Raw genomic sequence first — 135,014 nt, forward strand, 5'->3', positions numbered from 1 at the left:
CTTGTGCATCGCTGTGTTACAGAATTTCAGGAGAAGTTAGTGCAAACGCAGACCCTCGCTGACCCTCAACCACGTTTTATCAAACAGCTGACAGACCACTAAATAAAAGCTGACCTGTTATATTGTCTGTTTGGCTCTTTCTTTCAAGAGAGGCTTTGTCCACAATACGGCAGCTCAGTGTGAGAGGAGACGACACAACGACAAACATCACAAGATGATAGTGGAGGTGAGCTAAACCTTTACACTCAAACTCAGTGTTACGTGACCGTCCTGTAAACACAGTCTACTTCTCTTTCTCTAACCTTAATTCATGGCAGGAGACGCTAAGCACTCTGTCCAAATAATAATCATTGCAGGTTCTCTGTGAATCATTCAACTGAAAGCTGAGTAAGCAGGAGCTCCTGTAGTGTTAAGAAAATATCAAAAACCACAATATGTAAACTATTTAGTCTTAAAATTAACTAAATTACTGTTAACTGAAACAAAGAAAATACAGTCTCAAGTTTGTTTGTTTTTTACGCCTTAAACAACTGTGACATCTTGAAGTTTAGTGACCCAACTACTAAAACTGAAAAATCACTTATTGAACTGACACAATGAGACGATTAAACAGCTGTGTGTGATGATTTACTGCTCTCTGTTTTACACCATTGTAATTTAAATATATTTTGGTTTGGGACAGCTGGTTAGATGAAAAAAAAGAAAGAAAAGAAGAACTCACCATGGGCTCTGGGAAACTCATCAATTAATCAAGAAAATGATTGGCAGTTTAATAGATAATGAAAATAAACACTAGTTGAAGCACTAAATACACAATTAAAAATTGGAGTAACTGCATTTGTTCCTCTACGGGGAACAAGAAGAAGATGAGACATAAATAGCAAGAGTAACATTCACACCATAGGAAGTGATAGAATTCAGTTTTGGTGACTTCCTGCTTTACAGGTTTGGCAGTTAAATTACAAACTTCCCAGCAGGGAAAGCTGTGGGTGAAATAACAGCTAAATATATAAAGAACTGGCCCATAAACAGAAGGAGAAATATGACAGAACCCCAGTGTTGTAAAGGAGCGTGACACATTCTGAAACATCTCACTTGATTTTGACTAAAGGCTAAAAGCATCCTGCCTTCAGCTCTTCCAACTAAGACACTTGAAACTAACCTGAACAAACAGCTGGAGAAAAAAAAAGCCTATTACATTTCCTCAAAGCCCAAGTTGACATATTCACATATCTTGTTGGGTCCGATCAAGAGTCCAAAACCCAAAAATTCATAATTCAAATATGAATTTTATGTTTTATTTAAAAAAAAATAACTTAAGGAGATGAATCCATCCACAGAGCAGTTCCCAATTAATTTTCTGTCAATCAACTAATTAACTGCTAGTTTCAGCTGTACACAAGACAGTGGATAAAGTGATCTGTTAAAAACCAGACCAGTAGGTCATGTTGTGTAACTGGTACTGTCAGGAAAGCCGAGTCCCAAATTTCGAAAACCAGTAAGCAGCAACTAAATACCTCCGATATGGCCGACAGGAGGAAGGTTACGTCACCTGAACGCCTAAAAGAGAAACCTCTCCGGAGCAGCTTTCAGCATCCGAGCACTTAATGTGCACCGTCTTCCTGTCTTCATTAAAATGCCTGAACTAACAAGTGACGTCTGGAGGCTCCACCGCTCGTTTATTAGCCTGCCACCGCTCCACATCACAAACAAGCTCACAATATATCACCGGGAGTGACTTTAAAAATTAGGCTGACTAATGTGTGTGATCGTGTCATTTAGGCTTAACGCCAACCTTGTTCTCCCTGTCTGAACAAACCGCGACGCATGAAGCAGACAAGACATCTAACATGAGACAACGGAGACAGTCAGCCGGTGGATCTGGAGCACAGGCCCGACTGCCGCCTCTGGGTTTCTGGTGTTTTCTCCACCTGGAGACGGCTCAGCGTCTGTCAGTGGCTGTTTTTAATGTTGACACAACGGCGAGCGTGCAGCCATTTAAATTCACACAACCTGTTGACAACCAGTTATTCAAGATGTTGACATAAAACAGATACAATCGGTGAAAGCACAAGCGGGGCTGTGAATCTTATCAGGAGGAGAGTCTGAGCAGCCAGTGCAGTCCCACCTGACAGAGGGATATTCATCTGCACTCATCTCCTCTCATGTATATTGTATTTGTCCTCTGGTCTTAATGCTGCTTTAGTGAACTGTATATGTTCACAATACAAAAGGAGAATTTCTCACCCGACTGTTGAAAAGTCTAATTTAAACATTTTTTTGTTACCATTTTCTTCAGTGAAGGATTTTGTTCCCCCAGGTCTAAATAGTTGATGAGAAACAAATCAATGTTGATGTCCAATCATCTAAATTACATTTCTGAGAATTCAAATTCAGAGTTTTCTTCTCCTATGGTCTGAATCCTCCGTTGATAAGTATCCCTTGCCTATTACACGTCTTTGGCTTGTTTATTATTGCTTGTTTCAGTTAACGGTTTTATTGTTCACTCATCTAAATAAAGCTTAAGAGAAACTGAAGAGAAGAGAGAAACTCAAAAATTGTGTCCTATTCTCCGAACTCTGCGTCACAAAAACGCCAAGAGTTCTAAAAAAGTAGAGCTGAGTTTCGAACTTCAAAACTTTTATGAACCAACCGAATTAGTTAGATATCATCCTGGGCTGAAACATGCCTCGTCATTTGATACCAAAGGAGTAAATGAGTAAATCTCATCAGCATCAGTGAGCCAATAACCATGCGGCATGCTTGGACAAAGATCTAATAATGCTGGTGATTGGCTGTTCATTTACATGAACACGTTCGAGTGTGTAAAGAGACCGAGCTTAAAAATAGAACTAAAATTTGTGCAGATATGTTTTATGGTTTTCTTTTTGTCAAAATGTTTTTGATTAAACTGGTATCAAAAAAGTATCAAAGTCAAGGTGTCGTTATCAGTAGGACACTGTAACCTTCCTCAAGGTAATAAGAGAAACAAACATAAGTCATATGTATATATATCATTTTGAGGTTTGAATTGGGCCCTTTTAATTACATCATCTTGTTGCGCTCTCTTCTTCTGCAGCGGTTTAATGGCCCTTGACTGGAAAAATTAGCGCCATCAACCGTTGAACTATTTGTATAACAGCAGTGGATGGAAACATGTATTCATTTGTATTTTCTTTAACAGACTTTCTTGTAATTTAATTCAAATCTGCGCTTAATTGTGTGTGACATTTCTTCTCCCTGGCCTTTTTGCTCTGAGGATTGCGCATCCTCTTCATAAAGAGTTATTAAAAGACCTCCCCCAAATATTAAGCTTGCCAACTGGCAGCTGGTGAGATATTTTGGACTCTCCGGCTGTCCATTCCTTCAAAGATCAGAACTGCATGCTACTGGTCAATGGCGCAAAAAAAAAAAAACTTGCACGCCAAATTTGAGCAAATTTTTTATTTAGCTTTGCGTGGATTTCCTTCACCCCCGTGAGCCAATCTGCTGATCTTGGCAATTCAACTGAAAGGATCCGATTTGCCACAAAATGTCACTATTTTAAAAACACTACTGTGACCGCGCCTTTAGGACATGGTCAGACTGACAATGGTGCTGCATGAAAACAGGCAGCCTCTCATTCATTTCAATGGCACCACTGTGTTAATGTAGTAGTGGTCACAAAGCTGAGGGCTCCAGGCTAAAAAAAAATGGATGGGGAATAAAGTGATTGTTGCTGTGACGACTTCACAGGGTTGTAAAATCCTGTCTCATAATATCATAAACCCAAGTGTAGAGTTTTGATATCTGACAGGCCTTTAAACTTAATATAAAATGGACTTCCCAGAGTGCTTTTCATCACCTCGCTCATACCTGGAGGAGCACAATGAAGCAAGTGTCGATAACCAAAAGTCTTCACCCATCAATGAATTCTACCTGAATCTGCACTGTCCTGTCCAATATCATTTTGGCCTCACCGTGTTGCAGAATACTGCAACTATCATCTGATTTACTCATGGCCCTGTGAGTTTTTTTTCTACAGGATTCATTTTTCCTTTCTTATCAAATGTTCAAAAGAAACTGTGCTGAGGAGGAGATAGTGAGACCAGGCCTGACTATGTGAACTGCAGCTTGATTTGTCGGCGAGGGATTCTTCACAGTAGCTCATTTAGGAAGTTGCCTGAGATAATTTCCTCTCCAAGAACAAGACAAATGCATCTTCTGCTGCTTAAGTTACTGCTGAGTTTTTTCATTATGAAGCAGCCCTGGTCCTTAAGAGGCCATATCCTGCTCGCCTGTCCTGTAGGGCCGACAGCTTTATCAGACTTCCCCATGGGACCGTTAACATTGTTTAAACAGAGCGAGGCTGCAAGCATCGGGGTAATGGGTCAAAATAAATGTCCCTTTAATAATTTATGGCCATTATGCACTAGAAATCTTGCTATAATATAAAAAAGAAAGCTCATTAGATGTTATTCACTTTCAGGTCAGGGGTCAGCTGTCCAGAAAAGCTGTGGTAATTTGGGGTTGCCCTGCAGAGCAAGCAGAAACCTGACATGAAAGCCGATGCTTGGAGAGAATGTGCAGTCTTATGTAACAGCCATATCATATGGGATCTCTAAGTGCAGGCCAAGCAACATTCAGCTGGCCACGGACCATCATTCAGTCCAGTGGGGTCCTTCAGCGGAGCCAAGCAAGATGAGGTTCAATCTACTGCAACAGTACTCGACACGTTTTCTTAAAAATACTGTTTTACCGGCTAAAATTAGAAAGTGCAGCTGTGCCAGAAGAAGAGCATCTCTTCACTTCTGATTGACGCTCCATAGATTTAGATTCTGGAGTCAAGCTGATGCACTTTTCCAAAGACAGCGAAACAAAAAAAAAACAAAAAAAAATCAAAACGTTAAAAGAATAAGTGAAAGCCCCAGGAAAAGAAGGAGGACTCACCAACGTCAGATCTCTTTCCTCTCTGATGGCATAAAGGATCAGAGAGCAGCTCGGCTGTTAAAACACGAGCACCCTGAGTGCAGTTTAGCAGCAGCGTGTTACAGGATTTGAGGCTACTGAAGCTCACAAAAGCAGAGAAAACACTGTGCACAGCGTGTGTACTTTCACAATCACAAATTAATTCATTAGAAGGCAACGTGTGAGTCAAGGGCCTTCAACAACCACCCTGTTGGTCAGGTTATGGAGGTTCAAATCTCCACTGCCGTTTGGACCTGTCACCACGCACACGATGATGAAGCCTGGGGTAGCGTTAACGTCAATATACAGTGACTGACCTAGCTTGAACTCAACACCAAAATGTCTGATACTCTTTGGTTTACCTGCTCAGTATAGAGGTCTGTGGTGTAGAGTGTATGCAAACACAGGTTTGGTAATCTGGAAATCAAAAAACACCTAGATGTGTAGGCTACAACTGAGCAGTCATGGACTATGACTTGGTGAACAGTCATAGATCTAGGTTACAGCATTTAAGTGTTACATGGGGCTTAACTGTGCTGCAAAAATCTCCATTTTATAAAGTCCTAAAAACCTTGTTGAACCCGATGAAAATATGAGAGAGAGAAAATATTATATTATGCAGCATTCTAACAGGAACCATCATATTTCAAGAATTTGGAGACACAGAGGAAAAATCCAACAATGTTTTAAGACAAAAAAATGACTCTGCTTTGAATGATAATTTGTGCCAGACATGGTTATCCCACATAAAAGTTCAATTATGTTGTTAAAAATTACTTCTCCCTTGTCGACTCCATGAATATGAAAATATTTGTCTCCTACATGACCACAAAGTCCATTCCCAGTGCTCTGGAGATTTCACACATCGTATCGCACTTGTGTGTGTGTGTGTGTGTGTGTGTGTGTGTGTGTGTGAGCTGCATGCCAGACCAACACTGTCTTCCAAACTTAGTGCAATGTCACACTCATGCTGCCATGTTTGCGTGTTAAATTCAGATTCAATGTGAGCCCGGAGAAACTTTACCCCTTCGGCAGATAAATGTGAAAACAAGCCTTTTGTGTTGGGGTATGCGCACACATCATTCTGTAAGAGAAGTAACAATAAGCAAAGCAACGCTTTTTGACAGGAACTGGGCTTTAAGAAATCAATTAGAGCCAAAAGTGACTTCATAAGACAGAGATTCTGGTGCAGCTCTTAAGATGTGGTTGAGACAGCGGACAGCTAGAAGAACTTTCACTTTTCAAGCCCATTTTTTCCAAAACACCTGCATCTTTTGACCTGCAAATCACCCACACCATGCTCCCTGGGCTGCAGAGTCCCTGGTGGGAGGGGGGAAAGTTGAGGAAACCCCAGAATCTGAAGCCTCGTTTCATCCTGCTCTGCCCATCACTCACAAACATGTTACTCGCTGTGTACAGATAATATTTTAGCTGCATCTGTCCCCAAATAACTGCACAGACTTGTTGGCTGCTCTCTGCATGCTTCCCCCCCTCCCTCCTTACAATGTCACACAGGGCTTGCTGCTGCAGCAGTCTGGCGAGGGACGACATCCACCCAGAAGAGGAAAAAAAAATGCACCAACTTTGTGTCTTCATTTAACCTAAACCTCATGTAGATCCTCCACACACAGACACTCGCACACACACACGTACTGAACTTTGCACAGCAAGAGGAAGGGGGTTAGCCTAATGGTGGACCATGAGCTTTTTCCCCAAGAACATTCCAGCTCAATGGGAAAGAAGAATTGGCTTCAGAGGAACAACACAACAGCATTTAAACATGACGAGACAGGCAGCGAGGCGACTGCCAGAGCCTCCTCTCCGGCACGGCTAACCGTGTGCATCCCGGCTAGCTTTAAACCTGCTTGTACAATGCACTTTCCTCCTTAAAACCCCCCATCCCCGGTGTGCAACTGCAGGGCCCGGCGCCGCCATACACCACCACATAGACACATAAAACAACACGTATAGCATGCCCCGTAGCACCCAGCGGAAAGAGACATGCGAAAAATGAGGAGGAGGGGGCACAAACCGGGACCGTAAACCGGCCACAGAGCCGCCGAGGACGGAGACATGCAGGGAACAAGTCTACTTGGACGAACTAACCTGTTCGGGAGCAGCACGGTCCGCTGGATATTGGGTTGAATCCGAGTTAAATCCACTATCAGTAAAACAAAGAGGCGAAAATGACCGAGCGGCCGCGGAACAGGCCGAAACAGCACTCCTGGAGCAGCGCGGCGCATGCGCAGAGGAAGGCCGGAGGTGGAGGGGGTGGGAAGGGAAGAGAGGGGGGCGGGGTGAATGAGTGCAACTAATTTTTAAAATTGATCCACAGAGTGTGTCATTCATTATTAATTTGAAGGAAATAAAAGGCCTCCATCGATGGGTGTTGTGTTCAATGTGTGTGGGATACGAAGTCACGTCATGGGGACATTTTTAATCTCCATATTACACTGCTAATTGTATTATTATTGGTGTTATTACTGGCTAAACTTGCTGCTAACTTGATCAATGTCCTTTGCGTGTTACCTGGATATGTATGGCGTATGCACTAGCACTATAATAAAAATGTGGCATGATAGTGTAGTTGCATCTTTCATCTCTGTGTTGCATGGCTTATGCATCCAATGTATGATATTACCATTTGTAACTGCATCTTTTAACATTTTATCTACATCGACATCATCATTATCATTTTCTATTTATGTGTTATCGCCGTTTTGCATGTGTCTAAAATGGTTAAAATCGTTTTTTTTTTAATGTTATTATTAATGTGTCTGTCTTTATGGCATTGTGTTGTCTATTGTATGTAATTTTTAATGATCATCTCACCATAGGACTGCAACGAAAATTATCCAGCTGGGTAACACTGGCAGAAATGTTGATTAATGTGTGTTGTAATGACATTGTTGGTCTCTCTGCCTAAACAACTAAACAAATAATTATTGATTGAATATAAATCTATGTAACAAAAACAGTAGGAATTCTTATTGAAATGTTTAAAGTATTTTTACCCCTGACTTCCACAAGAAAAAACTGATAAAAAAAATATCTTAGTGTAGATATCTGTGCCTGATTTCATGGAAACCCATCAAATATTTGTCAAGATATGTTATTTTGAACCAAGAGAAGATATTAAAATGGATTGTTATTGATTTCAGTGTCAGAAACAGGTTTATTACCAAGTAGGTTTTCACATACAATGAGTTTTCCTTGTTGTTGTTCTTGTGGTGCATAACAGTCAAAAATATACAAGCAAGAGAAACTACAAGTACCACAAAAGTCAATAAATCTTAATATTAATACAAAAGTCAACAAGCACAAGTCAGATGTGGATCAATAATGAAATTTCATTCTCAACTTGTGGCACATCATTGAGTCCTTGAAGTGCTCAGAAAAAGGGAAATTTGAACACATGTATTCTGTGATACAGTTTGATGCCAGAACATCTATTAAATGGACTATTGGACTATTTGGGTAAATATGATAAGATAATATAAAAAGATTGTACTTTATTAATAATGAAGCAAAAGTATGATACACTTAAAACCAAAATACATGCAACAAAAAGGAATAGAAAAAAATATATCTATATGTAGAATGAAATGAAGTGCAAAATGATAAATCACAGTTTAACAGATAAATGAGAAAAGAGTATTGATTACTGTGTTATAAATTGTAAGCAGTTAAAAAAAATACACCAATTTCTTCTGTGTTTAAACAATGTCAACCAAAACTGTCAACCTGTTGGTGGTGCAAGAGGAAAAGACAGGGGACCGTCAAATTTATTACAATTCATCATGAGGGAAACATGAATGTCTGAACCAAATTTAACAGAGATCCATCTAATAGTTGTTGAGATATTTTGTGTCAGGACCAAAGAGTTTACATGCAGACATGAATGAACACCTGCGTGACGAAACTGACCTCTGAGCTGAACTCCCACCCCTGTATATGATCATTTTTAAACTGATGATTAAGTATTTCTATCCAAAGTTAGGATACTGAATGCATAGCCTACGTTTTATTTTTATTTTTACAGTAGTTATGTATTTTAAATCATGTTGTTCCTTATATGGTCATTGGTTGATACTGTGTCCCTGCCATTTGTCCTAATCTTCCTCCTGTACTGTCAACTGTCCTTTATTGCTGTTAACACTGTATTGTCTGTCAGTCCACCACTTTGGTCCAGACTGAAACATCTGGATGGACTGAGATGAAACGTTATACCCCTGACTGCCACCAGCAGGTCAAAGCGTTCTGTTATCCTGTGAAATAGCTCAACGTTTACCGAAGAACTGGCACAAAAATGAGTGCAAAGACATTCATGGTGCTCAGGGGATAAATCCTAATGACTGTGCTGTGCCTCGCTTCACAGTGACACTATGTCAAGAGGCTCTTAGAGTTGTTAGTAAATATTAGTACAAAACAGAGCCATAAAAATATGCATTTTGACAGAAATTGGCATCTTCCTATTATATTCAACAGCTCTTTCAATTGTGGAAAGTCCTATAAATGGTTAAGGTTCAGATGGTTGAAAGGTTATGTATCCTGCACTGGCTGATTTAAATTGAACTATTGTCACGAAGTACTCCATGCTGCACGCTCTTAACTGGAAATAATGATTTTGAAACAAAAAGAAGTTGCAGTTGCCAAAATCAGAGGCCAACATCTGCTGATGCTCAGATGTTTTAAGTCCCTGAACTCCCCACTTATGATTCAGCCCGGTGCTGCAGCCACATTTCTATTCAGGGGTTGAAGTAACGTCTGACACTGAGAATTTTTCAGTAGAGAGTAGACGTAGTTCTCGACCAGCATCTTTATATTCTTTGTGCAGGATGTACAATAACTCAATTTAAACCTCCCAGGGGTTTGATCAAGATTAATTTAATCAAGTCTGAGTCGCTTCTAAGCCAGTAAGCTTTGCACGAAGAAGTTTCAAGTAACTTTTATTTGTGTGATTTTCAAGCACTGACACTTTGTATTGACTTAAACTTAGGGCTATAAAACACCTAAACCTTCTTCATGCACTAAATCAGCCAATAAAGGGCCTCTAAAAGCCAAAGGGGACATGTTGTGGCTGTAACACATCATCATAGCTTCATTTACCACTAGTTCAGGCAGTGTATTAAATATTAAAATGCTTCAATATATTTATATTTATAGATATTTCCCTCTATTATGTTGGCAATTTGCTATTTCAGATATCATCCATTCAAATCTTAAACAATTTAAAGGAGGATATAGTAACTCTATCTGTGGATGCTCTATAAATTGTTTGTCAAATATATGGTCAATATCATGTTTTTGCCAAATTAAAATTAAGCATTTCCTAAAGACAAACTATATATTTATAATAAGATCAATTTATCATTCCCATGTTTTCATATTCACTGTTGCTCTTTCAAACTCTTGTAGTACAGGCAATAAAAATGTAGATACACTTTTTGTCATGCATATAGATAATATATGCAGTGCATTAGGAGGAGTCTTGCTAAAATATGACCATTATGTTATGAATTGGATGATTTCAACTTTCTTTTCTGAAAGACTGTGCGTCTTTTGCTTATCAGTTAATTATCACATCTTTCTCTAAATGCCTTTTCTCTGTTGGAAAGTGTGAAAATTTTGCCTCTGCTGATCAGGCCTCACTGGGCTGGACCTCTTAAATAATCTGAGAGTTGCACTTATAGGAAGGTTTTTGCAGGGCATTTATTTTTAATTGTAAGAATAGGAGCAAAATTATATACATTTTTATATATTTTATATTTTATTTGATGCCTTTAAGAGAAAAAAAACTGAAAACACACAGGCCCAGAAAAATAACTACTCAAGATGAAAGATATGAGAGCTGATGCACACAACACAGGTAAAGGTGAGTCACTGTTTCACACACAGTATCACTTTCTTTTTAAGAGCTTCCTTCAGAGGCAAACCTACACATCCAGACAAACAAGGGGTTAAAGAGAGGGAGGAGTGTGCTGTCAATCAGAGAAGTTGAAAATCTAAGACCTCTCACTCTGTTCTCATTCCCAGTCACATTAAAGAAAAATCACCAGTGGGATGACCCCACTAATCTGACAAATTATTGAATAAGGCAACAACAAGTTCACATGCAAACTTATTATAGCAGGAGAAGCACAGTTGTTACTAATAACATTAGTAGTTCCGTAGTTCCTTTCTGTTCAAGTGTCCCAGTCAGCCATGACACTGTGCAGTGAGCCAACGTACACACCAGGACCCTGAAACTGCTAAATGGAATTCAGCCAACTTTAGTTTCATTATGTACTTTTCCTATTGTGACAGTCAAAAATAAACACCATGGAAAAACATGTATATAGAATGACTGTACTCTACGAAATTCAGTCATTTCCAAGTACATCAATACTGGGCTCAGGTGGAAGTAGGGCCTGATAAAAGTAAACACATATATTGTGTCTGGATTAGGCACATTTTACTGGGAATGGGAAGTTATTTTTGCTTAACTTGATTCACTCTAGTAGTGCAGAGAGAAATTGTGATGGGAATGTTTCACTGTTTTCTGTTATTTTAAATACCAAGATATGATTTTCTATTACACATTGTGCACATTTGTTTTCTGTGTTTTTTCTCTCTATAGAAGGTCAGTCGATCATTTCAGCAGGTTGGAAAATTTCAAAAGTTGTAGGCAGTGCAGGGCCGCTGTTTTAGCAACCGAGTGGTTCATCGTCTCGGTAGAAGATCTTCGGTACAGTACAGTGACACTCCCCGGTTCTGTACCTGAGTCATGACGCGATGCTTGGTTTGAAGACTTTTCCCAGCCTCTGACCTGATTTCCCGGCGTCCATTAATAACGTAAATGCTTTAATAATCCACCAGAAGACAACAATGGATTTGCAGTTTGTATTTTAAAGGACATAAAGCGCTTCTGTGGGTTTTTACCAACCACATCAACGTTGCGATGCCTCGGATGTTTGTACAGTGTTGAGCGAGCTAACGCTACCACACAGTTTAACCGGCAAACTTGTCAACAAAACTCTTAAGACACTAATGGAGAATGACGGCGAAGTCTCCTCTGAGGTTCAGACTGTTTCCTCTGATGAACCGAGACGACCAAACCCAGAGCTGAGGAAACTGTTGGTTTTTAAAGTTTACAAGAGGAGGTGGTTTGTCCTGCTGGTGCTGTGTTTGTTAAACTGCTCCAACGCAACGGTGAGTAAAGTGTGTAACTTCACTTATGGTCACCTGACATTTTACAACAAAGTTAAAGATATAATATGTAACTTTTAGGCATTAAAATATCTAGATATGTGTTATTTTGTTGAGTGCTGTACTTACATGATCCCAAATGTTTCCATCTATTTTCAAACATGGAAAAATCCGTATTTTCAATCAGGTAATGGCCCGTTTTGGTTGGTCATCTGTCAATGGCGTCAGATCCCCTTTGCGCATGCGTAAACGTTGTGGTTGTTTCACAGAAACTTTTCATCCAGTTTGAAGTCACGTTTTTTACAATACAGTTTTTGTATATATATACACTATATAGTTTAATCAGGTGAAGGATTGTCGTCATCAGAAGTCTGGATCTTAAGTTATTAGAGAAAAACGTTGAGCAAATGTTAGCCGCAGTCCTGTGTTCGCAGGACAGTGTTGGAGAAACACTGATTTTTAACGTGAAACTGCTTTATTCGGTGTTTTTACCGAACTAAATAACCAGTTCTGTTTGTTTGGGAGAGGAGGAGATGTCTACGGATAATTTGGCCCCAGGTAAAAACCTTCCCAACGTCTGTATCTTAAGTTAAACCGAGTAACAAGCAGCGACGGCTCACTGGCACGATTTTTAACATGAATCTGTTTTATTCAGTGTTTTTACTGGTTTTAGTCACCTGGGTTGTTTGTTTTGGAGAGGAGGAGACCTCTGCAGATAATTCAGCTCTCGCTAAAAAAAACCTCCTGGACATTGACACAGAGGGAATCCTAACCCGGAGAAGCAGACAGCAACAGGGGTGACGACAACTCCCATGATCCCACACTACTTCACAATGTCTCTGAACTCAGTCTCTTAAATGCAAATTGTGCAGATTGATTGTGTATTTTTATTGTCAGAGTCAGAGCATTTCGATACTGAGTTACTAAGTTAATATGAAGAAGTTTTCATTAAGTAATCCTCGTTTTCGAAATAATAGTTTTTAGGGTGAGAACACAACATCTCAAAATATCACAATTTTTTTATTTTTTTTACTTTTTTTAATGTCCTGTATGGGAGCCCATTTCTGCCAAAACAATCAAACAATAAAAAAACAAAATTTCCTCTGTGAACTAAATATGAATAAATAAACATAATAAGTCATGTTGTTTTAGTCGTGCACACTGTCACTAATGTGCAAATGATCAAGTCACACTTGACATTAAACCTTTAAAGCCTCATTTAAAGGTTAGAATTGCAGTATCTCCACTTGAAGAACACGTTTCATGTCTTCATGCTCACAATGGTGTGTTCACATTTTACATATAAGGAAAAACTAACTTCAACCTTAATGCCCTCCTTTAATGGACATCTCTGACACCTCTCTTTTTCTAGCATTAAACAGCAGATGTGGTTGTGAGCACAGCAGGTAGATGACATGTGGTGCCCTCTTACGTTTGGTGGAACTTGATATCTATTCCCTGGGGATGTTGTCATTGTAAAGCAGAGCGTGCCTGGAAGCAAGCGTGCCTCTCTCAGCTATGCAAACTGTGCCCCTCCCTCACCTATTGCCAGCTCCCACAGGACTCGTCCTCTCTATGGGACCTTTTGTTTGCACGGCACTGGTGTTCCCACTCACAAAAGATGCTCAGCTGTTGGAGAGTCATTCATGATGTGGCAAATAACAGACGATGAGCCAGCTAGACATCAATCCGTGTGACACTAGCAGCCCTACTGAGGGTTGTAGATTGTTCCCCTTGTAAATTGATTTAGCATGGATTTTGAGAACTATAACGCATTGTTTACTGCCAATTGTTCTTGGCAAAGTTTAAAGACATCTGAAACTGGATGCAGAACATAAAGCACCAGATTTTTCATTACAAAGAAATGAATATAAAACCCTTGAGATTGAGATTGAGAGCAAGGAATCAAACTCTAATGTGTCAACTTATTTGCACAAGGTTGCTGTAACATACAGTATACCACTGTAACTAAAATAATGATAAAAGAGAATGAGAGATAGTAACAATAAGCACAAATCAAACTAATCTGCTTTATGTTTGAATGTGACGTTTATGAGCCCATACCGAATGGATTATGTTGATATAACCTGACCAACATTGTATTTTTGAAGTAGATACTGATGTCAATATTTAGAAGTTGAAAAAATCCAATAATGATCTATCTGCAAAGTAAAAACACATAACTTACACATGAAAGGATGATTTTTTTATGCTTAAGAATTGTGACTGAGATACATCCTGTGCAGGACATTTTACAGAAATTTTACAGTGTAAAAATAAAGTTGGCAAAGATCTCAAACCTTCCTTGTTATTTCTCAGCTGACATATAAACTGATACCGATCGATTTGTAAAAAGCTAATATCATCCTGGCCGATTTATCTTTCTAACTCCAATATCTATGATATATATGAAGATAGTTTTTAGAGTTAAGCACTAAAGAGAGATTTCTATCATTTCATTTTTACAAAAAGGTTCCACTTTTTCTGTTTCAATACAAACAGCAGGGGAAACCAGACACAAGCATCAAATGATCATCACTGGACATGTCAGAAAACCCTGTCCTCTGCAAACAGCACAGGTCTCTGGAATAACAGAAGGAGGAATGTGTGGAAATGTAAATCGCCTCAGAGAGGGGACAGGACTGACATTGTGTGTCCACATCAGCTGACCAGCTCGCGTCAGCTCGACATAAATTAGGGTTTCTTCATTGTCTGCAAAACAGAGACTTGTGCTGGTGCAGCCTGTGTGGTCTCAGTTAAGTTAACAGATCAGATTCATTCAGTCGACTCTGTGTGTTTGTGTATCAGCCCTCCATGCAGCTTGTTTACTGCGCTATTAGCACCAGTCACATTCAGTGTTCTTCACCGTGTCAGAAGCTGTAAGAAAAAATCCACATATTTAGACGTGTAGAAGCTTCTATTCTTAATTTTAGACTTTGGATTTAATTATTTTGTAAACAATGATGCACTGCTGCTAAAAAGGTGTCCTTTAATCCCTCTGCACTCACTGCTGCGTATTTGATATTGTTGTCATGCACATACTTCTCATGTAAAAAAAGAGAAATATTTAGATACTCAGGCATTTCAGGTTTCAGGTTTCTCTGTGCAGAAATCTGTGGAGAGAAATCTGTGTTAACTGGTTTCACTTTCCCAATAAGAGAAAGCAGGCGTCTTGTTTACATGACATTTAAGAGATAAGCTTACTACAGCAAGCAGTCAGTAACCCACTTACTTAAGTGCATGTAAATACACTTGTTTTTCTGTCTGTTATCCCTGTGAAAGATTCCTGTCATCCTTTGCATGCTGGGAAAAGGCTGCACTTCCTCCAACCCCCAAAAATAAAAACACCGGTGATTGTAATCAGTTCACATTCCGGGTTGATGGGAAATGAGACATGCCGTCACCTTCTACAGCAAATACTGCTAAGAAAAGTGAAATCTCTGGTGGAGCCCTGACTTTATTGCCGTCAGCCATTTACACCTAAATAATATATACATTTATTTAAACTATAAACAAAACTTAATGGTGGAGATCCTGCAAGAAGTCCTGCATTCAGAATCTTACTGACGTAAATGCACATAAGTGTCGACAGCAAAACTTGAGTGTTATATTGGAACGTGCACATGTAAGCAGCATTTTAATGTAGTCAAGTTAAGATAACTATTCAGTTTAATCTACGATGATTATTTTATATTATTTAAACTGATAATATCATATTTTATGTGTCAGATCTTAATGTTGAACGCAGCTGTAAAATAAATGTAGTGTTTAGTAAAAAGTGCAATAAATCCCTCTAAAATTAAGCTAAACCATAAAATGGAAATAAAGTACAAATTGCTCTGAGGTGCAAAACCATTGTAAAACCCACACTAATAAATTTCACCTGATCTTGTAGACTGACAGGGTGAAAGTACGAACATCTCATTCCTAAAATATCAAAGACTTTTCTACAGACTGCAGCCTTTTTCTTCATCACAGTACTGTCATCTCCCCCAGTTTGTCCTTTAGCATGAAAATGTCCGTTTGTACCCTGCGCTGTCGGGAGTGGCGTGTGTCATGTGTGTGGTGTCATATGAGAGCGCAACAAGCTGGGATACACCATTTCTTCCTCACATGAGCTGAGAAAGTCTCGCCATTTCCTCTTTTTGTGAAGCAGTATTTAGAGGTCTCATGACTATAAGATAATTGAGGAAATCTGATATTAAACTGCAGCTGCTTCTGTGGGACTGATCGCTAATAAAATACACTGGTGAAAGTGTCATTATGTTTTGACAGTTGTTAACTAGAGAGTTCATCATTATATTTTACAATGCATAATCAGTGTGTTTGATCAGTTCATATCATCACACATTCAATGATAGTCAGAATGAGGAATCTTAAAATTACATGACCAAGAAGTGTGAATGAACAAGACTGTGAGGATCCCTTGATCCATTATTTACATTGTACTTTTAACATGACATAATCACTATTTTTAGTTTTTAGTTGTATGATTATCGTACACTTAAATGGATTTGTGGATTTGCAACTGAGAGACACTGTAATTTAATTTAATTTAATTTAATTTAATTTAATTTAATTTGATTTAATTTATATCTGTGACAGAAATCAACTGACAGACAAAAGAGCGTATACTGATATTTCAGTGTTGTCATTCTGCTAAAATAAATCATCCTTCAGTTTTACCTTTTTCTTTTCTTTTCTCTTATTTTTTTTTTTTGTACTGGCTGTTGACATTTTAAAGCATTGGCTGGGGTCACAGCTCAAACCTTCACACAGTGCAGATCTACAAAATGACATTTGTGCTTTTATCCTGTCTGGTCTGGTCTCAGTGAAACAGGGAAAGTGGCTCAAGAAGTAGTTTTAGATGTTTCAGATGTTTTTAGAGGAAGTGATCACAGCTGCACGACCCAGAACTCACTAATCCAAAGCTGCAGAGTTGCACTGATGTTGTAATTACTTGTTTTTCTTCTTTAACACCATGTCGTTTTTATGCATTAAGTAATTTTTATATCCTTTTAAAGATATTTTTTATACATGAAACACATTTAAAAGTCTCAATGTTATGTGAAACATTATATGAAACATTTAGACTTCATTCTAGACTTAAAAACTGCTCCATAGTGAGTTTTATTTTCATAAATTCGTATTGGTAATAACTTTGTGGAAGTAGCTAGTTGTAGTAGACAGATCTCATTCTGGAATAAAACTCTTAATGTGTCTTCCCAGATATGGCTGACCTTTGCACCAATAGCGGACCAGTCTGCCCAGTACCTGAAGGTCTCTCTGGAAGAAGTCAACTGGTTGTCAGTGATCTACATGGTGGTGGCCATACCAGTCAGCTTTGGGACCACGTGGATGCTGGACACTCTGGGGCTACGGGTCACGGTACAAACTGAACACTGAACTAATAACTGATGTTGTTTAAATACCATGAGTAAGCTATAACCTTTTATTTTTATTTTATTTTTTTTAAACAGTCGGATATTTTCCAGAAAATGAGAAATATTCCTCTTCTATACTGGAAGATGTGTGTTTTAGTTTTAGTCTGTGAGTTTGTTTTTTAATGACAGCAGCACAAAACAAGTGGCAAGTGATTTTAAATATGTGCAAGAAAGAAAAGAGCCCAGGGGAAGATGTTAATAATGTAAAGACGTCCTGTGTGTGTGTGTGTGTGTGTGTGTGTGTGTACTGAAAGTTTTCTGATGGCTGCTGAGAGAAAACTAACTGTTTCCAGGAATAAAAAAAAACAACAGATGAGCAACATATGTTTAATGTCAGAGAGGAAAACCGAGCGGGAGGTCTTATTATGGAGGTCGTATAATCAGAGTCAGAATCATTTCCTGAAATTGAGTTTATCGGCTAAGCAGCTATTTTCAACAGCATATATTCAAATCAACAATATATCTTCAGTAAAATCAATGTTGTTATTCTCCCACTGTATTGGTTTGCAGCTGAGGAAAACTGAAATTACATAGATTCACATAATCAAAACAAAAATCTGTGCACAAATCAGCTGACAGCACTGGATTAAGAGGAGATATTGAAAAGTGAATGTTGGCGTCCTGATAAAATCAACCTTCAGTTTTACCTCATGTGCTGAGCTGACTCACACTGCACACACTGCAGATTTAGAAAAAGGGCACTCAGGCTTGAGCAAGCATTTCAAGTTGTTCTTCATTTCAATCTGCAAAACTGAACAGGGGGTCTTATTAAGCTGGTAATGTAATTCAGTGTAATTTAGTCTTTCTTCTTAGCAGCAGGAGTTCATGTGAAGTTTGCTTTGAGAAGTTGGTGCTAACAACTATGGAACAAAAAAAAAAAAAGTCACTAAATGTGACCGATGAATGAATAAGCTAAAAGGTAAAGGCAGTTCAGACACATAAGAACAGAAACTACATGACAGAATCAAAAGAGATGTATGTTAAATTCTTGTTTTCACTCTTTTCTCCTGGGAAAACCGACCGGTCTGCTGCACTGGAAATGATGTGTCATACGAATGTGATTTGTTTCAGCAGGCAAACAAGAAAGTAAACAGGAGATAAGCTGTGTAAACCCATTCATTTCTGTGTCACCAGTCACAAATTGACCTGCGGAGTTAAATCTGATTGAACTTCGACACATGAAAACACAAAGCTCTCCCCGTGAATTGTTTGTATTCTTGTTTTCTAATTTGTCTGACGTAATAATTGCTGCTTAGCCGAAGCGAGCACAAGGACCGTGACAGAGGTTCATGACAGTAACATGCTGTTTAATTTACAGCTTTGTGGACTGTTTTTTTCAGCCCACGCTAGCTCCTGCAGTTTATGTTTACAACCCTAACCCATGTGATTTCCTGTCCTTCTTGCTTTTGTCCAAACAAGTAAATTTAATCTGGAGAATTTCAGTCTTCCTGCTTCTAAAGACAGTAATTTGAACTTAATCCAAAAACAAAGACATCCTACACTATGTGATTGATTTATGATTTTTGAGAAACTATTAAAGGAGGGATAAAAACACAGTGTTTTGACCTGTCACTGCCATCTCAACCCTGCAGTTGATCCTGGGCTCCGGCCTGAACATGTTTGGAGCCCTGCTGCGCTTCCTTGGCACGCCACAGGGCACGGCGGCTGAAGTCCGTTACATATTAGTGATGCTGGGTCAGACTCTCGGTGCCCTGGCTCAGCCCCTCATCATTTTCACCCCCACCAAGCTGGCAGCTCTCTGGTTCCCCGACCATCAGCGGGCCACAGCGAACACCATCGCCTCCATGTGTGAGTGATTTACTGTTTATTATTACTCAGAGCTGGGTGGGAATTTATCTCTACAGCTTTGCATAGCTTTTATACAGCAGTTATCAATGCAATTATACAGCTTTAAAGACTTCCTGCGGGGTGTTAGTCATGCGAAATTAAAAAGAGAAAGAGAGCAACACATGAGCCAAAACAATTTAGTGAATAGTATATGTTAGGAGTGTGTTTCTTTTAGCTTATTGTGAATTTCCTTGCCCCCAAGTGACAAGAAAAATCTATTTTTGCAGCTTCAATGAGAAATAATTCAATCAAACTTGTCTATTCAAGCATCTCCAAACAAGACGTGTGAATATACTTCAATTTAGAGGATTCCAGAAAAACATCACTTTTATAAACATTTATGAAGAGAGCATGAATGGCTTGCTTCTGGTTAGTATCAGATGTATGTGTAACCAAAAAATAGCAAAATTGGTCTAAACTTAAAGAGACAGAAACTCACAATAAACTACATGTAACCTGTAGATCGGAGGCTTTTGTCATAATTCAGATTTGGGGAAAAATATGTTGATAAATGCCATTTACACCAAAATGATGAGCACTGAAAATAAAGAAAACAAAGAAAGATGCCGTATTTAATTTTTTATTCAGACCTTGTGGAAAAAAGGGGTGAATGTCCTGCTTTTCACCCTGTGATTGATGCATCTGCACAAACATGAAATAAACTTTATTATGTCATTATTATGTTATGTAATTATTATTATATTTTGGGTCAGTGCTTGTGTCTCAAGTCATATGTTCAGTTCTCTGTGTAACAATTTAAGTAGGAACTGGGTCAGTTTCAACATGTGCTGATGTTTTCTCATGTCAGCAAACTCAGCAAAGTGAAAGATGTGTTTCAGACGTAAACAACCAATGTAAAAAAAAAAAAGAAAGTACAACAGGAAGCTTTTGGATCAGAGGGGAATTCACTAAGAGTAAGGTAAAGATAAGATAAATATAAGCTTAAAGATAAGAACGGAGATGACTGAAACGTGGAACAGAAAGTGGAGGACAGAAACCAGAATAAGCCTAAATCCCACTTCTCTTTTCCCTCCTCAGCCAATCCTCTGGGCATCCTTCTCGCCAACATCATCTCTCCTCTGATGGTTCCAACATCTGCACAAATCCCTGTCCTGGTGAGTTGAACTAAGAACAGGTCTTCATCTTCTTCTTCATTGCCAACCTAAAGATGACACCTGGACCCACCATCCAGCCTTGCAGGATTTGGTTTCTCTGAGTGTTTTACCTGAAATCTGCTGTATTTATATTGGATCGCTCAGAAAACAGTTAAACCTGTTGTTACTAGAGCTCCAGATAGAAGCCTGAACCAGGAGATATAAAACTGCACTGAGATGGTTTTTTCATTCTCAAAACCACAAATAGATTTTCTTATGGATCAAAACTTCAAATAAAACACCGGAGAAATGTAAAAATAAGCTTCTGTTGAGCCATCGACAAACAACATGCGTAAATATCCAAAAATGTACAGTTGCGTGACAAAATGCTGAGCGGTTTATGGCAGTCCAGTGTCCCTGGACTGAATCTGGCCGGGGGCCTTTGTGGCATGCCACCCTCTTCTCGCCCCCTTGTCTAATGTGAACTGTCCTGTAAAGGCAAAAAATGGCTAAAACACAATCTGGAAAAAAAACATCAGTTGGCCTAGAATCGCTGCATTCCCACCGGCCATTGAGGGATTGCAGCTTCTCACACAGGAAAAAAAAAACTGCAGCTGCCCAGCTCTGTGCGCCTGTGTGTCTGAAACCTGGACGCCTCACCTGCTAATGATGATGAATTGTCTTTGATTTAAAGTGCTAACATCCATTTATCATCACATTATGTGTGTGTGTTTTGTTTTTTTTTTTCCCCCTCCTTTAGCTACTTGCCTATGCAATCCCGGCATGTATCATCTGTTTCCTAGCAACAGTGGGGATACGGAGCAGCACCCCACCAACGCCACCGTCAGCTAGCGCCGAGTCCTCGAGCTGTGAGCCGTTCGTACAGGGGATCAAACTGGTGAGGAGCAAGAAAGCAACATGATACAGGTGTAACTCTTTCCCTGTTCTCAGAGAAAAACATCCAGAAACCCACAGCGGACAGACAGAGTGAGAGAGCAGCCGGTGAAGGAAGTTTAAAGAGCCAGATACTGTAGCCAGATGACAACTTACATTAAGTGACAGTGAGAATCACTTCATTAAATGATTAATTGATCTACAGAAAATGAATCTGCAAACATTTTGATAATCGATTAATTGTTTTAAGTAAAGTAGTAGTAAACTTAATATGTTTAGGTTTCAGATGTTGGTTTGACAACATGACACATTTTAAGACTTCACTTTGGACTCTTGAAACGGCTCACAGCAAAAAAACGTTTAGTATTAGCAGTTGTAGGCTTTTTTAGCAAATGAAAAGTAATGGGACACACAGCAGTTCCTCTAGAGACGCGGTGTGACGAAGAGTTTGAGTCATTTAGATTTACACCGTCATAAAGCTGGGGGGCTCACAAGGGACAGAAAAAACAGTGGTCAAAATCAAAGTAGGTTAGATATCCTATGGTTCAGGCACCTAAAACACTAGATCCTACAATTCCCATAATGCAGCTCCTGTTAGACCCCTCTGCTTGGTAAAGATTCAAATCCTCCTCGCTCCACTGCCCCAGTCTGTAACACAAGCTTTCTGTTATGAAGTTGTAGTGATCGAACCCAAGATGAGACGTCGCCATCAAACTCCGTTGATGTGTAAAATCTTTCCCAGTGACAGACAGGTGATGTTTTCCTCACTCGGTTTCTTCTGCAGTTACTGAAGAACAAAGCCTACCTCATCCTGCTGCTCTGCTTCGGCTCGGGCATCGCCGTCTTCACCTGCTTCTCCACGCTGCTGGAGCAGATCCTGTGTGTGCAGGGATACACCAACGTAAGTACGCCACAGTGGTTTCCATGGGGATCGGGGAGATAAAGTAGCATCAAATGAGCAACGCAGGCAGCAGATTTGATAAGAAACAATACACCAATATCTGTTTTGACAGCAAAAATATGATCTGAGGTAGGTGATGGAACAAAGTGAAAGAATAAAAGATGCCGGTCTTTTGCATAATTGATGCTAAATGTTTTAGAAACACTCAGATACAGAATGAAGTTGTAACATCTCACCCCTGCAGGACTTTGCCGGCCTGTGCGGCGCTCTCTTCATCGTGTTCGGCATCGTGGGCGCCGGCGCTCTTGGACTCTATGTCGACAAGACCAAGAAGTTCATCGAAGCCACAAAGATCAACATGAGCTTCTCCGCTCTGGCGTGCATCGCCTTCTCCGTGGTGAGAACGCAAGGCGGGAGTAGTTTAAAGCTCGACAGCAGTTTTACGCATTTTAATCTGTAAATGCATTTAAATGGTAACGTTTGTATTGATTTACAGCTTAAAAACACACCTCTAAACGTCTTACCTTTAATAATTATAAATGTACAGAAATAAACATGTAGAACAGAATCGACCTCTACTTAGGGAAAACACATTAACGCCTCACTTTAAGTCTCCCTGTTTAGCATTTAATAACAGTATATAAACATTAAATAAATGGCTATAAATACACTTAGAGCTGCTTACAACTACATTACTGTGTGTTACAAACCATTTATTAAACGTTTATATGCTAAATAGGGCGATAAACCTCTGAAGTGATGTGATGCGTCTTGGAGTGGTAGATTTCTTTATCCCAGAAAAGGTTTACAGTGGATTCATGTGAGGGTGATACAAGTGCACGTCTGCAGTGTGTGACACAAGCTGACGGGTAAACAAACAAAGGGAATGGGAAGTGTTTGATGTGCAAACACTTTAAAGAGTTGGCTTCTGTTCTGTATTGTTTTGACAGATTTTACTGTAACGCAGCAGTTCACTAAAGTACAGCATGAATAAAAATCACTATGCGAGGTTATGTAGAGGACACCGACAGGATACAGAAAACTTTCTTTGTTTTTTCTTCTCCATTAAGGTTATAATTAAGATGCCCTGGATCTAACCTCACTGCTGAAACACAGAATCGAACTAACCCCTCAGTGACATGTTGATATGTTGATGTTCTCTTGAGCTCAGAGCTTGTGTCCGTCTGCTCACCTTCTCTCAGGTGTCTCTGATGCCGCAGCAGAAAGCCGCCGTGGCAGCCGCCTGCTCCCTCTTCGGCTTATTCGGTTTCTCCATTTACCCGGTGGCCATGGAGCTTTCTGTGGAGTGTTCGTACCCGGTGGGAGAGGCCACGTCAGCCGGGCTCATCTTCGTATCAGGGTATTAATGTCTGAGCAAAACACACACACACACACACACACAGCATGACATGTTCTTATTAAAGGTCCCATATTTTACACATTTCTGGAGTTTCATTTTTTATGTTTTTACTGATGTGGATTTTCTAAAAGGTGCAGACCAGTTTAAATTGATTTCACTCAGATTTCATGACCCCATACATCTAAAAAGGAGGAAAAGAAAACTCTGTTTACAGTAGATGATGTGTTGAAGCAGACAGTGTAGCTGAAAACATGCTTCATATGATGAAAAGTAAATGAAAAGATGATGAAAACATGCAAATGAGCTGTTGATTATGCACCACAGTCACTCAAAGTAAAAAAAAAAAAAAAAGAAAAGCTCTTTGTACAGCAGGTGATATTTTTATATTTATATATTTTACATTTCCATCTGCATTTTATATCTTTTTTTTTTTTTTGGATGGATGTGCTTTATGTGAACTTCATGTCAGTCGTGGCGGCTTTGTCATCCCTCTCCAGGCAGGTTCAGTCTGTTCTCTACATAATCATCCTCCAGGCTTTGACCAAACGTCTCGCCGACGCACCTCTGTCGACCTGCGGGGACGCCATCCTGAGCTGGAGAGGTAGGTCACATGATGTCATGCCGACACGAGCGTCGAACGGAGGCGACGTCAGTGGGAATCAAACCTGACAGTGTCTTGTCTTTTTTTATTTGTTTTGATTTGGAGGAGTTTGTGTGTGTGTGTGTGTGTGTGTGTGTGTGTGTGTGTGTGTGTGTGTGTGTGTGTGTGTGTGTGTGTGTGTGTGTGTGTTTACTGATCTCAGCTCAAAGATTTCAGCTTATTAAAGTACAAAATATTAACAAGTGCACAAGGAAATTTTGTTTAATTTATCTTCAGTTTCCCTTGTTTACATTTACATTTACTTTTGTAATCGTTGTTTCTACTTAAACGTTTTGAGCTGTTTGATTTGGGTGATGTAACTTCTCTTTCATTCTCTGCACTGCTCTTTCTAACTGGGTTTTGAAAGGTTTTCCATTATTAAGTCTATTCAGTTCAAATGTATAAAAAAAAAAAACACGAAAAAGAACAAACACAAGCAGATGTAGTGAATTAGCAACATTTGCAGCCGTTAATGACAACAACATTATAAAATGTGTAAATGTCAAGGTTTATCTGAGGACATGAACCAGGTGCATTTGTTCACATTTTATTATTTCTGCACACGTACAGCACAGTCAGTCACTCAGTCACTTGTTAACAATGTAATATGATCATTGCAGCCATTAAACAATAAGCTGCAAAAAAATAATGATTATTAGTAGGTTTGACATGAACTTCCTCCCCTTTCCAGTGATTTCCTGCTTTATCAACATTCACTTTACCGTCAAACAACTAGTGTTGCCGTGCATGTTTCAGTTCCTGTGAAGTGTGAACCTTTATCTGGTGGTTTTTTTCTCTCGCCCTCAGTGCCGACGCTGGTGATGGCCGGACTGTGCAGCGTCTTCACCTGCTGCTTCATCATCTTCTTCCACACCAGGTACAGACGACTGGAGGCCGAAGAGGAAGCGATGTACGTGACCCCCCAAATCAACGATTCAGCGACCGGCGACGACGCTCCGAGTGTGGACACGTAAACCTGAAGCGATAGAGAAACAGAGGGGATTATGGGTGTTATCACAACTACAGTTTGTTTTCTTTGGGATGAAACAGAGTAGAAAAGTTTATTTTGGTAACCTCAGCTTAATGAGTGATTTTTTTTTTTTTTTTTTTGAATCACGATGATTCTTTTGATATTGGGGCCAAACCTTTTTGTACGTTGAGTTACAATAACAGATTCAACTTTAATATGATTGTTACTAACAAATAATCCTCAAGATATCAGAAGACGATATATCAGCTATTGATCTGATGAAATAAGCTCAGCAGATTGTTCTCGTCATTCCATTACTAAATGGAAAATGTATTTCCTAACACTGATTGATTGTGCGTTTTTACAGATGAAAAAAAACTGTGTAACTGTAAATTTGTGTAAATATGTTTTGTTCTGTTTTTTACTGTGGCAGGTCTGTTTGAGGAATCCCTGTCAGCTGGAAAATAATTCTCTGAGTGGAAGCAAAAACTTAACATTCCTGTTCAGATCAGATGATTTAAATGATTATTGACTTCAAGGTTATTTTTTTAACACAACTTACCTTTGATTTAGGTAATAAGAGAGAAAATGAAGACAGACACACCTGCTGCAGGGAAACATCACATCCTGTAGCTGCTCACTCCCATTATTCACCCACATATAATTCTGGGGGAGAGGTTTAGACACGAGACCAAACTGCTGCTCTCACAAATAAAAAGTTTCTTTGAAAGCAACCACTCCGTGTACGGGAAGCTAAACTCCTCACCTTGACTTACAGGAAGAAAACACAGGTAGTATGGGACACCAGTGTGGAGTCTCATTACACAACCTGCTCTGGAAAAATGCACATTTTCCATTTTCCATCAAATTTAACAGGTACATCCTCAAACTGACTGTGTGTGTGTGTGTGTCTGTGTGGCTGTGTGTGTCATCATTGTGATGGTTCAGCACATGGCAGAGTTTGTGTATCTGCATTCCCTCAATGCACCAACAAATGCATGAACTGTTGTACGACTCAAAGCACAGCGGGGCTTTAAGCTGCGTTGCATTGTGGTCTATGTCTTACCGCTGTGTAAGAACTGCGGGTTCTCTTTGATTCTCAGGGTCTGACAACGAAACACCTGAAGCTTTACTGCTGATGTTTTCTCCTCTGGAGCTGCTAGAAATAACTGGATGTGCTGTCACATCATCGCAGGCTCGTCTGTATCTTATCCTTTGGTACTAAATCCACTGTTAAACGTTTACTAACATATTCTGATTGAAATGCATTACCTTCACGTTAATCAGGCTTTCTGCAGGTTTCTCAAAACCAAATGTTTTACTGTTTGTTAAAATCCAAATGTGTCAATGTGCAGACGAAACCAAACAGTGTAATTCTACTATTGTGCCACTAATTATCCTGTTCTGTCATTTAAAGTGCGTCTGTCATTGTGTTGTGGTCATAGACCCATAACAGCATATAACTGCTTGTTAAAGCCTTAATTTTGTAAATGGACAGTTGTGGGTTTTGTGCAATAAAAAAAAGAAACTGATTGTGTTCACTGTGGGAACTGTTGGGTTTGTCTCTATATTTACTCTGTGAAGTGTATAGAGTTCCTTTGTGTTATGATTTGGCGCTATATGAATTAAATTAATTTGAAATCGACAAAATAGGCAAATGAAGGTTCTGTTTATGGTAAATGACACATTTGTATTTTAACTGTGCATTGAATGTTTTATGTTACTGTTAAGACTAATAATGTTGTTTTATATCTTTCAAAGGAGGTATTTTGTTGAACTTGAATGATGTGTAGTGAAGATGGACGTCTGACTTCACCTGCTCCACCTTTTTCCTTAAGAGTTGATCATGCGTAAGGCACATACATCTGTAAATACAAGCACTTCTTCAAATTTCTAAATTAGAAAATAAAACAAGACTTGGTCAAAACCTTGTACATGGCTGGACTGTGTATTGTCAGTGAGTGTGTTTACACCAGTATCCTGGTTATGATCAGGTTGATGGAGTATCCTGGTTGTGTTTTGTGCGTGTGAACAGTTTATCCTGTTTTCAGAAACCTGGATATATATATCTATATCTATATAGATATATATATGTACCTGGAGTACTCCGATAGAAACCTGCATATTTGTTGTAACATTGTCATTTTTTCCTGCTTTAAATAATGAACACACTGAAAATCTCGAGTGAGTTAATATTATTCCATCGTAGGAGAACTGCAAGGCTGCGGCCAAGAATGAATTTCATTAATAACACAGCTGACGTTTACTTTCTTTAATAATCCCATGATAGGAAAATAGTAAAAAAAATCCCGTCCTTACTCCCTGAAATTGCTTTTTTCGTCTGACCAACAGTTGAAAACCCCAAATTTTTAAGGCTACTGTCACAAACATTAAAACCAGCAAATATTCACATTTGAGAAGCTGGTACCAGAGAATTTGGGGCATTTTTTTCCTTAAAAAAAAAAAGACTTATTTTTCTGTCAATCAACTAATTGATTGATCAAGTAATTATTCAATCTGCAAAGTACTAGTTGAATTCTGGGTGCTGAGGAAATAAAGGAAGTGCCATTTATAGTGCAGGTCAGTCGGGGCCCAACAGCTTCCTCCGCTGCCCTCTAGCAGGTTAATCTGAGAGTGGGAACATCAGATTGCTGTTGGCCTGTTACAGACTAAATCAATTAAAATGGTGATAAATTCATTTGTAGTTGAAACTTAATTTGACTTCCTCTGGCTTTGTTCATTTATTATTAAGGAATAAAATTGGATTCAGTTCATGAGTAATGTTTCCTACTGTGATTCATCCATGAACCAGTGACACCAGAACAAATTCCTGCACACCTATTCCCCATGAGGCCTCAAGAGATTTTAGGAATGATCACACTAAGTATAAGATAACATAAACCAGACAGGAAGATGTTTGAGTGGCAGTTTGTGGCTGAGGTCCAGAAAATGACAGAAACAAGCAGATGGCTAAAGACTCTGGAGAGTTTAATTATTTCCGAATTGCACAAAAAAAACAAATATAAAAAAGTAGAGCGCTCTCTAGATTCAGAATCACTCAGAGCCGACATGAAGTCTCCTCTCCTATGATCGTTTCTCCAGCTCCGTCTGGACTCAGACAGTTCCTACAGTTTTAAAAAGACCCATTCATAAGAATACGAGCAGGATGTAAAAATGAACACAACGGGAAACCAAATTAAAAGAAGAAAAAAAAAAAGAAAAGGTAAACACAATTCTAAAAAAGAGATTACTACAGCAAATTAATGACAGGATTTGTCAAACAGACTCTTGCACATAACTGACACATTGAATGGCACCAAACACAAAACAAGTCAATTAAAAAAAAAAAAAAAAACTGTAATGAGGAGATTCTTGATGCAAGAGCTGGTAGTTTCTAATGTGTAAGTTTAGCACAGGTACACATTTCATGTACTCATGTATCTCACGTTCACATTTGTGCGTCTCAGAGCTGCAGAGCACAGAACTGCTGGTAGACGGCCAGGATGTGGTGGTCGAGCTCGGCGGTGAACAGCAGGTTCTCCAGGGTTCCCATGTACTGCTGGATGGTCACATGGTGCTGCACGACGAGGAGAGAGACACCATGCGTGAGCAGTGCAGGCGGATTTGACTCACAAAAAAGTAGCCGTAAATTGTACCCGATCTGCGTGTGTGTGAATGTTTTACCATGAGGAAGATCTGCTGCAGTCGCTCGATACAGTTTTTGTACCAGGGCGTGCTGATGTCGACGCTGCCGGTCTCACAGCGAACCAGATGCTCCGTCAACAACATGATGAAACGCTGAGAGAGGGAAATTAAAAAAAAAAAATCAACATTTAATAAAGTGAAGTCCCTTCTCCCATCCTGCACCGTCAGGAAATGTCCCGAGTCAGACTAAAATGCCTAATACACACTTTAGCTAATGACGCTCCACAATAAGGCTTTGCGCTGCTCTTGTCTCAGGTTTAGAAGTCGCTCGCCTGAAGAAGAAAAAACCGGAGCCTTCAGTACCTGGAAGATGACGAGGAAGAGGTTCTTCTGTTCGCTCTGAGCCGACTCCACCTTCTCCTGTAGCCTCTCGATCTGCTCCTCCAGCTGACCCTCCTCATCCTCGCTGTTCTTGTCCATGTCCTCGTCATCACCGCTGTCCCTCTGTTGACGAACAAGCACAAACAATAAAATCCTTTAATCAACTGATCATTTACTTTTTTTTCTCAAATGAAGGACTTTAAATAAATAGTTATTTTATAACCTGACATAATAGATGTGATGGATAAACATACCCTCTTATGCTGCTGTTTCTCCAGCTTGTCCTTGGCCTCCTCCAGCTCCTTCTGGATCTTCTGGACGTGTTTGTTCATCTTTCGAATGGTCGAGTGCAAAATCTCCCAGATGAAAAGTCTAGATGAGGTTAAGAGTTTGTTTTTTTTTAGTTTACTGGCCCAAGACACAGAAAACATTTTATTCAAGACACTTAACGTGAAAAGTAAAGCAGGACAGTAGAAAACAGAGCATTAGTTTATTATGTCCCAGCAGTTCAGTATATTGAAATGGAAAAAAATGTAAGATATAACCTGATAAAACCAGAGAAAGCTGATTTTCCTCAAACTTTAACCTTTAAAAGGTTAAAAATTCTCTCTTTCTTGATGCCCCACCTGGTAAACTCGTGAGCCATGTCCTGAGAGAAGAGCCAGTTGGCCACAGCAGCACAGTCAACAATCTGTGTCCGAATCAATTTGTCCACCAACACTGCGATTATCTACAACAGCCAGGACACAGTTGATGATGAACCAACTCTTCACTAAAACTCAGATTATTCACGTGTAGATCATTTAACATTCATATTTTTGTACAGAGATCAACTTCTCTATAACTGACAGAGTCGAAGTTTCAATCAAGATCTAGAAGACATGAGAAACACAGTTCTTACTTGTGGGTGGTTCCTCCACACTTCATAAACCACTTTGAGGATGTGCAGCTTCCCCTCGTCGCTCTCCGTCAGGGTCTTCAAGATTTCATGAAACCTGGAGGAATCAGAGGGTGAGACCAGCAGCTCTGGATTCATTCATTCATTCAATACAAAATGTGTTCAGCCATTACAAAAAATATGACAATTAAAAGACACGACAATTCCAATTTTTACACGCTGCTTTCTTTCTCTTTCTGTTGCAATCATATCATTTCATCTTTTAGGCGGTTGATATAACCATGGACAGCTTTCAAACTCTGGCCTGTGGACCAGGAAGCTCCACAAATGCCAGACTTGAGGTCTTTCTTCACCTGAATGAGGCTAATTTCAATATGACATTTCAGTTTGTTCAGTTTGAGACATGAAAACTGGTGGAAAAACTCATTTGAAGACAAAAATAAAGGTGATTTATTTATATCATGGTGAGTAAAACTGACTTGGCGAGGGCACTGAACGAGTGGCTGAAGGATTTGGCCGCCAGGTGGAGAAGAGTTTGCAGGAACACGTCGATCTTCAGAGGGTTGAAGCTCTCCCCTTCATCTGGGAGGAGAGAGAAGAGGGAAAGAGAACAAAGTAAGAAGAGTGGAAAGGAAAAGAAATATGCAATTTTAACCAACAGACTGAAACTGATATTTGGATAAATGTCAAAATCAGTCTCATTTAAATGCAGAACACTGGAGAGTTTCAGGTGAACTGACAAAGGTTGGGTCATCCATCCTCCTGTAACAGTGAGTAGAACCCCTCTAAGGTAAAGCCTTCAACATATTAATGTCAAAAATCTTTATCAATTCTTACAATGGTTATTAAAGACATCACAACTAAAGGAACCACTGTAGAACCATGAGCTCTCTTCTTACTTCCATGTGTGTTTTAATGGGGGTTAAGTAGTGATAATGTAGATATGCTTCTTTTCGTCAGCTTGTAAAGAAAATTCAAGTCACACAAAAACTAGTACTATGTTTTTGCATGAGCAGATAATGATATTTCTCTCTCAGAAGTATTGTCAAGAAAATTGTCTGCAATTAAAATAAAATAAATGAACCATCGTCGTCTTCCTGGTTGGGGTTGGGCACTTCTTTGAGGATGGTCAAGATCTCCTCGTTGGACGCTCGGTTCTTGATGGCATTTCCAACAGTGATGGATGCAGGGTAACCAGGTAACGAAGCTGTGAGGCAGGAGAGACATTTCGTTAGGTTCGTGTCTACGTGTTATGTGCTAGTCACAGAAAGGTTTGACTCCTTGACCAGGCTTATGGTCGGTACTCATGTGCGTCTATTTCGAAATGTGCTGCCTTTTGCTGACAGTAAGACACGAAAATCCTCTCCAGATGTATGATTTCTGTATATCATACATTTCAAGTGTTCTTACCAGCGCTCTCATCTGCATATTTGAAAATGAAGATGGGTTCAGCAGGGATGAGGGCTGCGAAGGTGGGAGGGACGATGTCCACTATCCTCTGATGGTACGAAAGTCTGCAAGGAAAAAGAGCAAACAGACAACTGTAGGTCAAGGGGGAACTTTCCTGATTAAATGTCCAAATAAGTACATACGAATAATGGGAAAACATGTAATATTGCATTAAAGCTTCACTAAGGAGAGAAAATACTGGGAAAAACAAATAATATCAAGTGAACAAAGCATGTCTGGGTTTAATAGGATATTTAAAAAAACGGTACTGAGCTGCAGGTTCACAGGCCACATCAGATCTACTTAACTTTGTCACATGAGAGGTAGAAAATTAGCATTTAAACTCTTTATAGCTTAAAGAAAACATGAATAATGATTTAATACCTCATACACTTCTCCAGAACTTCTTTGACAAACTTGGGCTTGGGTTTCTCTAGATCCAGGGTCAAGCAGTCAGCCCTTTACAAAGACACGCCATCACATTATCAACTGTTCTGTCCACATCTAATGACTGACAATGACAATTAAAAACTATGAATAGCTGCCGTCTCTGTTGCAGAATCACCCACCAGTCATCCCAGCTCCATCGAAACTGGAAATTGCTCAAATGATGAGAAAACCAGTTGATTAGTCTGAAAGTAAAAAGGAAATGTGGAGAGAGACGAGACGACGGGGTTACATCACAGACAGGAACCACTTCAGTGAGGTTTTCCGTCATTGAGGAAAAGTAAACGTGCACTAAGATTACCTGTCTATGCAGATGGTGTTCATGGTGTCCAGTCTCATGTACAGCATCTCTGTGGCTTGAGCCAACTAACAGGCAGGTGTTAAGGTAAAGTTTCTTCAAAATGATTTAGTAGCATTTTCTGTTCTGGGTGGTTTTATTTTGTAATTTAGAACTCTTGACCGTCACATAAAAAAATAATAAAAATCTATATAAGTATTTAATAATGAGTCAGTTTAAAGGGTTCAAGGGTTAGTGGAAAATGAACTTGTGTTAAAGGACACCCCTGACATAAACTGTAGTGACACAGACCATCAAGGATACAACTTGTGGCAGTGACCCCGGCTGCAGTTTGCAGAGTTCAATAAGCAGTGTGGTGTACATGACGTCGATGTGAGGCGGAGCGGGCAGCTGGAAAAGCTCGCCAAAGATCACCTTAAAAAAAAAAAACATAAATATTTCAGACCAGCCTTTATTTTTTTCCTCTCATTTCTCAGCATGTAGCTTGTGTAAAACACTGTTTACCTCCACGATGTGATAGTTGAGCGGAATCTTATTTTTCCCTGGATAACTGAGTAACTGGGCAGCACTGAGGCGTAATAAAGAACAATCAGAAACGTTAAAACGTGTGAGTCGGAGTTCAACGTTCAACATTCAGACTTGACAAAAATGAAACAAGATCAAGTTCGTCACCCACCATGTTTTCCTCTCTTTCCAGTGAGTCTTGATGATACAGTGCAGGTTTTCTTCAATGACAAATCTCTCCACAGAATGACTGCCAGGCATAACGGGACCCTGAGAATAAAGAGCAGAGAAATTTATAAACTGTGAACATTAAAGATACCAGATACCTACTTGTTTACAACTCGTCCATATTCAGTCGTGCTTTGTTTATACGGAATATCACAGATACAGGTGTGACATTGTGTATTTGCAATTCTGTTTTTGACTTTTCAGTATGAATTTGTGCTCAAAATGTCTTCAACGATGCATAACGACTGTATTTTTCTTTTTACAACCTTATACATTCTTCTCATTGTCTACAGTGAAATCAAAACACATTAAGTTTATATTCTCAACTCACACAACCTCCTGGTAATTCATTTGGAGATAATCATTTTTGAATGTTTTAGAAGCTGCCTGCAACGTTTTAATTAACAAAAACAAATTAGTAACATGCTGACAAGTGTTTTATCAAAGGCAAAACCGTGTGTACCTCGGGGGCATCGGTGTAGTCGAACATGCGGAAGACGACGCGGGGCATCGGGTACTGGGCGTCGGGCATGTGGCCCGGTGGGGTGAAGGGCGGCAGGTTGTGCTGCAGAGCCTCACACAGCACGCTGTCGAAGGCGATGTATGGACGAAGGATGTGACGCTCCTGCCAGCGGTCTTTCTTTAGCTTTTGAATCTGAGCCCAGAGGCAGTCCAGGTACTGGAAGGAGGAAAACGAAAAAACATCACTATTAAAGGCAATGAAAACTGCTGGTCCTAAACTTCAACCATGTAACTGGAAAGTGAAATACTGTATAATTCAGTAAAACAACACAGCAGCTGTAGAACTGCTGTGTGACACTCACCTCCTCTTGGGGATGAGGTGTCTCTGCTGTCCACACCTGCAGCATTGGGACATGAGTCTTCACTCTCCTCCTGAAAATGATGCAAGAGTCAGCTGATAGGTGTGATCAAAGCACAGAGTTAATCATGAGCAAGAAATAAAAATGACAAGCTTAGAAAAAGCAAAATTAGACTGAGAGCAAGAGTGAGAAATCCAAAAACAAAAAGGAAAAAAGGCAGATGTCGTACTTGAGGTAGCCTTCGACCTGGCTGAGGAGTCGGTCCATCTCAACATCCTTCTTCTCATAAAGCTCCTTACCGACCCAGGGCAGACAGGACAGAACCACATACACAAACCAGTCTGACCGAACCTGAGGACACAGACAAACATCTCTTACAACACTGCATACTTAACAGTTGAAACTCAAATACCACCTTGCATTAATACCTTTTGCAAAGAGCTCAAATTAAATGATATAACCATTAATCTTTAGGTTTGTATGATAAAAGTGGCTTTGAAACATTTCAGTATTATTTTATTTTGTCTCTTTTCAGATTGGATTTATATTATTTTCCTCCATTTTACTTTTTTAATCCACCAACAGTTCATCTCTAACCTTTCCTGCTGCCCTGACCTCTTTTCAAATACATTAATGACACCTCAACCTTCTACTTACCTGTGGTACATCTTCTTCTTGAGTAACACTGACAAAATTTTCAAACATGGCCACCATAGAGGGAGCAGCAATCACATGGCAGTTGACCAAGTCAGACAGAAAACGCACCTGCAAAAAGAAGACAATATGTTTAAAAATATAAATACATAGTAATATGCCGATGCTTTTAAAAGCCGTATGTCAGGTGCTTCTAGAAAATTAGCTCACCAAGTAAACGGCTTCATTGTACAAGTTGTTTTTCAACGTCTCCTTCAGTTGCCTGATCATGGCCTCAACAAACTCGCCCCCGAAGTTGTAGTTCCTGGCATTGAGGAGGCCAACTAAAGTGGTATACACTGTCAGCTTCTCAGGTAGGAGGCGAGCGCTGTCAACAAAAGGCGATTCAGTGAGAACAACCAACTAAAAGACCCTTTTTACCAATGAAAGGGTATTAGTATGAACTTACACAGCACATAAAATGCGCAGGATTTTGTTTTTGTAGTTTGGAAGATCTGCCTCTAAGACACCTGCGAGGCCCTCCAGGTTGCTCTCCAGGGACGATGTACTCTGTGAAGACATATGAAGCAATTTAGCATTTGCAATATTAATCAAACTAAGCAATTCAACAAAAAGCACTTTACTGTTAAATCAGCCCTGCATTTTTCATTTGTTTTTGCTCAAACACAGTATTCTTCATTGCAGCAAGTATCACCAAATGCTCTGGTGTTTGTCTTTAGAAGTAAAGCATTGCACCAGTGATGTAAGGCCCAATCTCTCCAGAGCTAAGGGTTCGATCTCCAGTGAAGCCACCCATACTGAAAACATAAAACTCTACTCCTACTACTATGAAACAACAAGTACCTGTGCTGACTCCTTACCTTCTCCCCCACACGACATATCAGTGACTCAAGACGGTCTTCAATCTCAATTGGCTCCGATGTTCTCCTCCTTTTATGGGGCTGACCTCCTGGAAGGTTAAAGGAGAGACACAATAGAGTGAGTGGAAGGAAAAACATTAGCTAAGAGCTTTAACTCAAGGGCAGCCTTGATGGGAAAATCCACCCTGAAATAGAAAAATACATGCACATACAATTTGTAAAAGACTGTACAGCTTAAACACAAGCTACATTTTAAACTGTGGTTTGTCCTTAAAGAGGCATTTTACATATGAACACTGGTTTACCCGTCACAGGGAGAGCTAATCAGCCTGCAGTAATAGTTGAAATGTTTCCTGTTGCTCTCAAGGAACTTTCCATGGACAGAAAAACTATGTCATCTGAGTCATCTCAGCCTGGGCTCTGTGAAAGACGGCTTCTAGAAATGCTAGTGAGTTGCACTGTGGGAATTGTTCTTAATATATCTTGAACCATGCCTGGGAATAAATGTCAGGATATTTTAACCTCTGCTGGTTCAATTTTTACCATTTCTTTTCCATGGTCTGCCCACCAACAGAGAAAGCAATACTTAACTGCTGGAGTAGTCCTTTAAATTACATTGTAGAGAAAGTCAGCATAATAATACAATTTTGATACATATCCCTAGGAAGCTCCATAGACAGTGAACAGTGAAACTGGAGTTGACTAGTCAATTAATAGCAACTATTTTTGTGCTAAATGCTAAATAATTGATGGTTGCAGTTTCTCAAATATAAGGATTTAATATTTATCTTATATGAATTTAAACTCATGAGATTTGGATCATGTACTACTGGTGGATAAAACTTGACATTTCAAGACTGTAGGAAATAAGTATGTGGTTATAAGTAGAATTGTTCTGGGATGTTCTATAGAACACAACTGTGATCACAGATGTCATCAACATTTGCTTTTGCTGTCTTTCTCATACTCCTGAACCTGTAATTGGGACCATAATGTTTTAGATCAGGAGAGAAGTTTGACATTTTACAGACAAGAAGAAAATAATGGCCAGATTGATTGATAATGAAAATAATTGTTAGCTGCACCCTTGAGTGAAACAATCCATGAGACTCTATGACAGCAGTTCAAATACTGGGACACTGACATTGTGTCTGATCCTGAGCTGGAAAGTAGCATCTTTAAAATGGCCTGAACGTTACGACTAACAGAGTTCCTGCAGGTTCACCAAATTAAGAGACTTCAGGCTTTCATCGATCATTTTAATATCACATTGAATTATATAGGGTTCTTTCCACAAGTATAAAAGATATAAATGAAAAAAGATGTTTTCATGATTCTCAGTAGCTGGTTACCGCCCCCATGGTAACTACACACGTTAACATCAGCTAACGGTGAACGTACCGGTTAACTCTGCCGCTGAAAGGACAGTTTGCTTCTCGTTTTAAACCACGTTAATTAAAATAAACATTAATGGATATTTACTGTTGATCACATTTTTGGATGACGACAACAAAACCCAAAACTTGGCCTCGTAAAATAGTTAAGCAATAATCATGCGTGAATGCACCAAGCCAAAGATTAACACGCTAACGTTAGCTAGCCACCACTCGTTAGCCCAACGTTTGAATTACATATGTAACGTTCACTTACCGTCATTCTCGTCGCTTTGTCGTCTCCTGGACATGTTTCTCTACTATTCGACGTGAATGCAAGGTAATATGTCGAGAAAAAAATGAATATGAAACAAAAGAATAAGTCGGTTAAACAAGCTTCTGGATCGTTCAGCCTGGCCGCTACCAGAGCAGAAAAATAAAAGCGGTCTGATTCAAGTGAGGCACATCCGGGGTCAACCGGAAAGTGCAACGTCTGTTTTCATCCGATGCCGAGTTTGATGCTGCACGTTTGGTGATTCGTGTGTCTGTAAAATTTAGGTTTCATCTCTATCAGGGCTTCATATTTCATATTTGCCAAGATGAGGCTAATATTTAATAACCAGAATGCCAGTGATTTGATTTGGAATTAGTCCTTTGCGTTCATACCACAAAGCAGAGCTAGAGCCATTTAAATTTTAACAAACCTTGCAACTTAGCCAAAGACAGTTTACTAGCTGTTTACTAAAGTGATAATATTTGAAAAGCCGTCAAACTTCATGGCGGCAGCGGCTCATACACCTTGCCCAGAGTTCTTGGACTGGGAACTTGACTCTTCTACAACCAATGGATTAAAACAGGAGAAGCAACTTTCTGCCTCACAGAGAAGATACTACAGCTTCTGCAGGAGGAAGGTGAGAGACAACAGAAACACTGAATAATAATTTACACTTCTGATTTCTAACTTTTGTACAGCATGTAACAGACTACTGACCACAGCTGAGCACGTTTGTCTGTCAGTGAGTTTACAGGTACAGTACTGAGGAATAAATCAAAACCTGGTGCCAAATTCATATACATGAGATAATAATAGCTCAAATCAAACAAACTGTAATTCAACTATCATCTAAAATATATCAGTTTCTGTAAGTACAACTGTATTGACTTGAATATTTACATTTTCTGCTACTACTGCACTACAATAAGAGTAATCAATTCAGATTCAATAATAGAAAATATAATCAATAAATACATGATTATGGATTATATGTATGTATAAGGTTAATGGGGAGAAATTCACAAACCACCCAGTGGTATATAAAGTGATTATATACTTCTCGTTCAGTATAACTTTGAATGCTGGACTTTTACTTGTAACAGAGTATTTCTACACTGTGGTATTACTGCTTTTACTTCGCTAAAAGATCTGAGTATTCTTTCAACACGGGTTTCTGTCAGAATAACACATAGCTTAAGTCCCTAAAATATAAAAATAAAAACTTTAGGAAAATTGATACAGAACATATACAGATGTATAGAGTTACATTGAGGTGGACTAATAAATCAGTTGAGCTTATATATTGGATGATAACTTATTGTATATATAGTTGCAATTCCTTAAAAATAGAATTTAAAGGATCTTTATCAAAAATAATAATAGATTATGTAAAAGAAAATATCTAAATGTCTTCTTTAAAACTCTGATATCAGTGTTGGTATCAGCCTTAAAAATATCAGTATTAATGGGGCTATATTACAAAACCTATTTTGTTGCCTACAGTTAATATCTAAGCTCAGTGGTTCCTACCTGGTGGTTGGGACATTTTAAGAGTTCAGGACATGAATCTTGTGGTCAAACGTTCACTTGGACTCAAGGATGAACTGATTAGATTTTGGCGGTCTCTGGTCTCTGTGAACTCACAAAAAACGTTTTGGCCATAACTCAAGGCATACAACCGCAAAGCCTTAATTCTAATTTTCATTGAATCACAAACCAAGTTTAGGAACAAACTATATCTTATCTGTGCAATGTTCTCTAAAAACCAAATTTGATAATTAAGTTTTTAATTTTATAAAAGGATCTGACTTCCACCTTAAAAAATGCTTCACGTTTTTTCTCCTCCACAGTCATTTGCTGCCTTTGTGGCATCCAAGAGGGACGACAGTCGGGAGGAGGGGAACACATCTTGGTGCTGCTGCGGTCAGACCTTCAAGGAACATCCTGCCATTCACAAGCATGTGGCCAGGACTCACGATACTGAAATAAAGCAGCTCACACAGGCCACATATGAATGTCTGCTAAGCCAGCTGGAGGAAGAACCTGAAGCACAGCAGCCGAACGAGCACAAAGCCGAGGCGGTGGACATTTCTGCGTGGATACCCGACACCAGCCACATCCCTGAGGAGCAACTTCTGAAGTACTGGTCGACTTTTGATTCTCCCATCATGCTTCAGTTGTCATGCTGTCAGAATCTTTGTACCGTTTTAAAGTGAAAATCCATCTTAGTTGCAGTAATTTATGTGAATTATACAATATTGAGCTCAGTTTTAGTATCTGAGTTTTGTTAAGGAGTACTGATATTCTCTTATTTTCCATCAGGGGTCCAGGAAAGGTGATCCTTTATTATCACTACTGTCAAGTGGAGGATCCACATGTCATCTGTGCTTGGCAGAGAGCTTTGTGTGAAAAGCTCCACTTAACTGGCAAGGTGAATAATTTGTCTTATCCTGCTTCCAAATGGGAGACTATACAGAATGTTTAACTGGGGGAATAGATAGAAATTTTGAAACGTGTCTCTAATTGTGAAAAAACTTCATGCTCATCTTCTCCAGGTGAGGGTGGCGACTGAAGGCATCAACGGAACAGTCGGTGGCACCAACATGGCCACTGACATTTACATCAACGCAATGCGCTCACATCCTTTATTCAAGATGGATAGGGAGGATTTTAAGGTCAGACTCGGATAAAAAAAAATTAAAAATTCACAATAGATGATGGACTGTGGATATGCTTCTGTGTAATGTTGGTGTCTCTACACAACATCCTGCCTCAATTTGAACCCTGTTTTGTGATGTACTGGGCGGCTACAGCCTGAGGTTTAAGCATAGCATTAAGTATTTATATTGAAAAGTCCTTTTTTTATTATGAAAACAGAAAATTGCATATAAATGAAAATGCTTGTCCCTGTGTGTGCAGACAAGTGATGGTGGTGCAGAGTGTTTCACAGACCTAAGGGTTGGAGTCTATAAAGAAATTGTCCCCATGGGAGTGGATCCTGATGTCATCTCCTACCAATCAGCAGGTGCGATATTATTTTGGTAATACTACAAAATTGATATTGATAGTAATAATAAAAAAAAAAAAAAAGATCCACCGTGATTGCTCCAGGGAAAATGTAATATCTTTGTGTCAAATGTGCTGAATGTCTGTTTTTTCACAGCTGGTTTGTGAAGGTGGTCATGTTAGTTAAAATCTTTTACCTCTCAGGAATTCATCTGGAGCCAGAGGAGTTTCACAAAGAAGTGGAGGCTCTTCTGGCTAATGGGGATCTGTGCAGCGACACCATCCTGCTAGACTGCCGTAACTTTTACGAGAGCAAAATTGTAAGTAATGTATCAGATTTAGCAAAATTACATCTACACCAGGTGCCTTCAGCAAATACTATGTTTAACTTGTTGCAGTGAGAATGCTTGACCCTGCAACTTTGCATTAAGCAGAAAATTAAAGTTTGTTTTGGTAAAATGTTCATTTAAATTTCCTTGACCAATATGCTGAATTCTTACTCGCTTCCATGATGTTTTTTTTTTACTGACTTTGATCTTATCGTTATTAAAGAGGACAAAAGTTATGTTGCAATGTTTGTGATTATTTTGTCCCTCCAGGGGCAGTTTACTCAGTGTCTGGCCCCGAACATCCGTAAGTTCAGCTACTTCCCCGACTACGTCGACCAGAACCTGGAACTGTTTAGAGACAAGAAAGTCCTCATGTACTGCACAGGAGGGATCCGCTGTGAGCGCGGCTCTGCATACCTCCGCTCAAAAGTAAGTCGACATGTCTGGGTTTTAAACTACAGGAAGAAATTTAGATTTTTTTTTTTTTTTAGATGTTAAGTACGTTATAAAAGTGGCTTGTAACTCACATTTTGCAGGCTACTGATTCTCCACAAGGAGGAACTGTTTAGTCAGTGTCTGTGTGTCCTTGTTTCACTTGTTACTTATGCTGCGTCTCAACAGAAGGTATATTTTATTTACTTTGAGCCCCTACGTGTCCTTCTCTATTTGTAGGATGTGTGTAAAGAGGTTTACCAGCTGAAAGGTGGAATTCACAAATACCTGGAGCGTTTCCCTGAGGGTTTCTATCGAGGAAAACTTTTTGTCTTCGACGAGCGCTACACCATCTCCTCCAATAGTGACATAATCTCAGGTTAGTGTTTTCTCTCTGTGTTAAAAATCCCCTCAACATTTCCTCATTGTCTTGTGTCAGTCTTTGTGTTAAAAGAACCTTTCAGACCGGAATAATTCTGTGTCTCCGTTCAGACTGCAGGTACTGCGGCTGTCCGTGGGACCAGTACAAGCTCTGTTCCACCCAGTTCTGCTGCCAGCTGGTTCTGTCATGTCACGGTTGCAGACGGGATGGACACACCGCCTGCTGCCCCACCTGCCAAACCAAAGGAAGGGCTCAGAACGAGGCGTCCTCCGGCGCTCCGCGTCACAAAGAGGAGTGTGAGTGCACCGGTGGACGTCCCAGAATCCCTCAGGATGTGTAGCGATCGAACATCAGTGTTCGCAGCCACATGAAAAACGCTGCACGTCCAGGGATATTAATCAGACTGTGCAACCAGCATATTTTTAAATCATGAATGTTGCAAATTCAATCAGATTTAAATGGTTTAATTCTGTGGACAGAGCCATCCATGAATCTGATATTAGATGATAAACCTGTTAAATCATCTGTTACTGAGGGAAATGTTAGAATACATCTGCAGAGTCCACGAGTTTTATTACATACATTTTGTGAAACTGGAATGCCTTGTCATTAATGAAAGCTCAGTTCCAGTGGATTTGAACTTCATATTTTATATGTGTATGACTGTGTGTGTGTGTGTGTGTGTGTGTGTGGGGGGGGGGGGGTACTTGTTTGTGTAAAATGGGATTTTGTCTTTTAAAATCAGTGCTTTGGCAATTTCATATGTTAATTGTTTTTTTTATTTGTCTAAAATGGTTTATCCATTAAGTCTCAGTCTGTTTCGTTTGATATTTACATGGCAACAAATTACATCTATTCCCCACATAAAGTGAGTTCTTTCAGGCTTCAAGGATCATTCACAGTTTGAGGCACTAACACTCTGCACTGAACCCTAATAAAATTCTTTTAGTGACACTTTAGTGGCACTTAAATGGAGGGGGAGGTTAGGCATCGGTTACACCATTCAAAGCAATGGTATATCACCAGTTGCGAATTCTTAAATACAGTTTAAAAAGAAAACGTTTATTTTACGAAGCTTGAAGACTTAAATCTAAATAGTTTATGAGTAACTGTACATAAGTGTTTGATTCATTTATAGCCCCTGTTATAACTCTGATGTCTTACAACTAAAAATACCATCAAATCAGGGTAAAGCACACACCATTAGGGATACACAGAAACTGTCTGGACTTTGGGGTTTTCATGACATGAGGAATTTCACTGTCATTTTCACAACAGGATGCTCTGTCTGATCAGATGAGCTACATTAAACAGGAGAATGGCTCCTTTTTGGTCACTAGGGGGCAGCGATACAGGCTGTAATCAAAACAATGGCATATCTAACAAGTTATAAAGTTTGCACTTTAACACTTGTTAATAAGCAGTAATGGAAGAACGCTGGTGTAGTTTTGAATTTGTTGTTGTGAAAGCCTGATGAATGTAAGTCCAATATTCACTGTCCTTTTAGCTCTATTTTGGACTGCACCACCAACTCCTGAGAACAATATCTGACTCTTGCTTCCAAATGCTGCATTATGTTTACCAGCTGACGCTTACTTTTTCTCTGTCAACCATTTGGTGCTGTTTATATGACATACTGGTTTATCGAAGCCTTTTTGCCCGGAAAGAGCAGTGACAGTAAAAAGTAAAGTTGCAGGCTGTCATACCAGAGCAGTGAGCTGAGAACTGCAGATTTGGGTTGATACTGTATGTTTGACACTATTCTTGACCCTTGTAAAATTATATTAATATAATATTAATGTGATCCATCAATAATACAAGCCAATAAGGAAGTTTGCACAATTGCACAAATTTAATTTTTTTTTCTGATCACTTGAAAGACTTATAATCATGCTTTGAACACTGAGGTACACACTTATTAAAAATGGAAATTTGAATATCTGCAATTTCTTGACAACTGGGCAAATAATATCTGTTGAAGGGTTAGGGTTAGTTCATGTTCTGGATGAAAATCTCAGAACAGCAACTACAGAACATGGACCATGTGTTGTCATCATTTTCTCAAACATAATCTGTCAAATTGGTTATTCAGCCAACAATAGTATACTTACAATATTATTAACAAAATTGTAGCAAAAAACAAACAAACGTCCAATCCTGGGCTTCTTGAGGCCCCACAGCATGTTGGCCCCGGGAAAGTTAGTTCTACTATTCCCCTGCACTACGACATGCACACGTCATTTCATAGTAGTTGTAAGGAATAGCTATATGTAATATGCATAATATACAAATTGTCAAATAGACGTGTGTTATAAATAATAAGGGCAAATTATTGGGTAAGTAAGCAGTTCGAGATCATTTCAATACTGTATGAATTGCAATTGAATTTTAGATGAAGCAGGACTTAGGCCATCTGGGGTGGAATTATTACAAATTTATATTTTTGTAATAAGTCGCGCCGATCTTAATCAGTCATTACCAAACTTTTTGACTGGACAGAGTAATGATCGACCTTAGTTCGGGCGAACTGAATTTCGTACCGGGGTCCAAGCAGCGAATAATTGCAGTAGAAATCCACAGGGGGGAGCGATAGGACCACAGCCACAGGAGTCAGTAAAGCTCCTCTCAACCTCCAGACTGGAAGCTTCATCTCTCAGCCGAGCGAACCTGGCCAGGCTGCCCGGGTCCTCACTGACCAGCAGCAGCCAATATACTGCATTTCTGAGGGGGTGGACCAGGCTTTGGGACAGTGACGCTAATGTGTATTTACTCACCCGTGTATCAGTGGGAATAAGGACGGGAGGACAGAGAGATGTCTGCGCCGGATTCCACTAACCTGAGCAGCTCCGTCAGCTACAACCAGAACTCAACACCGAACGGTGGAGCTGCGCCCCCCTATCAGAATGGTAACACAGGCCGGGTGATGCGATTAGCCAGACCGCTAGTGTTAGCATGCTAACGCTCTGTGATGCCAGATAATTTGCCGCTGCGCTGAGTTTTTAATTTTTTAAACAACTGCCCTCTGGTATTAATTATAACAGTGACATTATGTATAAATTAGGTCGACGTGTAAAATCGCCAAAAAAGTCTTTCACCCAAAGCTAATCAGTTGCTAACGCTAGCTAACTTAAGAGCTGACCTAGAGACTGAAACCTCAGAGAGATAGCTGCTAACGTTAGCTACCAAGCGAACGCAAAGTGTTAGCATGATAATAGCTGTGTGACAGATTGCGCACCATCATTTCATAGCGTTCATTTTATACTGAAGCTCTACTATACCACCTCCCAATTTATTTTACACTGAAATAATCGGGTTTTATTTATGACTGTTGTTGCTGTAAGGGATGCATATTCAGTAGAGAGCTAACTGGTTTTAACCCCCACTGCTGAGGTAACAGCTGCTGATGAAGCTTGTTGCTTGTAGTTAATGATAATCTTCGTTCAGTATTTTATTTATGAGCTTTGTCCTACTGGCTTGACTAAGATGGGAGGAAGTAGGACAGAAATATTTGACACTGAGCTTATTGAACTTGTATTTAACTGCTTCCTCCCTCTTCCCAGGTCCAGCACAGACATACCCATCCATGTATCCACCTACAGGCTACTATGGAGCCCCACCTCAACAACAGAGCTACCCCACCATCCCTGCCCACTCCACTCCTGTTCCAAACAAAGCGCCCATTACGAACAGTGCCCACAGTGCTAACTACTACCAGAACAACCATCAGCAGCAGCAGCAGCACCACCACCTCCCTCAGCATCATGTAGCACCCTCTCTATACAGTGCTCCCCCGAGCTCTGCCCCTCCTTCTCAGCCATACGCCACCCTCCCTTCTTCAGCACCTCCACCGCCAAACACCCAGTACAACCAACAACAGCCATTCCAGCAGCAGCAACAGCAGCATCCACCCTATGCCACTCCAGGATCCTATTATGGACAGCAGTCGTACCATGCTCCCCCAGCACAGCAGCAGCATCCCAGTTTGGTTCCTGCGCCAGCCAGCGGTCCTGGAGCTCCCCTCTACCCCATTGTTTCATACCCATCAGCGCCAGGAAGTAGCCAGTATGGCACCCTGAGTTCCTCGCAGAGCACCTCCACGCCTGGAGTCATGCCCATCCAGATGGGTGCACCCCTTCACCAGTACAGCACCTCTCAGCCAGCCTCCACGACACCAGTGCAGCCCGGGTATGGCGGGGGTCCTCCCAGTCAGATGGTGCCAGCGGTCAATGGTCAAGGAAGTACAGGTATGTGTGACTGTTTGTGTTGTGCTGAGGCTGATCAGCTGCTTGCTGGAAAGTGAGACATTTTTCCTTGACACTATATGGATGGATCAGATATTTGTGAATCTAAAAGTAAACATTCAGAATTCCTAGAAAGTTAGTTGTAGAGTTGAGAAGAGAAGCAGCCTGTCATTTTTAATGGACATTTGATTGACAGATATTTAATCCTTTTAAATTCTATTTGTAGTTTTTAGATGTTTAGTTAGAGAAACACCATTCTCCTGTTGGAAACTTCCTACCTTTTTTTATGTTCCTGTATTATTCCCTATTTTTGCTGCAGCTCAGACCACAGTCCACCAACACTATCACCAAAGCCACAAGGCACCTCAGAGCTATGACTCCTACGGCAGGCTCACTCATAGCACTGGTGGTCCAGATGGAGAACGGCTGCCCTCAGGAACCCCCTCCACTTCAGTTCATTCCTCGCCGGGCCGCCACCAAGGTAGTTGTTAGATTCAGATGTTTGTTTTTTTAAGTTTCTAATAGAAAACATTTCAGTAGGTTTTCCAGGGCTTCACAAGGGAGTAACTTAAGAAATGTGCCTCAGCATCAGTACTGCTCTTCTTTCAGACTGTTTGTACTGATGAACAACAGCTTAGAAAGTGTGGAGTGTTTTAGATATGGAATATTAGTGATATGCTTTTTGTATTTATGTTTCTGTATGTATAAAGATGGAAGTTGACAAACTGCTATTATGCAATTACCTACCAGGTATAAGATAGTTTAAAGTTCTCTTTTGTGATTTTTGTTAAAGGTTGGCACAGAAAACCCTTTTTATGTTGAAACGTCAACATTAATACATACGTATGTCAGTTTCCTGTTTTTGGTTTCATAACCTGGGGAAGGAACTCCACACTAGTGCATTAGTTTGAGAAGATTTCCTTTTAATTGATCTACATACTTGAAAAATGTCATGAAGTGAAAACTTTTGTTCTGACCTGCTTTACTTTGGTGTTTGAACATAAGTTCATTATAGAGTGAAATGACAGCTTTTGGTTTTTCTGTGCCCAGTGGTCTGGTTTTTTGTCTAGTGTAAATTCTTCACTGAGCCAATGTACAGGTTGAATGTTTGAAATCCTGCTTGAAGTCTACAGTGCAGATGCGTGTTTGTATGGTTTACATAACCACAGCTGCACTTTGGAAATGTCTCTTACAAACACAAAAACACACACACACACACACACACACACACACACACACACATATACTCATACACACTTTCAAATGTGCAGGTGTGAGCCTTTATACAAATTTAAGGGTTTCAGGTTGGAACTCACCTCCTACCAGTAAGCTGCTGGTTTACTTTGGTTCTGACTGGTGAATTTTTTCACTGTTACCTTCTTGAGCAGGTTCAGACCAAAGGACTCTTGCACCAGCTTCACTTGCATTTAATCATTATTTGGGTTGCAAAGCAAATAGCCTATCGAAGCTTTGCATAGTCTCTCCATGTAGGGAGAAACCGAAACGTAACTAGGCCAAGAACCCCAACGTTTTTGCAGATGTTTCACTCTGTGTTGCCAGTAAAATGTGTCTAAATCACTTTCCTCTGTCCCAGTGATGATAGCCTCAGACTACAGAAAACATGTAATACAATAGCAAGAGAACAGCAGCACAAACAAAGGACACACCTAAATAATAGGCATGTATTAAAAGGCCTGCTTGGTTTTCACAATTATTTCAAGTGGTGAATTAGTGTGAAATAAAGTGATTAAATTATTCTTATCTGGGTTGGTAACACTGAATGCAGCATTTATAATTATTGTGGCAAATTATTGTGATGTCATTTGCAGCATTTTTGTTACACTGTGAAACATTAGAGTAATATTTGTGAAGTTGCAAGATGTTAGGGAACAAAAAATTTGGTGGAGCTCGTTGAGTAATCCACAGGCTGGGAGTAACCTCTGCCTGTGAAAACAGCACTGAGGGAAATAAAGTCCCACAGGAAATGACAAATCTGCAAGTGCTCCAATCATTGACACATCTAGAAATATCTGATGAACACGCGAGACCTAACTGTGTGCACATGTAAGCCTTAAGTTGTTAGTTTGTCTCCGTTGGACATTTTTGTACCGGCTTCTCACTTGGCCTCCTAAAATTTTACTGGTTTTACGTGTAGGCTTTGATACAGAGTTAATGTGAAAACACGCCTAAGCAACATTCCTGATTGTGAAACTAATTCTTCTTTCATTGCCAAAAAATATCAAAACATCTTGGCCTGTTTAAATTTTGGGGTTTGTAAGTGTTACGCACAGACAACAAAGATTATCAGTGCTGTCCTCTGTGTGGTCTGTCTGAGAAAATGGGCAACGCGCCAGCTACTTTGATCAGTGATCAAGTTCAACACACCACACACACTTAGACACACAACATTTACACAAATCAATTGGAATGAAGTGTACTGCATGATCACCGCCGTCCTGTCTTCTGTCGATCACCCAGTCTTGACAGTTTTCTTATGTACCTCTCCGACTCCCCCCTTCCAACAGGCATGCAGTATGGATATGTTGCTAATAGTGGAGCTAGCTCTGCCTCTGCCGCCACCTCAGGCCCAGCAACAGCTCCCTCGTCATCCAGCTCTGATGATGATGATGAGGAGGAGGATGAGGATGAGGAAGCAGGTCTGCTTTAGCTTTTACCTCCCCCATACCCCCTCTTGTACTGCTTCTTCAAAACTCCCTTCAGTTATGTCTTACACCTTGCCATGCCCCTAATCTTTCTTTAAAAACATAACTCTACCCGTCACCTTTACCCATTTGTGCGTTTCCACCTCCCATTCATGCAACATCACTTTTGATCGCTACCGCTCTCCTGTTCTGTGTCTGACAACTGTCACTTCAGCTCCACGTCCCAACTCTCTCAATCAGTTTGCCACCCATCATCCGTACCTTCCCCTCTCTAATAGGCTAATCAGATTTTCCCTCCCCTTCCTGCTGCCTCCTCAACAACAGCCTTCCAAAGTTCACCTGTTGTTCACCATCTTTCCCCTTCACGGATATCAGTGCTCGTTCTAAATGTTGAATTCATCTTTTAAACCCTGCTCTGTTGCTCTATCATTGACTGACTGACATGAATTTTTTATTTCTCAGAAAGATAAACAGGTAAGTAGGTTAGCTTTTCGGTCTGTCTTTAAAGCCTTCAGCCATGTTCTGCTTTTCTAATTGTCATGCAGTGGATGCTTTCATCCTTGCATGCTGTCTAGCTCGCTTTCACTTAGTAATCATTGGGATATGATCATCCGTCTGAAGTGCACCTCCAATTACCAACAGCCGTCCAACTGTGGCTGCTGGTGGGAAAAAAAAAAAAAAAAAAATCAATCACGTTGTGTTCTTTCTTTCAGCCTTCCTCCAGCTATAGAGCTCAGATAGAAGTAGCCGACCTCATGCCCTTGGATATGAGTTGGAAATAGATTTGATATTGGAATATTGAGCTCAGTAAGTCTTATGAAAAACATTTTCTTATAAGGTGTTTGCTGCTGAAATGATTCAGTTTGCAAATAACAGAAAATTAATCTGCAGCATTTTACGTATAATTAATCATTTAAGTCATTTATGAAGCAGAAATACAAAACATCTCTTGGTTTCATCTTCTCGACAGTGAGGATAAGCTGCTTCTGTTGTATAGTAAACTTTATTTGCTTTGCAAGCTTTTTATGCTTTTATAATTTTGCATTGGTTTAGTGTTTCAGACTGTTGAACAAAAAGGCAAATTTGGGCCCAGTGGAATTGTTATAGGCATATTTCAGAGTTTTCAGACATAATGGGCTAAATGATTTAATTGTTTATTTGGCCTGAGGAAGACCCTGTTGGCAATAGCTTGTTGGCACTTTACCAATATGCTTGACTAAAAGAAGGCTTTTAATATATTGTCTGTCTTTGTTGCTTAGGAGTGAAGAGTGATTCTTATTTATTATAAAAATCCCCATTAATCTTACTTGCATTGCTTTAAGATAAATTAGATGACTTTAAATCATCTTACATAAACGTTACTAACTTCATAGATTCAATAGTAACTGAAATGGAGAAAGTAACCTCTACTTCTTAAATTTGTGGCTGACATAATACTGTACTCTGCTCACTCTGTCTCACACATACGCATGTTATGTACCACTCAGGTGTTCTGCGGATGACTATCCCTCAGGAGCTGTGTCATCAGCCAGAGGTTAACAAGTTTTTAAATATAGCCACTCCTCTGCCGCCGGGTGCAGGCTCTCTGTGTATGTGTTTGCTGACTCGCTCACTCCCCATGAGCGAGCACGGGCGAAGATTTTGTCAGCTACCCAGCACTCATTAGCACATCACTTAATTAAAAGAGAGGCTTGTTTTAGCGTTCAGCTTTCCCCTCATGATCTCCCCAATTCTCAGTGGTGTTGCTCGGTCTTACAGAGGTCTTTGTTGTTGATTTCTGGATGTCATGCGATTGATCCAAATCTTTTTTTTTTCTTATTAATAAGACAAATGAATATGAACATTACATTTAAATGATCAACTTATGTTCCACAGTTGTGCATTACATCAGACAAAACTCTTCAAATCTGTAAAACAAAACCTTTAATAATAATTAATAAATACAATTTGCTTGGAATTATTAATTGAACAGCAGAATTGTGTAAAAATAAGACAATATGATCACGTCAGCAGGATGTCATTATCACCCTGTCCACATGGGCAACAATGGCAATTAAACATGACGCTCCTAAGTAGAGCGGATCGGATTTATTCGTTTCAATTTACTAACTTAAAATAAAAAAGTTAATCAAGAAAGAAGGAGAAGCTATATTATCATTATTATTATTATTATTAAATCCTTTTTTAAACAGGTAGTCTAATTGAGATTGGGATCTCTTTTTAGAGAAAGACCTTTGTACAAAAATAAACATATACAGTTTATAGACAGACAAATTCATGGGCATTAAAAATAGACACACAGATATTCCCAAAAATAGATTATACATTTAGTCACATTTCAAAAAAGCATCTGCAAGTCCGATTGTAAATACACAATTATAACCTTATGATATATTCCAGTTACACTTAGAGCTGTAAACCTTAACTGCTAAAAGTGTGAACTGCACTTTCTTTATATTAAGACATTACATCTTCCCTGCTAGTTTTGAGTTGAACACTTCAATTCAAGACACATAACAGCATTTTGATTTCTTTGCTGTGCCTTGTTGTGTTTTTGCCAAACCTGCTGAGTCATCCTGGCACTGGTGCCAAAATGCTGAGTGGTGTCTCAAGTGAATGACATCAAATGCACTTGTTATCAAAGCAGTGCTGTGCCCAGTCTGAGCTCATTAGTTAAACACATGTTGCATTTTGTAACACACATGATATCTATGTATTCCTGGTGAAAACTGAAGGGCTCCCTGCAGCACCCTTTTTCACTGTTGACAGAGACCGTAGATAATCAGATCAGTGTCACTAGTGAGAAACAGATTAGAAAGAGGACACTGTCGACCACAGTGTGAATGGAGCTTTAATTATCAGTAACGAGGAGTGGCAACAGCCTGGGGGCAAGCCAAGTGAAGGGCTTGTGACTAAAGATCTTGAAACCAGCTGATGAGGGTTAGAAGAAAAAGGAAATCAAAAACTGCAGAAGAAGTTGCAGCATGGGCAACGCTAACAATGAATGGGTTTGTTTTACACTTGATAGTATCCTCTTTATTGTTCTATGAACTGACAGAACAAAGGAAGAGGAGGACGTGTCAGAAGAATCTTGGAGAAGGAGGAAGAGGGCTTAGCTGTCCTGGTGTCCTCCTCCTCCTCCTCCTCTTCTAGAGCAGATAATCCAGTAGTCTGCTGGTCTGATTTAGTCGGCGATAATTGGATCCACTCCTGTCCAATGAGCTCTCTGCCACAGGCCTGTCATGTCTTGGTTTGCTGCTGTTGATCCCTCCTTTTGGCCCTCATGCATTAACGTGTTCATTGAAATATTCTACCCTTGTAATCCTGTTGGAAATCCTATTCATTATTGCACACGAGAGGAAAAACAGTGGCTGCAATAGATCATAATGCCTTGCATCTACAAGATTTACATTTTGCCTTTGACTCAGAAGGTACAGTGGTAAATGAGACAGGAAATGCGAGGGCAGAGATAGTGGGATGACATGGAATGAAGGCTGGACTTGAACCGGGGGTGTAAGGGTTTAATGGAATGCACCATAAGCCACCATTATACTGTATCGACTAGACTTATTGAGTTTCTGAGATCTGAGTAATGGCTGCTGCTGCACTGCTTCAATTTCTTGCCTCAGTCTCTCTGAGCTGTTGCAAGGCCTTCTGGGAAATGTATGAAATCACTAACTAAGGGTAAAAGTCATGAAGCTGTTTGAAGAAAAGTGGGTGAAAATAAAAAGAAGCTGCAGTTAGGGCGGCAACCACTGGACTTAACTACCTAACTGTATATAAAGCAGTTGAAAAATGCTGCTGACACAGTGATGCATCAGTATTAATCTAATAATGTCATATACTTTACTGCATGAACGCTTAATATGATGCTTTAAGTGCATTCTGCTGATGGTCCTTTTTATACTTTTACTTCAGTAAGATTTTTAATGCAGGACTTCCTCATGCACTGTTGTGAACAAACACCTCAGTGATACTCACCAACATGCATCCTTGAGGTCAAACAAATGTGTTTCCATTTCCTTCCTAGCAAGTGTCTTTAACACCTGCATTGTTTACATCAGCTGGTCAGTCTTCTTCTTCCTCCAAACCTTTTTCTGGCATTTTTCCTTCCAAAGTCATGAGTTTAAAAAAAAACAAAAAAAAAAACATTATGAATTGTGTGGTAGAGAATACCGAGGGAGAAACTGTGTGTATCGTAGACTATGGGGGAAATGAGATGGAAACTAAAGTAAGTAACAGTGAATCAAGGACTGAGAGACAGAAATCGAGAGTTGATACCATAATGTTTATAATCTTTGGCTATTCTCATGTAGCTATCCTCCATATTTTATCTCGGCTGCCACCATATTTTCTGTCCTCAGAGGCTGCGGCGTCCTTTCATCGTGTTTTCTTCCCTGTATTCACTCTGCCTGCTCTTTCCCTCTCTTCTTCTCTGAGCCCAGAGGGAGTCCAAGCACAGCACACTTCATGGCCAAACAAAAAAAAAAGCTCCTTTTCATTCTCGTTAATGTTTCATCTTTTTGTTCTTCTCCCTCTTTCCCTCCTCTTCTTTCATTTTTATCTTGACCATCCTTCCTTCCCTCTTCCTTATTGACTACATTTACAGCTGCTGTCCTCCATTCTCTTTTTAATCTTCCTATTTTATCTTTCAGCCTTTCTTTCGCTCCTTTGTCTCTCTTACTTTTTATTTTTAGCTTTTTTTTTAGTTGTCCTTTTGGTTGTACTTTTTATTTAGCTATCCCTCTGGGTCCTTGTTTATCTATATTTAATTCATTCTTTACTCTTCCAGTTCTCTCATCCAGTCTTTTGTTTGTAATTTCAGTTTTTAATTCTTAATGTGTGTCATTCTTTCTCTCTCCTCTCCCAGGTGGTGACACTTCCTCCTCCACCACTGGCAGTGCCTCTCCGGTGCCCAACAGCTATGATTCCCTCGAAGGAGGCAACTATCCAGGTATATCTTCATCATAAACATATTACTGTACATCTAAATAATAGGCATATACACAAATCAATCACATCACAAAGCGCTTAGCAAGGCCTGCTGCCCCTGTGAGTTGATAGTTTTATTAGTTTTGGCATTGACCTGCTGCTTTTATTGAAAGTAATTCACAGTGAGTGCAAGGGTTCCGTGACAATATCTATTTATAACTTATATTGTAAGAGTTTAGAAGAAAGTCTGCACAACACTTTAATACTCCCCTAACACAGCTGATAATGTGCTCCCTGTTTCGGGCATCAATTTGAAATACTTCTTGAATTAAATTTGATTTGCATTTTGCAGACAGGGTTTGACTTCGGTGATAAATACACCCAAAAATCGTAATGGTCGTCAAACAGTGTTACTCAGTGTTTCCGAAACAGAAAATCAAAAACAAATTGACACAGCAGGTTGATTGAAAGTGAAACTAAACAATCAGGGAGTGTCTGAAAGTTGTTTGGATCAATATAATTATATGTTTTTCTACTTTGAAATTAATTTAAAACATGTTGTAGCAAGTTAAGCATGTGGAGGAGGTGTGGAGAAAGTCATCCACTTCTCAACTTATGCAAAAGCCTATGAAGCAAAGGTGTCACACACATGCATATTTCCACATAAATATCATGTATTCAAACTGCATCTTTGCACTTTTGTAATTATACTAACACTGAAAACCACTTGTGTGTTTCAAATATACATCACATTACTTTAATGCTGACCTCTTTGTCCTCCTCAGATTCTATGCCACCTTCTAATGACATGACCAACCAGGCTCAGTCCTACGGTAGCTATGGTTACCCCAGCATGCAGCCAGCCTATCGGCAGGGACCGGCCTCCCACAGTGACTCTTCCCCAACTCACGACCTGTACGGCCAGTCAAGCTACCAGCAGTACTCCCAGGTGAGGCCACAGTTCCTGAGAAGTGTTGACTGGTGATTTCTTATTGTGGATTCATTTAATGACAAGCAGTTATACCAGCCTGGATCCATATCTCTGTCAGATATTTTTTATTTGTTTGCCACAGCTGTTTTCAGAGAAAAAAAGTAGTCAAATCCCACTGTATGCTTCCTGCACTAAACAGCAGACAGGCACAGTTAGAGACTAGCTGGTGATCATAGTGGAACATTCAGCAGCTGAAGAGCCAGATCTTTTCCATAGCACTTGGTAGAGACCAAAAACAGCTAAAAGAGAGTGACTATTGAACTTAAACTTGCCAGGTGTCCAGAAGTATGACTGTAATTGAGTGATAATGTTGCTTTGTAGCTGGATTTGTAAATATGCAACTGTTTGGTGACAAATTTGGTGACAAATCATTTTAAAAGGTGATGATATGCAAATGTTGTGTTCAAAACCTGTTTATACTGCCCCCAAGTGGCCAAAAATATCAGTACAGCATTTGCAAGTTTAAGGATGAGGATGAAGCTGCTGTTTTTTTTTTTTGTTCATTATAAACAAAAGTTTCAACAAATCAATGCCAGTTTTATCTTTTAACAACTATTAATGAAGTTATTGAAGCTTTCTCTCACTGATCTTTATTGCAGTTTGGCAGTAAGTTAGGCTGATAGTTGAATTTCTTGTCTTCTCTTGCAGAAGTAGAAGTGTTCTTGTTGTATTGCCACACCAGGCTGGATTGATCACAAGGGTATAAACGTATTATTTCTCCTTCTGCCCTCCCTCTTATTCAGCCGTTTCCGAACCTGTCCCAGCTGTCTGCGGCCCTGGGGGGACTGAGCGGGGTGCCAGAGCTGGAGGTGGAGGCCCTGAGGCCGGTCAACCTTCTGCAGGAGAGGAACCTGCTGCCCCCCAGGCCCTTGGAGGCCCCTGAACCCAACCTCAGCCCTGACCTCAGGAAGGTCAATTGCAGTCCACAGTAAGTAAAGTGTAGGGGATCTTGACTAATCTTAGCTAAGGCTACAACTGCGATTAAAGCATGAAATTTAGCAGTTAAGTTAACCGTTCGATTACCAAATAAAGTCTTGTTATCTACCCAAGCAACTTGTGGGTAAAATAAGGCAAAACTGAAAAGATGTAAAAGCCAGGGAAGTGAACGCAGTGAGTGCACATTATAATTCAAAGACTTGATGAAATGCAAAGCAGGATATGTCTAATCTGTAGATGTGTTATCTAACCCACTCTTTCTCTCTTGTGTCTCTGCTGATCAGGACCTTCAGGTGTACACTGACTAGCATCCCCCAGACCCAGGCTTTACTCAACAAGGCCAGGCTCCCTCTGGGCCTTCTCCTTCACCCCTTCAGAGACTTACAGGTATGAGCCAACTATAAAAAGCTCAACAAAGTGAAACATTCAGACATAAAGCTTTTGTCTCAGATAGATTTTGCTGTCTCAGAGATAAATTAGCTTCAAATGTTTTTGTAGGGTGGTGACCAATAGGGCTTTTTGACAGCCAGGAATAAAGTTTTTGAATTGGAGCTTTAACTTTTCTTTAACTTCTACCATTTTGTTTGTGAGAAGAGTTTTCTGTTTTTTCTAAAAGAAAAAAAAAAAAATCTTATAATCTTATCATATAAATTGTGTTAGGAAAACTCAGGACACTAACATCACTGTTGCTGCTCTTACTTATAGCAGTTGCATTGTAAAGTTTTGCAGAACTTCTTTTTTTTTTTTTCCCCTGATTTGTGGTGAGAGGTTTGGTGATAGCTGACGTTAGTCTGGTGTGGTACCCAACACGCTGAGATTAAAAACCGTCATTGTAGGCTGCAGTTCTTTTCACTTCTTCTTCCTCGTTACACTGTTTGTGCAGTGTACAACACAAAATAAGGATCCCTCCACAGGTTTTGATTAAATTAATATTCGTATACCAATGCTGTCCAGTGGAAACCATATCTTCAAATTTATTGTTTCTTTATTAGTTCAGAAAAGTCACTCACTTCTTAAGCCAATAAACAATTTAAAACCCATTGGATTGTCTGAAAAAAGTCTGTAGCCCATGAATGTATATTTTATATTTCACTGTATTTTGCTTTCAGCTTGTGAAAGTTGTGGATTATTGCTCTTTTCTTTTGCTTTCTTTGCTCACAACATACTGAGACAGTTAGGAGTCTTCTGTAGAGCGTTTGCAGCTGCAGTGACAGCAGTACAGGAGGACGATGATAAGATGAAGGAAGATTGTCGTGAGTGTATTTATAGAAGTGTTAGGTCACGTGGTGTCAGAGAGCGAGCTGACGAAGAACAGCGATGCACTGATACCACGTGAAAAACAGCGATAGGAGCCAAACGCTGGCCAAAGCTCGGAAGTGGCTGGAAACTTTATTCGCAGCAACAACTGCAGCCTGTTGGACGTATTCTGGCTGTTCTAACAGTGGAGCAGCCTGGAGAAAACTGGGAAAGGGACAAGTACATTTTAAAGCCATTTGTAAGGGACTCGCTGAACAAAAATAAGACCTTGAGAAACGCTTTAATTCGTATTCATGTAGTAAAACAGCTCAACAACCTTGGAACCATGTTCAGGTTATGCAACAGTTGCCAATTCCCAGGCGCTACTGCTTTCTCTGTAACACCATGGATACAGGTTTCACAGTCACCACGTGCTTCACACTACTACACTTGCCAATTTCACACAGCACAACTCTGCTGTTGTGATCATTTGTTTTTGAAATGTAAAACAGACATTCGTTCTCCTCACACACTTCTACCAGAGTCACCTCTAAATCCTGGAACCGCTGAGAATTCGTTTTTGAAAAAAAAATAAAGGCAGTTATGAATCTGCTTTGCTTCATTTTTCAAGCAGATACTGAGCTCACGTCGGCATCAGAGCGTCCTTGCCAAGGGTGTAACAAATGATAATTTTCTCAATTGTTTGGTCTGTTCAATGTCAGAAAGTAATAAATATGCAATATAATAATAAAAATGCAAATTTCAGCTCAAAATACAACTTCTGACTTTGTCCAACAAATGAAGAATCCAAAGATATTCAATTAAGAATGATATAAAAAAGATAAATTTCAAACTTTGAATCAACAAATTCTTTCTGCTTGTGAAATGACTGTAACGATGAATGGATTTTCAAAATAGTTGCCAGTTAATTTTCTGTTGACTGACTAAGCGATTAACTGACGAATCATTTCACCTCTAGTGTTTGTTAAATTGCAAGAGAAAACAATTAGTCCAACAATAGACAGTGCAGCTTTCGTGTGAACTGAAGAATAACTACATAATTAATAGGTTCTAAGTTAAAGTGTAGAGGATTTACGGCGATCCTGGTACAATCACGCAATCCTAGAATCATAAGAGACGGACGGGGGAGTGGGTCACACAAAGACTGCAGCTGCAAAGATTTGTTCAATCACATTCTCTAAGAAACAAACAAAGCTTCTCTTCAGTCGTTTGTTGAGTCATGAATAGTGGAATGTTTGGAAAAGGTCATGATTGAAAGTGGAACGAAAATGTAAAATTTAGAGGAAAAAATGGCGGCTATGGTTCAGGAGGTACAGCGGGTCATCTGCTAATCAGAAGGTTGGTGGTTTGATCCGTGCCCCCTGATGGCTGTTCGATCAGTTTGAGTGTGGGTGTGATGTATGAATGCGCTGTATAGTCTTTAAGACTAGGAAACCACTACACTAAGTGCAGTCCATTTACCATTTGAAACACTCATCTCACAAGCCACATTTGGATTTTTTTTTCTTCTCTGCAGCAATTACCGGTGATCACTTCGAACACAATAGTGCGCTGTCGCTCCTGTCGCACCTACATCAATCCCTTTGTCACCTTCCTGGACCAGCGCAGGTGGAAGTGTAACCTCTGTTACCGGGTCAATGATGGTAGGAGTCCAGTCAGAAGTTATTCTCTACATCTTCTTCTGCCTCATGTTCTGTTTTCAGCTGCTCTGTCCTGTCCTATATGTTTATTAATGTAATATCACTTTGTGTTCTGCATAATTTTGCAGATGTTTCACTCGCTTTTATTCTTTCTTGTTCAGTTCCAGACGAGTTTATGTACAACCCAGTCACCAGGTCGTACGGCGAGCCCCACAAAAGACCCGAGGTTCAGAACTCCACTGTGGAGTTCATCGCCTCCTCAGACTACATGGTAAGCTACGTCTGTCCTTCTTGTAGAATAGTGAATTTTTATTGTATAATGTTTGTTGTGCAGTTATGAATTTCCATGTAGTGTGAAAGTTTGTCCACTAGAGGGCAGTCTTGTCTTGCTGCTACAGCATCTGAAGGCTAGTGTGTGCACACTGCATGAACTTTAACAGACAAAAGAGAGTGTGAGGCGACGCTTTACTGAATTAATAATGAAATTAACTCGTGCCTTTTCACATCCAGTCAGCTCTTTTTAAGAACGTATCAAGTTCATTACATCCCCACTGATGATGTGTTTTTGTTCTGCCAGTTGCGACCTCCTCAGCCGGCGGTCTACCTGTTTGTCCTCGATGTGTCTCACAATGCAGTGGAGGCAGGCTACCTGAAGTATCTCTGTGAATCACTTCTTGATAACCTGGATAAGTGAGTCCTGTTGATATATTTATAATGTCGCTGGTTGATTCTTGCAGTAAAGCACAAGTAAAGAAATTTAAATTGTCTACACTCTCTAATATAAGCAGATGTTGTAAACAGCTGTCACAGCCTTTTCTCTGGAATACTTTTCTTTCTATCTAAACCAGTTCTGACAAAAGGTAGTTGTTGTGCTTCAGGTTGCCGGGGGACACACGCACCAGGGTGGGCTTCCTCACCTTCGACAGCACCATCCACTTCTACAACCTCCAGGAGGGACTGTCCCAGCCACAAATGCTGGTGGTGTCTGATATAGACGGTACGTCTGGTAACAGGAATCAGGATTTAGATTTCACATCATCAGGAGGGAAAGTAACTTTGCTGTTTTAACTGCTGATAGTGGGTAGCAGCAGTCTCCAGATATAAATATTATTTTTCAAGAAATCTTAATAGATTTATCACAGAAAGTATTTAATACTATTCATTTCCAGAATATGTTCCAAATTAATTAGAGTATTTTTAAATTACAATAAGAAAAGACGCTAACTTAAGAGAGGCCTATAAATTCACCTCAAGTTGCCACCAGTGGATGTGGAACATGACATTTATATTGTAAGTATTTTACTGGGAGCTGAGGTTTGGAGGATTTTAACTTCATAACTCCAAAAGACTTCATATCCCCAGAGGATTAGAATCCACATATCTCCACGTATATATCTCCATGATTATATGGTTCACATATAAGTTTAATGATTAAATCTTGGTCGAATTGTTAAAATAACTATAGAGAAATTGTGTTTTATTTATTGCTATGTAATTTGCAAAAAGGGTGAAGCACTCACCTTGACTTTAAATTGCATCCTGATGTTTAAAATGAATTCAATTACTCACAGTCAAGTGCTACTGGAAGAGAGCAGCTCTACCTGCCATCAGTAGGTGGTAGGAGTGGGAACGTGTCATATTTTCATACGATCTGAACATTTTGTGAAACTTTCTGCTTTGGTTTGTGTCGCGGTTTTTCTCTTGCAGATGTGTTCATACCGTCTCATGACAGTCTGATGGTGAACCTGAAGGAGAGCAAAGAGGTAGACTGTTCTTCTCTTCATTTTAGTTCCTTTGATTCTTCTCTCTTGTCCTGATCATTTCCTTTTCTTTCTTACATCCCTGTTTCTGTTCCCTTCATTGTTTCCTTTCTTCCACCTGCTCTTCCCTTCCCTTGCGTCTCTCTCCCTCTGTCCTCCATCCATCCATTCTCACCTCTGTTCCCTTCATCTTCCTCATGTTCATGCCCTTGTTTCACTCTCTCCCCGCTCCTCTCCTCATTACATTTAAATAAAGTCTTGAATTTAATGAAACTTCTTTGTGTCCACCTCCATTAGTTTCCTATTTGTCATTTAAATTTCTCCCCCCCTCCTTCTCCTCCTCCTCCAGTTGGTGAAGGACCTGCTGACCTCGCTGCCGGCCATGTTCAGTCAGAGCAGGGAGACCCACAGCGCCCTCGGCCCAGCGTTACAGGCCGCCTTCAAGCTCATGTCACCCACCGGGGGCCGCGTCACAGTTTTCCAGACCCAGCTGCCCACGCTGGGTGCTGGTATGCTGCAATCAAGGGAAGACCCCAACCAGCGCTCGAGTAGTAAGGTATGAGCGAGAGGGCAGATATTTTACTGTTTTAAGGCACTTAATTGTGGTTGTAATATAATATTTTTTGATGGTTGAATTTTGGGATTTGGTATGTGCTGCTGATGATCGTAGTGTCCTGTTCCCTGTGATTTATGACTCCTAAAGCAAATCATATGACAGATGAGAAACAGCTAAATTATGTCTCTTCCACAGCCCCCCCACCCCCCACCCCTACTGTGTGGATTTATAATTATTGTCCTGGGATTTTTCAGTACTGCCAAATTTATATTCCTTGCACAACCCGCTGTTATTACCAGCCACAACATCACAATTTGATCTCACATTTCACTTTAGAGACCCTGCCAAGAAGTTACTGCCGTGGTTTCCAAAAATTAATAATACGAACTAAGAATAGAGGTCCTTTTTAAAGAACAGACAATCACTTTCCATAGAAAATAGAGTCTGAGTTTTCTGGAGGATTTTTAGGCTGAAAAATAAAAATAAGGAAGCTTTGGAAAATATACAAAAAAGGGAGGCTCTTCATCAGCCAAATTATGCGCCCTCTGTCTCCATCCTTGTACAAGTGATATCATAAATCACTTTGTGGATATTTTCAGTCCAAAAACACCCTTCCTAAATCTGGTGCTGGTGGTTTCCTCCTCTACTTTCTTGTAACAAGTCTGTATCTTCCAGGGTGTGCAGAATCTCGGCCCCGCCACAGACTTCTATAAGAAACTCGCACTGGACTGCTCAGGACAACAGATTGGGGTGGATCTTTTCTTGCTCAGCTCCCAGTATGCTGACCTCGCCTCACTGGGTAATAATGCCTACGTCCAAAATTCACACTCTTTAGCCACTCTTTGGTCAGCTGGTCTGTTTATCTGTCATTCCAGTACTTTGATTCAGAGTGAAATGTCTTTACATCTAACGGATGGGTAAACAGGTCAAAATTAGTGGTTACTGTGACAGGCTGCATCAAAAACTAATGATTGAATCAGCCTGAGGTTTTCTTTCTTTTACTATTCTTCTCTCTTTTCTGTGTCAAACAATCACTGTCGGTTTAAAAGGTGGTTTTTAAAAGCTGGTCGCTTGCTCTGTGGCACAGATTGATTCAGGATTATTACTGGAGTCCATTGTAACAGCTTTGAATCTACGATGTCTACATCTGCAGTCTTTCAGAGGGAGCTTCTTGTCTCCTATCAAGCTTATGTTTGATACTCAAGAGATAGATTTTTGTTTTGAGAACCACTAGGAAAGTTTGTACCCCTCTATAGCTTTTAAATGAAAACCTTTCTTCTTTCCCTGCTCCTGTTCTCCAGCTTGTATCTCCAAGTATTCGGCGGGCAGCATCTTTTACTACCCCTCCTTTCATTACATCCACAACCCGGCACAGCTGGAGAAGTTCCAAGGAGATCTCGAGCGCTACCTCACCAGGAAGATCGGCTTCGAGGCGGTTATGAGAATACGATGCACTAAAGGTAACTGGATCAGAGGTCACTCGCACTGTCCCTGCGGACATTTTTTATCCCATATGACGATGTTACTTATCGTGTCACTTAAGATTAGGTAACATTTGGTTGGCAGCTGTTATTGACACTGGGTTGCCTGGATGCCTCTTACCTTTTAACAGGGTTAAACATCTGTGCGATTCCACAACCTGCTGTGTGATATTTTGTCTTTGCATCTGTTTACCTGAACATGTGGTGTACTTTTGCATTTCAGTTTTGTTTGTTTTTTTCTCTGCAGTTGTTTTGCATAACTCTTTCAAACCTAATTGTTGTCCCTGCCCTCCTGTCTGCTCGCCCTCAGGTTTATCCATCCACACGTTCCACGGTAACTTCTTTGTGCGCTCCACCGACCTGCTGTCCCTGGCCAATGTGAACCCGGATTCTGCCTTCGCTGTCCAGATGTCAATCGAAGACTCTCTGGCAGACTCATCGCTGGCCTGCTTCCAGGCTGCTCTGCTCTACACCTCCAATAAAGGTACACAAGCTCACACACACTTTGATCGTTGTGAGGGAACGTCTGCGGGTCACTGGCCAAAGTACATTCTTCACTATTTCAATCCGTCTGAGTGCCATTTAAGACTTTTACAAGCTGACCTGTTGCAGCAGCCGGCAGGAGCAGCGTGTAGTTATTCTGGCTGATTTCCTGGGTTGAACATGTGGAGCAGAGTTACTAATGCTTATTCCACAGTAAAACACCATTTGATGAATAAAGGTTTTTAAAAAACATTTGGATGCTGACACATGACCCACAGTTGGTCAAATACTAATCCTTTTGCAAATGGCTTTTAATAGTTCATTTAACCTACTTAGCTAATGTAAGTGTGATGCCGTGAAGTTTTTTTCTTTGCTTAAATCTCTTAAATCCTCTCTCTCTCTCTGATTTCCAAACAAGTAAAAAAACAAAAAAAAAAACTGCAGTTTTACTGTCTCTGATCATTCCTACAGGAAAGAGGCGTATCCGAGTTCACACTCTGTGTCTGCCAGTGGTCAACCAGCTGAGTGACGTGTACGCTGGGGCTGATGTCCAAGCTATCACTTGTCTGCTGGCCAACATGGGTGAGTCTCTAACAGAAACACTTAAATGTCACATTATTTTTAAGTACGTTAGTTTGCCTTGGAAAGTATTTACTTATACTTATACTAATGTTCCCTTTGCTTCACTGTGATCGACTTAAAATGAGCAAATAAAATTGATATTTTTAAACATATTATCAAGCAACAGAAGAAAATGTTGAAAACCAATGCTGTAACGTTTCAGGCCTTACCCATTGGTTCCCATTCATTTCCATACAGGAATGTACTGAATGGAAACTTGGTTCGCTGTGTTGAGTTAAACAACTCAAGCAAGTTTATGCACGCAAATGATTAAAGCTATTGCATGGGGGGAAAAGTAGATGAAAAGATCTGAAACTCTTTGGTATGGTTTGAAAATGACCAGTGTAAAGAATATGACAGTGTTTAGTTAAGAATGGCAACATTTCAAAAGGCATCGCGTTCAGTTAACTGCTTAGGAGATGCAGGAATTTTATGCCTTTTCAGAGGTGGACTGCTCTTCTTCATCCCGTCTTTTCTGCTTTCCCATTCCAGCCATCGACCGGTCGATATCATCCAGCCTGTCGGATGCTCGGGACGCCCTGGTGAACGCGGTGGTGGACTTGGTGAGCGCCTACAAAAGCAACGTGTCGAACCTGCAGCAGTCGGGCCTCGTTGTCCCCGCCTCCATGTGCCTGTTCCCTCTCTACATCCTCGCTCTGCTCAAACAGGTGCGGCTTTTTTGACAGGAATCGGCACATAAAGACACAAAAGAACGCACAGTAATCAAACCTCTGCAGCTACATGACACATCTTAAAATATAATTAGAACTGCATTTACATCATCACTACACACCCTGAAAACTCCCTCTACCTGAGGTGCAAAATGATCTACACACACACACACTAATAAAGGCTGAGCTTACAGTCAGACGGACTCCTACACAGTCTCTGGCTCTATTCATCCACCCAGAACTTCATCATCCATTCATACATCCAGGGTGTGTTCACGTTCAGACACAAGCTCACACCCTTTGTGTCATCTGAGACAAAAACCCCTAAAGGTCAGATTAGTGCACACCCTAAACCATTCATGGTCCCTAACGGAGCAAATGAAAATAAAAACGTACCTGGAAACAAGAAAATCACATTAGATGACATCATCTATGGACTGTTATTCTTGACGATTAAATGATAAACCATTAACAGTCATCATCTTGATTCCTCCTTTATTCTTATTTGATGCAGCCTCTGTTTAATCCACCTTTATTCGAATATAGGGATTTGCTTTATTAGTATTTGTCAGTGTTATGATCTTTAGAGGTTTTTAGGAGTTTAAAATTGAATGAATGAATACAAAAATAAATCGGTGTTGAAAACATTTCTCTCCAGAGAGCGCTGCGGACGGGCACCAGCACGCGGCTGGACGAGCGGGTCTTTGCCATGTGCGAGTTCAAGACGCAGCCGCTGCAGCAGCTGATGCGGATGGTTCATCCTGACCTGTACAGGCTGGACAACATGTCAGACCAGGTAGGACAAGACTGAGCTAAGTGGTATTTGGATGATGAGTCAGTTACGTTGGAGTGACTGGATACACCCTGTTGAACAGGCGTTGAACTTACAACAGTCATAACCAGTGGTGGAGGAATGATTGAGATCTTTTACTGAAGTTAAAGTAGCGATAAATATTACAGGTAAAAGTCCTCACTCAAATAAAAGTACATTATTAGCAGCAACATGTAAATGAAGTATCGAAGGAATCGTGCAGAATGGCTTTCAGAGTGTCGTTTATCATATTTATCATTGTGGTTACTATGTATTTACTATGTGTTATTATTATAATGTTAAGTATTATGTATGATGTTATCATGTTAAAGGTGGAGCTGTTTTGTATGTATCTTAATCTGAAAAGTAAATAGCAACTATAGTTATTAGATAAATGTAGTACAATATTTCTAAAGTAGCATAAAATGGAAACAGTCAAGTACAAATACTTTAGTAAAAATACTCCGTTACATTGGTCGCAATATTTTTGTTACTGTCACTTTTTGAGTTACTTAAATAATTAAAAGGGAAAGCCTTCAGCATATATATTTTTTAATTATTTGGAGACCTTGGGTATTTGCATGTGAACTATTGAACATCGTAAACCTTTGGAGCATTATTTAAGTTTCTATGGAAACTGGAAAACAACTCTCACTGCACATATATTACTTACTTTTTACATAGTTTTTAATTGAAGTGATTCTTCTTTTGATATTTAAAAAACAAGAGATAAAAACCTAATCTGTTGCTCTGGTTTTGTTGTGACCTGTAGGGGGCGCTGCATCTAAACGACACAGTGGTTCCACAACCTCACCTGCTCCACCTGTCCGCTGAGAGGGTGAGCAGAGATGGAGCTTTCCTCATGGACTGCGGAAATGTAAGATTTCAGTATTATTTATTCATAAAGCACGCTACAGAGAAAGGACATGAAGTTTATTTCTCCTCATGAATATTTTTTCTCATCTTTTGCTACAAGTTTTGGAAGTAAATTAAAGGCTAGTGCATTTTGGCCTATAAGAAGGAGAAGTTAAGGATTGGGAAAACTCTTGTGTTTTCTCGTTTTGAGCCTGAACAAAGCAACAGCAGCTGCGTCACCACTGCCAATCTGAATTTTAGTGTCACATAATTTAATTTTAAGGGGGTTTCCACCCAAACCAATAAAATACAGAGGGGAAACTGAATCATTCCAGTTGTTGACAAGAAAGAATCCAATACAAAGACAGTGAATATCAGTCCTAACTGTCAGGTATGAACAGTTTTACCCCTGTTTGTAGTTGCTGTTGGTATTTGAAATACTGTTGTGTGGGTGGGTTGTGATATTGTCGAAACTGAGAAACATCTAAAACAAAACAAAAAAACGATTGATTCAGTTTCCTAAAGGTCCCGGAAACAACATATCCTTCAAATCTGTCTGTCCATCAGTTTTTAATTCTTTAACTCTTACTATAAACTTTGATTGTTGCACATAGAGCTGCATTTATTTATGAATTTATTGATCCTTACTTAAGATCAGGAAAGTGTGATCCTCTGTGCTGACGCTGCTCTGTTTCTGTCTGCAGGTGTTTTACCTGTGGATCGGCAAATGCTGCAATGAGATGTTTGTACGAGATGTTCTGGGCTGCCCCAACTACGCTTCAATACCCCCCAACATGGTCAGTGAGACAAAAGAAGCTGCACCTTTCCATTCAGCAGGAGCAAATTAAAAATGATGCTTTTTATTCAGCCTGTTCAGGGAGGAGGTTTTGTCCACATCCAACATGTCAGGAAATTAACTGTGATTAGGGAAGTGGCTGTATTGTTGTACGTCTTGAGCGGACAAAAAGATCCACCGCCCAGTTGTTGCATGAATGATGCAATCCAGCATTGTACATGTTCCCTTGGAAATGAGTCACAGCTTTACTCGACAGTCAGGGAGCAACTGCAGTTCTGTCTGCATTGTTAAAAAATAACTCGTGCAGCAGAACAGATTTGCTGGTGTAGCTTTTTAACAAACCGTGCAGCTACCTAGAAAGCTCTGTCATCACCGCACTGTGGCCGCGATGGCAACACACAGAACAAACAGCAGCTGTCAGCACTTGTTTATGCTGTTTATTTTATTTTTCTACTAAGAGGTCACTGCGTCCCAGAGCCACCTACTCACAAACCACAAGCGTATTTCTAGATGACTGTGGAACTCAACGTTTTCTGTTTCCTATCTGAAACACGCTGCAGTGAAAGCAGCGTTGTTGATGTTGTGCTTCTCGTCTCTTTCTCAGAGTCACATTCCTGAGCTGGAGACTCCTCTTTCCGAGAGAGTGCGAGCGTTCCTCGACTGGCTGCAGGACAACAGAGCGTTCAGCTCAACAGTACACGTCGTCAAGTAAGCACTGCCGCACATCTGGATTAACATCTGACGTTAATTAACACTCAGCGTCCAGCGTGACTGAACGCATCTTCTCATATCCAGATGCAGGATTTTAGAAAGTGTGAGAGGGTCATGAGGTGGGCTTCATGTACGTCATGATTTATTTATTTATTATTTATGTTAAGTCCATTGCATTTAATTGCATTTTGCTTTTGTCGACACACCAACTTTTCCATTTCAGCCAGTTGGGAAAACTTTTTTTTTTTTGGTATGTCCTCTCTGGTGGATGGAAACCTGCCTATAAAAGGAGGCGGTTTCTTCTCTCTGTCAGCAACGACATCAAATCACTGCAACTGAAATCATTTTCACTTCCTCTATTACCAATAGTAGTAGCTGCAAGAGACGTGAGGAGGTTTGCCTGTTAGAGGCCCTGTTGTTGGTTCATTAGAAAGAAGAGAAATTTGGGAGCTGAGTGTTTTTTAGATCATTTCATTGACGTTACTTTTCCTGCTGCTGTGAAATCAGTTTATGTAGAGAGAGCGGAGAGATACTTATTATTGTTAGTTTATTTATTTTTTAGGACACTGAGATTACCACACCACACGCTTTGTTCTTCACCCCATCTAAAATAAATATAAAGCCAAAATGTTTTACATTACATGCTGTCAGGTTACTGTGACAAGCTACTCAAATATCCATCAGGTAAAAATATCATTTGTGGTGTAAACAATTTAGAAGCACAAATCACCGCGTATAGAGGTCACAGGTCACATCACACTGTAGTGGTATTGCTGGGACATGGCGGCTTTGAGATAAGCAGTAATAAGGATATTCATTTTGTAAATGTTTTGATGGTTAAATTCATTAATCCACAAAAAAAATATGTTCTAACAGGAGCTTTTGCTGCTTCTCTCTCTATACGATGGGAAACTGAATATATTTGAGAAAGTTTTGGGCTGTTTGGCAAGACGGCTTCTTGAATTGAGACATGTTTCCATATTTTTGGCATTTATTTTCTTTAATGTAAACTATTAATTAATATCTAGTCAGCCCCTTTATGAGGGGGTGGTGACAGGAAGGTGGAAACACTGTGTGTGTTAGAGATAGAGTGTGTGTATGTATATATATATATATATATATATATATATATATATATGGAGAGAGAGAGAGAGAGAGAGAATGCATCTACACCACCAGGCTAAAAAGAATGAGATGTTATGTCCCATAGTTTATTTGTTGCACCCTGATATCTGACAGTGAAGAGCTTGTTCTTGCCAGTTTTCTGAAAAAAATGTCCTCACATTTCCAGCGAGCTGTTCTCGCCTGGCACTGAACAGAAACGGGGTGTGACCGGTTTCATGTTAAAGTTGAAACCTTCTCCCAGCAGGGGTTGAGGTTGACAGAAAACTATTTCCAGTGTAAACACATAGTAAGCAGTGAGGTCACAGATGACAGCGGTAAAGGCTTCCACAGGGAAGGTATTGTTTCTGTATTGTTTCTGTTTTCTCTCTCTCTCTCTCTCTCTCTCTCTCTCTCTCTCTCTCTCTCTCCCCCACCCCCTCCTCCTCCTCCTTTGTGGTGATGCATTGTTGCTCAACTACATGTTGACTCCACAGTGTTGTTGTGGAGGAGGATTGGTGTCAGTACAAATGGACTGACTGATCTGAAACAGTGAATAAACAGTGCATGTGATAAGGTGGGAGGTGAGTTACGGGACTTGATCTAAAATTAGAATATAAATCAAAGTTGAAAATGCAACAGGAGCTGTGGCTTTAAACCTCATTCAAACCTCTTCCTCTCTGATCACTGATGGGTCTGGTTGGTCAGAAGTTGCACCTGCAGCCACACCCAACAGTGATGCCCCAGAGGCCCTGGAGTCCACCTGCACCTGTGCATCACTGCAGCAAGGTGACAAGTCAAACCACTCCAACTTTTCTTGGGGGTGCTGTGCAGCTGAGGTGCAGTACCATCAGCCCGTCCTGTGAGCTAACGCAAAGTAATAGTTTGGGTTATTTGACGTGGGGTTGTGTGAGGTACTGATCCATAGTCGGTGTATTACAAAAAGTAATTGGCTGTTGTTTTGACATCAGAACCAAAATTCAGGAATTGTGTTGTATATGTAGTATATAAAAATCACCTTTAATAGAATCCATAATTACAAACCAGGCTCTGCTATCGCTCTAACGCTTGTCTTTGTTTTGTTTTTTTCTTCTCCTGCAGGGACGATGCCTCAGTTAAATCCACTTTCTTCCAGCACATGGTGGAGGATCGGTCAGAGTCTGCTTCTTCATACCATGAATTCCTGCAGCACGTTCAGCTGCAAATGTCCAAGTAGGCCACCATCCACAGCGAGAGAAACCCTGGCCGCTAGAATCCTCAGACCTGGCGTGAGGAAGGATTTCAGCCTCGTAGAGTGAAAATTAGCGTTAGCCAAATGACGGACAACCATCGCTTCCTCAGACCAGTTTTAGCGAGGTGGGTTACCTCCCCTTCCTTTTAACAGTCTTATCAAACACATCAACCCTCGAAGCTCATTGGTCAGCTGTGATTTGACCATCAGAAGGGGAGGAGGGGAGGGGGAGTCGTTGTGGAGAAGAATAAAGATTTACAGGAAAAAATGAATGAAGGATTTGTCACACGCTCCTCCAGCGTCTCCTCGCTGCCACTCAATTACTGTCAAGCCCCCGGTTATCCCTCCGTCAAATCCATCACTCATGAGAACAGAAGGGGAAAGAAAGTCGAGCCAAGAAGATGCCACTTCAGTACATTTTAGTTTGACTTGTTTTCGTGAGCCTCACATGTAGCTAGTGCTGTCCTTCTTTTTTTTAATTTTTTTTTATTTTATAATTTATTCCCTTCCTCACTCCCTCGGTTTGATTTTAAGACACTTTTGAATACACTGGAGAACAGAAACAAGAATTCCTTCTGTTGTTTTTCGGCATGTGCTTTGAAAATACGCATGTCACCGTTTTTGTTTGCTGCTAGTCCCGAGGAAAGGCGACGACGACCGGGAAACACGATTCAACGGTGGTCGGACGTTTGAACCCCACGCCATCGGCTCCGCTCCCTCTTCTCTCCGCTCCGCTTTGTGAACTGGTTTTTGTCGAGCTCAAACTTCAGAAACAGCCCCCCACTGTCAACAATCTTATTCTCATTTGTTTTATTTTTTCCAGGCGCTAACTCGAGTTGCTATCCACTTTGTAACTATTGAGAAGAATCTTTTATGTGCGATAATTTATGAAACAGCTTATTAAATAAAAAACAAAAACAGAACTCTGCTTCTTTCATATGGTGGTGGCATTGATGAACAGACATTTGTGGTTTCAAACAGAATTATTTTCCATTGGTAACATTTACTGTCAGGCATCTCAAGTTCCCACATTTTCCATCCACAAACTTGTCAGTGGTATTAATTTCTGCTGAAACGGGCCGACGTCGCTCCCCATTCTCAGACAACATGTCACTTTTCAGGATATTGACTAACTGCTCTAATGTTTCGACACATTACCATTAACATCTGCAACTTACTCCACCTCACAACTCTGATCTTCTGACTACTACACATTTTGTAAGACCCAACTAAAAATACTTTTTGACCAAGTTTATTCACTCATTTATTTCATTTTTTTATTTATTTATTTTCGGTAAAGAGTAATTGTCTGTATTTTTCAGTATAAACTAACTGAAAATCTGAACCTCTCCTAACTGCATCAGTAAACAATTAGGGTCGGGTTCTACTAGTTTATACCTGATTGATCCGCCCCTCCAGTGTGGCAGTTCAGACCAGGTGTAAACACTTTTGATGTCTGAACTACTTCTGAGAGACTATAAACCGGCTCTCACAGAAAATAAAGGACACACATGCCAAAGTATAAAAAGGATGGTACAGACGTAAAAAATGCTGCAGTTGGTTGAGTGTGGATAAATTTAGACGACTTGGAAATTGTTGAAATGTGTTTGCAGAGGTGACGCTGCATCTTTGCTGCTTTGTTGTTTCCTTTTGGCAAACCTCAGTTATTTATCTTTTATTAGAGACTGGTCTTAAATCTTTATTCCAAACTGCTGTTTTTTTTTTTCATCCATTAGTCCAGAACTGAAATGTATTTCATTTACTGTTGTTCAGGAACAAAAAAAAGCAGCAAATCTTCATTTTTTTTAGAGCTAAAACCAGCAAATGTTTTTTTTATATATACTGCAAGGAAGCACTGAAAAAATATGATGTAAAAATAAATAAACTAAGTCTTAAATTTAACTTGCAGAAACTCTTATTTTGTAACAATGGCTACACAGCTCTGCTCCTATCAAATTCCAGACCAGCTGAAGATGTAAAATCTAATAAACCCGGCTAACGTAAAAAAAAAAAAGTCTTCGTGTCACCGTGACATGTTTAGTCACGACATCTCTGCTCCCAACAGTCAAAGATTGCAGCTTTGACTGTTCAATAAATTTAAAAAAAAATAAAAACAACACTCAGGTCCGTATCTTTCAGCCTTCAAATGGGAATCACATGTTAAAGCTGCAGTCTGAACAGCATGACTGCATCTCTCATCGCTCAGTCTCAGGCAGCAAATCTGTTAGACTCATACATTAACTGCACTAATTCATCTGCTATTGCAGTTTTCTGGTGATCAGTATCTTCGTGTGTTTTCATGCCCTCAAAAAACAGCAGTTAAACCCGTGAGACGCATGATACTTTAATTCAAAGTGGAGGAATTCTTATCACAACACACTAGTACATTAAATGAACATAGTTTAACATATTTCCCATGCTTTTCCACATTCGCTCTGCGATTCCCAAACTTCTCATCAGCAGGAAATGACAGAAATTCATCCGCTTCACGGACCTGCAGAGGAGCCCTGTGTGAGAATTAACTTTGTTTCCTTTAACGGAGTTCGAGCTGCTTAAGAAAGAGCTGTGAAATACTCAGAAGCTAATCGCCTGTAGTAAACACACAAACAGCGAGCGAACTGTTCTCTGCTCCATTTGCAAACAGATCTGGCTCCCATATGGTCCGACTGCCGCTGTTCTCATGGAAAACTTCACCTAGGACCTCAAAAATATTTTCAAGCTTTCATTGCCAGCCAGACAGAAGGCAAAAAAGCTGGAATATAACACGTTAAACTCTCAGTTTTCATATTTGAAAAACGTGGTTCAAGTACAAAATGTGAGTGAACAGGCTGGAGGGAAAGAAACAGCCACATCCACCTGGGAAAGGGTGTTGGAAATGGCATGTTAAACACTGGAAAGCAGCATTATTTTACATTTTTACAAATCTAAAAGTAATTAGACTTGTGATTCCAGATGTGTGACGTGTGCACAGGCTAATGGCAAATAAAGCTCAGAGATTTTCTTTGCATTTCAAATCTGCTCCACTAAACATCATTTATGAGTTTCTGCTGCTTTCTCTTTTTTTTTTCACCCAACAAACAAGTGAGTGCTGTTCTGCCAGCTATATTTAAACTCCACTAACCGGTCCAACCCTTCATACACCCACTTCCAACCGTCCAACTCCCATCGCCCTCTCCTCATCACCCCCCCACCCCCACCCCCCCACCCCTCTGCTGCCACAACTCCAGTCCAACTTTCCTTCTTACTACAGACCCTCTTTGATTTATTTATGATCATGAAGTCACAGTTTCCTCACACCGATGGATGTTTTACCTCATGAGCGTTTGCCCTGCACTAACTCCTACAGTAATAATCCAAGTAACAAGCAACAAAATGATGTTAAAAAATAAAATAAAAGCCACAATGAGAGCAGATTAATCCCCTAAGTAAAATCCATAATGCTCTTTTAAAATATTTTTTTTGCTTCACTGACATTTCAGTGCTTCACATCATGTGGGAAGGTCTGAGAGACTGGAAATGGTTCGCATGTTTACGACTTGTGAGCGCTCAGGTTTATCTCGAGAGAATCGTAGGTTGGTCATGATGTGAAGGGCTAAAATATACTGTACACTGACAGTACGGCTCGAAACCCATTACATTCGGATCTGTTACTTTTCACTTGAGCTTTTGGAAAAATCTCAGATTCCCAGTAGTAACTAACTCTGATACGTCATGAGCATAGACTGAACCGTTGCTGTTGATATTCTGCTCTTTCACTCTCCAGATGTTACCTGTCAGTCACAGTTTTGGCTCTTGTGGCTGCACTCTTTGTCTGTCGTTCTTTTATTGCTGCTCGCTTCATTTGTCAGTTCTCATTACTGGCTCTGGCAGCAGATGGCCATGACTTCCTGAGGACATACCTTAAATCAGTGGCGTGCCGCCACGACAGGGGAGCAGCATTTTGTTGGACATTAGCACATCTGTGTGCATTGACGATAATCCTGGGATCTTTGACGGGTCGCTAGCTATACCTAGCAACAAGTGTGCTTATAAAGCTGCCATTGACTAAGCTTCAACTGCACTGAGATCAGTTCTTGTTACACGCATGCAGAGATGTGTGTGGGAACTAAACTTAAACAGTCTTTTCTTGCCAAGTGTTAACGGGTAGCAGGAGCGAGTAAACCAGCATGTTCCTGTGATTTATCATCTCAAATCGCTACAAGTTGGAATTTGCAACTGCTACTGTCATGAAAAGGTTTTAGTCCGGCTCATTTTTCTCACTGGTGTATTAAACAGCTGGTTTGGTGGTTTGGGATGTGGGAAATTGAGTCACTGGAGGTCAGCAGTGTTAAATTCTTTTAACACACCCTGAAATAATAATAATAATAGTTAATTAATGGTTTTTAACTAATAGATGGTTGGCTGTTTATGACACAAGTTAACACAAATCTCTAATAGGATAAAATGATGAAGTCATGACATTTTATATTCAAATGGTCAAAGGTCAACTTCACTGTGACATCATAATGTTCTGCAAAAACACTTCCGGCCATTAGTCAATGCTGCAACTCAGGAACAAAAGGGGAGGTTGTGACCATAGTTCCTGTGTCTGTGATAATTAACACGTCAGAAATCAAAAATGTTAATAGCAGTTCCATGATATTGATAAAAATGGGGACAGCACACATTTTCAAAGTCTGTCCTAGAAGACATTCATAGTGTTGCACTTTTCTGTCTGAAAAGTGACAGAAATAGTTGCGTGACGAATGAAAAAAGAAAGAGAGAGAAGTTTAAACCCAGTGTACTTTCTCACCTCCGCGCAGCCGACCAATCAGTGCATGATGAAGTCAAGTCACTGAGGCCAAACACCAGAAACGGAGGAGTTGGCACCAGGTTTTCTTTTATTATAATGTGTATAAATGGCTGCAAATGGAAAAGCTTTCATAAATTGAAGAAGTCAATAGCAAAGTGACATTTATTCCTATATAAATGTCATATATTATTCATCACGAGCAGCAGCAGACATGTATGAGTGGTTTATTTATGTTTCGGACGGAGTAATGAAAAGCAAACAGGAAAAAAAACGGTTGATTTTTGCAGCCGTTAAGACGTTCGACGGTGTTGAAAGCAGCAGCAGGGCGGACCTGCGTTCATCACTGACTTCTTCATGCAGTTTGTTCAGTTTTGAGTTGAGCCAGCCGTTAGAAGATAAGGCCCCCGCCCCTTCCCTCCACCCCGTCTCCCCCTCCACATCTTCCTCTCTGAAATCAAAACGAATTGCTAGACACATACGCAGCTCCGGTCTCGTGCTCTCTGAGGTTATCTGCCTGTGATACGCCGCTCTGCCGTCTGTGGGGGTTTCTTTGGGAGGGTAGACTTGGCTTTGCGCAAAAGCAGTTTCTGTGTCCGTCCTGTAAGCAAACAATGGGGTATTGTTGCACCAGATATACTGCAGATAGTCTCAGGCCGCAGTCAAAATAGAGAGAGGACTTCTTTTTGTAGTCGGTGAGGGAAAATATTTGAGTCTGAGGCCAGATAAGGACCTCGTGCCTTGTTTTTATGCCTGTGGTTCTCCTACTAAGAGTATAAGAAGCAGATGGTTTACTCAGATGTGGTTTCTTGTTTTGTCCATATCCTTTTTCAGGAGGTGTATTTGGTAGAGTTCATTACTTGTGGTTCAACCCCAGAAGCTTCCATAAGCACAAACAAAAGCCCGGTTTCACAACACCTGTCCGTGAAAGCGGCGTTAATGTTTTCATCTCTCGTCACGTCCCTTTTTTTTTTCCGCCCGCTTTGTGATGAACAAACACCGTTGTTTGTTCAGCTTTCCTGCAGCTTTGACGCAGCAACACACCAGGCCTCTGTCCCAGCTGACCGTCCCGTCCCTCCAACCTCCTGATCAGGCTCCTCAGCTGCCAGGACGAAGAAGAGAAGAAACCCGGCTGAGTTTATTTTGATGAGCATTCCTCCTCAGACGGCCCCGAGTCCTCAACTTGAACCACATGCAGAACGACTTCAGAGAGAGAACAACTGCCGCGGCGCCATTGGTGGAGGCCTCAAGACACACACAAGACCCCAGCAGAGTGTTGAAACTTTCATCCTGTGGGGTTCAACTAAAGGGACTTTAAATCATGAGATGAGCTAATGACTTACAGATCACATCTTAATGTCCTTCATGGAGTTTGAAGGTTTCGTCCTGACAGCAATTTCAACAATAATTGAATAACTTCAGTCATTTATCGTGGAGGACTGCCAACCATTTGCTGGCACAAATTTTCTTTTTTCTATAATTCAGTATATTTCATTTTTGAACTGACGTCCGGACAAAACCAGCAATCGCAAAGGGTGCATTTTTTACAATTGAAAGATGAAAAGATTGTTTCAGGAAGTGATTCACTTCAGTTCATTCGCCCAAAACATTTGCTCTTTTGAACGAATCCTTTGCGAACAACACAACACTGAACTAAAGGTTGTTTTCTCAACTTCAACACCAGCTCCTGACCTTTTCTGAGCAGGCTTAAGATGCTCAGTTTTCCCTGAATACGGTGAAACACCAAGCCTGCGTTTTGAAAGTTTGTCAACTCTTCAGATTGTCCTGAAAAAGCTCAGTTTTTGCTACTGTGAGAAACATTTCACTGAGTTTGTAAAACAGAGGATTTACTGCTTTTTAAAGCTGCGTCAGTGGACAAATCGCTGGCTTTACTGTTTTGTTTTCGGAGTTTAGTGGACTGAGAGTAACTCTTTCACAGCTCCTTTAATACGGCTCCATAAAAAGGGGGCACTTCTTCAGTCTGTTGTATTTGGCCTGCAGCACCAACTGTTGGGTTTCAGACTCAACCCCTTCCCGAGAGCCGTTACCTACTGAGGGCCCCCACTGTTTGACGTGGAATGTATAAATCCACCCTGTTACGTAAGAGATCCTGCTTTTATGCTGCTCATGGTACAGCTCCTCAAAACTCTCTGCTTCCTCTGTATTGGTTGGATCCCCCTACCGACTCAGGAAGTTGTTTCCCGCTGTCAAGTCTTGGCTTCCCCTCTCTGACTCTTTGAAACGTCTTCAGCACTTCCCCTATGAAGGCCTGCCCGAGTCACAAAGAAGAACAAATGGAAAATATCCTGAGAGAAATCTCTCTGTCGCCATCCATGTTTCCACGTGGGCTCACCATGGCACTTACACCACTGTGGTGCAGGATTCCCATCCCAGTGGGGATAACCATGCTAAAAATATATCCACACATGGTGTTGAAATCCAGAATGGATTAGAAAACAGATTGCATTAGTTGTACAAACATTTAGAGTGCGGCTTCTCCGGAGACACTTCAGCCAGCGAGCTACATCTTCTCTGCTGGCTTTACTGAAGATTTAAAGACAATCAGTGATTTAAACAGACTCTTAAATTGTGTCCCAATCCGGAGGGGGGGGGGGGGTTTCAAAGGTGTGGTCCTTCATAGCCGTTGTAGACCGCGAAGGCTGAACCGAAGTGAGACGGTCTGGTCTACAGAACACATGTCGTTACATAACTTTTTTCACAAAAATCTTGAGGCTTTAAGACCCGTGGTTTCAACAGTTGTACCGTTTGCTGAAACCCAATACTTACACTTAGAAGTCTAATCCTCGGGCTCTCCGTTGGTGTTGTTTGCTTTCATTACCAGCGTGCAATGAATCTTGGGATAGGCTGGGCCGGGAAAAGCGGGCCGCATTTGACGGACAGCCTAGTCACACCACTGTGATGCAATTGGTCTTCAAACCCAGCCTCAGAATGATGTGGCCCCTGATTTGGGACACACCGTTAGTCTTGCTAGCTCCCCTGGCAGCGTTGCTCCAGGTAAGAGGATTTTGATGCTAATCAGGTAATCAACTCACTGTGAAAGATCAAAAATGTCGTGCTCATGGTGTGTGAGCTTGAGAACTTTCTGGAAAACTGTGGTATAGATTTTAATCTGCCAATAAGGTTGTTTTGATCCCAAAAATGTGCAATTTATAGTAAAAGAAAAAGAAAAAGAAACCTAGTGTCTGTCACCAGCAGTTCATTGTTAACACTCAGTAAGACAGCAGCCATGTTTCCACCTCTCTCAGGTCAATGTGAATTAGATTCTCCATTCCCAGATGTCTTTGTTTGATGAGGGGGCGGGTGAGTGGGTGAGCGGGTGGGTGGGTAGCTGCGAGCCGAGACTTATGTAAGGGCCATGTGCCGACCATGACTCTCAGCCAACATAATGAACTCCCTCCTCCAGGCATCGGCTCTGACTCGCAGCCGCTCTTTAATGAAAACAAGGCTATGTGAATTACGAGGGTTAAACGATGAAGACAGAGGACACGGCTGGTGAGACTACCAGAGCTCTGTTTTCCCTGTTTCCCACAGGAGCCAGAGATTTATTAATAGTAACCTACTGTACATATTTGATTCTCCACGGATTTACTGTCTCACGAGGAGGATGAGGCTCCTTTTCTGAACACAAACCTCAGTGTTTGTATTGGATTATTTTCCCTTCTTCCTGTTCTTCAGGTCCCTGGTTAAACAGTCTCTTGCCTTTTGTTGTCTATTTTCTTAACAAGGAGTGCAATGTATTTATGAAATTCTGAAGTTTAACATTCCTATTTCATGTCAAAACATTTTCAAAGCAAATTAGTTTTAGACTTTCTGTAGCCCTGTAACCTTGTCTGAGCCCACTTGGTAATGGAAAATGTCACTGTCAACAACTAACAGTATTGGCTGGATCACTGAATAAACAGAGGGGTGACAGATTAAAGGAAAAAACAACATAAAGTGTCTAAGTAAGGTGTTGGGCCACCATGTGCCACAAGAGCAGCTTCAGTGCTCCTCAGCATTGTTCCTAGCCTCTGAACTCTGAAGATATTCCCTCATTTGGTGTTTTGATGATGGCGGTGGCGAGCGCTGTCTAACGCTGTCTGGAGTCTGGACTGTTGGTCAGACAAAACAAGCAATTTAACGTATTCGTGAAGTTTTATGGTATTTTTAACATGTCGCGCTGATGATTTATGCGCCTGTGTGTTTAAAGGCCGGTGTGCTGCAGTAATTGCTTAAATGTTGTGTATCTTGTCTGGCTGAGGTGGAAAACCACACACACCTTCAGGAGTCACCTCTGTCTTAGAGTTGGAGGGTGTGCGATTCTTCTGGTCACTGAGGCTTGGCTCACTGCTTGATGGTTAGTTAAACCAAAGTGCACGGCTGTCTGCTCGTTAAACTGCGGTGTCTCTCGTTTTCTGTTCCTACATGTGTTAAATACAAAAGATGCAATGCAGAGGTTTGGAGTTGTTCTAAGGCTCCTTACAGCTGACAGCTGAGTGACAAAGGAAAATCAGGACTTATTACCTTTGCTGCTGAGTAATTACTAATGTAATGTAACTACTTTTTCAATGAGAAATGAGTAGTTAATTACAGTTGTCAAGTAACTTATCCAGCACTGGTAAAGGCCCATCTAAAATCATGCGTTACAGTTTAGCTTAGGCTATAAATGCTGTTGTCCTTATAAAATCAACAATTAAATTGATCTAAAAATAATACACAGATAAATCTGTAATAAAAAACAATCATCAGCACAAATTTATTCAGCTTTTTAGATGTAAATCTTCATCAGATGAATCTCTTTTTGTCTTGCGGAAACACTGACCGTTAGATTATTCTGACTTCTGCCATCTTGCAGAATCACTCTGCTGACATCATGACATCAGCCTCTGACTGTGACAGTAAACAGCTGTGAGACCGGCCGAGCATCTGTATACGAGGTCGCCCTGACGCTGAGAAATCACAAGGACTTTTGACTCTTGCGCCTGTAGTTAAGCGTAAAAACAACACTTTACAACATGCCTGCACAGGATGGTGCAATCAGCCGTCTCACCTACAGACTGTGAGGAGATGATCCCATGTCTCGCTGCAGGAATGCCACATGGGATAACTATGATTCACACTTTGTCACGAGTGCGATTACCTCAGGGGTGTTTTATTCTCTCAATAAAAATCACATCCTGAGGGAATGTGAAGGCGGCTCTGTCCCAGATAAAACTGAGAGTCAAGTCTTTATGATAAGTTAATGTTGTCCAGATTTGAACATAGTGTGAACCTGATAAAAGATGTTTCCAGTTTTCATTTCCATGTGCAATTGAGCAACATTTAAGGTCTGTTACAAAATTACAGTAGCAAAAATCCCAGATGACATGCAGTGTCTTGTGCAGAAAATTTAATAACGATATTTATGTGGAACCTATTAGCCAATGCAGAGTATACTGTATATTAAACTTAGTGAAGAAAGTTAACATGTGTTCTTCTGAATGTCATTAACAAGGTCACATTAGTCGTATGCAGATAAAAATAAAAGATGAGACAAGTTTTATATAATGCTTATCCAACCCAGCAATTATAGAGCACTTTATTATATACAATGAAAATCAATCATAAGTGACACAAGTAAAACAAAGTGTCAGTAATATAAATATAATTACAAATAATGATCCACAACAAACAGACTTCAAGTTCAACATCATGTTCTCTTGGCATGTCCCAAACTCATACAGACTAATTCTGTACAATGTGTACAACATACTTGTCGTTGAAACTAAGAGAAAGTGAAAGTTTTTGCATTTATTGTTTTGCATTTTGTTGATGTTTCACCACTGACAACAACAATTTATTTATTTAATTTTTCCCAGCTGTGAGCAGCGCCTGGATTTCCCTAATGCATTGTATTGTGGAAGAGTGACAGCACGCTGATCTGTGCAGTCCAGCATACTAAATACTAAATACTATATATACTATATTGCCAAATTTAAACTGTTGAAATTAAAAGATTTTTTCTTCACAAACCAATAATAAATGACAGTTGAACAGTGGTTAATGCGGCCTGTGGCTGAGGACAGTGTGCGCTGCTTGTAAGGTGTTGACATACTGAACGTGTCCTCTGAACAAAGTAGAAGATAAAGATAATCAGAACAAAGCAGACTGAACCTATGGAGCGTTTCTTATCCTCTTCCATGTTGATGAGTGAAACGAGTGTTTCAGTCTTATCTGGAAAAGTTAAGGAGACGACACACTGATAATTCTGCCACGGAGAAACGGGCTGAGCTGGAAAGACAGCAGCAGATGTTAATAGTGACTCGTCCTGTAAGTACAATAGCAAAGAATTAGATCACTGTTGTAACACACAGGCTGGATGAGCACATTTTCACCCCAACACTATCATTAGTGTGAAGATGGAGTCAGAGCTGCCTGCTCCACTTTGAACTCATGTCAGTTTTAAAGGTCGTAGAAAATAACAGTCTCTGTGAATGTTTTTCTTTCTGTCTTATTTTGATGATCACTTGAGAAATTCAAATCTCGAATCAACACGTTAACCGGCTGGTTTGTATGATCATTTGTCTTGTGTTTCACAGTTTTCTTAGTCTGTTTATGTCATCTATAAAAGAAAAGGATGTGATCTTATTTTAGGTATGGACTAATAATCCACAATAAAACAGGAGATGGCCCATCTTGCATTCATTTTAATAAAATAATATCCTTAGTAATTATTGTTATATACAACTGGGAAGTGCTGAAAAATGTGACTTTATTATAAATAATGCAAGGCCTTATTGCCCCTAAGGTTTTTCCATAATAATTTCATGTTCCTGATTTTAAATGTGTGTCTTGTTTTAATGTATTAAGGAGGTTTGTACCATTTGCAAGTCTCATCTAAACATTTGCTGATTATAATCCGGTTCATGTCTGACGGGGCTCAGTCGCGTCTCAGGTGGATATTTTACCAGACTTTAATCTTGTAGTCATATCTGAGCTCATGAGATGATGTTTAGTTTCTTTTTTTTTTTTTGAGCAGAAATAAAATGTAACTCACCAACTTTTGTAGAAGTTTCAAAAAGCAGATGTTTATTGTATAGTTTCAAAAGTTTAAAAATGTGGTGCTGACTTCCATGACGAGGGAGGGATCATGACTCATTAATGATATATCAACAATCACAAGCCTGTTTCTGTGACATTTGGGTCACCATGAGGTCGCTGACACATAAATATTTGCTCATGAATGACTTCACTATCTCCTACACTGCCTGGAAATAAAAGGTCGAGACCTGTGATATTTTTACTCTGGCCGGTCACATAGTATCTGTCGTGGACTCTCAGCCACTCACTGTTATCATGGTGTTTCTCTATTTCAGGCTCTTATAAATATATATATATATAAATCCTGTTATCCCACACATAGCAGGCAGAAAGCCGCCTCCTCTCAGCAGTCTGACACCTATTTATCAGATGATTCAGGGTTTTCACACACAAACACTTCGCTCAGTAACTGGAGGATGTTTGTTTACTGCCAAAATAAACTCCTCCTGTGTGATTCAACAACAAAAGATTTGCTTCTCTCTCATTATTAGTCAAGAGAATATTATGTAACATGATGAATGGAAAGACCAGAAGTTTATCTAAAGGTCCTCTTCCTAACATAAATCTATTTTTATAAGATTATTAATTATAATGGTAGTTTTTTTTAATAAAATCACTGACACTTATAAAAATATATTGCACCTATTAGTCTTTGTCACTTTCACCTCAAGTCTGATTTCCTTTCTCTTATTTTAAACAAGTTTTGGACACTTTCAGTAAGTTGTGATGCACATGATCTGAGATTCACATTGTTTGCTTCACTGGGATTAAATCAGTAACAAAGAACAGAGGACACATTTAGTGACAAATAAAAGAAAATACTCGTCTACCTGGTGTCATGTACAGAAACATTTACAGTACTCAGGGTGAACTTTGGAACGTTCAGATAGGATTTACTTTTCTTATCAATAAATACGACCTGGACGATCTGCAGCAGCCAATCAGCTCTGACAGCAGCAGTTTTATGTAGCAGACAGGACCTTTTCCACTGAATCACACAGAACTGTATATTATGTTTGTCCATCATAAACTGACATCTTGTTATCAGCAGAATCACCATATGCCTTGGTGTCAGACGGGGATAATATTCAATCATTCATCGTCCTCTCCTTGTGAAGGACAAGTGCCTCTTCTCTCTGGTTTGAAATGGTTGCCGAAAAAGTTATTAAAGAAGTTAATAGTTTGATTGTGGTGATAATGTAATCTGCTTTTATTGCTGTGTTTATGTGCAACTAGAAGGTCTGACGCCTACGGCTTTGTTTTAACCCCCTTTCTCCTGTTTCCACCTAAATTAAAAAACCTCTATTTTATGCTTAATAACTTCTCATGTAATCATCACAGAACCACAGTCCATGGCTTAAAGACAAGACATTTGTACCATTAAATGTATGAACATCAATTACTTAATTCATTAATGTCAATGAACACATAGGACATTGAATACACAATTTGCTTTGAAAAAAGTTACACTTTTTTGTTTGTTTTACAGTGAACCTACTAAAATATGAATTATAAAACTCTTCAATTTTACATTTTTTGGTTCCCAAACTTCTTGGCCATAAGTGTAGGAAATTTCAGGTTGATATTTAAAAGTACTAATGTTTCACATGGCAATTAATCATTGGGATTCTTTTGTGTGTCTGAAACCTCTCCAAAATGGCTGATATCTGCTTTCCAATATTTCAAGAAATATTTTTTTCTTATAATTAATAATAATCTAATATTTTTTTTTTGCTCTCCTGGAGCTAATGACAAACATATTTCGCATATTTCTTAGGTTTAAAACACCAACCATGATCTGGGACATTCCCAGGTTTCATGTGGCCGGGGACCTTTGTTGCATGTCGTTTCTCTCTTGCTATAGATATACTGAGTGGGCTCTCAGGACACATAAGGTCAATCAAACTTCCAAGAGATTCAAAATGACAACAAGAAACTAAATGACAACAAAGAGACAAAAATAGAAAGATTTAGAATTATGCTAAATGACTACACTATGCAAAATGCACAACACAAAGCTGGCTCTCATATATCAAATCCCACCTCCTCACCCCCATAAAATCTTGCTTTTTGAGGTAATTTCCTCCAAGTGTGTCGGATTACGTTTTCACAATAAACAAACCACACCACAGTCCTGCTGAACAGAGAACAGAGTCTTGCATTTTCAGGCGTTTTTTTTTTTTTGAGTGGTTGTTTGGTGTCAGAGGAATTTGAACAGGATAACTCTCAGTCGGCAAAATGAACCAAACTAAAGGAGAAAAGCCTGTGGAGTGGAAATAAACAGATAAACATGCTTCTAGACACCCAAAAAGCCTGAGATTACACATCAGATAGACTGTACAAAACATTGCTGCAAATATGGCTGCATTAAATGATAAATGGTGAATATATGTTTATTAGTCATAACCTGCTGTCTGTATCACAGGTGAGATTTTTGTATGGATTTGTGTGGGCGTTTTATTATTTGGCAGGCAAGAGAAAATCACCCAGAAAGCTTTGCAGTCGCTTAAGTCAAGCTTTCAGTGAGAGTACCGCCATAATTATGGGTCTAATCAAAATCCAAAGATAGCATCAAAGGGAACTCTGTGGTGTATGTGTGTGTGTGTGTGTGTGTGTGTGTGTGTGTGTGTGTGTGTGTGTGTGTGTGTGTGTGTGTGTGTGTGTGTGTGTGTGTGTGTGTGTATGTGTGTGTGTGTGGAGGATATGACCGCATTATCAGTCCAGTATTTACAGTTTCTACCATGTGAAATTCAACATGCTCGGTCAGTATGTTTCCTTTGCTGCAAAATCACCATAACAGTCCATGTTTATCTGATCAAAGTGAGTCCTGTAAATATTCCACTAATTTCAGTTGCAGTTAAAATTGCGTAATAAGATTCACTGGAGAGAAAAGCGTTTTTAGGGTGTGTGTGTTATAGTGTGTGTGTGTGTGTGTGTGTGTGTGTGTGTGTGTGTGTGTGTGTGTGTGTGTGTGTGTGTGTGTGTGTGTGTGTTATAGTGTGTGTGTGGGGAGAATCTTATCTTTGTCGTCATGCTTGAACAGGAGACTCCCAAAGCATTGTGCCCTCCTCAAGTCAGGCAACATGTTCTGTAATGAGAGTGAATAAGACTTATGAACATAAACAGAGTCAGATCAAGCTGAAAGTAAAGATGCAAAAGTGGGAACTGTCAGATGTCAGAAAAGAAGATTGGTACCACTCTCATATTTGTATGTTAGGTATGGAGCTAGAGCTACCAGGTGATCAGCTTAGCTTAGCATAAATTGAAAGCTAAGGGGATACAACTAGCCTGACTCTATCCCAGTTTTAAAAAATCAGCCTACCAGTTCCTCTAAAGCTCACTTATTAACACATTTTATCTTGTTTGTTTAACCTGTTCACTAACAGGCATGTAAAAATGATCACTTTGATGTTTTGAAGGTGTTATTGACTGTTAGCTTGGGTAATCGTAGCTTAGCAAAAAGTCACCGAGATGTTTTCAACCAAGGAGCAAAATGATAGCTTAATTAGCTAGCTAAGAAAATGATAAACTTGCTTTTTTCCATCACTGTCTAAAACCAAGGACTTATGCAATTGTTTGAAAAATAACTCATGATTTCAAGTAGTAAATTTGCCACCATTATTGTTGTAACGGAATGCTAGACAAACATAGCAACAGTAACCAAAGGGGAGGGACTTCTGTACCACCGGTTGCCTGGCAACTCACTATGACAAGACTCAATATCAGTATGGTCAAGAGACAGTTAGGCCACAGTGTCGTATTTCCACAGTATAAACAAGTGGTTGTTTGTTTTTTTAATAATTCAATTTCACGATTAACTGAACTGAACTTTCGAATCCAAACAAACAGTGCAAGCTAATTTGAGCAGAAAAAGGCGTTTTACACACAGTACACTGTGTTTAGTTGAAAAATTTCCAGTATTAACAACATTCAGGCTATCAACAACGATCTTAGTGAGTGTGCAGCACAAAATAAAACATATATAATTTAGTGCATAGTTCCTGTTTTTAAAAAAATTCAAATTTTGGCGCCTCCCAGTGGTAATATAAAAAACAGCAGATGAAAGGGCTGAAAAATATTCATCAGGATAAATTTTTACTTAAATAAAAACAAATAAAAAAGTCATGACATTTTTAAATTAACATTTTTCCTATAGGGGCTTTATTTTTACTGTCTTTACTGACTGTTTTTATCTTAATCAATCCTCTATCTCAATTACCCTACCAATACAATAGTTATTGCCATGATCTCATAAAATATTCCTCTAAGCCGTTTTGTGATCCTTCCCTCCAGTTGTGTTTGGGGGTGGGTCCTGCTGGTGGGACTGGCCTCGTGACGTGCCTCTGTTGACAGTAGTAAAGGCTCCACACACACACTCCCACAGACATCGGCTATACCGCCTCACACACTCTCGCACTCCCCGCCGAGCTGTCAGTGAGCCACCGCCGCTCCACGCTTCTCTATCTGCGCGTCCTCTGCGCACAGCGGTGCCACCTTCTGCTCTGCTCTGTGCACATCTCACCCGCTCCGGAGCTGCGACCAGGGCTGAAGCTGAACTTTTGTTCTGAAACAAGGAAATAGCAATATGGCTTCTAAATCGATGGAGTTTCTGAAGCTGTCGGAGGAACAGATCAAAGTGCTGGAGGACAGTTTCAAAGGCTGCAAGCATCCGGACGGGACGACGCTCATGTTGGTCGCTGCGGAGTGCGGACTGTCAGAGGAGGACACACTAGTGAGTGGAAACCTCATATTTTAATTCTCCCTCCCTCTCCCCCCCTCCCACTCTCTAAAGATTGTGTGTGATCAGGAATTGGGTGATAATGTGAGGAATGAAGTTTTCCTGGTCCTGGTTGTTGTTTGTTGCACATTTGTTTGCCCTGAACAAACAGGATATTCAGAGTTTCTAGAAATAATGAAATAATTTAATTGAACATCCTAGTCTAATGTAGATCACTAGCTATAATATATGGAGAGTGATGCTCAAAAGTAAGATTATTTAATGATAAATTGTGATTTAAGCATGTTAGTGATCATTTTATATTTGTTTCTGATTCTCTGAGGTATTTCTTGAATAGCCCAATAGAGACTTATAGTTTTCCCATGATATTTGTACAATATCAGTTATTTCCATAAGAGCAGTGAGGCTCCAGTCTGTCTGCAGGGACATGTTTCCTATAGAAAAATGTATTGACTGGTTTTCCCAGTGCTGGAAGATGTTTTTAGTAATAAGACATACTGATAGCACAATGTAACAAAACTCCCAGTAAAAGTCCAGTGTTCAAAATTATTACATATGTAAGTATTCCAATTACACTTTACTATGATGATTAAAGGCAGGGTAACCAACCAGTGTAATTTTTCTTGCATTTCCATTTTGTGGCTGGTCCGGTTGATAATAAGAGTAAATATTATATATGCATGGGGAGTTTGATCTTAAGCAATACATAATGTTTTGTGTCTTTACAGTGGAGCACAAATATTGCCCAAAACACTTGAGAAAAGTACCTAAAAACTGCACTTAACTACAGTAGCTTAGTAAATGTACTTAGTTACTTTACTTCTGTGCAGTTATCACAGGTTTTACTTCAGTTTCCAGCCATGACTTTAAAAGAACACAAGAGCTCGACTCAGAAAACTTCACTTTATGCTATCACAGCTTAGTGTAAAGAGAGTTAACAAGTCATGAGGGTTATTGGTGTCACTATTGGTGTCTCTGTCAGGTGACTTCTGAGGAAAGAACCTGAGACTGAACATGAAAAAAAAAGGACTTTTAATCTGAAATGTCAAACCTGGAGCCGCTCCACTGACAGTGAATGGAGCAGGTTTGTGGACAGTGACAGGAGCTCAGGGTGATTTTGGTCAGTGTTTCTGTCACAGTGTGATGAAATAATCCTCATATGAGTGCAAACAAACTCTGATCACAAGGCAGCGCCTCATTGATCGTCAGTGGAGCAGCTCCAGGTTTTTTTTTTTTTCATGATGAAGTCACGTCAGAGTCAGGTTTCCTGCTGCTGCTTTTTCAGCTCTGAAAACGACTCTTGTTCATTCTAACAAGCAGTGATTCATCTGTTCAGGGTGACTTCAAGTTTAAAGAAGTCATATGTTTGGATGTGGGAAACTCATATGCAACACAAATTTTTAATTTAGCCTGTAGTTCAAACGATTATTTGATATGATACAATAAAAAAAATATATAAACTCAGGTTTTAGAAATTGTATTGAACATATTTCATTTTTTACCAAACAAGTCGATTGAATGAGAAAATAAAAAACAGATTAATGAGCATTGAAAATAAATAGTTGCAGCACTTTATGTTACAAATATTGATACAGAAACAGATATAAAAATTATCCTAAACAGCCAAACTCTGAAGTTTGAGTGTGAAAGTTCATTCTTGACCTTGTGAACAGGATTTTAACAAAATAACCTTAACTCGACTAAAGTCGACTGATCAACCACGTCTTCATCAGCGGAAGAAGTTATTTAGCATGAAGTTGTATTGTGAGTTTTGACCTGGCTCATAGAATGGTAAAAAGCGTTTATCATTCTATGAGCATTTGTCCCTGGTATTTATACAGTACAGTAACTTTTATCAAACTGTAGACAGACATTCAACGTCTGACATTAAGAAATATTAGAAAACAAATAATAAATAATATGAACAAACACTCAGTATTTTGTTTTTCAGGAACAGACAAGGTGTCTCATACACCCAAAAAGAAATCCCATCACACAAGACACCAGTTCAGGATGTAAATATCAATGAAAACAAATAAACATACTAAGAATGTCCACATTCTATTAGGCAGTGCTATCTACCAGCTTACTGCGATTTTTCTCATTGGCGATGACCTGACAGAAAATAGCCAGACTAAGTGGAGTAAGATATAAGGATGTTGTTACAGTCAGTGATTGAATTAGAAAAACTGTCACTGTCAATTATAAAAAAAAAAGCATCACATTATAACTTAGTTATTCAGTCTCTACCACCCCCCTCTCCTGCATGTCAGCACTCCCACCATCCGTCTATCTGAGGAATGTCTTTGGCCTACTGTAAAGGCTGTGCAACTGTCACATCAGGAGCCAGATGTGAAGCTTCAGAGCACCGATAACAACAAGTGAAGTTATGCAGGCACCTCCAGTAGCATTCCTCTGATAGATAGGTCATTGTAGATGCACTCTAAAAATTAGTTTAAGTTTGCAAAAGCAAAGGATGGATGTCTTATTTTAGAATAAAAACAGTCAGATGTTATTCCTGTTTGCCTGTTGGATTTGCCAGGCAAACAACATGACTACGTTACGCACTATATACTTAGCTGTACACACTGGGAGGTAAAGGCCTACATGTAAATTCTGTCCTTTGAGGCGACGTAACATTGGGTTCATTTCATAGGCAAATTTCTGCTGGTCTTTGTGTTATTGAGCAGACAGACACGTTGAGGCTGGTGGAGAGAGACAGAGCTCTCACATGGCATGGAACATGTGTCCTTTTCATAATTAGCTCTCCCAGTACAAACATTTCACCAATCAATGACTTTGTGCGTCAGACACATGTTTTGTGTCACTGGTTTTTCCACTTTGACTCCACAAACCGGTTCCTCTGGATTTCTCAGGGCACAAAAAAATCTGCAACACATTTTGTCCTGATTTGTAAACAGCTGCTTCAAGGAGTTTCTACTTATTTAGAAAGAAAAGTCACATGAATAATTATATAATACAAGAGTTATACAGTTATAGCATCTTCTACACTTGTGTTACAATAGCACCACAGCAGCAGCAGCAGCTTCAGTCAATCAGTCAGATAATTAATCTGCAACTATTTTGATAATTAAGTAAAGGTTTAAATCTGTTTTCAAGCAGTAATGCCAAACATACAGTCGCTCCAACTTCTTAATTATGAAAAATTTCTGGATTTTCTTGTTGTAAAATTATTGTAAAATTGAATATCTTTGTGTTGACAAAACAAGATATTACATAATGCACCTTGAGCTGAAGGAAATTGCAAAAAGACGTTTCTTGGTGCTTCATAGACCAAGCAATTAATCGATTACTCAAGAAAATATTCTGAAAATTAATCGGTAAAAATAATCTGTTGCAATCCTGCTGTAGTTACATATGTTGGAAGAATATACATGAATCCTAAAAATATTCTTTAGGTTGGCCGACATAGACAGCTGCACTGATTTAAATCAGTTACGTTGGATGTATGTAAGGATGACGACTCCTGTGTAGGGACCTACATGAATTTACGCAGAAAAGGGGGTTATGGGTAACCGTAGGTCGCAGAGGCTTGCGGATTCGCTGTCACACATAGATCCCAAATCTCAATGAATGCATTGTGCAGATGCGCATGTGAAACAAGCTTATTATTTAAGTTAGCCGACGCTAGCAGTCTAGTGGCTATCTTTATTCTGGTAGTTGTGTGCAGATTTACGGCCTGTGTTTTGTCCCGGCAACAAGCCTCCCAGCGACTGTCAGGATGTATCCCTCAGTGGAAATGCAAACAACAAGAAAAGATTGTAACTTTGAAGGATACCCACTTGATTTAGATAACTGCTACTAACTACTATTACTGCCAAGCAGCATCTTCAGCCTGTCATTACTATGACAGCAGAAGTGTTTTATTATTTAGCTCTGCCCACCGATGGTTTATATTCAGCTTTTTCTGCCTCAAGAGAGAAAATGTTTGTTTTTTTAAACTAAAACTGCAGCAACCGCTTCCCAGTTCCTCCTCTGGTGTTAGTGACTGTTACTATTCATTTTGCACACAATGAATGGGAGGTGGGAGAAACCAGGGCCAACGTGACAGGGAAACCTGGTCCAGCCAGAGTGAGGTAAAGGTCTGGCCCCTCTTCAAAGGACCTCACTTCATTCCCAGCTGATGTTTTTTTCAGGCTTTCTTTTTTCTCTCTGCCGCTCACCTCCTGTTTTTGAATTTATTAACAAAGCTCTCATTGGAGAACGTTTAGCTGAAGAAACACACCCCTGCTACCACTCCCTGTTTCACATTAACAGCATTTACAATGTGCTTCAGCTTCTGTGCAGCATGTTCAAGCTCCTTTCACACATTTTATTTGTTTTCAGTGCAGCAGAGTCAAAAGGTAGAGTCAAGTTTGAAAGACCATGTTATGTAATGCAGTGTTAGTCAGTGGGAAAACATGACACAAGCACTATTGTATGGGTCAGCAGGATTATAAATCCTGACATTATTGTTCAGAAATGGCATGTGTGTAATGCTTTTACAAGACATTTAAAGATCTTTTGAACTTTGAGAGAGGGCCAGAAACAATACAAAGTACAAAACCATTCACTTGCATTCAAAACCTGGAAGAGAAAATGACATTTTTAAAGGCTAAACCTCTAAAGACCGGATCTTTAGTTGAGTTGACAATAGTACTTTTTCCCTAAAATTGATGTCTGCGTGAAATCCTGAAAAACAGAAAGCAGCATGAACAATGAAGTTCCGAGACTAGTTCTTAAACTGATTTAGTTTTCTGCATTTTTTTTAAGAGCAAACCCAGACAACTCCAAATGGGAATCTCATATGTTGTAAGTGCAGAATGTGGAAACCGTTCCTCCTGCCAGGCGCATGCCTCACACGTCCAGTCAGGCTCGTGGGTCTTGAAGCTGGAGAGCCGAATCCCTCCCTTTCCACTTATCGAGATGATGTCATCGTTGTTGTGGATCCCTTGGCAACGTGAACAGTGAAAACAGCGATGCGGCGAGTCACGGGTGTGTGTCATAGCACTCAGTGCAGTCGTCATCTGGTCAGAGTTTGAGTGTGGCAGTCATTAGCTGAGTGGTCAGAGTGCAGACAGGGAAATGGATCCAGAGAAACAGCATTTTCTGTTAACATTGGATGGAAACGTTCGTTTTCTGTGGTTGTCCTGACACAGCTTAACCTCAGGGTCACTGCTGTGTCTACATGAGTCAGCCACCACATTTACATGCACCAAGAAATGTAACTGTAATGTGATTATGAAGATAATGAGAGTCAGAAAGGAAAATAGCTGCAATTTGTTTCTCTCAGTGAATCACAGTGCCCATATTTAGGGTGTCTGTACTGATGATTGTACTCTGGTGACAGAAATAACACAAAAAAGTTAAAACTTAGAACAGATGGGGATATCCATCTGCAACACAGCCCATCCTGAAACTTTATAATTTAATCCCTACGAAAACTTTAATTCTGCATTAAGTTACTGTTTTCGATGACCAAACTTAACCCTCAGCCGTCCTGTAAATCTTTTTTGTCACATTCTGTCACGTGTGTTTGGGTCATACTCAAATAGTGTAATGTTACATGCTAAACATTAGCGTGTTAACGTGTAGACACATTAGTGCCAGTGCTATTGACAACATTACATTTACTGTGCTGTGATGTAGCATGGTAAAATGCTAACGGACAATGTCAGTGTATGTTAAATTGAATAGCTTTGAACATGGATGTTTACATGCTAATGTTAGCAAGCTAAAAAGTAAAATGTTAATTGCCAGATGTCAGCAAATTCAAAAGCTGTAACATATCAACATTAGCATGCTAAAAGGCTAAATGTATTTATCCATCTATCAAGCAGATGTCATGGCAGCTTTATACTCTTGTAGTGATATTATGAAGACTACACCAACATGTTCTGTGCAGTGACAACTCCAATTGACACCAGTCAAAATATTATGCATGCACTTTATCCCATGTTGTTTGTTGCTTGAATGCTCACAACAACCACAGCACATGTAAACAGCGCCGTTAGGTTTCCTATTTAAGAGTCATATAGAGAGAGCTAAGTTGCTAGAGGCGGTTGGGCTAATCTATTGTCCACATGTAAATGTAGCCAGTGGCCTGGGGATGAGAAAAGTACAACAATGCATTTGGAGAACTCAGTGTTTTGTTCAAATCAGTCTTGACAATACCAGAACTCCACCTGTATAATTTCTCAGGAATATTCATGTCATGACTGCATTTTGTCAACCGGACCAGTTAGCTCATGGCTCTCATGTTTCAGGCACTGCAGCAGTTTGTGCCAAATGTGCATATGTGCCTTGTTCCTGCAACAAAAAAAAACCCCTGTTACCTGATTTTAACCCCTCCCTCGGGTGTTTGTCCTTTTTTCTTTTTGTTTATTTGTTTCCTCCAGAAATGGTTCAAGCTACGTAACGCACAGTGGCGGCAGGCGGAGGGTCTTCCAGCTGAACTGGGCTCGGTGCTGGACTGAGACTTCGCGACCACCTCCTGGATGCCCGGAGCTCTGTGCTGACCTTGTTTTCCCTGAACGAGCAGACCTCCCCACCTCTTCCTCGTACACTTCCCTCTCTGTGTGTCCATCTCTCTTTTTGTATCTATGAAGCTATTTGAACTTACAGAATGTGAAGGTGTTTGTGTTGTTGTTGCCAATTATAACCGCCATGTTTACAGAAATAAACATATTGTTATTATAAGTTAAACTGACTCGAGCGTGCTTTGCTTTGAGGCTACTCTACATCTGGGATCCAAATACACTGAGGAAGCCGAGTTATACAATGGTGGGATGTTCAAAAAATGGTGGGGGCGGTGATTTGGGGGGTTGTGCTTTTGTTTTCGGGCTTTGTTTACATGCATGTCCATCAGCAGGGAGCATGGCTGGACGCCAAGCTTTTCACAGGGCTATGAAAGATGTAAGGAAGCGCTGGGATTACAATAGATGCTGCTGGAATCTGCTGCCGCTACCCAGGAACGTCCAGAGACAAATCTGGAACATGTCCAGCAGTAGAGGGAGTGGGGGGGGGGGCATGTGAGCTGACTGAACTGAACTGAGTGGCATCATGGGCTATACAAATGGCAGGTGATGTCATTTCATTGTCCCTTTTTCCCTGTGACTGAGTTCTGTAAAAAGGACGTGATCTCACTAGCGAGTTAGAGAGGGTTCACTTCAAAGGATAAGGCTGGTAATAATTCTACATCTTTCTTTTTTCATCATCAACTTGTCCGCAGATCCACAAAAAGACTAATGAATTCTTCTAACAAGTATTGGGTGTGTGTTAAAACCCCAATATATCTTGTGTCACAGAGCTCCCACTGTTGTCCAGAAACTATTAAAAACACAAATTACTCAGCCTTATTTAAAATGAAACAATAAAATGAAACATTTCTGACTCAGAGAGTGCCAACACACAAACTAATGACAACAACAAAAATATTACCAGCTTTATCATTAAAAAAGGAGAAAAGATCTAAACACTTTATGGCCTTACAAGGCAGCTGTTTGTCATGCAGTTTTCAATTTCTATCTCTAGTATTTTTTTTATTATTTGGGTTGTTACCTCTGCCAGGGAGACTTGATGTTTTGTGTTAGACTTTTTTTTTTTAAATTGTCAACATCAGACTTAGGAAGTTTATAAAGGAGGTTTCCAAAGGGCATTCTTGAATATTTTTTCTATTTCCTTATAAATACTTCCTTGTAATACTGTTCCTGCTTGAATTGAGAAAAGGCGATATGTAAATATCACTTGGGTGTTTTGACACAGATCAGGAAACTGATTCATAAAATAATCAGATATTTTATTATATTAAAAATGATTAAATTTATAGGATTGTGTAGCATCAGCCGAGATGTGTCCTTTTGAGAAGATATCCTGAAATCCAAAGTTCATTCTTGACCTTGGAAACAGCAAAGTCAACCTGAAGTGAACAAACTGTCTTGTGTCATGGTGACACTAATGCACAGCGTTTATGTGACTAAATATGAATTGTGTAATATAATATAATATATAATATAATATAATATCTTAAAAATATCAAAAGGGTAATTAGAGTAGTGGGGTAAGTTAAGATGTTTGTTTCTGCACATGTTGCTGTAGAGGAATGAAAATATGTCCTGAAATCAGACAACCAGGTTGAAAAGATGGAGCAAGAAGAAGAGAGCGAGGAGAGATACAGTTGCTCACTTTCAGTATCCTGATCTCCCCGTTTGTGTGTGAAGAGACTGAAGAAGGTGGGAGAGAGAGAGAGAGAGAGAGGGGGAGAGAGAGGATGAGGTTTCCTGCCAAAGAGCCAGGAGTGAAAACGCTGTGATCGTGGGAACTGTCTGCACAACGAGCTCGACAGAAACCAACACCCACCCAACAGGTAGTTCAACTGCTCAGAAAAACACACTGCTGCGTTTTACAGGCTGCTGTCACACAGTGTTTACACTGGCATCAGCTGCACACACACATTCATAAAGCGTGAACACGTCACCACTAATATTCATGTTTACTGACATTTTCTTAATTTACTCCTAACTCTAATTTTAACAGTCAAACCTCCCTCGCTCACTCCCCCCTCCCCTCAGAGGATTTAAGTTTTTTTTCTCTATTTGTTTGTGAGGATATTTAATCCTCGTAAGAATAGAAATACAAAACACACATATGCACACACATTGTGGTGGTGTCGGTTTCCTGTGCCTGGGGTGTTTCCCTCTCTTCATCCGAGTGTGAAAAAGACTGACACCCACTAAAGAAACACACTGAAAACATACACTATTTTCCAGACCCTGCCCCTCCTGTTCGCTCATAAATCACCATTTAATACAGTTTGAATTGCTTGACACTTTAAACCGGTTAACTGTCATTTTATGGGCGATGTTGGAAGATGTTATTGCTTCATATAATATAAAAATGATCATGATGCTGTATATCTGCTGCAGCTGAAAGGGTGGTGGAATAATATCATCAATACCACATGATGAGCTTGTGAAACTTTATGACCTTCAGAACAGAAATTTCAACACAGTCCTATTTGCAGTTTTAGCCCTGGAGTGAAAAGACTCAGCAGAACTGTAGCTGTTGTTTTGTATAGTGATGTGTTTGCATGGTCTTGTCTCTGCACACACACAAACTCAGCACCAAGAAGGCAGAAAAATAAAACTAACGAGTAGCTGGTGAGCGAGCTGGAGCGTGCAGCAGCTAAAGAGCCAGATATTTTCCTCAAGATTTGATGGGGACCAAAACAGAGGCTAAAAGAGAGTGAATACTGGAGGATCAGTCACATGACTTCACATCAGGGATAATGTTGCTCCATAACTGCTTAAGGGTCACATTCACCATATCAACTTTATAACATGTCAGTGTTATTTTACAGCTTGTTTATTGTTATATTACTAAGCTCTATATTCTAATATATCAAGTTTTAATCTGATCCTTGGACAATAAAAAAGAAAAAGAAGACCGCCCATGCTCACCCACACAGCTTTCATTTTTATATTAATTATCAGAACTACAGTGTACAGTATATGGGAGGATAATAATACAACTTTGACAGAAGTATTATAATTTTAGTCATCAGTATTCAGACCTGAGACTTTGCAATTCGCTTGTGAAGACTTGTGACTTAATTGAGACTTGTCTTAAATGACTTAAAATATCTCTAGTGTCTCAGTTCAGTATCAGTTTCGATTATGAGCCAATAAAAATCATGGATTACTTCAATTTTTTAACAGGTAAAATAATAAGATGTAAATAAAAACATTGATTTAGTTTGTGGAAAGGCCAGAAAGATTAATATTTTATGTTTCAGCTGGTAACTTAACCAAAGTGACTTTACAGTTGAGGTAAGGGTGGAATAAACTTCACTTCATTAAAACTTAATATTACAGGCATTTAAAAGTGATCCAGTAAAGGGTCAGAGGTCACAGTGTCCTGGTGGTGTCACAGTGCATTGGTCACGTATGACAAACTGTGCCTCGGCTCTCTCTGGCTGTTTCTGGCCGTCTCCGAGTCACTGCAGTGAACGGATGATCTGAGCGTCTGATGCTTCGCCATAAGAGCTGATGAGCATGTGTGTAGAATTTGAATGGACTCTGGTTTTGTCTGTTGCTAAGAAAACTGTGCAGAGCTGCGAAGAATCTGTCATTTAGAAGCTGCCAGGCTGCAGCCTGCGTCATTCTCTGCAACCTGACTTTTTGTTCCACTTGATGTGACACCGACCTGATCGTTTCCTCACTGCCTTTATAACCAGCTGGGCAGAAATCTTCCGCTGGGGTTTCAGTTTCTGCACCTGTGACTGTTTATGTTTGTTTTTATAATATATTTTTTTTTACCATTTTTGAAGCTATTCTTTAACGCTGATTTTCAGTTTTGAGCTCTATAGCTTGTTCCCAAAATTTCAGCAGCATGTGCATGTCAGAGCTGAGGTGATAAGTTGATCGACTAAAACATTAATGCTTGGTAATTTTGATAATTTATTGATTGATTGATTGGGTGGACAAGACAAGTTGTAGTAAAGATTCCTATTTTCTTTTATTTTGACACTACTTTTCTCCTCTCTTCTCCTTTCCTCAGCACTGATTGGCTCTTTTCACCCTTTGTTCTCTCCTCATTTACTTGATTGAGTTCACCTGTTCACTTCCTATTTAAACCCAGCGCACCCTTTCACTCACTTTTTTTCCCTGATCATCACATGGGGCGGCAGTGCTGATGAAAACCCATGTGTGTTTTGGACACATTTGAGAAGTGATCATTGATAAGGGATCTTTATGGACATCAATCTCAACTGTTTTAGCAACCATCAAGTATCTAACCTGCACTTATCTGATTTAAAGTTTTCATTTCCTTTTCACTTACAGTAAAGGCCCAAACTCCTCTGTATGATGAAACACCTTTCACTAAACTCTGGGCCGTTTGCAGGTTTTGCAGAGGTTTTCAGAGAGTGCTGCTGCAGCCAGTGTCTCACCGCTCAGGGAATATTTACCAAAGAGGTTTTTGTTTGGAGAGAGTTCCTGTGACTCCACCCTGACACGGTTGTTTGTAGAGTTGCACCATGCAAATGAAAAACTGAAACCAGAGATAATTTTACTAATTTAACTAAGAGATGGATCATAACTGGGTTCTCTCTCTCGACTGCAGCCACTTTATAAGAGCAGGTTTCAGGTTCCTAATCACTGCACTGTCAAATATTAGTTATATACTGTAAATTAGGTGTAAAGCAGGAGGTTATGAAATTAAAAACAACTACATATAAACCTCTACATTGAACTAAATACCCTAAGTGAAGACTGGCAGAGCGCTGACTGTCTGCCAGCGCAGGACGATGACATGAAAGGTCTTGCTTTAACTACATGACTTCCTGTGTTTAGCAGAAGGTGTGGGCTGACTGCACACAACATCCTGTGCGAGGCTGTGTGAACAATGTGACAATGAGGGAAAAAAAACACACAACACACAGTCACACTGAATTTAAGATAAGCACTGGACGTACAGACAGACATTGTCATGATGCTCCGTACTGTAACTTATCTTTTATATACAGGGGTGTGAACACAGTAAAAGCAACTTCCGGAAAATGCAATAAAACGATCCTGCAATAAACACTTGCTGGGGCTGCACATAATTATATTCTTGATCAGTGTATCCACTATATTTTCAGTTGATCACCTCTCAGTGTCTCAGAATGGTAAAAATTTGCCAGAGCCCAAGACGACGTGTTAAAGCTGTTTGTTTGGTTCAAACCAAGAGACGCTCAATTTACATTCACATAAAACACACAGAAGCGGCAACTCTGAGCATGTGAGGAGCTATTCTATTTTTTTTTCTTGATAATTGACTTAAAATATTAAAATGTTGTCAATTCATTTGCTAATGAACAAATCATTTCAGCACAACAGCAGCAGCGACGCCAAGGCCATAAACTGGAGCAACGTTTTTACAATAGGAACCAGCTTTTATTGTGTGTGTGTGTGTGTGTGTGTATATGGTGCATAAGCAAGCAGTTGTCAAGATACACATTCCTATTGATAGTTTTACACTATTACCACTGATCAACAGTCGGAGACGGTAATTAACAGAATCTTGAGCAACATGTGAGAAGAAGAAAAAAGCCTGAGCTGATGTGAAACTGGATGTAAACAGTGCAGGTTTCAAGATACGCAGAAAACTGCCTTTGCAAATGTTTTATGAGAAAGGAAATGTTTTAAACACATTTGTTTGGCCTCAAAGAAACACAGACTGTGAATATAAAGCTTAGGTTGAACTCAATAAAATGTCCTCCTCTGAGAAAGTGCTCTGTTAAAACTCTATTTTGTCTGTCTCCATATCCCCCCTCCACCTCCTCTTCACTACCTTGCGGTCCCAGGTCACGATCGCAGAAGGCTAATCCCAGATTAGACTCCCAGCGGGACACGGGTTCAATCTCCTTTGATGTCTGTCCGGCCTCGGCCTCGAGCCGGGCCACAGGCCTGCACTGATCTACAGCCCACGCTGGCTGCCGCTGCCTGCTGCAGGGCTCCACTCTGAATTACTGTACGGGGCCTCACATCAACTGTGACCACGTTTTATGTAAGGGAGGTGTCAGTGGGATTACAGTGGATTTCCAAATTGAAGCGCAGGCAACTGTGGGCAGATTTGTGGTATTTTCAACAAGTCATGATCTCTGAAAGGAGAATGGCTTTGTCTAAAATACAAATTGAAGAGAAATCAGTGCACTGACAAGGATTCATACGCACATGGTTGTGATATAAACACTAAATCCAGCTTGAGTGCAAAGGAAAAACCATGCGGATCAGTATATCACGCCGAGGCTCAGACACGGGCTTCAGGTCTCAGACAGAAAGAGAGAGGCAGAGACGTTTTTTATTCCTAACCATCACTCACTCTCTCTGCTTTCGATTTTGCCAAAAGATCAGAGATTTAAACCAGAAATCTTTCATAAGTCATAATATCACAATCCAACAATAACTTCTTTAAGGTTTCATGCACATGGTGATGATATCAACGGAGAAACAGACGAACCAGTTTGGATTGTTCTCAGACACATTTCTCTTCCACATCTCTCAAACAGAGTTAGGAATTTAAACACTTTAACGCGCTCAGGAGTGACTTTATTATTTTCAAATATTTTTTTAATAAGTCATAACTTTCTTCTTTTGTTTCTTAAATTCAAATTGTCATGTAAATCCTGTTACTAAATTCTGGTGTCAGGCTTCTTTTGTTTTTTTTGGTTTTATCACATTTTCTTGAATTACTGCAAATTATATAAAAACAACTCAACAAACTATTTATTTATTTATTGCGATTATTAGCTAAAAATAGAGGCTCAGAGCCTCCTCTCTTCTGATTGGCTCACCAACCTGTTGTTACTAGAGCTCCAGAGAGAAGCCTGAGAGAGGAGATGTGAAACTACACTGAGATGGTTTTTGGTTCTTAAAATGACAAATATATCTTCTTATGGATCAACACTTCAAAATAAAACACCGGAAAAGTATAAAATATACTAGACCAGCAGTGACTTGGTTGTGGTTCTGAAGCTCAGGTGGACACGGCGTTTCTCCGGCTCCACTCTGGTTCTCGTGGAGGGACGTAGTCCACGTGAAGCTGCTTCGGTGTTGCCAGCATCTCAACTCGGGTGCTTGCAGTGGCTCTCTTCGCCGCCCCTGAAACCTGTTTGTAGAGATAAGGACTGATACGAGAGGTTTTTCGACAGATGTATGGTACATAATGTAAATTATAATGCCAGTAACTTCAACAAATGTTAAAGGGAGTTTAAGGGGAAAATGCCAGAGAAAACTCAGAAAGTAATGAACCAAAACTCATGTCTTAAAAGCCGTTAATCAGAACCAGACTGCAAAACAATGGAGGGCCAATAAAAATCTGGAAACTGCCTGCAAGCAGAGAATGCATCATTTGGCTGATGACAATGATTCGAAAGTTCCACAATTAATTTAACGTATTATAAATCATGCTAATCTCCACAATTGATGACAGAAATTTGGTTCAAACCGTTGGAAAAATATCTTCTAAAATGTATTTTGTGATGTTGAGCTTTCAGGCCGAAAACTGTTTCTGCTCTTGTGTTTGTTGCTGTGTTTTGTTGACAGTTCTATAGGAATGTTCCGCTCAGTGTAAGAGCTTGATATTAGTGTATTAAGAGTCTTCTAATGGTTTTTAATTGGCGTTCAGGTGAGGTCAAAATGAACACAGATGCTTCTGAAGGGAAGATCTGTGTCAGTGAGCGCCCTTACAGTCCAGATCGATTCCTCCGGACGTCCAAGCTCGCAGCAGATGTTGCTGTGCTTCAGTCTGGGCTGTGACAGCCGGACCAGTCGCTGAGAGAGTCGGGTTCTTCTGGATGCCAAGGACATGATGGAGGCAGCGCTCTGCAGAGCAAACAGATGAAAGAATGTCAGATTTAGTAGAAAGTTAAATGGTCTCTGGAGGCTTTCAACCATTGGTTATTAGAAAAATGAAGAATCCCAGCAGTGACTGAGGAGGGTCTCAATTTATTTCATATAAGAAGTGTCCCAACAACAGTCCCATTCGAAATGATGAGGTGTGTGAAAGTGATAAAATCTGTCCACCACTGTCTATTTTCAGTGAATCGTGTATATTAATACCTAATAATAAAGGTGCTTAATTACATTAATGCAAAATCCTTCACAAAATAGCTTGCAGTGGTCTGATATAATCAGAGACATGAAAGGAAGAGGTACCTCGGCACAGTAAACTCTCTGATGGCCAACATTTCTAATGTCTCAAGCTATATCGTCACTTTGCCCTCTCCTTGTACAACCACCACCACAGTCAGTCAGTGTAACGACGCTGATGCAACTTGTCAGCCGATGTTACCAATTATCTGTCTGTGGGTTTTCCCAGTGTACTTGTACTTCAGGATCTCACCTCTCTGTTGCTCTGGAAGTCTAGATGGATCAGTTTTGGCCGTGAGAGCTGCAGCAGTCGAGGTGTGATCGCAGCAGTTTTCACTCTGGGATCGATGTGCCAGATCGGACAGTTATTCTCACACTGAGGTGTGTGAGGAGGCCTGTGGGACCGACAGAGACACCTTCAAACATGCTGCATGGCAACAACACAAGACTTTCTTCTTCTTTCTCTTTATTTTATATCTTATAACAGTACTCTGTCATACAGTTTCTAGGTTTGAATGTGTTATTAAGGTAAATTTATGAAACATATCTGTGTTAGATATTCTAAAGTTAAGGTCCACTTACTTGGCCGTTGCTGGAGCTTTCAACCAAACTACTGTTCTACAAAAGGCCTGAATAAGAAGTCCACTGGATACAGTCGAAAGCCTGGAGTAAGTAAGTGAACCTTACATTTACATTTTCTTCTGATTGGCTGAATGTTTTCTGAGTGATCCAGTAAAAATGTAGCAGATTTCAAGTCAACACTCAGAGAAACCAAATCCTGCAAGGTTGGCTGGTGGGTCCAGGTGGGCGGGGCTTGGGGCGTGGCTGAGAGTAGTGACTGCTTTGTTGTGACATCACAAAGTTACAGAATGGCTTGCACTTTAGTATTTGAAAATACACATATTCTTCCATCTCAAAAACAGATTAGAGACCAAAGAGCAGTTACACTAACCTTCACTACAGTAATGTTTTTGTCAAGTTAGGTGCTTTTATTCTCAAAGGGTAGATTTATAATGTGTTTAATTTTAGAAGGGAAAGTTTTTGATTTTTATCTGCCTCGTGGTTCTGCCTTGTGCTTTGCCTGATTTGTCTGTTTTCTGTTTCTTTGGAGCAACGACATGTGAGGTTTACATTTCGACTGCTGGAGATTATTATTTTTTGTGCGGTTAATGTAATGTCAACTATTAAAATTATAAAAGCAAACATTCATTTTGTGTATTGAGCTCTGAATATAAACCCTGGATGAATCTCCGTCCGTGCCCAACAGCACCATGTTTCTGCGGCTGCTGCGTTCAGGATTTATAAAAAGACTTCCGCGGCTGTCTGCGAGCGTCCCAGGGGTCCTGAACTCTGGACAATAAGCTCTATTGTCTCGGCTCCTCACTCTCCCACAGTCTGACACTGAAATAACAGATGTCCAAACGTTGGCTTCCTCACAGAGCGGGGACGTTAGTGTTGGACAGGAGCCTCTGCTTGGCCTTCTCGTGTTTAACTTTATGATATGTTTTATTCTGCAGCGATTAAATCCTAGACTTTGGTTCGTATGTGGGCTCCCTGAGGGGAGAATGAAAAGCTTTTGGAGTTTGGAGTCACAAATCTGCCAAAAACTGGTGACATGGAGGTCTACTGCAGAGAGCTGGATGTGGAAATAATCTGTAAAACAGTTTCCTCCAAGAGTTTGTCGTGGAGCTGCTCCACTTATTATACACATTTCTTCACATTAAAGCAGCAGCTTGATGAGGTAAATATGTTTTTTAAACTGTTGCTGTCAGTGGAGAAAAGATAATAATCAAAATACAGTAATAACAAATTTAACTGATTCAGCTTCTGCAGAAAAACTCTGGTTTCTAGTTGGCAAAGTTACATTTAAGGCTGCGACTAAACGACTGTTGTTTAGTCAATAAAATGTCAAACACTTTGAAAAAAAAAGCTTATTTCAGGTCACAACTTACTTCAAACCCCAAAGATGTTCATTTTACAATAATTTTTTAATTTTAATGTTTAAGCACCAATTTAAACTGATACCAATATTGATATTTAAGATCTAAGAATACAATATCAGTGACAACTGTTTTTTTTAAAACTTAAACCCAATGGCATAAACATTTTGATGAAGTTATGAGAGGATGGTTACAAATATACACTTAGTCAGTTTAAGTGTGTTGAATCAACTGTGTGACTGTTTTGGTGTCTGTAGTTTATGTTGTTGTTGACACGTGTTTTTATCCATCCCATTCAAATCAATGAGGGTGGGCTGAACACCCACTGACAGACACACTCAACAGCAGCACACACTACATCCACCAAAATGATCGTACAAGTTGAACTGACTGCAGGAGGATTTATTAGAGCTGTTGTACTAGACCACTTTAGCTTTAGCTTGGTGTTGCTAACAAACTGAGAGTAGGTAGCGCGCGGGATATTTTACATTGTAAAAATAAATCTGTCAGCGACCTCTAGTGGGCAAATAATATGAATCATCTATGATGAATTAAAATCAGACGACGTGTTAGTTTGGTTTTAGTTACATTAGCTGGTGAAAAGTCACTGTGATGTCACTGCTAGTTAGCCGGGAAGCTAACGTTAAAACCTCACTATCAGAACTATCAGTGGCGAGAATGTCAATAGCCCGGACACACTGACCATATCTACTGAAGTACACAGTGGGTTTACACTAGTGAAGTGACTGTACTGACACTCGTGGGTTACAGACACTGGATCATTTATGACAGCGATTATTAGTTATTATCTCAGTGATCTCCTGACTTTTCATCCAGCATCGTCACCAGGTGAAGTTTCTGTTTTGTCGTTTATGACCAACAGATCTACCATATGGTGCCAGAAGGTGCATGTAATGTAAAAAGACCTTCCTAGAAAGCATCGTTTCAGTGATTTGCAATACATGGATACACATCCAGGTTAAAACTAGATGAAATTTGGTTAAAAAGTGGAAGTTTGTTTAGATGTTTAAGTTGCATGTAACTGTTGATTTATGAGAGTTTCAATGACTTTATCACTGCGTATATGTTATTTTGAATGTCTAAAATTTTTCACTTATCAACCAGATTTAGCTCAGTTTAAATTTATATGTCAGTTTCTACATCTTATAGCCTGAAAATCACAAAGTCAGTTCTTCAGTAACTTTGACTTTGGTTCGGTTGGTTTGTCTCAGTTTAACTGAACTTCCCTGGTTGAGTGTTGATGACTAACGGGGCGTTTACCCTGCTTCCTGGGAGCTGCGGCTCCTGGTTTTGGGTGTCGACAGGCGGACAATGTCCTCATACTGGGACGTCTTGGAGGAAGGACGCTGGGTCTTCCTGAAGAAGCTCGCCTCCTCCTGCTTCCTGCAGGAAAATGGAAGCTATTACCATGTCCATTATGGTGTGTTCTGTTGTGAGTCTGGGACAAAACAATGTCTCCAGTCAGAAGGGAGGAGGAGGAGGAGTGGGGTACAGAACAATGGATAAGTGTCAGAGCTCAGCTGATGACGGAGGTATGAGTGGAACATCCTCTGCACCAGCGAAAACATTAAAATTTTGTTAAACACTTAATTGAGATTGTGGGTTGTTTCCTGCTGACAAACTCACTCTGATTCAGTTTTTGTCCTTAAAGCAAAAATGTAAGTAGTGATGAGTCATCTCTGCAAAATCCTTGTACAAAGTGTAAAAGGATGAGTTCTGTTTTGTCCATAAAAACTCATTAAAAGCTGAATTGATCCTATGAACAGGTACTGTGTGTATCTAAAGCCTGATATGTCTTACTCCTCTGAGCCATAGAGGTCCAGTGACTCACACTGTTGCACTGTTGACATGTTCCTCCATCAACATGAACACACACACTGTAGTTTATTTTGACTCAGTCCCACACGCACTGTCGCTGCTGCCAGAAATACTCACTGGAACAGCAAATGTGGATTAATCCGCCGCTGAAAATAGTCCTCAATAAATGCACTGCTTCCTCCTGTTTAAGGGAAAGTTTGCTAAAAACTACAGTGGCTGTTTTAGGAAGTTAGTGACACTTTAAAAACAAAAAAAACTTTATGAGCGGTTTGTAAAGATATTTCCTCTGATGTCTTCAGTAGGGAAGTTAAAAAAGTATTTAGAGACGAACTAACACAAAGAATTGACCAAGAATTTAGTGGAAAGTTCTGATTTCAGTTTAGAAACTCTGGAAACCCAGAGATTCAATTTAACAAGAGAAAAACAGAAAATAATCTTTTTGCATCTTTTCTCATCTTTGATTAATGAATGACTTTAATGGCTTATCAATTCACAAATTGTTTAGTATTTTCCGTCAATTAGCCTAACACAGAAAATTAATCTGCAAATATTTCAATAATTGATTAATTGTCAATCAAGTGAAACCATTTCCAGTTTCTTAATTGGGAGGATTTTCTTTTATATCAAAGACAATTGAGAATCTTTGGGTTTTCAACTGCTGCTCAGGCAAAGAAAAGTTTGTGAAGCCATTCACTTGAGCTTTATAATGATCATTTTCTCCATTGGGGTGCTGTAGACCATGTGATTAATCCAAAAAAGGAAGAAAAAAAAGCAGATTAACTGATAATGAAAATAAGTCCTATATTGAATAAAGGCACCAGCCGTCACCCCTATTGATATTGAGGTATTCCACCAATAATATTATGATATTTGATTCCTTGTTCTTTTAGTCTTTTAGTGAAATGTTTTGCTAAATAAGTCGATTAGAAACGAACGAGATGGACGCGACCTCTGGCCTGCAGACTGATGTGATTGGACGTCGAGCAGCAGTGTAATTTCCAGACATAACAGAACCTGCAACTACATTCATCACAGTCTAAATTTAGTCAGTCCATCTGTACACACTGTATTCATCAGCCCGGATCAGTTTCTCCTCACAGCTTCTCCACACTGTGAACAACCAGCAGGTGATCGCTGTCATCGTCAATTACTGTAAATTATCATTATTTTTCTGGGAGCTGCACTTCCTGCGTGGGCTTCTGATTGAATTACACTGCATGTCAGTGTGCTTTTAATGTGACGGCTGAGTCAGGAAGCAACAAGCAATATCAAAATAAAAGCCCGGGGGGCTGTAACTACCATCAGGTCTTTCCCTTCTGTTAATTGAGCCTGACAGCTCTCGGGGGGTGAGCGGCTCTGACCAGGATGCATCTGGCACCACTCCTCAACATCACTTTACAGTTTCCTGAATCATCACAGGGACTTTGGAAGTTATTACCCTTCAGCTTTGCAAACATTTCCACAAATAATGTCGATGCAGCACAACAGTAAAAGCTTGTGTACACTGCAACCGAGCGTGAACACAAACAGCCCTCTCAAGCTCTCATGCCTTTTTGATAGAGTCATCAATAATGTTCGGGGTGCAGACGAGGCTACAGTTACCTCCGGTGGTCCTCCCTTGCTGAGAAGTCTCTTTTGTGCTCGGCCAGGTATTGGATTCTTGCGCTTGGACTGGCCCTGAGCGCTGATGCGGACAGGGGCCATATCGGCTCCTGGTTGCCCCAGCTCAGCTTCTCACTGATCAATGACAAAGAGGGAAAGTTTCCAGTGAGGCAGCTGCGATTACGAAGATGTTGATGCAGAAGCAGGATAAATATTTTTCCAAGTGGGCAATTACCAAATGAAACAATCATACTTTCAATCAGACGTGACCTCTGTTCATTCTGATCGTGCCAAACATCTGTCTTTAATTACATTGTTTTATAGAAAGGAAACATTGACCGCACAGGCTATTGGATTCTTGGAGTCTGTTTCACACTGGATCAATGAACAAACATGCAATCTCATATGATGTAACAGCTGGAAGTGAAGTTGTCCTGCAACGCTGAAAAACTGTAAAACCAAACACGCACTGAACAAAGGCCGTTGTGATACTTCTTGTGGTGTCAGAGAAGTTTATATGACTCAGCTCCTCACCACGGAGTCGTAGCCCAAATAGTTTTTGAGGTTTTGTGCTGCGCCAGCTCCAAGATTCTGCCAAAAAAAAAGAAAAGCACAACATTCACAAAAAAAACCCCAAACAAAACACAAATCAGCACAATACAAGTGTATTTCAGGCACTTTGCGCCTCGGGGGGGGCAATCACTCTGACTACTTTTTCTGGCAGAGCTGAAACGCCGAAAAACCTGATCCTGCTCTTAAGTTTAAACAGTTGGTTTTGAGTTTTAAACCTCCCCGTTGACCACTAATCAAACTGAAAGATGAAACTGTCACAGTTTATCTGCCAGTCATTCATTTTTCTTTACAATGGTTTCTCCAAATTTGCAGCTTTGCCTGAAAGAGACCAGACTTTTCCTTTAACTTCAAGCAGGTATGTGGACATATAGTCACACATAAAAAAAAAGAAACAGAAATATAATAAGTGGACAGTGACACTTTCCCAGTTATGAACAAATGCAATACATTAATGTAGAAATAAGATGAGAGCAGATCAGAGGTGAATAAGCAACTATGCTATATGAAATAAATAAAAAACTATAATAAAACTATAGGGAATATGACAGTTCAAGTACCACCTGTCACAGATACTTCCTGTTATGAACAGTTATGAACTGGATGCTATTTAAGAGCATTGATTATATAAATGTGGATACAGTTACAATATTTGTTTGATACAATTCAATTTTCAACATTTAGGCTTCTTTGGTGTCAGGTTTGCATTCACAGTGATCCCTGATCCCTGATCTGTCGGAAGAAGCTATATCAGATATATCAGCCATTTACTTATATTGCTTTTAGTCAATTAACTATTTCAGCTGTTTATCTACTTAAACCTGAGATTTCAACTCTTATCAGATAAAAAATATCTATGTGAAATACAAATGAGCAAAAAAAAAAGAAGCAGACTCTGGCACTCTTAAAAGTAACCATCATCAGCTTCAATAAACTTTATCAAGATCAGTTAAGTCACTGATGCATCTGAAAAAGCAAGAAACTGATTAAAAAAATGATGTTACTTCACCTGTCTGATGGACCAAATCTGGGCCGGACTCCTGCAAGAATCACCAACAGAAACACACGAGGCTGAAAACATCAGTCCAGAAATACCTGTAGACTCTGGTGCACGTACGACTTGTTAACTTTACCTTGTTTTTCAGACACCATCTCACCTCGCAGCAGTGCTGTTGGGCTGAATGTGTCGACCTGTTGCCTGTTGATGGTGTCACACACTAATCTCCTGCTGTTGCTATGGAACCAGGAGCCTCTTAGCAACCAGCTCCACACATCCGAGGACTCCTTGAAACCGGAGTCTGCACGGTTAAACCGTCCATCTCGCCGCCTCAAGATTTCCAGTGCAGGCTGTTAAGAGGAAAGTGATACATTGAGGTCAAGCAGCGAGAGAGCCCGTGTGCGTTTCTATCGGATTCCGGATATAAATGTGCTCTGACAGCGTGACGACAGAGTGAACACCAGGAGCTATGTTAGGATGAGGTTTTTGGGTTTCTCCTCACCTTAAAGGTCAATCTGCATTCTCAGATAAGCGGTTATATTTATTAGTTTATCCCCATGAATATAACACTGCAAGGTGTCCTGTATGTGGACGTGTTCAGTACCTTCAATTACAATAAAAACACCACAGCAGTTTACTGGAAACATTTTATTTAAATGTGAAAAAACACTTTATAAGACAATATCAAACTGGGAGGCATCTTTTCACACAATACTTTAAATTGGACGTGTTTTGGTACTGGAAAAAGCTATGAAATTTAGAATGAAAAAAAAAAAGTGTGTTTTGAAACATTTACATTCCTCAATGTTACATATGAAGGTTTTGCACAATTTGACAATGAAGTTCAGTGAATTTCCTCAAATAAAACAGAAATAAGATAAAAATAATGAGTAAAATCTGTAGGTTAACGTCTCTCTGAGCAGCAAAAACACATTAAGCTTATTCAAAAGACAGTAATTAAAAAAACCTTTATGTGCTTCATATTCTCTTTTCCTCCTCAAGATAAAGTCAATTCCTTTTTTAAGATTAAAACAAAAACACGCATCAATGAACTTCTATCATAAAACTGACTGTTTTTGAAGCTGTAATCCAACACTAACACTCCAGTGAGAAAAGACGTCATGTAGTGTTAAGGTTTGGTAACAACATTGATAAAATTGTAATAAAACGACTGATTATTGGAGCAAGCTGCCCTCAGCTTCAGCTCCACCTGCTGCAATAAACAGCTGTTTTATTTAGACAAGCTGCACTCGGCAAGTTTGCATGGTGGCGGCCCCAAATGGCAGAAAGGAGTCACTGTTTGAAAAATCATGTCACGCCATCACTGACCTGCGTACAGCAGAGTCCTCCTCAGTTCTGTGTTTCGGTGACTGCACAGATTAAATGTGGACAAATAGTAAAATACTGTAACAGTCAGTTTGGGTTTGATATGTTTATTTCCTCCAAATCTCAGTGCAGCTTTAAGTCCTGATGCTGAGGTATTAAATATTCTGTGGATTATGACACATGAATAACAATATGATAAAGTCCAAATTAGAAACTTGTTACAATGGTGCTGTCACGACGAAAAAAAAAAAAGAAAAAAAAAGCTATGACGCTCGCAAACTGTTAGATCATTGTTGGTGATAAAGCTGCAACCACAGATGGCCTGGAGTAAATCCACTGTGACTCCGTGCCATCTGACTGTCCGCATTAAAACCTGAAGGCAGCACCTGAACTGGTTTTAGAGTCGCCAATGTGTCATCACCTACAGCGCATTAATTAACAGCACTCAGTAACAATGTTGGAAAGTGTAGCATTTACGGCTCTACCATCACCTGCCGGAACAAAAAGAAAATTATATCTCGGTGAGTGTAACATGTGAAAACGCTTAAATAAAGAAGAAGAAGAAAAAAAAGAGAGTAATTTTGTCATTCAGATGTGGTCATTTGGTAACGGTGAAACAAAAAAGTATGTTCTGTAATCCCAACTGTAACATACCAAAACACCAAGTTTTAATTTTCTCACAAATAAATAAAAGAGTTTCAGCCAACCTGCTTTAGTGAAAACAGTAAAGTGCAAAGAAACTATTCAACTTTATCAAAAGCACAGGATTAAGTGACAACCACCAACGGACCGTGACCAGAGTGAGTGTTTTTATTTGCCCTCACAAACCATCTCCATGACCAGGTCCCGGGCGTCCTGAACGCCTGAGCTCAGCTCCGCCTCTCCCTTCTTCACGTAGGTACCGATGAGGAACAACCTGCGGTCTCCGACCTCGGACAGGGACAGAGCTTCGTGGAGGTCAGTGATGCTGCAGGCGTCCGGAAGATCCTGGAGACATGAGGAAAACATGAGGCGACATCAAAAAATACAAACAGTGTTGACTGCAGTTCAAATTAGGAACAAAATTTATTTCTAATGAACCAAACAAATATCAAAATAAAGTATTTAGTATGAGAACACATTTATATGAGAGGATTGCAACACTACACATGATTCTGCACAGTCGACCTCAGACAGAAAACCTCCAATTGTCAGATTTGGAAAACATTTTTTAGCAGAGCAAATCACACAAAAAGACCAATCTTCTGCACAGCTCTGCACAAGGAATCATATACTTAAGGGAAATATACACTGAGAGATTTTGGGCTGTCCCATGACGAAAGACAACCAGTATTTTATTCTTTTTTACACAAAAATTCACATCAAACTGAATATATTTGGGTTCTGGAAGTTTTGGACAAAACAAGACATCTGAAGACGTCACCATAGACCCTGGGAAACTGTGATGGACATTTATCATTAATCTATCATTGATGATTAATCGAGAACATTATCGGTACACTAATCCATAATAAAAATAGTTGCAGCCCATCTGAACACAAACTGCAGCTGCATTAAAAGTCTCTCATTATAAACTGAACCAGGTTATTTAAGGACAAGGGTCCCACAGGCTTTTGTTGCAAACAGTCTGGAGTGTGTTTCTGTCATGCTCACCTGTTTGTTGGCCAGCACCATTAGAGGCAGGCAGGGGTCAGAGGACAGCAGCTCATGTAGATGCTTCTTAGCGACTGGGAAGAGCTGTGGGTCGGAGGAGTCGACCACGAACACCAGCAGAAGAGCCTTGGACATGTACCTCTGCCAGTATGGCCGCAGCTCTTCTTTACCTCCAACTGACAGGCAGAAAACAGACAACAGACAGACGACCGTCACATTCACCATCATCTCTGTTTTCTTTACTGTGAGCGGGCTCGGGTGTTGAATAAAGAGACTCGGACTCACTTTCTAGGAACTCGATGTGCAGGTCCTCTTTGTTGACGGAGACGGCGTTGAAGCCCTGTGTCGGCTCCATGTCCTGCTCCAGGGTGCCTGTGGCCAAGCAGTGCAGCAAACTGGTTTTACCGGCTCCATCCAGACCCAGAACCAGAACCTGTGTCCCCCCTGACTCCACATGCCTGGACTGCTGCGCACACACACACACACACACACACACACACACACACACACACACACACACACACACACACACACACACACACACACACACACACACACACACACACACAGAGAGAACAGCACACATCAGATAAGAGTTGGGTATGGTTTGAAAGAAAGAAGTGTATTTTTTTAACTGCTCAATACAAAGCTTGTTCACAATTGTCTAATAACCAAATATAGGGGTTGTTTCTGTTATGTTAAATCATAATAAAAAAAGACATTCACATTAAAGTGAATGGAGGAGTGGTCTCAGACTTTTGGACCCTACTGTATATCGTATATTAATAGTTATCTGGCTATGAATTGAAATACTATTATTAATTTATCACACAGTAATGTCCTGCCTTTCCAAGATAAAGCAAAAAGACACAAACCTACAAATTACTAAAAGTACTAAATATTGATGCAAAAATAACTAACAGAACAAGTATGGCGATTGAAACAAAATGGCTACAAAGACATGCACAGTGGCCACGTGTATAAAAACAAAACAAGTAAAAGGAAACAAGCACCACAAACAGATGGAAAACATCAAGAATAAGCAGAAACAAGACAGGGAGTGTGTTTCAGTGTGTGGGTCTTGCTCCCTATGTGGGAAGGGTGGGGGCCCAGGGGTCCGCTGTGTCACCATCCGTCCATGGTTGGTGGTCTTAATAAATAGCTTGATAATAACGCACACATTCTCCACCTGCAGGAGTGTCCAGTTAAGGTGCATTTTTACCTCTTTTGGGGCTGTGGCAGCAACAACAGGCGCAGCAGCAGCGGCCACAACAGTTTGTTCGGTTGTAGCTTCCTCTTTCCTCTCCTCCTTCTTTCCTTCTCCCCCCTCTTTGGGACTTCTACCGTCCTGTCCAGGCCGAGGTTCAGGCTTCTTCTCCCCGGAGGAGGACGCGTAGTTCCAGATAAGATAAGCGACTCCCCCGGCTACAACGACGGAGGCGCCGAGGGCACCGGCTTCTCTTAAACCGAACATAGTGCTCGACTGCCGGGTTTCCCTGTTCCTGTTAGACGGGCATTATGTGCGTTTTTGGTGAAGCTTTAATTTTAAGTCCACCTCTTCTTTCTCCCCTTCTCTTCAACAAGTGGATTAACATACAGGAAGCTCAGGAACTTCTTCAAACGATATTTCCGGGCTGAAGTGTGCGGCTCTTTGTTGATGCAGTGTTGCAGTCTGGCCACCAGGGGGCGCCATTATTCCTAACATACTCATATTACCTCAGAAGTCTGGGGTTTTCTGTGGTACAATATTTCATCTTTCATATCAAGTTTAAGTCAAAGACAGACGTAAAAACGTACAAGCAACATGGTGGAAGTCACAAAAAGAAAAACTTTCAAACCCAGTCTTCTTCTTTAATCTCTTTCTACACATGACAAAAAACGAAGTTACCCTCCTATTACAACATTCACTGGTGTAACCTTTATATTTCCACACTGACTTACATTGTAGTTTGGTTTATATTTCACAACGTTTAAAAGTCAAAACTCATCTTTTCAAATCAAACTTTAGATTTGAACCCTTTACTATATTCTAACAATCCCATGCTAAAAATTTCCTTTTTTTATTGCTTTGTTTTTAATGTCCTATATCTTGCATGTCTTATGTGAAATGTCATCATTTGTGATGTACAATGTGTTGCATCTTTTTTTTATAAAATGTGTTATATCAACACACATTTGGGGACTTGTTTAAAGAAAATGGCAAAACAAGAAAAGAGTATTAACTACTTTTCTTTGTTTATGTCTGTAAATTGGTTATTGGTGAATATTTGCATGAAAAAAACAAACAAAAAACCCCCCAAAAAAAGTAATTTGAGGATGTCACCTTTGTGAATAACCAATAAATAGAATAATTGTTTTTTGCAGCTCTACTTGCATGCAAAGCTACAGGTTTTTTGTGATTCTCCAGTTATCAGTTTCGCTTTATTGGATTCTTAAACTTAGATCTGTGTATGTGTAATCCAAGGAAAAAACAAACATGTAAGTTTACCACAAGCAGTGGAGCTGCTCTTTTCAGTGCAGACAACAGATCCATCTTTTGGTTTGAAANAGGAGGACGCGTAGTTCCAGATAAGATAAGCGACTCCCCCGGCTACAACGACGGAGGCGCCGAGGGCACCGGCTTCTCTTAAACCGAACATAGTGCTCGACTGCCGGGTTTCCCTGTTCCTGTTAGACGGGCATTATGTGCGTTTTTGGTGAAGCTTTAATTTTAAGTCCACCTCTTCTTTCTCCCCTTCTCTTCAACAAGTGGATTAACATACAGGAAGCTCAGGAACTTCTTCAAACGATATTTCCGGGCTGAAGTGTGCGGCTCTTTGTTGATGCAGTGTTGCAGTCTGGCCACCAGGGGGCGCCATTATTCCTAACATACTCATATTACCTCAGAAGTCTGGGGTTTTCTGTGGTACAATATTTCATCTTTCATATCAAGTTTAAGTCAAAGACAGACGTAAAAACGTACAAGCAACATGGTGCCGCAATAACAACGTAGTTCAGGAAGTCACAAAAAGAAAAACTTTCAAACCCAGTCTTCTTCTTTAATCTCTTTCTACACATGACAAAAAACGAAGTTACCCTCCTATTACAACATTCACTGGTGTAACCTTTATATTTCCACACTGACTTACATTGTAGTTTGGTTTATATTTCACAACGTTTAAAAGTCAAAACTCATCTTTTCAAATCAAACTTTAGATTTGAACCCTTTACTATATTCTAACAATCCCATGCTAAAAAATTCCTTTTTTTTATTGCTTTGTTTTTAATGTCCCTATATCTTGCATGTCTTATGTGAAATTTCATCATTTGTGATGTAGAATGTGTTGCATCTTTTTTGTATCAAATGTGTTATAAAAAGCTACAGGTTTTTTGTGATTCTCCGGTTATCAGTTTCGCTTTATTGGATTCTTAAACTTAGATCTGTGTATGTGTAATCCAAGGAAAAAACAAACATGTAAGTTTACCACAAGCAGTGGAGCTGCTCTTTTCAGTGCAGACAACAGATCCATCTTTTGGTTTGAAACTGTGAGTAATCAGTGATAAATAAGAATGAGAGACAGTTTATTAGCAGATCAGTACATTTATTTACAAATGAAAGGGTTCCAGTTAAATGGTATTAATTAAGTGACTAAACAGAGACATAATGAGTAGAATTCAGCTCAAGTCTAACTGTTCATCAAATTAAAATGTCTTTTCCCAAATGAAGTGAACTATGTTGAACCTGAAAGTCCTCCTCCCTCCCTTCCCATCATGGTCTGAAGGGTGCTACCTGGTTGTCCCTCTTCACAGGGACCCTGTCCTGCTTCTCAGGAACACTCAGGAGCCAGGCCTGGAGCTTGCTCTTCTCCTGCGTCACCCTGAGGCTCTTCCAGGTCCGGGCTCTCAGTGATGGAGGCCTCTTCTTTTTCCGAACAGTCGCAGTCTCCTGGACCAGCTCTGCTCCCGAGCTGGTCGCGTCCACCGTCTCAGCCTTGCGGTGCCTCCGGGACTTGGACGCCTCTTGGAAGCTGCTGTAGCTCTTGTCCTTGATGGAGGACAGAAGCCTGGCCCTGGTGCTGCTGCTGTGCTGATCTTCAGCCGGCTTCTCCTCATCGTCTCCAGCGTTCTTGTCTTTGTTATCTTGTGAGAAAGCCCTCTGCTGCCACGTAATGAACTCTGACATGCAGCCTTTCATGCGGGAGACAAAGTCTCGGTGGGTCATGGTGACCTTGCAGCTGACCTCCACCGTGGCCTCCTTCAGCTTCTCGTACTGGCTCTGCATATTGGTCACCTCCTCCAGGATGTTTGAAGAGATGAGATCCTGCACAGCTGTAGTCCTCCCCAGAAACTCTGCGCACACAGATTCCTTCTTGGGTTTCCTCTGCTTTTGGAAGGTGAGGAAATGTGGCATGGCGGTGTAGTCCATGGCTTTGGTTGCAACAAGCTTATGATAGATATAAAGCACATCGTGATGCCCGGCTTGCACAGAATCTTTTATAAACTTCTGAACTTGATTCCAGTCCTTCAGAGCGAGTCTAATCTTCACAGGTGAAATGGCAAGTTGTGTGTTGTAAAAACCAAACATCAAATACAAGCCTCCTACTCTAATTTGGTAGCTGTATGGCGGCAGGAAGTACTTCATGGCCGTGGCCATTGCTATCCTGCAGAATCTCTTCATCTCACCCACATGTGAAATCCCTATGAAGACATCTGAGAAGCCCATCTCCCTCCAAATAGCAGAAAACACAGTGTATCTCACTGATTCAGTCTGCTGGAAACGAGCCAGCAGTTCCTCCACATCTTCTGTCAGAGGATTGTAGTAGAAATCCGAGTAAATGGGCGGCCGACGAGGCATCCTGTCCACAAAACACACCTTCAGAGCTCCGAGACAAAAGCCGACAAAACTGCTTGTCAGGAGTCCGAATCAAGGCAGGTGAAGCTCGGCGGGGTTAATTATGGCAATTAACTCAAGCAAACTCATCAATGCAGCTGCCAATGATTTTTTTTTTTTAAAAACCATTTTCACCTACAAGCTACTACAGGTCCCCACAGGCTCAAGTTAGAAAAAAAAAAATTAGTGCACATGATTAAATATCCTGTAAAGGGAAAACATTGGTTCATGCTCAGTCAGTCAAAATGACTCAAAAACTGTCTGGCATTGGGGTTAAATTGCTTTAAAATGATTTATGTAAACGTTAAACCGTTTAATGAAAGCAGATTAATTTGTCAGAAAAATTGTGAAGACTGTTTCACATGCTGCAGAAAACTGAAAATCAGCTGATGAGGGCAGTGCACAAATTCAACACTATCCTATTAGATTCAGTCATAACTTACAGGGATAGTTCATTATATTATCTTCATACAGCAGAAAACTACAACGGTGTAGAAAGCAGCTTGCTTATTGTAGTATGGGCAGCCTGTAAGGTTTAACCTAAAATTCTTAGTTGGTAATATGATAAATACAGAAATGCATTACTTCATTTTTCTTTTCAGAATTATAATTTAATAATAATTATATTTTATTTTGAAAGCCAGATCCATATTGAGAGAGGTTTAAACACAGAGGAATATAGTCTTATCAGACTGTAACTGAACAATGGTAAGATTCATATGTAAAAACCTACAGTCTCCTGCAGATTGGGCTCGATACTAAACAAGTGCAACATCAACATTATTGAGCATCAAATATTGTTCCAAGTAACACAGGAGTCTTGAGTCGCTGTTGATAAGAGTTTTATTAAGACTTAACAAAATGGGACACCTGTTTGGCCAAAATAGTCTCTTTCTTTCTCATTTCCTAAAACATGCATCTGACAGAATTAAACTCAGGAATTAAAATTCTCTTTTGCTTGAATTTAGACCAACACAGGGATTCAAAAATAAATATACTTTAACGTTGCATCCAATGCCCAGTGGTTGATGATCAGCTTACTGATAGTAAAGGGACAATTTAAAGAAACATGGTGCAGACATCCAAATACTCAAGACCCAGGAAATATTAAAGGCAATTCTCAAAAAAAAAAATTAACTTTAAGTTACTTTGCAAAAGCAGCTGTTGTCCCAAAATGTCCTTTAACTGATGAGTGTTTTTTTTTTTTACATTACTGACTTAACAGTATCAAGATAAATTCAGTCCAAAGATGACATTAAATTCGCTTTCTTTACTACTAAATAAAAAATGTAAAGGTTCAGCAAAGTGGCTCATTGCATACACTATACTAACATATACAAGACGACACTTTAAAAAGGGGAGAGCGGTGTGCGATTCTGATACAAAAATATGCAAAAATGCATTTTCCAATATACATGTAGCTATTGATGATTAAAAAAAACACAGACTGTGCAATCTCCAAAAAAAAAAAAAAAAAAAAAAAAGCTGAATGCTGTATTCGATGAGAACGCCAAGCTCACCGCTCAAGACGGCGAGACGACAAAGCCCCAGGAAATGTGATGGAGTGGGTGGAACAGTGGGCAATCTGAATAAAGACCTGACAGCAGAAACAGAGGGAGCTCATTTCAGACTCTTCCAGATAAGGTGGTGAAGCAGCTTGAGGAGAGTGCAGAGAGGGAGACTAGAACAGGACGGACCTGCAGCAACATGTGGAGATGATGAGAGAGGATCAGCAGTTGGAGGCTGTAGAAACATCCAAACAGGATGGTACTCTTATGGAGATTAGTGCACAGCTGGGGGTGTTTCAGCAGTATTCTCAATATCTATATAATTCGAGCTCCCTAACAGCTATTAGTCACAGGTAGAAAAACTGAATGAGATGCAGCAGCTGATGCAGGATCTGGAGGAGAAGCTGGCTGACAGTTAAGTTTCCAGAACTCCAGCGAAGAACTTCAAGAGCAACTGAACCAGACGAGTGAAGATCTTCACCGTGTACGAGCTGAGAAAGAAACTCCTGAGAGTTTTCCTCGATGCATCAGGAAAACTGGGCGAGTTTCTCCTTGTCTGATTTGACTGTTTAAAGACAGAGGGTGCTGCAGTGCTGTGCACATGGTTAACCCTCTTGAGGCAAATGAGTGATTAGTGATACTGGGCTATACAGTACGAGTAAAATTTAATTTGATCTCTGAACACTAAGTAATTACACATAAAAAGCAAATGTCCTGCCTGTGGAAGCAGTTAAGTGACTTTAGTAAAGTTTTCTTTTGTTCATTTAACTTGAACCAAAAATAAAAAACATCTGCTTTTGAAGAGCAACAAAAAGGTTAATTTCAGTGGAACTGCCTTTTAAAAATTGTAGCACAAAAGGGGAGATTTTGGTTTCACATGTTTAAATGAATGGCCACAACAAAATTAAAATTAACCTTGAAACATAAAAAAAAACAAAAAAAAAAAAACAAAAAAAAGAGTTTATGATTTCCTGGTGATTTCTCGGCCACACAGAAGTCGGTGGATCCTGTGGCCAGACTACCAGCCTCCTTTCCCGCCCTTCTTCTTCTTCTGTGGCGCCTTCTTGCGAGTAGCCCCCGAGGCTGCGGGTTTCTGCTGTCGCGGGGGGACCACGTTGCTGCTGGGGGCTGCAGATGAGCCGGACGCAGACCCTGGTCTTGGGGAGGTAGGGGGGCTACTGGCTGTCTTACTGGCATCCCTGGAACAGAGGGAGAACCAAAACCCTGTCAAAGATTGTTCTCAAAGCACCAAAAAATGGGGGGGGGGGGTCCTTTAGATTTTTTTTTATGTACATTTTACCTGTTTCATCAGTATTCTCATTATGCCTAATAGCTAATGTATTTAGCCAAAAAATACAATCCCCTTGTGTGATTCTGTTGAAAGTCGAATAAAGGCACATTTTGAAAACTGATATTTTATATTTTAACAGCAAAGTTGACATTGACTGGTGGTGAAGTAATCCAGAGAGTGTTAGCAGACAGATTTCTCCTTCGGGTGAGACTGAGAATAATTTAGATTTTGGCCACACCACAACATCGGCTGTTTCTTCTGTGCAGCAGCTGGAGATCTCCACTGAGGATTCATTGGCGAGGAAACAAAGAGGACAATCTCAGGTGCTTTTCCTCTATTAGGAGGTGCTGATTACTAAGTTTCAATTATAGGAAATTGCACCCAGACAGCTCTCCTCGCAGGTGACGTGCACATGTACACAGTATGTGACTGTGGAGTTTACTCACAGCTCGGCTGAAGCTCCTGCCGTCGCTCCCTGTGTGCCTTTTCCTATCTGCTCCTTCTTCTTCCCCTTCTTCTTGCCTCTGTAGTAGGTACGCTCCCTCATGGGCAGCCACCTCTCGGGGTCAGGAGTCGCTTTGGGGTCATAGTTCTTGGGTAATTTGCCTAAAATGAAGATGAAGCGGCATCAGTGAAAAGCAGCACTCAGCTCAGCTGGTAGACAACTACCTCCTAAATTCTAAACATGAAATATTTTATCACCTCAAAAAGGATAAAAGACCAACATTTATGTAAAAAGGGATCTGGTGCATGTGACATACCTTTCTTTTTCTTCTTCTTCTTCTTGATCTCTCCTTGGCTGTAAAGGAAACGCAGACATAAGTAAATATGAAGGAGTCGTGTACCCACTTAGGCTCATTCTTCCAGAGCTGATCAGTAAATCTTCCAACTAAAGATGTTTATTGAAAATTAGAAAGTGCTCAGAGCATCATGAAGCAGGTGTGTAAGGCTGAGAGTAATGGAGGTTTTACCCTTGTTCTTTGGGCAGATTTTCTCCCGTGACTTTAGCAGCTTTTTTCCTGACGTATGTGGCTCCGTGGGAGTTCTCCAGCTCGTCCACGTCCACGTTGAAAGACATGGTGTCCGCTGACGGGAGGTGCTTGCTGAGGCTGGAGAGGAAATGCTAAGGAACCATTTCAGCAGTGGCATTTTACACGCGGTCCCTTATCCAGTTGTTCCAGCCATGCTCCCCTTTCTTGGCTCTTTTGCATTAATATAATTAGGAATGTTTATTTTCATTATCAATTAATCCGCCAGTTATTGTCTCAATCAATCAACTGATCATTTTGTCTATTCAATGTAAAAAAATGGCGGAATATATATATATATATATTTATATATATTCTCAGAGCCCAAAGTAGTGTCTTTATATTCCTTGTTTCATCTGGCCGTCAATTCAAAACAACAAAGACGTTCATATATAACAGAGAGACAGTCGGAGAATCTTTGCCATTAAACACCTGATCGAGAATAAAAAAAGGGTTGCCTGTTCATTTTCTGGTGATCAGCTCATTGATTAGTCTGCTAATGTCTCGGCCTCGTGTCTCCCATTTCAGCCTTTTCAGTAGGTGAAAGGATACGATTTGGCTTTATCTGTGTCCACCAGAGAGTACGCCGAGATGAGTTGTGCCAGTGTGTGGATGTCGTTGGTGTTTTGCCTGTTTTCAAGAAAAAATAAAATTGAAAAAAGAAGGTTCATTGCTGTAAAGGAAGAAAGGAGATAAGATCAAGCTGTTTGAGAATGGGATAAATATTTGAGCTACTCGACATCGTCCTGGCAAGAGGAGTGAACAAAAAGCAGAATCAGCAGCTCAGAGATAAACATTATGTTTTTTTTCACCCCAGATACCCCCCCCACCCACCCACATGTTGAACTGTAACTCACTTCCACAGCTGCTCCAGATCACTAATGGCTTCTTTTTTCCGTCCATACTTCAGTTTGAAATTAGCAGCTTCTCGTACCAGAGCCAAGTGTGCAGCAGATCCGGGCTGTGGAGGAGAAAAAGAACAGGAACATTACACAGTGTGAAACATGTTCAGGTTATCAGAGACTAATTTATGTGTTGCTTGTCTTTTGTCAAGACCACATTATTACCCACAGCTTTAACTAAACATGGTGATCTGCAGGATTCATTTAAAAAAAAAAAAAAAAAATATCTCGTCATCTTCGCTCTGCTCTGCATTATCATAGCTTGACAATAAAATACAATGTCGCACCGTTTCCTCCCTGGATGTTTTGTGATTCATTTTTGAGATTCTACCCAGTTGTTTTTCAGTTCATTCAAAACATCCCTGAAATATAAAATTCAGCACTCAGGCTGGTGCAGGGTTCACCAAGTTAAATTTAAGACCACATAAGAAGCAATTTTATTCCAGTTTCACAGCCAAAGTATGAAAGTGTGATGGAAAACCAGTGCAACAGTATGGGCTAGAATAACTCCTTATTATAATCAAATATTGTTCAGTAATAATTCTTTATGATATAATTATTCAAACAAATGTGATTCCTACCCTGTGTTGTCCGGCTGCACGTTAAATCTGCTATGAAATAAAAAAATAAATAAAAACACTGGACACAAACCTGTTCAGACTGGTAGTGCCCAATAGCTTGTTTGAAAATATCAATGGCGCTGTCGATGTCTTCTTCGTGGGAGTACATCGTTACCAGAGCTGAAACCTGAGGAGTCAAAGCCACAGCACAGTTATTAGAGTACGACATTAACACGAGCTGCTGAGGTCAGGTGACACAACTTAAGCTAGAAATAAACAAACATCATGGAAAGAGACAACACTGTCGTAACCAAACGGGTCAAAAATCAGTTGCGGACAACTCCAGTAAGACAATGTTTTCTTTTCAGACTCACCATCCCCGATTTGTGCTTGAACTCTTCAATGGACCTCAGGACATCACAGGCTTTTGTTACGTGACCTGAGGATCAAGAGAACAAAACTCTTCATCCTTTAAGTCCCCACACACAATAACAAAAAAGGCCCACGATGTAACTTAGATGATTAAAATTAAAAATTACAACACACTAAGAAGTTGTACTTTATTCTTGTTTATGGGTTTTAAGCTCAAAGATGATTATGTGAAAACATTTTAAATGTTAAAAAGGTAAAATATGTCTTCATTTGACTGAGACAGTCATGTGTTTACTACAGGGAGCTGGAACATTTTCTGTGCTAAGAGAGGATGGGGCTGTCTGAACAATCCATGTAAAAAAACAAAAAAGAAAAAAAAAAAAACGAGCCAGTACCTTGTATTAAATAGAGTTGTGCCATTGTCAGTTTGATGCCAGACGCACTCTCTGGATGTTGATCTGAGAATTGCTGGAAAACACAGGGACAGATAGTTATAGCATGGTCCTTGAAAATATAAATGACTGAATGCACACACTGAATGCATCATTATCTGCATCACTTTTCATTAAAAAAAAAAAAACACATTTTATAGAATCTTGTTTAAAAAGACCAAACACTGGCAGCGTCTGTCATTTGTACCTGGAGCAGCTCTATGGCTCTGCTGTGCTGCTTCTCCCTGCACAGCTGAGCAACCTGGATGAGGACCGGCCGTGGGTGACCCGGGTTCTGAGACTGAAGACTGGATGACAGTTTCCTGCACTGGTCCGCCTGTTAATCATAAACAGCAATGTAAAAATAACTCAAGTGATTCTGGGGAAAATCAGCCATTTCTGCAGCTTCTTCCTCTGAATCACAACAGTTTTTTTTGTTATAGCTTTTACCTGATTTGTGTACATGGCCAGGAGAGCTTTGTTGAAGTCGATGGCCTGCAGCTGTTTCTTGGCCAGCTTGTATTCAACACCTTCAGCATTCGTGAGTTTCACCTTTTTCTTGGAGTCAAACACGTTTTGGTCCTGAAGGAACAGACACAGCGTTAATGAAATCATCCTTTGCTCCAGCTGGAGTTAAGTTTTATTTGGCTCGGTGGTACTTGGCAAAGACTAAATTCAATAAGGTTTGTTGTTCATTCACATTGCTAATTAAATAATTAAACACTAAAGTTGGTCAGCTTGCCTTCCACCCACCTTGTTTATTGTGATGATATTGTTGGCAGTCACAGCAAGCAGCCCCACATCTGACGGCCTGAAAATAGAACAATTACTTAAAAAATTACAGATAAACAAACTTGTGTATGGCCTTTTGAACGCTTGTCGAAACAATTTTCTTTTATATCTTGCAGAAATGTACCTAAGTGCCATCACAACACAAATTCAAACTGTAATATGACAACATCCTTTCAACCTGCGTCATGTTCCCTTCATCAGCTTTGGGACAAAACCTGATGTTTGCGGACCCTGGACTTACTTGAGCTTGATGACCTGGTTATAGAGCTGCAGCGCCTCATCTGTCCGACCTTGTAACTGCGTGACGTACGCCATCTGAGAATGGATGACAGCCAGCTCCGACTCGATGTCTTCTTCAGTTACATCCTGCAAAGAAACAAAAGCAGCAGTGACAGTGATTATCCCAGGAAAAGTTTAGAGCCAGGGACTAGAGAGAATACATTGGGAAGTAAAGGATGCAAACTCATTATTCTATATCTACAATTTAATACTTTCTGAAAAAATTGATGAGACTTGCTTCATGATGCTTCAGTGTTTTGGAAAAACAAAATGAACACTTACAGAATCATCCGCCAGTGAGACTCTGCAAAGCTCTGAAGAAGAAAACAACCAGTTAATACCAAATCAAGAAAAGGACAAAAAAAAAAATTACTTGAAAGGAAAGTGAGAAGGACAGAGACTGACCCTCTGCTTGTCGCAGTTTATTAAAGGCCTCTGTCAGCTGTCCTTGGCCAATCAGAGCGCAGGCAGCATTGTAACACAGCTCATACGTCGACTCGGGAAGACCAAGATCTTCCTGCAGCGGGGAAAGAAAACATAAGTGTAAAGGATTTTTAATTCTTTTGCAGTCAGCTTAAGTTTGCTTCAGAAGAGCATCAGTTTAAAAGACAGACGTAACTATATGTCACCCAAAAAGCCTTAAACTGTGAATTTCGGAGAAGAGTGTTTACCAACGGGGCCTTCTCCCATTGACTCATTGCGGCCACCACAGCAGCCAGGTTGGTCTTCCTCTCCTCCTCGTACTCATCCTGAGAGTTCCTGATCAGGTCTGTGTAGACGGACTTGCAGTCATCGTAGCGCTCAAGTCTGTACAACTAGAAAATGACAAATCTAGTCAGCAGAGGTCTCTGCTCTGTCAGAAGAATGGGAGCTAAACACGACAGGCTTCGGTGATTAGAAAGGGTCTTGTTGAGAGTGTAGAGATTTTGTATTTTCTATATCTTCATGCTTCTAAATCAACATTGAGGTGGGCGGGAACACTGTCCGTCCATCCAATCGGTCTCAAAAATATACAATCTACCAAACAAATGCATCCAGTAATATTATAATTTGGTTAATGGTTGAAAAGCCTCACCACTTGACCATAAAGCTCCTTCAGCTTGTCCGTCTGCTCAGGAGCACCTTCAATGGTCTTCAGGGCACTTTCCACTCTGTTCAGCCGATACTCGCAGTACGCCTTCTCAAACACAACCTCACTGAGAGAGAGAAAATAAAAATCATTTCAATGTGGAAATAATGTCACCCACAAGCCATATCCCAAATAATATGAGTTTAATGTGCAAAGCATGAAACAAGCATCGCAAAAGTTGTATATGAAACAGTTTAAGTGTCGATAACAGCGTCAAATGTCATGACATTTATCATTTGATCATATCACTCTGATTTTCAAACATTTCTACTAACTACCTGCTCATCACAACATTGACATTATGATTTTGTTTCTAGTCTATAAAGCACTTCATCGTCACTTATATTTAACATGTTTCCAGTTTAATTTCGTGTTTGCAACAATTATTAACAGTTATTTTAATAGTAAAATTCCATACAGTTTTGTTTAGCTCTGTTATCACAGCTGTATCTCTGCTTCTGTACAAGATTGTCAATCATCATCAATGAATTGTCAAAAAGAAGTTTCCCAGCTGTTTGCTTCAGCTTACCGGACAGTACAGGTAGAAGTTAAAGGCAGTGTGTCGTTTACCTGCCGAGCACTTTTGAATGGGTGTTCATGACATTCAGAGCCTCTTTGAAGCTGCCGTTCTGAACAAGGCAAACTATTTTACAGTGAAGGGCCGTCACATCGTCTCTGTTTTCATGCAAAACTGTGACAGAAGAGAAAACACAAACATTGCAAAGCCATCAGTATCAAACCACACAATTTGAAAACAGACAACACTGAGGTTAGCTTCCGATTCAGCAGTTAAGGACTAACTTAAAGTTACCTATACTGTTTTTTGCACCACTTATTGTTGTGAAAGGGTGTTAGACATCCAATTTAAAGCCTTAATATTTTCATTTGTAATTTGTAAAACCTTTATTTTAATTATGAAAGCAAAAAACTTTAACTGCTTTATAGTTTTGCCACAACAGTCTTGACAAGGTAGTAAGTGAACAGAAATAAAAACTTTTTGACTTTGAGAAATCACCACTTTTCTGTTTTCACAAAAGGTTTCAGAAACCTGAGACTGCGTTTTCATTGGTCTTTGCACTCCATGTGTTAATCTAGTCCAGATTTCCCAAGTCTATGCATAGTAGTTGTTTATCTAGACCTGGTCTTAAGTGATCTAGACGGTGGGAAATCTGAAAGTGCTCTTTATTGTGTTCAAACAAATAGAAAGACTCTGAAACTAAGTTTTAAACCATCTTTAGCCTCTCTGGAGAAATGTGGGCAAAATATACTGGTTTTGGATCTAGTGCTGGTCTGCATGGGAAAAAAGCAATAAAAAGTGCACTTTTTTGTGTTGTCAGAGGTAGAATAAAGATTTCATAAATCTTAAAGTGGCTATTAAACAGTGTTGAAGCTTTAACTACCTGTTAGCGTTATGTTTAACACCCCTTCAGTAAGCGGTGCAACAAAAAAAAAAAAAAAACGAGCGACATATTGACATGGAGATTTCCTTTTACTGTCGTATCTGTAATAAAGTACAGAGTCGTCAAATTAACGGAAACATTAAACCCACACGCTGATTTAACTGTCTAAAAACGATAATTATGAGCCGTATAAGCGTTTCTACTGATGTGTGAACACCTGGTTGAAAGCCGATCAGCTGCCAACCATGAGAAGTTAGCTGTCAGGCTAGGGACACGTCAGTGGTCAGAGGAGGACGGCACATTTCTGGGGCAAATGTAATTTCTTTATAATCACATAAAACAATCAGACACCAGCTTGATTTGTAGCTACATCCCTTGTGTACACTGTTATAAGCAGTAATTTAGTATAAAAAGCTTAGTCGACGTTTGGGACATCTGACAAGCAGCTGTCTAACGGCCGCTAGCTTAGTCACAGGCTAACAGCTGGCCCTGTGGACCCCGCTAATCGAAGCCCCAAGAAAAGCACCGTCCATCTGCTGTTTGACCACAGCTCTGGCTCTATTTGAGAGTACCATTAACAAACACAGTTTCCTACTTTTTGTCAGAGCTTTCAGGGCTCTTGTGTAGTCTCCATTCTGTCCGCAGCGGTTCACTTCGGTCCACAGCGAAGCCACGGACAGCCCTCCGCTCGCCATCTTGGCTGAATGGATTCTCTCAGATCGGCGGAATAAGAAGGTACACATCCGGGTTAACAAGATTAAATTTTTAACATAATCAAAATACAAACTGAAGATCTGTCATGATCTACGAGGTTGTTCAAATGTTAATAAAATGTTAATATTTTGAAAATATGTGTTGTTTTTAATTCAGCAGTGACGCAGACAAATGATGCCTTCACAGCCCAATTAAAAAAAGCGTAGCAGGCAACTTCATTGAGCTGGAGCAATTACTGAGTGCCAGTGACCGAGCACAGAAATCTGGGCCTCGTACAATGCAGCCTCAGTGATAATTGTTTATCCAGACCATTTACCTTAATCTGTCAATGAAAGCGTAACAAGTTAATGAAATTCTGAGTAATTAAGTAGAAAGATTTAGTAGAAGGGTAAAGTAGAAAGGTGCCCAAACTTTTGTATATGCCACTATTACTGTTTTTTTTTGTTTTTTTTTTTACATTTCATGAAATAAAAAGTGCATTAATATTTTAATTTCTGCTTGCTGCAAGAGTTGCATTTAGTTCTTTTCACTCCAAAAATCCAAAAAAGTCAATTGAATTTAATTGTTTTTTTGTTTTTTTTAATTAATTAATTAATTAATTTATTTGACACGTATGCTCAACTATATTTTAGATGTAAATATTGTACTTGATCCTCTATCCCTATTATATTTTGCAATTACGATTTTACATAAAAAACTAAACTAAACAAATTAATAGTTTATACATTTTACGGGTAGATTTATAAATGAAACTACCAGTCCCCTTAAGTTGGCATTTTTCATTATACAACGCGAACAACTGGAGAAGAATTATACTTCACGCACGGATCTAATTCACATTAACGATTTTTTTTATTTGGTTCTGCCTGTATGAAGATCTCGTAATTCCTGTTTTCGTGGTAGCACGTGAAGGCAGCGTGGCTGTTGGTGGTTTCAGAGTCGGACTCTGAGCCGGGGAGGGGGCACTGTTGTCATTCACCAAGGCTGTGTGTCAAGCTTTTGTCCAGGAGAAATGGCTGGGATTAAAGGTTAGCAATTTCCACCTTTTGTGTCCTTTAGAAAAGATCTCTAAAACCGAGCTTAGTTCGTGTAACTGCGTTAAAATATCCCGAATGTACATGGACGCGTTTTCAATGTCCAGCGAGCTAATGGTAGAAGTAGACAGCCGCAGGGCCAATACAGTCGTTAGCATTAGCTAGCTGATTAAACTGCACTCTTTTGACCAGCCTGCTTTAACAACACAATTTAATACATGTGTTTGCTAGGCAACATGTAACGTTGCATTATTAAACCGTGTTTAACGTCATTCCTTTTTAGTAGTATAGCAACGTAGTAGTTACCGTTACAATGCTAACGCTAGCTGCACATTAACTTCAGTTGCTGATTGAGATGCTGTGCTTGTTGCAAGTGGATTAAATTGCTGTTAACAAACAACCACATGGACTGTATTGCTTCCAGAGTTTAACGCGAAGCCCTAATAACGCGGCTTACACTGCTGATAAAGCTGTTATACGTGAAATCAGCTGATTCATCACATGATAGTCACGGTAGCCAGGGGCCCTGCTGCTGCGATGAGACTGTTGAGGGTCTTGGGGCCACACATGCACAGTATCACACGGAGGGTATGTGGCTTTGTCCATGCTGATCCTCCCCTCTGTCTGTCCTGCAGCTCTCATCAGCTTGTCCTTTGGAGGGGCCATTGGCCTCATGTTCCTCATGCTAGGATGTGCCCTCCCTGTGTATGAGTAAGTACCACCATCACACACCTAGGAGCCTGTCTGTGTGTGTGCCTCTGTGAAGGACATTGTTAACACTTGGCACTGAGGTGAACTTTGGGTGATCCCATCACAGGTTTAGAGCTTTAAAAGCACGGCTGGACTTGCGGACAGTCTACTTTAAAATATCCTCTTGAACATATAAAAACAGTCAGCCTCAAATCACATTTTATGTGTGGTATGGGTTTTCCACATTGTTCTCCCTCATTCAAAAATCCAGTATCTATGAATATGGAAATATGTTGGACACAAGATATCTCCTACTCCACTGAAAAGTCAATTCTTGGTGTATATGCAGTGAAGGATTCAAGTTTCCACACAGTAAGAGATTTAAGGTGAGCACAGAGAGACCTTCCCTCTTAAGTACCTGTGAATCTCAAACATCACAGTGAAGTAAGAGTAAAACCAAATCTTTTTTTCTTCTACTGTTGAGGGACTTAAACAAAAAACTCAGACCCTCCAACAGCATCAGGGGTTTGGAGGGAGAAAGAGATAGGAAGAGAAAAAGAGTGAGCATGATATTAAGTTTATTTGGATATCACATAAAATGAACTAAATGAACAAGTCTTAACATTACAGAAAAAAAGGAAGCATCATTAACTTTGCATTTGTGTATTTGCAGCATGCAATGCCACTCAAGCATAGTTGGATATAGTTGACTTGCTTATTCAAATCAGCTGTGACGAGGTTTTTCAGTCCCTGCATGTGGGGAACGAGCTCGGCCGAAAGATCTGGTTCTTGTAATCTAATCTCATTTTCCTCTCAGCCATTATCAGGATACTAAATGACAGCCTCAGACCAGCAAAACGTAGAAAAGGAAGGCATTTAGAAAATCAATACGTAATTATTAGTACAGCCTGACTGATATTATCGGACAGTTTTAGCTTTTTGTAGATATGCTGGTATCTGTATAAGTGTCAGCCAAAAAGTAACATGTGCATAATGCATGCTTGTCCACATGAAATGAACAGTGTTTGTTCCTTCATCCTTAAGTAGACTTTATCATCACAACATGTGAGTATTTATCTTTTTCTCTTTTTCCATCTCTGCAGCAAATACTGGCCTTTGTTCCTCCTCTTCTTCTACATCCTCTCTCCCATCCCTTACTGCATCTCGCGGAGGGTGGTTGACGACACAGACTCGGCCAGTAACGCCTGCAAAGAGCTGGCCATCTTCCTCACGACGGGCATAGTCATTTCAGCCTTCGGCCTGCCCATTGTCTTCGCAAGAGCTGAAGTTGTGAGTCATAGTAGCTTAGTTTTGTGCTGATGTAGAGTAGTTGTCCCAAACTGAGGGACATGTCGCTAGACACATGTCGCTAGATAGCTGTGTGCACAGGTTTGCAGTAATGTAAATGCACCATAAGTCACAATGAAAACAAATAAGACTTTTAGTAAGTAAAGGTACTTGATGGAATATTAAAGTAAGTACTGGCCATTATTATCATCACACATTTTAAAAGAATTCAACTTTCATAACATAAAGAACATGGAACGTCACATTTTAATCTGTCACTTTTCATAACACTGTGAGTATAAAGTGTTGGCTCGATTTGTGAAACTTCAAATGTGACTTTCACTTTCAGTATTCTGTTCATACACAACCGTTATTTAACTGTCTCTACTCATGTTCTGACTCACTTGAACATTATGTTTTTTTTGCCAGAAATTTCGTAAATTGCAGTATCAATCCAAATTAAAACTCTCCTCCAGATGTCTTAGGCTGTTGTTTTTCCCTCATTAGGCCAGAGTCTGAGCTTGTTTCTGTTTTCCCTCTTTTACAGTATGATCATCATACATAGTAAGGACAGGAAACAAAATTAACATAATTTTTAAAATACTTTTTTGCTAAATACATCATTTACCTCTAGTGCACAATGAAGTTAGATAACGAGATAAATATAAATGAGAATGTAAAAAAACAAAGTATAGTTAATAAAGCTTTTCTGAGCCATAGCCTTAACACAGCTTCCCCAGCAGGTTTGGTTCTGGATGTAAAGACAGTCAAAAGTCCAGCAGCAGATTAATGGAGACTGTGGCTGTTTGTAATGGAGCAAGCAGATGTGGTAATTTGTAATGGTCCACCATTTAGAGGAAGAAAAAAAAATACAGCAATTGTAAAAATGATGTCTTGTTACCGTGTAGAGGGGCTGACAGACAAGACAGATCTCCAGCTGCAGCCCAGGACACAATGAGTATATCACCTGTGGCTGCTGTTAACATCCCGTCCTGTTATCCTCCCCTCAATATAAAAATGTAGACTGTGATTCTCTAAACCGTTGTTGTCGACACCACTAGAGCTTAGCCTGATTATTATTAATGAACAAATTAATTATTAATGTGTTGGTTTACAGATCGCCTGGGGGGCGTGTGCGCTTGTGCTAACGGGTAACGTAGTCATCTTCGGGACCATCCTGGGCTTCTTCCTCGTCTTCGGATCCAACGACGACTTCAGTTGGCAGCAGTGGTAAAACAGCAGAGGTGGGAGTGGGAGACCTTAGTCTGAACTGTTTTTATTAGCATTATTATTATGGTATTATTGTTTGGTTCTTGTTGTTGTTATTTATATGATGACCGCCCATCAATAGACTCACACCAAACCCGTGCAATACTTTGTTTTTCTTTTCTTTTTTTACCGCCTGCATTGTACTGAACTGACACTAGTGGGATGGAAAATGCTGACTTTCAGTTGGATTTTTTCCTCATTTGAAGTTTTGCTCTCTGACTTCTGTGTTTGTGAGTTTTCTCCATCCGTGTGTCCGCTTTCATTTCAAGCGTTGTAACCCAGGCGATGGTGAACAACTGCTTGTGTTATCTGTGAAAATATGTTGAAAAAAAAAAATCCAATTGAATGTCTAAGAAGATTTAATCTGACCAAAAGGACACGGTCAAGGTTGTCTGGCCTCCTTTTTTTCCAGTTACTCTGAGAATGCTGTGAAGAAGCTTTTTCTATTTGAGCGAGTTGAGAGTAAATCAACAGAAAACTGATGGAAGATCTGCACAGTATGAGCTCAGATTTCACCACCTCTTATGACAAAGCTCCATTTTCATTTCAATTGATTTGAAACTGTTCTCACATTAAAGGGTAAGAAATTCAGCTGATAGAGTGCAGATGTTGTTGTCAGCTTTTTCGTTAATGTAAAACTAAACTAGAAATGTAATCACTAAGCTGTGAAACAAATCTAGATGATCAGTGTGTTTGTGAAAGAACTGGGCTGTTACTGCCACCATCCTTACACACCTTTCAAACCCTTTTAATGTGTAAATGTGATTTAAATCAGCTGTCTCTCCAGCTGTGGGATCTGTCTTTCTGTTTCTCATCACACAAAATAAGGAGGTCATTTTCAGAAGTGTTTGTTTCCTCCCTCAACTCAAGAGGATTCATTCGAACACCTTGACCACCACCGCAGAGATCAAATTAAACTGACTCTGTGATTTCCCAGGTGCCAACTGGATGCAGGCTGCTTATTCACCATTTTGTTTAGCATCTGATAGCTCTTACCTCACTGTACGTATGGGTTAGGCTCGCCTCGTCAGGTCAAGAAAGCATGAAAAGCCTGTAGTAGCCGGCAGCTAGCGTAGGATTAGCTTGAGGACAGCAGCCAAGCTACAGTAAGACCTGGGCTACTTATAAACAACGCCTGGTCAGTCACTAACAGCCGTTAAGCTTTTAAATGTGACTGCTTTGTTCTGACTCCTTCAATGTAAAAGAATCCAGACACTATGCTTGGTGTTAATTAAGCACATTGGGTCCAAATTTGGTACACACACACACACACACACACACACACACACACACACACACGCTGTCGCATTTCCTCACACCAGCATTTCCAGGATAAAAACACAAGTTATGTTTTATGATTTCTTTTTCTTTTAATGTTGACGTTTTTCTTTGTTTTCCAGCCTGTGTGAAGGAAATGTTTATGTTGGTCATTGTAATCTGTTACAGCTCTGGGATCAGCAGTCTGTTATGTTTAACTGCATTAGCTGTAGCTAAACAAGGAGTTAAGCATCTGCTGCCTCGTTTAAGCACTGGTGTGTTGGATGGAGAGTGGAGTGTCGAACATTTCCTGTTACATGTTGATTTTGTTGTTATTTTTTCCTGTGGATGGCGCTGTTTGAAAATGTGCTCTCTGGAAGATAAAAGTTAGAATTTCTTTTTTCTTGAATTATGTTTTTACATTTAATTTTGTCCCATCATTTCAAGAGTAAAAGGTTTTAGTCATTTAGGGCTGCAGCTAATGATTACGTTCATCATTGACTAATCTGCCAGTTATTTCTTTTTCGATTTATTGATTGATCATGTGGTCCATAAAATATCAGAAACATCAGTCCAGCCCCCAAAATGTTTAAGTTAGGACCAAGAAAAGCAGCCAATTGTCCCATGGAAAATGGAAGTCAAATTTTTGAAAATGTTGCTTGAAAAAAGTCTTAAATTATTAATTTTTTTTGATCAGTTCAGTGACTAATTATTGTAGCTTTATAGTCATTATGTATTTGCCTTGAAGGTATTTTCTACCATGGATTTCCATACACAGCAGATTTCCAATGGAAGTTATGTATTGTGAAAAAGGCAAACTCTGAAGCTCATAGTATTCACACATTTTGTCCCACACTAACAGTAACATTTTTATTTTCAACCCCTTTTTTATTGATATTAAAACCAAACATGCGTTTAATAAATCTTGCTTGAAAGGAATATTTCACCAGTTTGGTAAATACAGTAGCTGAGAGGTAGATGTCTACACATTACATATGGAGCTAGAGCGAGAAGGCGATTAGCTTACATTAGCATAAACACACAAACAGGGGGAAACATCTAGCCTGGCTCTGTCAGTTTGTCAGTATTCCTACCAACACCTCTAAAGTTCACTAATTAACAATATTTATCTCATTTGTTGAATACGGACACAGACCGAAATGTAAAAACAGCATTTTGTGGTTTAACGGGAGTTAAATACTTTAACTATAAAGTTCTGGATAAACTGTTGTTTTTCAAGAAGTTAAAACACATAACTCCTTCTAAAACAACAAACTCTATATTTCTGTTTGTGTATGTTTTAAATGAAGTTACTTGTTAAATGGTGGCGTTTAGAGATGTTGGTAGATGTTTTTTTTTTTTTACTTCGAAGTGAGTAAGACTTTTAGTTTTTCCCTGCTACCAGTCTTTATGCTAAGCTAATCGCCTCCTGGCTCCAGCACCAACATCTGTCTTCTCATCTAACTCTCAGAAAAAGGCAAAAACGAATTAACGTTTTTGCCAAAATCTCATACTATTCCTTTCAAGTGAACTTTAACAAAAAAGTGCACGACTAATGTCCAACACAAATGTTACAGTATTTCCTGCATAAATTAGAAAGTCTTTCAAAAGGAGAAAAGCTATAGAAATCTGATGAAGGAACCCGTGGTTCAGAATATGAACGGACAACGCTACAAACTGGCTTCAACACTCCACCTGTACCTGACTCTTCCAGAGATCACAACCTCAGTGAAGGCACTGATTGTATTAAAAGCACCACAGTGATGGCTGCTTTTCACTTTCTGTTGAAAACATATGTAAAAAGAAAACAAAAAAATACCTAATGTTGAAAACTACTGACATGATCTGTGCATGTTATTATGTGACACCACTTTGAATCTAAAGAAAATGCTTTTAACAGTGGATTTGCCCTCTGGTGGTCGTCGGAAGGCCTGACTGTGGTTTGACGAGCAGGGTGACTCCACATTGTGTTCCTGAGGCGTGAACGTCTGTATGGATTTTCAGCTAAATTTGTCAAAATTTCTCTTGACTTTCTGTTTTCTGCTGTTAACTCCCTGATGTGACAGAGCCTGGTGTGTAGCTGTGGGATGGGTACCTCTCTGTTTCTGTTTTAAGACGTATGTTACATTTTGTTTTTTGGAGGAGGAGGAGGAGGGGGATGATATTGTATTTATTTATTTTATGTGACGGTTGGTGTCAATGTCCAACGCCATTTTCTATCTACAACTTTGTGTTAACGAGGCAGAAGTCAGCATCGTGGGTTTTCTTTTTTTAAATAAACGCCATTTTTGAACATCCTCTCCTTTGACTGTTCACTACAAATGCATTCACTCTGCTGGGGAGCATCAGATACTCTTCAGTCCCCCACTCATTTTACAAGGCTTCACAGGAAATAAGATTCACTGATATCATCTGCCTTGGCCTAGTTAGTTTGTGTTGTTGTCGAGCAGCACTCAGTGCCCTCAGGTGAATCTTTTCTAGACAGAAAAACAGAGTCAAAATATCTCTTTGTGTCGAGGAGGGAGACAGCATTTTAAACAATCGGAAGTCTTTTATTGAAGGGAAGTCAGCTTAAAGTGAATGAACTGACACTTCAGTTATAGTGGAGGTTTTAGTCTAATTTAAAATAGTATTTTTAAAGTCATAATCCTTGTGGTTTCTATTATATTAAACCCTATTTTTTAGTTTCCACTTTTACTGGCAGGAAGTTACTGATATTTGTTTCTTTGGGCAAAGTCCCTGGATACCAGCCTCATGTGTTAATATGGATGGTGATATTTCAGTAGCCAGTATCCTGTATTTTTTTTTTTTGCCATGTACTCACTGTTGTTAGCAGTTTAAAAAATAAAAAGAAATGTGACTTTCATTTCCTGTAAATAAACGCCACAAATCCGCTGTTTAATCACCTCTGAATTTCATCCCTGAAAGAAAAAGAACAAACTGTGAGAACTGTTTTATGGCAGTATGTATTGTAGGAGTTATATACTTTACAGTAGATATTAAATGATGGCGATGTAAACAACACAAATGAAAAAAAAAAAACATCTGGTAGGTAAATTAATTTACAGAAAAACATTAATGAACTGACACATTTGATGAAAACTCTACAACGTAAAGTAAGAAAGGAGCAGGAGATTAGAAGAACACCTTTGCCTTGTCTCCCTCTGCTGGCAGGAAATATGACAGCTGCAGGTAAAGTGCAATCCACAGCTGAAATACAGACTCCAACACCTTTCCTTGACTTTGCAGTTTTGAGCTCTAAAAATAAAGTATGAGAAGACAAAAGAAGAAGATATATGTGAGAGGACGGTGTCATCTTCATAGACATATTCGTCACCAACTTCACACAATTTTTAAAAGTAACATCCTCCGCCCTCTGTGTGGCTTCTTCTTCACCATAACTGGTATTCAGTATCACTTCATCTTGAATAAATACTTACAGTAGCCTTCAGTGCATTTCTTTTTAAGTTTGTTATTTGTTTCTATTATTAAGCTGCACTGATGAACTTCATTAAGTGTTTGGAAGTCTTTAAATCGGACTGACCTATCACACATTCTAAATAATGATAATGATAAAGAAAAATCTGAATAAATGATTAAGTGTAAAGACTAGAAAACATTTGTATCACCACCAAGCCTGCACAGTCCTCTTGGTTTGTTATTTGCAAATTATAGAAAATGTTCAAATTGGTTTAATCTGCATCACTACAGGATCATTATCCTTAGAAGAAGAATTCCTTAACAAACTCAACAATACTGACTTATTAAAAAAGTAAAAGACTAGTAAACACTCAACAAACACTTATCCTCCACTGAAGCTGTCTTTTTGAGTTGGCACTTTCTGGTCATTGAGCATTTTCAAAAGGTTTTGATCGGGATCTGGATCACAGCACACATGATGACAGACAGTCACAGGGTCCATGTTTCAGAGTTAGTTTTCTGCAAACACATTCAGACTATAATCAACACATGAACTACTAAAGCACAAACACCTGAGACATTCAATTCAAGATTCATTACATGCCAGTGG

General features: G+C 39.9%; 9 protein-coding genes across 14 annotated transcripts; 5 read left to right on the forward strand and 4 right to left on the reverse strand.

Annotated features, from left to right (window-relative positions):
* Positions 1 to 11,743: 11,743 nt before the first annotated feature.
* Positions 11,744 to 25,404, forward strand: mfsd7 (major facilitator superfamily domain containing 7). Of its 2 annotated transcripts, XM_022759926.1 has the most exons (10): positions 11,744 to 12,138; positions 17,365 to 17,523; positions 19,172 to 19,388; positions 20,466 to 20,542; positions 21,282 to 21,419; positions 22,200 to 22,316; positions 22,561 to 22,713; positions 23,519 to 23,676; positions 24,174 to 24,277; positions 25,124 to 25,404. In XM_022759926.1, the coding sequence occupies exons 1-10, from the start codon at positions 11,977 to 11,979 to the stop codon at positions 25,288 to 25,290; spliced, it is 1,452 nt and encodes a 483-aa protein (XP_022615647.1). In that variant the 5' UTR covers positions 11,744 to 11,976; the 3' UTR covers positions 25,291 to 25,404. The 2 variants fall into 2 exon arrangements, with proteins under 2 accessions (XP_022615647.1, XP_022615648.1); XM_022759927.1 differs by lacking the exon at positions 25,124 to 25,404 and having other exon boundaries at positions 24,178 to 24,271.
* ncbp1 (nuclear cap binding protein subunit 1) lies at positions 25,211 to 37,310 on the reverse strand. Of its 2 annotated transcripts, XM_022759925.1 has the most exons (24): positions 37,122 to 37,310; positions 35,472 to 35,560; positions 35,060 to 35,160; positions 34,822 to 34,978; positions 34,615 to 34,722; positions 34,187 to 34,308; positions 33,961 to 34,030; positions 33,600 to 33,815; positions 33,081 to 33,178; positions 32,909 to 32,972; positions 32,708 to 32,818; positions 32,408 to 32,472; positions 32,229 to 32,291; positions 32,044 to 32,118; positions 31,621 to 31,724; positions 31,295 to 31,417; positions 30,690 to 30,792; positions 30,214 to 30,307; positions 29,939 to 30,042; positions 29,567 to 29,684; positions 29,295 to 29,435; positions 28,971 to 29,084; positions 28,733 to 28,863; positions 25,211 to 25,292 (listed from the first exon to the last, which is right to left on the reverse strand). In XM_022759925.1, the coding sequence occupies exons 1-23, from the start codon at positions 37,153 to 37,155 to the stop codon at positions 28,750 to 28,752; spliced, it is 2,388 nt and encodes a 795-aa protein (XP_022615646.1). In that variant the 5' UTR covers positions 37,156 to 37,310; the 3' UTR covers positions 25,211 to 25,292; positions 28,733 to 28,749. The 2 variants fall into 2 exon arrangements, with proteins under 2 accessions (XP_022615646.1, XP_022615645.1); XM_022759924.1 differs by lacking the exon at positions 25,211 to 25,292 and having other exon boundaries at positions 28,254 to 28,863.
* A 50-nt stretch (positions 37,311 to 37,360) lies between these two features.
* tstd2 (thiosulfate sulfurtransferase like domain containing 2) lies at positions 37,361 to 41,932 on the forward strand. Its single transcript, XM_022759928.1, has 9 exons — positions 37,361 to 37,755; positions 38,969 to 39,258; positions 39,441 to 39,549; positions 39,674 to 39,793; positions 40,038 to 40,143; positions 40,329 to 40,444; positions 40,724 to 40,882; positions 41,126 to 41,264; positions 41,378 to 41,932. The coding sequence occupies exons 1-9, from the start codon at positions 37,621 to 37,623 to the stop codon at positions 41,605 to 41,607; spliced, it is 1,404 nt and encodes a 467-aa protein (XP_022615649.1). The 5' UTR covers positions 37,361 to 37,620; the 3' UTR covers positions 41,608 to 41,932.
* A 1,993-nt stretch (positions 41,933 to 43,925) lies between these two features.
* LOC111232666 (protein transport protein Sec24B-like) lies at positions 43,926 to 70,732 on the forward strand. 2 transcript variants are annotated; one of them, XM_022760284.1, is made up of 24 exons: positions 43,926 to 44,173; positions 44,828 to 45,511; positions 45,828 to 45,989; positions 48,034 to 48,165; positions 53,042 to 53,125; positions 53,889 to 54,052; positions 54,838 to 55,022; positions 55,315 to 55,417; positions 57,804 to 57,930; positions 58,089 to 58,198; positions 58,505 to 58,617; positions 58,806 to 58,924; positions 59,635 to 59,690; positions 60,037 to 60,243; positions 60,919 to 61,042; positions 61,545 to 61,703; positions 62,035 to 62,208; positions 62,679 to 62,789; positions 63,321 to 63,496; positions 64,158 to 64,295; positions 65,083 to 65,187; positions 65,870 to 65,962; positions 66,566 to 66,669; positions 68,875 to 70,732. In XM_022760284.1, exons 1-24 carry the CDS (start codon positions 44,080 to 44,082, stop codon positions 68,987 to 68,989), a joined length of 3,639 nt encoding a protein of 1,212 aa, XP_022616005.1. In that variant the 5' UTR covers positions 43,926 to 44,079; the 3' UTR covers positions 68,990 to 70,732. The 2 variants fall into 2 exon arrangements, with proteins under 2 accessions (XP_022616005.1, XP_022616006.1); XM_022760285.1 differs by lacking the exon at positions 48,034 to 48,165.
* A 14,524-nt stretch (positions 70,733 to 85,256) lies between these two features.
* On the forward strand, positions 85,257 to 92,289 carry hopx (HOP homeobox). Its single transcript, XM_022760193.1, has 2 exons — positions 85,257 to 85,605; positions 92,010 to 92,289. The coding sequence occupies exons 1-2, from the start codon at positions 85,459 to 85,461 to the stop codon at positions 92,085 to 92,087; spliced, it is 225 nt and encodes a 74-aa protein (XP_022615914.1). The 5' UTR covers positions 85,257 to 85,458; the 3' UTR covers positions 92,088 to 92,289.
* Positions 92,290 to 107,833: 15,544 nt separating this feature from the next.
* On the reverse strand, positions 107,834 to 112,924 carry arl9 (ADP ribosylation factor like GTPase 9). Of its 3 annotated transcripts, XM_022759808.1 has the most exons (5): positions 112,740 to 112,924; positions 111,394 to 111,574; positions 110,457 to 110,637; positions 110,172 to 110,347; positions 107,834 to 109,505 (listed from the first exon to the last, which is right to left on the reverse strand). In XM_022759808.1, the coding sequence occupies exons 1-5, from the start codon at positions 112,808 to 112,810 to the stop codon at positions 109,329 to 109,331; spliced, it is 786 nt and encodes a 261-aa protein (XP_022615529.1). In that variant the 5' UTR covers positions 112,811 to 112,924; the 3' UTR covers positions 107,834 to 109,328. The 3 variants fall into 3 exon arrangements, with proteins under 3 accessions (XP_022615529.1, XP_022615530.1, XP_022615528.1); XM_022759809.1 differs by lacking the exon at positions 112,740 to 112,924 and having other exon boundaries at positions 110,457 to 110,634; positions 111,394 to 111,759; XM_022759807.1 differs by lacking the exon at positions 112,740 to 112,924 and having other exon boundaries at positions 111,394 to 111,759.
* Positions 112,925 to 113,919: 995 nt separating this feature from the next.
* On the reverse strand, positions 113,920 to 115,005 carry LOC111232594 (snRNA-activating protein complex subunit 1-like). The gene has a single exon (XM_022760178.1). The coding sequence runs from the start codon at positions 115,003 to 115,005 to the stop codon at positions 113,920 to 113,922; it is 1,086 nt and encodes a 361-aa protein (XP_022615899.1).
* Positions 115,006 to 116,493: 1,488 nt separating this feature from the next.
* On the reverse strand, positions 116,494 to 125,442 carry srp72 (signal recognition particle 72). The gene is made up of 19 exons (XM_022760323.1): positions 125,329 to 125,442; positions 123,904 to 124,024; positions 123,280 to 123,400; positions 122,876 to 123,019; positions 122,610 to 122,721; positions 122,487 to 122,518; positions 122,167 to 122,291; positions 121,887 to 121,944; positions 121,584 to 121,715; positions 121,342 to 121,470; positions 121,098 to 121,170; positions 120,705 to 120,769; positions 120,422 to 120,517; positions 119,726 to 119,829; positions 119,421 to 119,498; positions 118,812 to 118,949; positions 118,602 to 118,639; positions 118,287 to 118,446; positions 116,494 to 117,748 (listed from the first exon to the last, which is right to left on the reverse strand). The coding sequence occupies exons 1-19, from the start codon at positions 125,426 to 125,428 to the stop codon at positions 117,568 to 117,570; spliced, it is 2,007 nt and encodes a 668-aa protein (XP_022616044.1). The 5' UTR covers positions 125,429 to 125,442; the 3' UTR covers positions 116,494 to 117,567.
* A 941-nt stretch (positions 125,443 to 126,383) lies between these two features.
* Positions 126,384 to 133,277, forward strand: LOC111232451 (leptin receptor overlapping transcript-like 1). The gene is made up of 4 exons (XM_022759980.1): positions 126,384 to 126,475; positions 127,117 to 127,192; positions 128,275 to 128,461; positions 129,576 to 133,277. The coding sequence occupies exons 1-4, from the start codon at positions 126,460 to 126,462 to the stop codon at positions 129,690 to 129,692; spliced, it is 396 nt and encodes a 131-aa protein (XP_022615701.1). The 5' UTR covers positions 126,384 to 126,459; the 3' UTR covers positions 129,693 to 133,277.
* The last annotated feature ends 1,737 nt before the right edge of the window (positions 133,278 to 135,014 follow it).

This window comes from Seriola dumerili, unplaced genomic scaffold, assembly GCF_002260705.1.
Source record: "Seriola dumerili isolate Sdu_G_001 unplaced genomic scaffold, Sdu_1.0 BDQW01000331.1, whole genome shotgun sequence".
NCBI lineage: Eukaryota > Metazoa > Chordata > Actinopteri > Carangiformes > Carangidae > Seriola > Seriola dumerili.

Bases quoted from the DNA above. Each gene is read 5' to 3' on its own strand.
- ncbp1 (XM_022759925.1), bottom strand. From the start codon at position 37,155: ATGTCCAGGAGACGACAAAGCGACGAGAATGACG. The intron at 29,685-29,938 runs GTGGGGCATCAA...AACCTCATCTAG, and splicing joins ATGGCTCACGAGTTTACCAG to ACTTTTCATCTGGGAGATTT. The intron at 29,085-29,294 runs GTACTGAAGGCT...TCCCTCTCTCAG, and splicing joins TCTTCCTCGTCATCTTCCAG to CGTTTCATCATGTTGTTGAC.
- srp72 (XM_022760323.1), bottom strand. From the start codon at position 125,428: ATGGCGAGCGGAGGGCTGTCCGTGGCTTCGCTGTGGACCGAAGTGAAC. The intron at 121,471-121,583 runs GTAAAAGCTATA...TATGATTAACAG, and splicing joins TGGCCATGTACACAAATCAG to GCGGACCAGTGCAGGAAACT. The intron at 121,171-121,341 runs GTACAAATGACA...TGTGTTTTCCAG, and splicing joins GAGCCATAGAGCTGCTCCAG to CAATTCTCAGATCAACATCC.
- arl9 (XM_022759808.1), bottom strand. From the start codon at position 112,810: ATGTTCGGTTTAAGAGAAGCCGGTGCCCTCGGCGCCTCCGTCGTTGTA. The intron at 110,638-111,393 runs GTAAAAATGCAC...GTGTGTGCGCAG, and splicing joins CTGCCACAGCCCCAAAAGAG to CAGTCCAGGCATGTGGAGTC. The intron at 110,348-110,456 runs GTGAGTCCGAGT...TCTGCCTGTCAG, and splicing joins GCACATCGAGTTCCTAGAAA to TTGGAGGTAAAGAAGAGCTG.
- mfsd7 (XM_022759926.1), top strand. From the start codon at position 11,977: ATGGAGAATGACGGCGAAGTCTCCTCTGAGGTTCAGACTGTTTCCTCT. The intron at 12,139-17,364 runs GTGAGTAAAGTG...GTGTCTTCCCAG, and splicing joins TAAACTGCTCCAACGCAACG to ATATGGCTGACCTTTGCACC. The intron at 17,524-19,171 runs GTACAAACTGAA...TCAACCCTGCAG, and splicing joins CTCTGGGGCTACGGGTCACG to TTGATCCTGGGCTCCGGCCT.
- LOC111232594 (XM_022760178.1), bottom strand. From the start codon at position 115,005: ATGCCTCGTCGGCCGCCCATTTACTCGGATTTCTACTACAATCCTCTG.
- hopx (XM_022760193.1), top strand. From the start codon at position 85,459: ATGGCTTCTAAATCGATGGAGTTTCTGAAGCTGTCGGAGGAACAGATC. The intron at 85,606-92,009 runs GTGAGTGGAAAC...TGTTTCCTCCAG, and splicing joins TGTCAGAGGAGGACACACTA to AAATGGTTCAAGCTACGTAA.
- LOC111232451 (XM_022759980.1), top strand. The intron at 127,193-128,274 runs GTAAGTACCACC...CCATCTCTGCAG, and splicing joins TGTGCCCTCCCTGTGTATGA to CAAATACTGGCCTTTGTTCC. The intron at 128,462-129,575 runs GTGAGTCATAGT...GTTGGTTTACAG, and splicing joins TCTTCGCAAGAGCTGAAGTT to ATCGCCTGGGGGGCGTGTGC.
- LOC111232666 (XM_022760284.1), top strand. From the start codon at position 44,080: ATGTCTGCGCCGGATTCCACTAACCTGAGCAGCTCCGTCAGCTACAAC. The intron at 59,691-60,036 runs GTAGACTGTTCT...CTCCTCCTCCAG, and splicing joins ACCTGAAGGAGAGCAAAGAG to TTGGTGAAGGACCTGCTGAC. The intron at 63,497-64,157 runs GTGCGGCTTTTT...ATTTCTCTCCAG, and splicing joins TCCTCGCTCTGCTCAAACAG to AGAGCGCTGCGGACGGGCAC.
- tstd2 (XM_022759928.1), top strand. From the start codon at position 37,621: ATGGCGGCAGCGGCTCATACACCTTGCCCAGAGTTCTTGGACTGGGAA. The intron at 39,259-39,440 runs GTACTGGTCGAC...ATTTTCCATCAG, and splicing joins CCTGAGGAGCAACTTCTGAA to GGGTCCAGGAAAGGTGATCC. The intron at 40,445-40,723 runs GTAAGTAATGTA...TTGTCCCTCCAG, and splicing joins ACTTTTACGAGAGCAAAATT to GGGCAGTTTACTCAGTGTCT.